At 41.5% G+C, this 128598-nt stretch overlaps 8 protein-coding genes across 17 annotated transcripts; 2 read left to right on the top strand and 6 right to left on the bottom strand.

The window, feature by feature from the left end:
* The first annotated feature begins 24633 nt into the window (after positions 1–24633).
* Positions 24634–27660, top strand: LOC113019005 (sialoadhesin-like). 3 transcript variants are annotated; one of them, XR_003271904.1, is made up of 4 exons: positions 24634–25085; positions 25166–25429; positions 26697–27322; positions 27438–27660. XR_003271904.1 is itself a non-coding variant. In XM_026162490.1 (3 exons), the coding sequence occupies exons 1-3, from the start codon at positions 24779–24781 to the stop codon at positions 26801–26803; spliced, it is 678 nt and encodes a 225-aa protein (XP_026018275.1). In that variant the 5' UTR covers positions 24634–24778; the 3' UTR covers positions 26804–27660. The 3 variants fall into 3 exon arrangements, 2 of the variants coding, with proteins under 2 accessions (XP_026018275.1, XP_026018274.1); XM_026162490.1 differs by having other exon boundaries at positions 26697–27660; XM_026162489.1 differs by lacking the exons at positions 26697–27322; positions 27438–27660 and having other exon boundaries at positions 25166–25655.
* A 5746-nt stretch (positions 27661–33406) lies between these two features.
* Positions 33407–36881, top strand: LOC113019021 (ladderlectin-like). The gene is made up of 6 exons (XM_026162511.1): positions 33407–33462; positions 33542–33618; positions 35515–35624; positions 35714–35842; positions 36301–36409; positions 36559–36881. The coding sequence occupies exons 2-6, from the start codon at positions 33558–33560 to the stop codon at positions 36624–36626; spliced, it is 477 nt and encodes a 158-aa protein (XP_026018296.1). The 5' UTR covers positions 33407–33462; positions 33542–33557; the 3' UTR covers positions 36627–36881.
* A 16244-nt stretch (positions 36882–53125) lies between these two features.
* Positions 53126–56269, bottom strand: LOC113013725 (myelin-oligodendrocyte glycoprotein-like). Its single transcript, XM_026154869.1, has 3 exons — positions 56170–56269; positions 54523–54918; positions 53126–53199 (listed from the first exon to the last, which is right to left on the bottom strand). Exons 1-3 carry the CDS (start codon positions 56267–56269, stop codon positions 53126–53128), a joined length of 570 nt encoding a protein of 189 aa, XP_026010654.1.
* Positions 56270–57774: 1505 nt separating this feature from the next.
* Positions 57775–82394, bottom strand: LOC113018995 (myelin-oligodendrocyte glycoprotein-like). Of its 6 annotated transcripts, XM_026162475.1 has the most exons (6): positions 72441–72632; positions 64628–64755; positions 63413–63772; positions 59003–59086; positions 58801–58907; positions 57775–58722 (listed from the first exon to the last, which is right to left on the bottom strand). In XM_026162475.1, the coding sequence occupies exons 2-6, from the start codon at positions 64692–64694 to the stop codon at positions 58684–58686; spliced, it is 657 nt and encodes a 218-aa protein (XP_026018260.1). In that variant the 5' UTR covers positions 64695–64755; positions 72441–72632; the 3' UTR covers positions 57775–58683. The 6 variants fall into 6 exon arrangements, 4 of the variants coding, with proteins under 4 accessions (XP_026018260.1, XP_026018259.1, XP_026018257.1 ...); XM_026162474.1 differs by lacking the exons at positions 59003–59086; positions 63413–63772; positions 64628–64755; positions 72441–72632 and adding exons at positions 77735–77818; positions 77953–78330; positions 82132–82394; XR_003271901.1 differs by lacking the exon at positions 57775–58722 and having other exon boundaries at positions 58870–58907; positions 59003–59598; positions 72441–72627.
* Positions 82395–83837: 1443 nt separating this feature from the next.
* On the bottom strand, positions 83838–86354 carry LOC113019007 (myelin-oligodendrocyte glycoprotein-like). Of its 2 annotated transcripts, none has more exons than XM_026162493.1 (5): positions 86256–86354; positions 84352–84729; positions 84168–84260; positions 83966–84066; positions 83838–83891 (listed from the first exon to the last, which is right to left on the bottom strand). In XM_026162493.1, exons 1-5 carry the CDS (start codon positions 86335–86337, stop codon positions 83853–83855), a joined length of 693 nt encoding a protein of 230 aa, XP_026018278.1. In that variant the 5' UTR covers positions 86338–86354; the 3' UTR covers positions 83838–83852. The 2 variants fall into 2 exon arrangements, with proteins under 2 accessions (XP_026018278.1, XP_026018279.1); XM_026162494.1 differs by having other exon boundaries at positions 83966–84063.
* Positions 86355–89902: 3548 nt separating this feature from the next.
* LOC113012671 (myelin-oligodendrocyte glycoprotein-like) lies at positions 89903–93879 on the bottom strand. Of its 2 annotated transcripts, none has more exons than XM_026152974.1 (6): positions 93764–93879; positions 92365–92433; positions 91113–91490; positions 90929–91021; positions 90738–90839; positions 89903–90659 (listed from the first exon to the last, which is right to left on the bottom strand). In XM_026152974.1, the coding sequence occupies exons 1-6, from the start codon at positions 93852–93854 to the stop codon at positions 90625–90627; spliced, it is 768 nt and encodes a 255-aa protein (XP_026008759.1). In that variant the 5' UTR covers positions 93855–93879; the 3' UTR covers positions 89903–90624. The 2 variants fall into 2 exon arrangements, with proteins under 2 accessions (XP_026008759.1, XP_026008761.1); XM_026152976.1 differs by having other exon boundaries at positions 90738–90836.
* Positions 93880–95573: 1694 nt separating this feature from the next.
* Positions 95574–98244, bottom strand: LOC113013716 (myelin-oligodendrocyte glycoprotein-like). The gene is made up of 3 exons (XM_026154861.1): positions 98055–98244; positions 95661–96078; positions 95574–95589 (listed from the first exon to the last, which is right to left on the bottom strand). The coding sequence occupies exons 1-3, from the start codon at positions 98125–98127 to the stop codon at positions 95574–95576; spliced, it is 507 nt and encodes a 168-aa protein (XP_026010646.1). The 5' UTR covers positions 98128–98244.
* A 20284-nt stretch (positions 98245–118528) lies between these two features.
* Positions 118529–122377, bottom strand: LOC113018990 (uncharacterized). The gene is made up of 6 exons (XM_026162463.1): positions 122123–122377; positions 120736–120866; positions 119705–120064; positions 119058–119135; positions 118867–118970; positions 118529–118790 (listed from the first exon to the last, which is right to left on the bottom strand). Exons 2-6 carry the CDS (start codon positions 120800–120802, stop codon positions 118743–118745), a joined length of 657 nt encoding a protein of 218 aa, XP_026018248.1. The 5' UTR covers positions 120803–120866; positions 122123–122377; the 3' UTR covers positions 118529–118742.
* Between the last annotated feature and the right edge of the window lie 6221 nt (positions 122378–128598).

The raw sequence follows: 128598 nt of genomic DNA, 5'->3' as shown, positions 1-128598 counted from the left end.
TCAGGGAGGGGTTGGTTGGATTAGGTGATGAAGACAGGACAAGGACATGCTGTGGAAGAGAGCTCAAGATTAATAACAAGTGTGATTCAGTGCAGAGAGGTTTATTAACACATAGTGAGTGAGAAAGGTGACTGAAGAAGAAACACTCAGTGAATCATGGGAATCCCCCGGCAGCCTACGTCTCTTCTATCTCTGACTAGCCTGGTTTTCTTCCTATTTATCTGAAATAACTTTCTTTGTTGTTTCTCTGTCTTTTTATGGCGCCTATAATGCTATTTTTTTTTACATCCGGCTTCGGTCCTTTACCTGGCATCACTCATTCTCTTTGGAGTTGGGAGTTCGCCTTGCATTTACCATACAGGCCATTCTATTTCTGGCATTTATTAATATTTCCATGCCAATAACATTCAGCTTTAAATGTCCTTCTGTACATGTCTTTTAAAATTCACCAGCTGCATTGGCGGTCCACCCTAGACTGGTTGCTTCTTTTTACAGATTAGTGACTGGTTCTCCAATAGTGGCTTTGTTTTAAACTCCAACAAGACTGAGGCCATGATTATAGCTAATTGTTGTGCACATTCAAGAGTCAGTCAAGTGATTGCTTCCTTTTTCTCATCTTCAAAGACCAGTGCTGGTGTAATATTTGATTTCTCGCTGAACTTCAACTCACATATAAAATTGATCTGAATAATCTTTCTTTCATTTAAAAAAACTATACCACATTGAGAGCTATAGTCTTCTCCTCTGAAGTAGAGACAATTTTTCATTCATTTCAGTCATCGTCTTTAGATTATTGTAATGCCCTTTTTACTTGCTTAGACAAATCACCTGTTTCGTGTCTCCAAGCAATACAAAATGCTGCGGCCACACTAACTCAACTTGCCCCTTATTTTATTCCCTTTACATTAGCTCCCAGTAGATTTTAGAACTTATTTTAAGATTTTCTAGAGCACTAAATGGTCCAGCTCCAGAATACTTATCTCAACTTCTCGTTAAAGACGCTGCGGCTCCCTGTCTTTACTCACACATTCAAAATCTGTTGGCTCTGTTCGCTCCTGTGACCAGGAGGAACATATGAAGAGAAATATGTTTTACAAAGGCTGAAAATCCATACATTGTGATCTGCAAGTATAAACTAAGCTTTAGAAATGTGTACAATCATTTGTGTGTAACTAATCCACACAGAAAATGTGAAGCAATCTAACCACACGTAAAACTTTCTGGAACATCAAAAATAGTTTCATTTTTTTCTTTTAGTAGATTCACTAGGATCTAAATTTTAATTAAATAAAAATTAATTACATTGAAAAAGCAAATTATTTAGGTTTCACTCCACCTGTGCTTGCTGTAACATCCTGATACTTATTTACTTCTGTATTCGACATTTTATGTTTAAAGAGGACATGCAGTGTTTTTAATATTTTTAAGTTTTTATAAATTTATTTTGATTATTATTTCATTTTATTTTATTACATCAAGGCTAAATAAAACAGCTGTACTCCAAACTTAAAAACCATATAGCACTCAATATTTATATATAAAAAAAAACAGAACAAAAAGAACTTGTGTATTTTTCACAAAAGACTAAAGTATCACATTTAGTTTGTTGTAATCTTAAACTGCGGGTTAGCTGTTCCATGCATTGAATGTTTTTATTGTGGCTACCCAGTGCTTGATTGGAGGTTCTTTGACAACCCAATGTCGTACTTGAAACTGTAAATACTCAGTGAAAAGTAATCAATCTTTAAATCTTGAAGGTTTTTTATCAGTTCTTCTATTTGAGCCATCCATAATGACCAGTGTTGGGGAGTAACGGAATACATGTACCGCCGTTACGTATTTAAAATACAAAATATGAGTAACTGTATTCCGTTACAGTTACCGTTTAAAAAGGTGGTATTCAGAATACAGTTACTTTGTTGAAATAAATGGATTACACTGCGGTACTTTCCTGTTTCATATTGTCGCGGGTCAGGACTGTTTGGGTTTTGTTTGACAGCTACGTTCCTTTGTTCCAGGCGGCAGCGTTACGGTTGCCATGGTTACAGGGCGACGCTCTCTCTCTCTCTCTGCGACTGTGTGTTTCCTGGGTGAGAGAGCGCCTTTTCGTTGTTGTTGTTGTTGTGCTAAGCTAACAGCCAGAATGCTACAAGCATAGCTCTAAAGAATGTAGCCTCATGGGCAGTGTAGTCCGTGCTGCAGGGAGAATGGACTGCCATACACGTTATGTGTCTGTGAGCGCGAGGAGGGAGAAAAAGGGGAGTGGAAAGGTACGAGCAGTCATCGAGCAAAAACGGGAGCTGGAAGCATGTAAATATAATAATAACCACTGCAGCCAAGAAGAGTGCCTGACGAGCCCAGTTGTAAGTAAGCTATTAAGACTCGACTGTACACCGTGTTCGTGTTTTCCTCCGAAAACAATAAGTTCCGTTGGAGCAGTCTTTCAACGTCTCTCTCTGTCTCTCGCAAGAAAAGTTGACCCACATAACAAAGTAGAGCTATTTTTCGGCTACCAGCCGACAGGGACCCCGCCGTATTAGTCAGAGGTCCCTTTACTACAGTTCGGAGTCGCGGACCTTCAGTAATAGTAATAAATCACACAGCAATAGTACATTCACGTTGTTGTAAAAAGCATGATAATATTGTAGCGGGTCAGGGCTGTTCGGGGTTCTGTTTGTACAGTTATGTTTTGTGTATGTTACCATGGTGACGGGTGACGCCCTCTCGCTGCGACGGTGTGTCCTTCCGGGGTCAGAGGGCGCCCTATGTGTGTTGTGGTTGCCGCGCTGAGCAGTTAGCTAGCGGCAGTGTGTTCTTCTGCAAATGTAATAAACGGCTGTGCTCCCTGGCTAGCTCACGGGAAGCAAGACCAAACGATACCTCCGTCTCCTCCTTGTCTGAACTCGCCACAATATATTAAGTAATCCAAAGTATTCAGAATACGTTACTGTCATTGAGTAACGAAACGGAATACGTTACAGAATACATTTTGGGGCATGTATTCTGTATTCTGTAATGGAATACATTTTAAAAGTAACCTTCCCAACACTGATAATGACCCCAGCAGCCCATTAAAGCTCCACACTCAGTGTGAGCAGATTCAGTTTGCTATCTGTCATTAGGGTTGCCAACTCCCTGAAAAATAAATAAGGGACACCTCGTGGCCAGGGCCGGGCAACCCAGTTGTCTTCACCCTTCCCATTGTGGTAGCTCTTTTTTTGTGTGTGTGAAATTATTTTTTAACCATTTGACTTGAATTTGATTTAAGCAGATGCATATTCTTTGTGATATGACCATATGGGAAACAAATGATCATTTAGCCATTTATTTTTAGCTCACAATGACAACATTAACACAGTAAAACAGGTCTCTTTCTTAAACAGAAGCCTGTCATGCTTAACTTTTGAGAATATAAGTAAATCTTTCTTTAAAAGAACTCTGTCCTGCTTAACTTAAAATTATATAAATTAATAGAAAGCAATAGAACGAAAAATATTCTTGTAACAGTGCACATATAGTGCATTTAGTACAATTGGCTTCAGTTGAGGTATTATTTCAGCTTTTCTAATGCTAATCAGCTGCTCCTGTTTGTAAACCCGCTTGTTCCCATGATTACGCATCATAACTCATCATCATTATTCATCTATGTATTACTTTTATGTATTATTCATCTATTTGTTGTAATCATCCATCCTTGCAGTTGTTTATTACACAAAATAAATGATATTATCACACTTCTGGCCACATAGCGCTGATATTCACCGCACATGCCCATATTAACCTTAACCAGAGGGTTTAAACAACAAACCAGTGTTTACATACCATATCTGCTTCTGCCTTGGCCTGGTGGACAAAAAATTGGTTAAGGGTTCCCCGAGCTTTCACGCCCCTCATGTTCTTCTTGTGCCCACCACTAGAAGCATGCCTATGGAAAAAGTGCGCCGGCACACAGTGCAGTGCGCTTTATAGGTGTTATCGTGCACTTTCCCAGCCAGGTGTTTTCCTTTTCCCAGTCCTCCCTGTACTTTTGCAGCCTTTTTTCTTTTCTTTCTCTGAGGGGAACAAACATTGCTGCTCTAACGCTGGGCTTACACTGTGCGATTTTTGGCCCATTTTGAGCCGATGTGACGGAGTGACCCGTCTCAAGGCAGAGTCCGCTGAGTATGGCACCGCCACCATTAGATCACCACCATTAGTTCGATTTGGCACCCGGGGCGGCGTATCTTTCTGACGACCGAGTAGAGGAATAAAAGGGGTGAGGAGCAAGTTGTGAGCCGCATCGGGGGAGGCTAGATTTTGGTTCCCACTTACTTGTTAAGGGCGTCGGTCGGGGGGACGTGCGGGGGATCGCCAATCGTGCAGGGTGACGCAAGCCGATGGTATGGGGGTGTGGGGTTTAAATAATGAGTTCACGTGTGTCTGGACCGTCATGAGAATGGCCTCATTACGTGGGCCGTTAATGTGTATATGAAGTCGGGTAGACTTCCGGGAAATAGTTGAGAGCCTGTATCAATATATATGTTTTGTGAGTGTATAATGAAAAAGAAATTCTGGGGGAGGGAGACGGGGATTAAAGTTAGAATAAAGAATTGGTGGTGACGCCAAGGGGGAGGGGTTACGGGATATAAGAGACGGCGAGCCGGATATGAAGGGGGGTGTGTGTTGTAACATACAGGCTGTGTAGCGTGGCTCTCAGTTTTATGTCTTTGCAACCATCTTTTTATGCACTGGGGAGGCCGTTTCAAATAAAGTATCCACACTAATACCTTACCGACTACGCCTGTGTTTGTCCGGGAGAGGTCTGGAAGGGGACCCCGTGACATATGGTGTCAGAAGTGGGATGGCTAGTCGGAAGAGGAAAACGCGCCTCCCAGCGAAGCGCACAGGGCTGCGGTCCCAGCAGCATGAGCTTCCGGGGGAGAAGACAGCAGAGGAGCTGGCGTGGGACACAGTGCCGGCGTCATCTTCTTCAGCAGAGGAGGAGGAGATTTCCGGCAGGATTGGTCCGGAGTTGCCTACAACCTCGACCGCAGCACGTGATGGAGAACTGATTGCGATGATGAGGGACTTCCTGGCGGGACAGCAAAGGAGAGAGACGGTGTTATTGGCAGAACTCAGGGGGCTGAGGACCGTTCCCTCTCCTAATGCGCTGTTGCCGGCGGATGCAGCTAGTCAGCAGAGCTCAGGGCAAGTGTTAGCGGGAGCTAGCACTACGGCCGCTACGGCTACACCGAGCACGGTAACAGCGAGTAGCCCCAGGATGGTGCTGCCTACCCCGGCCCGGCAGCGAGAATCCCGGCCGTCGTTACTGGAGGAACCGGCTCGCCAGTCCCTGGCAACGACAAGCAGCCTCGACCAGACGGGCGGAGAGTGGAGGCGATCGGAGGGGCCAAAGATTCCACCGTACCAGATGGGGGAAGATATTGAGAACTATTTGTTGCGCTTTGAGCGAGTGGCCAGAACCTGGAGATGGCCGGAGAATGAATGGGCCTGTCGGCTAGTTCCGTTGCTAGCGGGGAAGGCGTTGGAGGCCTATACCGCAATGGATGAAGAAAGAGCCCACTGTTATGAGGATTTAAAAGCTGCCTTGTTAGTTAAATTTGACATTTCCCCGGAGACGTATCGGCAGCGGTTTCGCTCTAATATTATTCCACCTGGGGAGAGCCCCACCGAGACGTACTACCGGCTGAAAGGACTGTACCGGCGCTGGCTTCGACCAGAGCAGCATACGAAGGACGAGATGGGAGAAGCGATTATTTTGGAGCAGCTAATTCGAGTTCTTCCAGGGGAGGTGAGGACCTGGGTGAGGGAGCATGAGCCCGCGGACGGACTGGCCGCAGCCAAGTTGGTGACGCAGTATTTCAATGCGCGGAGAGGAGCGGCCCCGGTCCGCTCAGCTGGGACGCCACAGCGATCGTCCCCGCAATCCGCGGGTCTGCCGAAGCGGGAGAGTAACCCCGAGCCATCCGGGGCCCCCAAGGTATCCACTCTACGAGGAGCGGGTAAGGACTTTCTTTGTTATTACTGCCAGCAGCCAGGCCATAAAGCCTCGGTGTGCCCCATCCGGAAGGCCAAAGTCACTGGGGCCTGCTATGCACCTCGGCTGGAGGCGGAACCAACAAAGGTCCAGCCAGCTGAGGGGCAACGCTATAAAACTGTAAGGGTAAATGGGCAGCAGGTTACTGCTTTGCTGGACACTGGTAGTTTTATGTCATTAATTAAGCAAAGCTTGGTACCAGTGAACTGTGTGGACTATAGTCGACAAGAAGAAGTGTTATGTGTGCATGGTGACAAACATCCCTACCCAAAGGTGGAAATAACAGTGACTATTAATGACCCGCCATATTTATTGTCTGTTGGGGTGGTACAGAATTTGCCGGTAGAGGTTATTCTGGGGATGGATGTGCCTGTGCTTATGGATTTGTTGCAAGAAAAAGAAGAGCGGGACACAGAGACAAAAGGGAGGGAATCGGGGAATGTTCAAATGAAGGTGTTAGGCCCAGTGGTCACTAGGGCCCAGGCGAAGGCGGGATGCCAACCCCTGCCAGACTTGGACAGTAGTCTGTGCGAGGGTGGCACGAAAGGGCCGAGAAAATCTCGTCGCCAACGCCGCTTTGAGAAGCAGCTATGGTCCCAGGGACCGGGCAATAAGAACATGAAATGGGATGTACCTGAAAATATTTCTGTGTTGCAAAGGGAGGATGAGACGTTGGAAGTGTTGTTTGCTAATGTGCCTGAAGGGGGAACAGGGAAATGGGGAGGAAAAGAGAAGTTTGTGGTTGAGAAAAATGTGTTGTATGCAGTTGATGGGGACCACCAGCGGCTTGTGATCCCTGCTAGTTGTAGACCTCTCATTCTGCATTTAGCTCATACCCTCCCCTGGGCAGGCCATTTGGGTCGCCAAAAAACCTATTTACGGGTTAGTACGCGTTTCTTTTGGCCGTCAATGTATACGGATGTACAGAAGTACTGTCGTGCATGCCCTGTGTGTCAGAAAACTTGCCCAGCGCGCAAATCGGATCGGGCTCTGCTACAACCCTTGCCGGTCATCTCTATCCCCTTCCGTAGGGTAGCTATGGACATTGTGGGTCCGTTAGTAAAAAGTGGTCGGGGTTATCAGTACATATTGGTGGTGTGTGATTACGCGACCCGTTTCCCAGAGGCGTTTCCGTTGCGAGCGATCACAGCCCCTAATGTTCTGCGCGCACTGATACAGTTGTTTTCTCGGGTGGGGATACCTGATGAGATTTTGACCGACCAAGGGACTAACTTTACGTCGAAGTTAATGCAGCTCTTCCACACTCAGTTAGGCGTTTCGGCCATCAAGACGTCACCGTACCATCCACAGACAGATGGGTTGGTGGAGAGGTTTAATCAGACTCTCAAACGGATGTTACAGAAGTTTGTGTCAGACACGGGAAAAGATTGGGACCAGTGGTTACCCTTTCTTTTGTTCGCGTATAGAGAGGTTCCACAGGCGTCCACGGGGTTCTCCCCCTTTGAGTTACTGTATGGGTGGGAGGTACAGGGGCCGCTTGATCTCGTTCGAAAGGGGTGGGAGTCTTCGACCGTGGCTCCAAATGAGAAAGGGGTGGTGCAGTTTGTGCTGGAGATGAGAGAGCGGTTGGAGCGGTACCAGGCCGAGGCCGAAGCCAATCTGCGGGATGCTCAACGAAGCCAGAAGATCTGGTATGACCAACAGGCCCGGCAACGTGAGTTTCAGCCCGGACAAAAGGTGCTGTTACTTCTCCCTTCTTCCAACAGTAAACTGCTGGCGAAATGGCAAGGGCCCTATATCGTGCTTCGCCGAATGGGACCAGTGACGTATGAGATCCATCATCCGGGAAAAAAGAAACCGAAACAAACCTACCATGTGAACCTCCTGAAGGAATGGGTGGAGCAGCCCCGTCCGGCTCCGAGGGAGGCACTGATGGCCAGGGTGGTGCAAGGAGGAGGACAGAGTGAACCTGAGCAGGCTACGAATCCAAGGTCTCCGGTATTGACTCATCTGACCTCACAGCAGGCTGCGGAGCTACTGAAAATTCTGCAGGAGACGCCTTCGCTGTGTTCCGTTAACCCAGGTCGGACTACCTTGGTTGAACACGTGATCCGGCTAAAAGAGGGACAGCCCATCCGGCAACGGCCCTATCGGGTTCCGCAACACTTGGTGGAGAAGCTGCGACAGGAGGTGGAGAAGATGCTGGAGCTTGGAGTGATCGAGCCGTCCTGCTCCGAATGGTGCAGCCCGGTGGTCATTATCTTCAAAAAGGATGGCTCTGTACGCATCTGCATCGACTTTCGAAAGCTAAATGCCATCTCCGAGTTTGATGCGTACCCCATGCCGCGAATTGAGGATTTACTGGAGAAGATTGGGGCTGCCCAGTATATCACCACTTTGGACTTGTGCAAAGGCTACTGGCAGGTGCCACTGGAGGAGACGTCGAGGCCGTACACTGCTTTCAGGACCCCTGCCGGGCTCTTCCAGTTTACCGTGATGCCCTTTGGCCTACATGGGGCACCGGCTACCTTCCAAAGGCTGATGGACAAGTTGTTACAGGGCTGTGACGGTTATAGCGCCGCCTACCTGGATGATGTCGTCATCTTCAGCCACACGTGGGAGGAGCATATGCAGCATTTGTCGGAGGTCTTGGGAAGAATTCATAAGGCCGGGCTGACTCTGAACCCCTCGAAGTGTGAATGGGCGCGGCAGGAGACTCGCTACTTGGGCTACCAGGTGGGACGAGGAGAGGTGCGACCGCAGCTGGATAAGGTGGAAGCTATCCAGAATTGTCCTCGGCCTCGCACCAAGAAGGAGGTGCGGGCTTTCCTGGGACTGGTTGGTTGGTACCGAAGGTTTGTGCCCCAGTTTGCAACAATGGCGGCGCCGCTGACGACATTACTGGGGAAGAACCAACGAAATCCGGTCATATGGACCGCAGCATGTGAACAGGCGTTCCAGGGACTGAAAACTTGCCTGTGTTCGACCCCCGTGCTCTGGAGTCCGGACTTTAAGAAGCAGTTTTTGGTCCAGGTGGATGCCTCCAAGAGCGGCCTGGGAGCCGTGTTGGTTCAAGGGGACCCGGGCGAGGAGCACCCGATCCTATATCTGAGCCGCAAGCTGCTGCCGCGGGAGACCAATTACTCGACGGTGGAGAAGGAGGCTCTGGCGATTAAGTGGGCGCTGGAGAAACTCCGGTATTACTTACTGGGAAGAGAGTTTGTGTTGGAGACTGATCATCGGGCGCTTACCTGGATCCAGTCCATGAAGGATCATAATAGCCGACTTACACGCTGGTACCTCTCACTGCAACCTTTCAGGTTCGCCATCCGGCACAGACCAGGTACACTCAATGTGGTGGCGGATTACCTCTCTAGGTTGCCGCACATCGCCAACCTCCGGGGGGAAGGGGATGATGTGACGGAGTGACCCGTCTCAAGGCAGAGTCCGCTGAGTATGGCACCGCCACCATTAGATCACCACCATTAGTTCGATTTGGCACCCGGGGCGGCGTATCTTTCTGACGACCGAGTAGAGGAATAAAAGGGGTGAGGAGCAAGTTGTGAGCCGCATCGGGGGAGGCTAGATTTTGGTTCCCACTTACTTGTTAAGGGCGTCGGTCGGGGGGACGTGCGGGGGATCGCCAATCGTGCAGGGTGACGCAAGCCAATGGTATGGGGGTGTGGGGTTTAAATAATGAGTTCACGTGTGTCTGGACCGTCATGAGAATGGCCTCATTACGTGGGCCGTTAATGTGTATATGAAGTCGGGTAGACTTCCGGGAAATAGTTGAGAGCCTGTATCAATGTATATGTTTTGTGAGTGTATAATGAAAAAGAAATTCTGGGGGAGGGAGACGGGGATTAAAGTTAGAATAAAGAATTGGTGGTGACGCCAAGGGGGAGGGGTTACGGGATATAAGAGACGGCGAGCCGGATATGAAGGGGGGTGTGTGTTGTAACATACAGGCTGTGTAGCGTGGCTCTCAGTTTTATGTCTTTGCAACCATCTTTTTATGCACTGGGGAGGCCGTTTCAAATAAAGTATCCACACTAATACCTTACCGACTACGCCTGTGTTTGTCCGGGAGAGGTCTGGAAGGGGACCCCGTGACAGCCGATTTTTGAGTCGTGCGACCGATTTGGTGATCGGCCCGATTTTGGCCTTCATCGTGCATCGTGTAGTATACGTGGGGTAACGAGAAGCGATTAACACCTCACGACCAGCTCCCGATCATCAATCGCTCGTGAGGGTGTCACCACAGCCGCTCACACTGCTCATGCGCAAACACGTAAACATCGGTGAAAAAGACGGCGCAGCACGGCTGTGCAGCGTGTGATCTGGACACAAGTGATGGAGGCACTTGTAGAACTTTGGAAAGCTCATCCGAGCCTTTTCGATGTGGCATCACAAAATTATCACGACCACAACAACCGTGAAAATAGTTGGATTTACACTGCTGCTCAATCACAGCTGCCTGATCATGTTTTTCATTAGCAATTTAGCAAAGTTGATGGTGGTGTGTCTGTGTGAGTGAAAGACAGAGAGAGCGAGCGACAGATTTTCTGTTATAACCTTCATGTTATGTTGGCACAGTGTGAGCACTCAGGTCGCATCAGAGCATCGGGCCGTATAGTGTGAGACCCTGCATCGTGACCTGCAAACTTCTAATCCCTGCGAGTCAATCGTGCAGTTTGAGCAAGAGCTGAATAACGTGACTGAAAAAAATCGCAGTGTCTGCCCAGCTTTAGGTGTACTGTCATCCGAGACGTGCACCGCAGTGTCGGCGTTTGTTTCCCTGTTGGCCATGCTTGTTGTTGTGGTCATCTGTTGTCTTCCGGTATTTTCTCCGCAAGCGACCTTTCCTCGACCAATGAGATAATCTGAATTGTCATACTCGAATTGTCATAAGTGTGCTGTCAGCTCATTGGTCACAAAGCAGGAGAGGGGCTGGGAATTATGTTTTCAAACAAAGCGTTAATTCCATTAACATTTATAGACTACTTTTGATTCTCACTGTATTACGGGACAAAGTGCGTCCCTTATTAGCTCAATACCGGACGTGTACTTTTGTTTCTAAATACGGGACGATTCCGTTTTTTAAGGGACGGTTGGCAACCCTATCTGTCATAAATAACACCAGGTTACATTATCATTAACTACCCTATCACTTCCCAGTGCTTGAAATTTGTCTTTTTAGAATCTAGTAACTAATTTCTAAACACATTTTGTACAAAGGCTATTTGGGTGCTTTTATCCTAATCTGCAAATGTCAACTATTCCTCATGCATGTGGGGCAACAGCTTTTTATTCTTTATATTAATGTTATAGACCCTTTAAAGAGCCAAATGTGAGAGGTGAAACTGACAGGTTCATTGTATCTCATGCTTTGCGAAGCAATACCAGAATCTGAACACTAGATGTGACTGTTGTTTACATCACTGATACTGGTTACATTCCAGTCTGAGCATGTCCAGGTACATGTCTGTTAGCAGATGTGTGAGGATGTATTTAGACTCAGCTGCATCATGGGTAAATTGTCTGAAACTTTTCTCTTTTTTTGTATTTGTGGGGCCTTTTCTGTGTTCTTTAGGGGTTTACAGATTGTCAAGTGAGGTGGGAGGGTGCTCTGATGTATGAAGACTTTCTAAATTATTGCTATATTCTGTAAAAAGGTAGAACACTGAGAATAAACAGCAAAAAAGTAAAGTGAAAAGGGTCTCAGTCACAGAGACGTGATGAATCAGAGGTAGACAGTAAAATCGATAGTGGGAATAACATGAACGTTTTTGCAAGACACAACAGGATCCAGAATGGTGAAAGTTATTTCCTGACTTAAAGTTAATTTTAGATTCTGTCAGAGATAATATTAAAAACACTGCAGAGTTTGGACTGGAACACTTTACTGATCAGGAGCTTTTCAGACGTTAAAGCCTCATCGTGAAAGTGAAGAATCAAATTAGTGATGAATGGATTTGAACCAGTTCTAGTTTTGGTCTTGTATGTGTCCTGTTTGTTTGCCCCTATGTCTCTTCTCCAAACTAAGATCACAACTAGAAATACTGAATGAACTCATGAGCATAAGTGAACTAACCAAGGAAATACAAAATACACAGAGAACATAATGAAAAACAAAAGACACAAAACACTGAGTCAGCGACCCAGGTACCCTAACATAAGTATGCAGTCATGCCTCTGTGTATCTTTCTGCGTCTCAGTGTGTATGTTGCCATTTCTTCCTGTTTTACTTTTTAGTCTCCTGTTGGTGTGCGTCATGTTATGTTTTGCTTCTCCCCTTTCTCGTCTGTCGAGTGCGAGCTGTGTTTCTCTCCTGGTCCTCCTTCCATTTTATTTATTGTTTGTGTCCTCCCTCATCTCTCATTGTGTGTTCTGCCTAATTACCTGCCTACCGAACCATTTAGTTTATTGTGTATTCTCATTTTAGTTAGTTTCAGCACATCTGTTATTTGGCAGTAAAGCTGCTTCCTGAGTTTGTTTGCCTCTGTAAGTCTGCTTTTTGGGTCGTCTCCTTATTTCTATTACTGTTACTTTTATCTCTTCTTCTTATTAGCTGTTCTTCAAATATGAGCAATGTTAAGCTGGGTACCCTTAATATTAATCAAGCCAGAGATGTTTCAAAACAAGCCTCTCTTTTCAGCCTGGTGGAACTTGAGAAACTAAACTAACACACATGATAATGCTGCTGACTGGAAGAGGGAGTTTCCTAGTGTCATTGCTGGAATCTGTATTTTATTTTTTAGTGCCTTCTCTCTTCTTTCTGTTGACATTAATGAAATCATTCCTGGTCACTTTTTAAAAATTTGGGTTTGAAAAACTTTCTGTTGTTTTTATAAATGCAGATGCTCAAATCTTGGGCAGAGACTGGCAACTTTAACAGTGAATGATTTTACATGGTGCAGTGGCTGTACATGCTTGTAGCTAAATGGTTTTCATCTTAAAATAAAAGAAATGGAGCTTTCATTGCAGTATGTAAAAAAAATGCTGATCAGAAATCAGAACTCTCATATGCATGATTATCAATATTACTGAATCTAGAAAATGTAATAATATATTATTATATACATAGTATTGCAATTATATCCTGTGTTTTCTAGAAAGAAAAAAAGGAGAACTTATCTGTGGCTCAGATGCGGAGAGAAACATTTATAAGATGCTTATTGGTTCTTTAATTTCTAGAAATGTTTTGTGGCCTTTTGTTACACTACAACATGTTACATGTTAAATTACTGCTTTAGTGAATGCCTGATCTCTCTCTCTAAGTCGACATGGTGGCCAAGCATAAAATGGGATCAACAGAGAATATAGTTGTTAAGGAGTCAAGTCTTTTAACGTCCGAAGACCCAAACTCTTTCATGGCATTTTTAATTTCTCTTTGCTATTTGGGCTGATTGGGACCTGATGAATTTAAAAACAAAGAATGATCTTTTTACCTGATGCAGTTTCTGAGAAAAATGATTTCCACATATGAGGACATTCGCTTAAAATTTCAATAGAACACTGTACTGTTCACAATTCAGCAATGATGTGCAAAACTCTTTATTTGGGGTCTGAACACAGCAGCCTTTTTCCTGAGTACTAAAACAAAATGAGAAACAACAATTGTGCCCCTTTGAGAAATATGGCTTATCTGAAGTGCTGCTAACAGTTACAGGAAGACTAAGTCTGTAACAAAGTAAAAGATTTATGAACAGCACATGAAACGTTTCACTCCAAAAATGCTACCTCAAACTTTTTTTCCTTCGTGGGGGTAATGTGTGTAAAATTTAGTATCGTGGTCTAGACAACCGAAAATGTGATGTCCACATATGTGGACGGCAGGTCCTGCGAGGTTAATGTTAATAAGAAAATGTTATGTAATTTTTATTATTCATTCATTGAAAGTCTTTTAACATTTTCATTTATCTGCTCTTTTAGTGTTTTATCTATTAAGGATAGAAACTCCCTTAGCAGTATTGTTAACACCTGCTCCAAAATCACAGGGGTCAAGCAGAAAGACTTGTGTTCATCCTGGGAAAGCCAGGTGATAAAGAAGACAAAAAACATTGTTATCCATCCTGCTCTCATGTTGCCTTTAACTTAACCTCAGAACATTGTAGAACAAACAGATATGTGAAATTCTTCATTCTCTCAGCTATTAGATCACTTAACGTTGACACAGGTCACATAGATGAATCTTTCAGAGGTTGTTCATTTTTAGACAATTCTCCTGTTATTCTATTTTTTATTTTACTTTTAATGTATTTATTTATTTCCTTATTTTTTTAACTCATTGTTTGTAGATCTCTGCTTTGACATCTAACAGTGTTTGTGATTAGTGGTTGTGTCACGGGGTGCCGAGGCAGGCCGTGTGAGAATATAAACAGACCCAAGATGCAGACTGCTTAAGTTGTGAGCGAGCTTTATTAACAAAAGGGTTAAACAAACAGGGACGAGGAGGAAGAAAACCAAAACCTAAGAATAAACTAAACTGGGAAAAGCTACGCAAAAACAAACCTGAAACCTTGAGTCGCGAAACGGAGATGCAGGGAGAATACACGAGAACATGGAAGGGAGCAACACAGATGAACCAGCAACGACTAAGACAGAAGACACGACTTAAAAACACTCAGAGAACACAGGGAGATTACACACAGGTGGGGGACACAGCTGGGAGTGATTAACGTGACGAGACTAGGGAGGCGAACTGAAAACACTCACATAAGACGCAGACCTTCACAATAAAACAGGAACTTACACATGCAAGGACACAGACTAAGAAACGCGGACTAGATACAGGAACACACGGGCAGAACAGAGTAAACACTAAACAGAGGAAGAACAGAACCAACAATCACACTAATAGAAAACACAAAACACTGGGTCAAAAGGACCCAGGACCATGAAAGATTGTGGGAGTTTGACTGTCGGAGTTGGTTGTGTGGGTTGCTGCAAACAACATGCCCCTTTTTGGGAATTATAAAGTTAATCTGAAATCTAATTATGTGTGTCATTGCATATCTCAGTGCCACCATGCAATACATACAATATGCTCTAGTGATGTCCAAGAATAATATCATGACACTTAATCTAAGCCTAAGTACATAAATTTGTATCTGGTTAGAAATGTGTAAACAGAGTTAGGTTACATCAAATATAGATGAAATGAATTCGAAGTTAAGCTGATGATGCTTAGATTCATTCACTGAATTCCACTGTCATAGTGTTTATTATGAAGACAGCATAAATAGTATCATGTCAGTGTAGAGGATTGAACAGGATAACCCATGTTTACATCTTGTTGAATTCAGTTGTGTAAATCCACATAGAGCAGTAAATCTCATAGCCGCAGTAGTCCAGATCAGCTGATCATAGCCTGTACACACAAAAGAAAATATGCTGCAGCTCCTTATAGAAATTGTGATTCGGTCTGGATGGGCCTGGGCCCCCTTTCCCTGGCGGGTCGCGGAGTATGGGGGTGCCTACTGGGGTCAGCGGGGGAGCTGGCCCCAGGGAGGGGTCACTTGCCCCTCCCTTCCTGCCCTCCCCATCTCCAGCTGCCTCCCTCTTCCCGCTCCACCACAACCACCCACACACGCAGGACCTTGGAGTAGGGGTATGTCACCAGGGTGCAGAGGAGGCTACCCCCCTCTGTCCCCTTCTGGCTGCCTCTGCCTCAATTTTATCCCACAACTTAGACATTCACATTACTCACACTCTCATTACACATACATATAGGATCTTGGGGGTGGGCACGATACACGGAATCCAAATTACCATCAGGGTGTACACCCCACCCCTAGCATCGTTGCCCACCTCTCAAGGTTAAATACACGTAGACATTGAGGGCTAGCAGGAGGGACCATGCGCTTACCTGCTGCTCTCTGGCAGGTAGCTCCATGCCCTCCTGGGTTTTAAATGCACCTTAGAACACACATGCATCAACACTACAATGAGCGGGTGGAGGGAGGTTTGGAGACTTCTCTCACCCCCGTTCTCTGCGACCTGCTGGAGCGGGGGGGCTAGGCGGAGGAGTTGGCCGTCCGACTGCGGTCTGGAGTGTGGGGCCTCCCTGCTGCTGCGGAGTCGGGGCGGTCTGCCTCCCCCCACCGCAGGGAAAAGGGTAATGTGGGAGCCAAGTTAAGATAGTTCATATGTTTTAGTATTTATATTTCGCTGTTGTTGAGCTTGTGTGTGTAATTAATAATTTTAGGAAATAGATGCATGTTTATGGTGGAACTAGGTTACGTAGTACCATGAATACATGTGCCTTAAAGACTCGTGTTTATAGTAAAATCCGGGCATCACGGATGTATGCAAATTAGTGCATGCGGTGCGGGAGGGGGGAGAGAGAGAGAAAAGGAGTTAACACGGCATAAGCTATACGGGGCAGCAGGGTAGAACAGAGCCACACGGTTTTCCTACCGTAGTAGGTTATTTTGTTGAGGACAAGTTAAACCTGACCACTCCTGTAAGATGCAAAAACCGTGGAATAAATTTTTTGTTACATCTTTTCAGATCGGAGTCCCGTGGAGTTCTTTTTCCTCTTCAAACTGACGTACGCGAGTGAATCACGGGAAAACTGGTCTCACGGCTTACACATTTTGTAGGAAAACCTGCTCGTTGTGGATTAATTGACGCGACTAAAGAAGGAAAAAACCCGAGCTGCTGCAGCGACAACAAACGTGAGTAAGTGGAGCTAATTCACGAGGAAAAAGTGCTGAGTCATGGTGGATGCTGAACTGTGTGGTAGCCAACATGCATGATTTTTGGATGATAAAATAAGGATTTTGGTGTTGCTATTCGGGAAATTAATAGCATGAACAACGAAGAAGAAGACACAGTAGCAGAATTGGAAGCTAGGGCGGTGAAAATCACACCTAAAGCTATGGAGGAAAGGCTGCAACGTATTATCAATTTACGGAAGGCCAAGCTAGCCAAATTAACAGGCACAGTGAAACAAGTGCGCCAGCTGATGGAAAATGAATGTGATACCAGCCTAACAGAAGTAACACAGTTAATGAAGGATTTTAATGAGCAGTTTGGAGACTTTTGTGGTTTGAACACAAATGTTAAAGAGGTGCTCCAGCAAATGCCGGAGGAGGATTTAACTAAAGACCAGGAAAATTGGTTTGAACCTAAGGCTGATTCCTTTAAGGCTTTTGTTGAGACAGCTTCGGCTTGGATTGACAAGATGGCCATGCGCGCTGTGGAGGCTGAAAAATGCAATGAAGATGTGGATCCATCTGACAGCATATCTAATGCATCTGTCTCAAAACGCAGTGATAAGGCATTTTCAGAACGCGGCTCCTGCGCTTCGTCATCGGTGTCGTCCACACGCATGAAGGCAGAGGTGGAGCGAGCTACCTTATTGATTAAGGCATCATCTTTAAGACAGAAACGCTTGCTGGAGGAAAGGGAGGCTAAACTCCAATCTGAAAAGGAGGAGCTAGAAATACAAACAGCTCTTGCAGCAAATGAGGCATCTTTTCACATCGGAGTCCCGTGGAGTTCTTTTTCCTCTTCAAACTGACGTACGCGAGTGAATCACGGGAAAACTGGTCTCACGGCTTACACAGGTAACACCACCTGGGTCTGGGTGCAGTTCCCCCTCCAGGGGCAAGGGTACCTAGACCCGGTTTGTAGAGTAAGCTTGGGGAGTGTGATCGTGTGTACAGCGTCTCTTTATGTCTGTCTCCACGTTGGTTGAGTGTGGAGTAAGTGCATATGAGAGCATGAGGGTGGGAATGGATGTTTGTATCTGTGTGTGCCTGTATGTCTGTGTCTATATGTCAGGTCTGGTGTCAGGCGCCACCTCTCTGGGGACATCTTAGGCCCTCCAAGGTTTGGAGGCCTATCTCCCCCTACCACCACTTCCCTGCCAGTGGTGGACTCCCTCAGACATCGGTGCGTTGGTGGTTCTTTGTGTCCGGGGATGGGCGTCCGGGTACACACCGGCTCACTCCTTGGCGGCCGCTTATCGGGGCCTCTCGGCCTGGGGCTCAGTCACTCAGGCACAGCTGGCTGCCGGCGGAGCTCACGGGCACGTCACTGCAACTCCCCCTGGCTTCTGCTCCGCAGCTGCTGAGTGAGCCCTCATCTGGGACTCTCCTCAGCTCTTTCTGGGACAGTGGCGCGGCTGCCCCTCTGTTGGTCTTCCTTGGTCTCTTGTGTTCTGGGGGCCTCTGGATGTCTGGAGTTTTGATCTCCTCCATACCTGCTTCATGCCCTGGAGGACGGGGCTGTGGCCCCCCCACACCCTCTAGCAGATCATTACATGAAGGAACATTTAAAAAAAAAAAACAAGCGCGTCCATGCTCACAGGTGTACACATGGGTGATCACACCCACAAACTACACCCTTTTTGGCTCCTACCTCAAAGCACACTGTGTTCTGTTGATCTTATGTGCTGCACAATAATGTTTAATATTTAGTATTTACTGTCATATTCCCATATATCATTGTGATGTTGTTTATTCTATTACTCTTGTTCTCTTCTGCTTGTTTTCTTTTTTCTTTCTCAGCAGGTGATCCAGGTGATTGATATATGCATTTTATATTTCTTTTTTTTTTCTGCTCATTCTGTTGGTTTTTGTTTTTTGCCCTTCTCCCCCGTCCCTCTTCTCAGCTGTTTCTCTTTCCCTCTTTCTTTCTCCCCTTCTTTCCCCCAGTCAAGTCTGTCCCGTATTCAGTAAATGAAAATAAAATAAACAATAAAGGGTGAATCAAATGGACCATTACGGCAAGGCTGGGATGGTCAATTTGGTAAAGTAAATCCGTTGGGCATCTTTCTTTGCCTTTAGACAACAATTCTGATGGCAAAAGAGCCAAACGGGACAGGCAAAAAAAAAAAAAAAAAAAAGGTATGCTCCCAGATAACAAAGCATATTAAAAATAAATCACTTTTAATGAGGAAAAAAAAAAAGAAATTGTGATTCTTTTTCCCAAGCTGAGCCACCACGAACAATTTTAGGACTGCTGATTTCTACTTGAACCTCTGAAGGTACTCTTTTTTTTCTGTTTAGAAGCAAAGGCACTGTGAAATGAATGGACCCACACAGGATGGGATGTGGTTAACACTTTATTTGATTGCAATAAATCTTTTCTGGTTTCGCACAATCTTTGTAGCCAGAAGTCAGCTGTCTCCATGGCTTCCTGCACTACACGCTGCCCTCCACAACCCCCAGGCCCTTTGTCACTCTAGTTCCTCCCCCTCCACTGCAGCAGGCCAGAGACCACACCCCTGCCACAGTCACCCTCTACAATATTGGAAAATAGAGCTTTTTTTTTTTTTTAATTTTCCTTCTTTTTTTCTCTGCTCATTTTCTACTACTAACAGTACTGTTCTCCTGGCAACTGCCAAACCCGGATTCGCCTATCCAATTGCCAGACTGAGAAGCATGATTTGTCATTCTAGAGAACACATCTCCACTGCTCTAGAGTCCGGTGGCGGTGTGCTTTACATCAATGCATCTGACTCTTTGCTTTGCATTTGGGGATGCACGGCTTGGATGCAGCTTTTTCCTTTGTGTGTGGCTTTTTCTTTTTTTGTTTTTTGTTTAGTTTCTCTGAGCAATGCACATTTTGACCTTAGGGAGAGATTTTCTGGGATTTGCACGCCTAGGAAGATTGGCATGTTAAGTGTGTTCCAATTATGAGCAATCCTTCTCACTGTAGAATAATGGACTTCAGGTTGTTTGACCATTTCAAAAATGCTGCTTAGTAGGTCTGTTTTTATTTTATTTTTTTTATTTTATTTTTATCATCAATTAGCCAAGACTCTTGGTTACAGTACAATACTTATTTTCCACCCTAATTTACGAATAAATTCTTTACAAATCCTACCATGTGAATTCATGGATTTTTTTTCACATTCTGTCTCTCACAGTTGAAGTGTACCTCTGGTGCAAATTACTGACCTCTGTCATCATTTTAAGTGGGGGAACTTGCACAATCGGTGGCTGACTAAATACTTTTTTGCCCCACTGTAGTTTAAGTGTGACGAAACAGTGGATTTCAAAACGTGCAAAGTTCAGACATTTCACAAGAGTTAACTCAGCAAATGTCCGATCATTATCAGAATTTTTCACAAAAAGAAAACAACAAAAAAACAACAAGCAGCCAAAAGGGCAGAAACAATGCTGTATATGGTGAAGCCATTTTTAAAATGTTGAGCTACTGTTAAGAAATTGTATTGCATTGGTGGGTCTTTACTTCATAATGTAAAGTGCCTTGAGGTGAATATGATGGTCGACAATATCGAAAGCAGAGGTCAGGTCTAACAACAGTAGAACAGAGCACTCGCCAGCATCATAATTCATCAATATATCACTAGACACTCTAAGAAGTGCAGTTTTGGTGGATTGAGTGGAATTCCACTCAATTCACCAAAACTGCACTTCTTAGAGATGAAAACCACATTGGAAATTATCAAGAATGTTATGTTCATTAAGAACCGCTGGGAGTTGCTTGGCCACAACCTAAAATCTAAAATCTTGGTAATAAATGGTAATTTTGAGATAGGTCTATAGTTTGATAAGCACACTTCTACTGGTTGGCCATAAACCCCACTTTCCTCAGGTTCTCCAGGTCAATGTCCACCTGCTGCACATGCTGTGGGCCAGTGGCACTGTGGATGATAATGTCATCCAGGTAGGCGGCAGCATACAGGGAGTGCAGAATTATTAGGGAAGTTGTATTTTTGAGGAATAATTTTATTATTGAACAACAACCATGTTCTCAATGAACCCAAAAAACTCATTAATATCAAAGCTGAATGTTTTTGGAAGTAGTTTTTAGTTTGTTTTTAGTTTTAGCTATTTTAGGGGGATATCTGTGTGTGCAGGTGACTATTACTGTGCATAATTATTAGGCAACTTAACAAAAAACAAATATATACCCATTTCAATTATTTATTTTTAAGAGTGACACCAATATAACATCTCCACATTCACAAATATACATTTCTGACATTCAAAAACAAAACAAAAACAAATCGGCGACCAATATAGCCACCTTTCTTTGCAAGGACACTCAAAAGCCTGCCATCCATGGATTCTGTCTGTGTTTTGATCTGTTCACCATCAACATTGCGTGCAGCAGCAACCACAGCCTCCCAGACACTGTTCAGAGAGGTGTACTGTTTTCCCTCCTTGTAAATCTCACATTTGATGATGGACCACAGGTTCTCAATGGGGTTCAGATCAGGTGAACAAGGAGGCCATGTCATTAGTTTTTCTTCTTTTATACCCTTTCTTGCCAGCCACGCTGTGGAGTACTTGGACGCGTGTGATAGAGCATTGTCCTGCATGAAAATCATGTTTTTCTTGAAGGATGCAGACTTCTTCCTGTACCACTGCTTGAAGAAGGTGTCTTCCAGAAACTGGCAGTAGGACTGGGAGTTGAGCTTGACTCCATCCTCAACCCGAAAAGGCCTCACAAGCTCATCTTTGATGATATCAGCCCAAACCAGTACTCCACCTCCACCTTGCTGGCGTCTGAGTCGGACTGGAGCTCTCTGCCCTTTACCAATCCAGCCACGGGCCCATCCATCTGGCCCATCAAGACTCACTCTCATTTCATCAGTCCATAAAACCTTAAAATCAGTCTTGAGATATTTCTTGGCCCAGTCTTGACGTTTCAGCTTGTGTGTCTTGTTCAGTGGTGGTCGTCTTTCAGCCTTTCTTACCTTGGCCATGTCTCTGAGTATTGCACACCTTGTGCTTTTGGGCACTCCAGTGATGTTGCAGCTCTGAAATATGGCCAAACTGGTGGCAAGTGGCATCTTGGCAGCTGCACGCTTGACTTTTCTCAGTTCATGGGCAGTTATTTTGCGCCTTGGTTTTTCCACACGCTTCTTGCGACCCTGTTGACTATTTTGAATGAAACGCTTGATTGTTCGATGATCACGCTTCAGCAGCTTTGCAATTTTGAGACTGCTGCATCCCTCTGCAAGATATTTCACTATTTTTGACTTTTCTGAGCCTGTCAAGTCCTTCTTTTGACCCATTTTGCCAAAGGAAAGGACGTTGCCTAATAATTATGCACACCTGATATAGGGTGTTGATGTCATTAGACCACACCCCTTCTCATTACAGAGATACACATCACCTAATATGCTTAATTGGTAGTAGGCTTTCGAGCCTATACAGCTTGGAGTAAGACAACATGCATGAAGAGGATGATGTGGACAAAATACTCATTTGCCAAATAATTCTGCACTCCCTGTACACAGGACTTCAACGGTCTCAGCATAGAGAGGCAGCTTTGTTGCACTCTGTTGAAGTACAGTCATCTTCCAGAGATCATGAATTTTTCTTATTATTAGAGACATCAATATCAATTGTTACTTTGATGGAGTAATCTTGAAGATTTTGTCTTGACTTAACTGAATTGACTATAATTAGGACTCAAGTGTATCTGGATCCCAGTGCATCAGGCATGCCATGAACACGTTATAGATACACCAAAGATTGTTTTCACGTTTCAGGTTAAAACAGTTAGGAGAAGGAAACACATCAGAACAGTAAACCATGAACATATTATATACGCACTGAAGATTGTTTTCAGTTTTCAGGTTGCCTTGTTAGACGAGCACCTCTCTGGTTTGTGTGCTGTGGCATTTTCAAAAACCTGGTTTTCTTTTTCCTGTTCGAGGTCACCAGAGGGCCTCCAGGCTTGGCAGTTGTGGGCAGTTTTGTCCTGTCTTCATGTCTCATGGTAAAAACAGCTGCAAGCCAGTTTCAATAGAGCTGAAATTAAACTGAAAAAGAAAGGAAGGGTACGGTTTAATGCACTGTTAGGAAATATATTATCAAATGTACAAGTCGGAGTAAAATTGCTTGGAAATCAAACTTTTAGCAATGGCTCTGAAATAACTGAAAATCAGGTTGTGTAGGAATGTTTAGCTTATTTTAGAGTTTAGGAATGTGTTAGATAGGATATAGAATTGTGAGACACTGACACTGTCCTGGATATAAATAAAGGCCTGACTGTGTCATGAACTTAGGAGTAGATTTTAGGAGACCCTCCCCCAGTTCAACTGTGTAAGTAAGACAAAGAGGAGTTAATGCTGAGTGGAAATTCCTCAGGGCATGCCTGGGTGGGAGTCTCAAAGTTTGTAACTAAATAACTTTGGTTTGGAAGGGAGATGGACTTTTATGACCCTCAGGAAGGCACATACATAGAGATATACGCACATAGTGTTTTAACTGTTACGCACACACATCCACACGCACACTCACTCACGTGCACTCACACATATACACAGGTACACGCATACACTCACTCATGTGCACTCACACATACACACGGATACGCGCACACACAGGCATTCACGTGCTCGTGCACATAGTCCCCTCCTGTTTACGCTCTACACATCCGACTGCTCCCCTACCCATCTCTCAAACACCATCATAAAGTTCGCGGATGACACCACAGTGGTTGGACTCATCTCAAGGGGGGATGAGTCGGACTACAGAGATGAGGTCAACAGACTGACTGAGTGGTGTTCAGTTAACAACCTCCAACTGAACACCACGAAAACTAAAGAACTTATCTTTGACTTCAGGAAGGGCAGAGCAGACCCGGCCCCACTTTACATTCACGGGAGCTGTGTGGAGAGGGTACACTCCATGAGGTTTCTGGGCGTGCAGATATCTGATGACCTCTCCTGGACTGCAAATACTACAGCGGTGGTTAAAAAGGCCCAGCAGCGTCTCCACTTTCTGAGAGTGCTCAGGAGGAACAACCTGGAGGAGAGGCTGCTGGTGACATTTTACAGAGCCACCATAGAGAGCATCCTAACGTACGGCATAACAACATGGTATGCAGGGTGCTCAGCTGCAGACAGGAAAGTACTGCAGAGGGTCATCAACACAGCCCAGAAGATCACTGGCTGCTCTCTGCCCAGCCTGGAGGTCACTGCAAACTCTCGGTACCTCAGCAGAGCTGGCAATATCATCAAGGACTACTCTCACCCCAGCAACCAACTGTTTGAACTATTACCGTCAGGCCGACGGTACAGGTCACATAAAACCAGGACAAACAGATTCAGGGATAGCTTCTTTCCCAGAGCTATCACCGTAGTAAATAAGCACAAAAACAATTGAACCTATTCCATACCGTCACTGTCATTATATTATGCTGCTATTCATACTGTCATCATATTAATGCTGCTATCCTGTATATATTGTACATACTATTGTTTGAGTACTTACGATTGGTTTTTTTTTGTACTTTTTATATTTTACATTTATATTTATTATTGAAACTTGCACCAAGGGAGTGGCACTCTGTACAATGACAATAAAGGCTATTCTATTCTATTCTATTCTATTCTATTCTATTCTATTCTATTCTATAGACACAGCCACAGAGTTTGCAGCACACCATGGGGGGTTTTATGATGGGGTCGCTCCTCCAAAACTGTGTTTCACAGACAAATGAGTGAAGATTTTGCAGAGGGGCACCGGCCTGGCAAGTCTTCCCTTCTAGAAGAATGCATGCTTAAATGAGGATAAATAAAGACGAGTAAAGATGAGTAAAGATGAATAAAGTTTTTGTGAAAATGACTACTGAGTCCGTCTCTGGATGCTCGAGGAATAAAAAGAACCGGGGTAAAACTGATTTCACAACAGTTGTCATTCACTAGGTGGTTTAATGTTGAAGAACATGTTTTTCTCTATCAACCAATGCTTGCCATGGGGTCTCTAGACCTGTGTGTCTGGGGCTTACCACAAGTCTGCAGACTTGCATGTTTTAAAAGGACCAAATCTCAGCCTGATGCTTTTTTCCTCTTCTTTTTATTTCATGTTTCGAACCCCAGCTGCTATGCTGAGCATCCATCCTGACAGATCTCAGTTCTTTTGGTATGAGACGATCACGCTGAGCTGTGAAGGGACAGACAACTCTGGAAATTGGACTCTGAAGAGAAACACCTCTAAAACTGCTGAGTCATGTATCTCGGGTTGGGGAGTGTCAAATCAGACGTCATGCACTATTGTGGACACCTATGCATCAGACACTGGAACATACTGGTGTGAGTCTGATCGAGGGGAATGCAGTGAGGCTATCAACATCACAGTCACATGTAATGCTCTTTACTATTTGATGTTTTAGACTTTGTATCTGTTATAGAGCTGAGGAGTCATAGCACGGTTTGATTTTTAGATGGAGTGATCCTGGAAAGCCCTGTGCTTCCTGTGACAGAGGATGAAACAGTGACACTTTTCTGCTATTACAAGTACGATGAAGAGAGCAGGGCGACTTCTAATTTCTCTGCTAACTTCTACAAAGACGGACATTTAATCAGTACTCAGCCTGCAGGGAACCTCACTTTCTCAGCTGTGTCCTTATCTGATGAAGGGTTCTACAAGTGTGAACACCCAACAAAAGGACAGTCAGCACAGAGTTGGATGGCTGTCAAAGGCAAAGGTGGGTTCAGGCAACAAGACATCTGTTTCAGAAGAAATGTGGTAGACGTGATACATAAAATACACCCAGTCTGTCCTTTGACATATTCATTGTGCTCCAAAAGCAATGCATTGACTAATTTCACCTATAAACTAGTCACTGAGGATTGATTGACATATATTCAAAAGATTTTGTTATTTTCCAACTGCTGAAGCATAAAATCCTTATTGAGGCAGTCCTTTCTTCCTCCTCTCACCCCAAATGGTCGCAACAGACAGCAGATGGCCGCCCCTCCCTGAGCCTGGTTCTGCTGGATGTTTCTTCCTGTTAAAAGAAAGTTTTTCTCTCCCTCTGTCGCCAAAGTGCTTGCTCATAGGGGGTCATATGATTGTTGGGGTTTTCGCTGTTTTCTTTGTATTATTGTAGGGTCTTTGCCTTACAATATAAAATGCCTTTAGGTAACTGTTGTTGTGCACTGTATTGAATGCTGAATTGAAACTATTTAAAATGCAGTCACACATTTTCAGTGTGTCCACATGCACATTGCATGGTCAAAAAAAATATAAACAGTATAAAAAGTGGATGTAGCCATTCTTGCACCACCCATTACTTAGTGAAGTACTCTTATGAAACCTCAAGTTGAGTGCTTTACCACTTTGAACTGGACATGATAAGGGAAGAGGTGTCCAATGCACATTCATTGTTCAAGAACTTATGACTGGTAATTAATTCATGAGTGAGCATTACTTGGATAATCCTTCATTCTGATTTCAATAAAGGCCATAATTTACTAAATGAACTTCATATTTTATTCATTATGACTAGAAATTCGTGGCTGAGCCAAGCAAGTCAACAGAAAAAGGTTTAAAGAGGTCACAGAGTGAGGGAACTTCCCCTAGACTTCTATAGCACTGGAAGTCTCTTTCCAGTCACAGGAGTCTCCACCTGCTGGCCAATTAAAGAATGAAGGTTTAACATACTTGCATATTAGACCTTGAGGCTGTATTCATCTTTTATACAGCCTGTGCAGGACTGCTCTGATTCACACATCTTATCCACACATACTTAATTAGAAGTTAAATATGAGAAATACATATATAAAGTCCAAGAGCTTTTAAGCTCCTGTGCCCTGTATTTCTGCCTTGGCTTTCCTTGTCGGTTACCTAATTGATTCTACTGTGTATTGTTTGATTTCCTTCCTTTATTGTTGCCTTTCACCCATTTATTCTGCCAGTATTTTTGGTACTTTCTATGCCAACTCTGTTATTTTGTTCTGTCTTCCTTACAGTCAGAGCTCAGCTATCAGTATCTGTGCCTGGACTGATTGGTGCTATTCTGGTGAAACTCTTCTACACTGTGATTATTACACTGGGTGCAAATGTACTCATACGCTGAGCTAATGGTAGAAAACCTGAGAAAATGAGTGTGATGTGACCTCTTTGATATCATTGCCCTCATATATTGAAATATATCTTTAGATTTGTACAGCCATGATGTTTCGCTTTTTATTTGAAAATGCTGGAAATTAATCGCAAAGAAAAAAACCAAGAATTTAAGAACATCTAAGATAAGATGCAGTAAAAATGTTTAAGGATGTGTTCACCAACAGCTATGGAGTCTGTGTATGTAATGGTGTTAAACATGTACTCATAAGGCAAGTATTTAACCATCCAGCCATCAGTTTTTGCAGCTGAGCTAGAGCTGGAGCCTATCCCAGCTGTCATAGGGCGAGAGGAGCTATGGACAAATTGCCAGAACTGGTGAGAGACAGATCTGAGAATAACCATGTAACCTAGCATATCTTTGAATTGTGGGTGGAAGCTGGAAAACCCACTGAGAGAAGATGCAAACTCCACTTAGAACACCAGGCAACTGATGGATTCACACCCAGGACCGTCTTCCTGTGAGGCCGTGGTGAGAAAACCATATCATTATGCCGTCCTTGTTACTATATGACTGTAACTACCCTCTATAGTGTTTTGTAAACCATTTAACACATTAATATGGTTCTAATAAATGACAACTGGAGTGCCTGGAGAGAACCCACACCAGCACTGGGAGAAGATACAATCTTCACACCGAAGACCAGGAAACTGATGGATTCACACTCAGGACCGTCTTCCTGTGAGGCTGTGGTGCTAATCATCGTATCATCATGCAGCCCATGTTAAACTATATGACAGTAACTACCCTCTATAGTGTTTTGTAAAACATTTAATATGTTATTGGGGTTCTAATAAATGACAACTGGAGCATCAAAGAGTGCATTTTGTGTTTTCTGTTGGAAAATACACTTTAGGTTTTAAAAATGCATCATTTTAAATCTGGGTGAAGTATTTTTATAGGAAATCAAAAAGGATCAAACTCATATTGAGGATAAATGTGTGAATGACTATTAAGTTACATAGATGCTGCCTTGATTTGCAGCCCAATGTCTGTTCAAGACAAACTTTTCAGGAATAATTAAAAATAACGTTCAGTGTACGATGAAGCCCTCTGTCTGTAACTCAGGGTATCAGCATGTTTACACTGTTGACAGGTGACAAAAATAAATGTTTCTCAGTGCTCACTCTGCCTCATTTTTTAGGTAATCACCATTCAAACCTGGGTGATGATGATAATAATAGTAATAATAATAATAATAATAATAATAATAATAATAATAATAATAATAATAATTGTTATGGCCCTGGGCCTCGGAGGGAGTGAGAGCGCTTTTCTCTTCAAGCAAATCCAGCCCTGTGCCAGCCCTCCTGTATGCAGATTGCAGTGTGTCAACCCTCATAGACAGGGGTGCACATAAGTGGTCCGCAGGTGCGCTTCAAACAAATGATGAACGCACAGAGATGTGGTGCAGAATATGCCGTGAAAATCCCTCTCAAGCGAACAAAAACAGTGCCTTTTATATGGACGCAAACACACATTGCAACTTCTAATCTGGTGCGTGTCTTTTATTTTGACAGTGCATGCGCACCTGCAGACCACTTATGTGCACCCCTGCTAATAGACACTGGACTGCCTGGGATCCGGTGGTGCTCCAGGAAGCAATGAGTGCTTGATTGTATCCACCTGTGGCTCTGTGTCTGCTGCTTAGGACTGAACACGCTTCCTTCTTGCCTCCCTCTTTGAACTTTGCTCGCTCAACTCTGTTCATAGCATTGAATTTTATTTGTTAACCTCGGTGCCTGGTTGAACTTAACTTGATTAGAGTTTTGTGATGCTAGCTTGCCTCAGTTAACTCTTAGCTTTTACTATTGTCTGTGTTAATGCCTTCATGTAAAGTGGTCTGTTGAAAAAGCCCTGTCGGTTTTCTGTTTTACTCAGTTTCTTGTGTGAGGGCTCGTGTATGTTACGCCTCCCTAGGAGAGGGGATCGTAACAACAACAACAACAATGATAATGATAAAAATCCCAAGATGTAAACCTACCCATGTCACACATTCAACTATGTGTTACATAAAAGCTTTCACTGTAGTGAGATGCATTCAAATTTTAATTTGAGTCAGTCAGATCTGATCTTCAAGGTTACAAACTTTCATTTCTAATCATTAAACTGCTCAAATTCCAAGTAAGATTATTGCTCATGTAACCTTTGTATCCTTAGTTGTTGTAAGTCATGGCAAGTCAAGTTTTCTCACATAAAGTTATTGTGTAACTGCTCTTTTTGTATGCCTTTGAACAGTTATAGTTACTGTATCTTGTATTTGTTGTATTATGTTGTGTTGTATTTGAGTTTAGGCTATTTATTTATTTATTTATTTCACCAAAAACACGCAACACAAAATAAAACTGTAGACAGACTTGACTGATCATTGTCGAAGAGAAGGCTTCAGGTTTTCCATTAATTTGTCCTTGCTCTTTATGTTACAATCAACAGTTTGAGATATACGTTTAGTTTCTGTTAGATTTGTATTGTTGATTGTCAGCTACAAACCTATCAGTTTCATTTGGTTTAATTTCTTGTGAAGAATGACACAGTAATTTAGGTTTCATGTAACTTTATCTTAGCCTCAGCATCTTCGTCTTTGAATAGTTTCGTCAGAAAAAAAACAGAACTCTTATTGTGAAATGTGAGGTGATGATTCAGTTTTTGTCCCTGTTGCTTTGTTGTTTCATGTTGTTTTTGTGATAACAAAGTCCATCTGAAGACTGTTCTCGAAAAGACGAGCACCAAATGATGTTAGACCTGCTGAAGTGAGAAAGTTTTTGCAACCTGCAGGGACTCTCTGTGATCTGCCAACAATGGTACCAATGCCAAGATAAACGCACTATTCATTATGTATATCGTGAAAACGACATAATTATATATTTTAACACCCTTGAAATTATATTGTCTCTTGTAAAAGGGACTTATTTCTTCCCACTTTATCCTTAAAGTACTTGTTCAAAGCAGATTTTAAGGTATTTGGTATTCACTTACTAATATCGTAGGGTCTCTATATTATCAAGCATCACAAGGGTGTTGTTGTGAAAATCCTTCTGAGACCAAGAAAAAATAAAGCTCTGGACATTTTTTGTGTGTTTGTTTTTTGGAAGATTTAAAATTTTTAGATGATTTGGATTAAATAAAAAACCTTTTTCCAAATAGCGGTTTATTCATTTATTTATTTATTTTTATTTTCTGCCACTAGCTCGACAACAGAATGATGTTATGTGGAGATTTGGTGTTCACGTTCATGTGGATTTGTGGTTATTGTTTTGTTCACAAACAGTAAAATTGTTAGATGAAGGAAACTGGAGAGGAAATGTCTGCTCATCTACAGGGAGTGCAGAATTATTAGGCAAGTTGTATTTTTGAGGAATAATGTTATTATTGAACAACAACCATGTTCTCAATGAACCCAAAAAAATTTTTTTGGAAGTAGTTTTTAGTTTGTTTTTAGTTTTAGCTATTTTAGGGGGATATCTGTGTGTGCAGGTGACTATTACTGTGCATAATTATTAGGCAACTTAACAAAAACAAATATATACCCATTTCAATTATTTATTTTTACCAGTGAAACCAATATAACATCTCCACATTCACAAATATACATTTCTGACATTCAAAAACAAAACAAAAACAAATCAGCGACCAATATAGCCACCTGTCTTTGCAAGGACACTCAAAAGCCTGCCATCCATGGATTCTGTCAGTGTTTTGATCTGTTCACCATCAACATTGTGTGCAGCAGCAACCACAGCCTCCCAGACACTGTTCAGAGAGGTGTACTGTTTTCCCTCCTTGTAAATCTCACATTTGATGATGGACCACAGGTTCTCAATGGGGTTCAGATCAGGTGAACAAGGAGGCCATGTCATTAGTTTTTCTTCTTTTATACCCTTTCTTGCCAGCCACGCTGTGGAGTACTTGGACGCGTGTGATGGAGCATTGTCCTGCATGGAAATCATGTTTTTCTTGAAGGATGCAGACTTCTTCCTGTACCACTGCTTGAAGAAGGTGTCTTCCAGAAACTGGCAGTAGGACTGGGAGTTGAGCTTGACTCCATCCTCAACCCGAAAAGGCCCCACAAGCTCATCTTTGATGATACCAGCCCAAACCAGTACTCCACCTCCACCTTGCTGGCGTCTGAGTCGGACTGGAGCTCTCTGCCCTTTACCAATCCAGCCACGGGCCCATCCATCTGGCCCATCAAGACTCACTCTCATTTCATCAGTCCATAAAACCTTAGAAAAACCAGTCTTGAGATATTTCTTGGCCCAGTCTTGACGTTTCAGCTTGTGTGTCTTGTTCAGTGGTGGTCGTCTTTCAGCCTTTCTTACCTTGGCCATGTCTCTGAGTATTGCACACCTTGTGCTTTTGGGCACTCCAGTGATGTTGCAGCTCTGAAATATGGCCAAACTGGTGGCAAGTGGCATCTTGGCAGCTGCACGCTTGACTTTTCTCAGTTCATGGGCAGTTATTTTGTGCCTTGGTTTTTCCACACGCTTCTTGCGACCCTGTTGACTATTTTGAATGAAACACTTGATTGTTCGATGGTCACGCTTCAGAAGCTTTGCAATTTTGAGACTGCTACATCCCTCTGCAAGATATCTCACTATTTTTGACTTTTCTGAGCCTGTCAAGTCCTTCTTTTGACCCATTTTGCCAAAGGAAAGGACGTTGCCTAATAATTATGCACACCTGATATAGGGTGTTGATGTCATTAGACCACACCCCTTCTCATTACAGAGATGCACATCACCTAATATGCTTAATTGGTAGTAGGCTTTCGAGCCTATACAGCTCGGAGTAAGACAACATGCATGAAGAGGATGATGTGGACAAAATACTCATTTGCCTAATAATTCTGCACTCCCTGTATGCAGAGTGCTCAGAATTAAGGGATGCGTCAGGTGGGAGCTCACCACAGCCTCGTTTTGCCCTTACATTGTTTTTGTAGCTTCAATATGGGATATTTGTGTCCTGTGGCTTTTCAAGCTGCACGTGCTGCACGTGCTGCACTGCTGCCTGCTCCTTATGCATTGCTGCGAGTTACGCCATCACCTGGCCGAGCAGCTGAGCTTGCTCTGTGGGCTGCAGGTCCGACATGCCCAACGGATATTTTGGTATCACTGTGATAGAAAGGACCCAGAACACACTGTGTTGGAAAGAGAAATAATTGATTTGCAAAGGTTCTTTTTCACTCCTGACAGCTTTACAGCTTTACAGTTGTTGCATTGCTGCTTGACACACACAGGTCCAGGTTCCAGCTTCACTGATATACAGAGGGCTTAGCCACCTTTCCAGCTTCCTGGCACTGTCCCTTGAACCCACTGCACCATCCCTCCTCTTCAGTGGAGCTACAGACCACAACTCCCCAACATTATTCTTACACAATAAGTTGAAATTAAGACTCGTCCCTGTTCAGACAGTGAATGGACTGATGTCTTGTTCCAAAGCCTCACCGAGCAACAGTCCTCATTACTTGTTCAGTATCCAAAAAAGCCAGTTTAACAGCTGTGGTTTTAATTGCAATGTGTCAACTATTTACAGTGTGACTTTTGTGTCTGAAATCAGCAAAGAAAACAGAACAGCAAGGATTTAAAAACAACTTTTTGTAAGCAGTACAAATGCATGAGTTTTCCAATATAATTGAAATTATACCTGAGTTCTTGTTTCTTTAAATTACTAGTGACATATTAACATAAATTGGTGGAGAAAACAAGTAGCATTCAATACCCATTGGTATTTTTTTAGACTCTTTTTCTCCAGTTGATCTTTCTTAGTTAACTTGGTTCAATCCTTGGCTCCTCCAGTCTCCATGTCAGGAGTGTGAATGCATATGAATGTAGTTAGGAAGCAGTCAGCTTAAAGAAAGTGTGTGATTGGGTGAATGTGCCATGTTGTAAAGAGCACTTTGAGTAATCCGGGAGAGTAGAAAAGTGATATGTAAGAATTAGTCCATTCACCGTCTGAACAGAGTTTCGTCATGTTACTTTTGGACTATTATGTTCCGGGACATGTTGTTATTACATGACTTGATTAAAGTACACATTAGGCTGAAACCTCTGGCAAACCAGATCTGGGCCACCAAAGGGCCGTCATTCTATGTGGTATGTGGGCCATGTGTAAGCACATTGTGTCGGCCAGATCCGGGCCATACCACTTTTGCTATGTGGGATAAAGAGTAACGGTGGTGTCAAGTGGTGGCAACACTTTCCTGGCTTTTTTTAACCACGAGTAATATTTTATTATATAATATTAGAATGCTAAACACTGACAGTAACACTAGTTTCAATGTATATTAATCTTCCTGAGCACAGTTTCTCACTTAACACACAAGCTTTGTCAATTGTCCTGTAGTTTTATATCTTTGCTGAGCTTCAGGGAATATGTGATTTTAAGTCAGTAGTTATTATTTTGGTTTTGGTTGGGAAAGAAAGAAGTGTGATGAATGTTTAGCAAATTATGTACGTGTCAGTTTTTTTTCAGTGTTAGTTCCTGGTTATGCAAATATGTAAATATAAACGGTATTAAAACGCTGGTCTTAGAGAAGTTCAGCACCTCCACACTGGACAGTTGAAGCTACCAGCTGATACTGAAAAGAAATAGGAGAAGATATTCTTCAAAAGGTTTGTGACAAACTCTCAGATTATCTTGTGTGCTTTCTTTAATGAACTGCTAGACATTTTAGATTTTCTTTTTCAACAGAGATACTAACATTACCATGAAACTGCTGACTGTGGCTGCACTTCTTTGTGCAATGATGGTTCTAACCATGGCTGTTGGTGAGTATTGCAGCATAATCTATCTATCTATCTATATATCTAGATATTACTGTTATAATTTGAACATGGAACTATAATTCCATGTATGCACAAATACATGCCTAAGAAATAAGAATTCCCCGCACTTTGTTAGTTAACCTACATATTTGTACACATACCTGCACCTGAACACTGTGAATCACTTAACAAATATTTCACTGTCTACTTGCATGACTTGTCAGTGATTGTTTATAGCATGATTAAAAAATACAAAATCTGTCAACCAGAGATACAGTGGGGCAAAAAAGTATTTAGTCAGCCACCGATTGTGCAAGTTCCCCCACCTAAAATGATGACAGAGGTCAGTAATTTGTACCAGAGGTACACTTCAACTGTGAGAGACAGAATGTGAAAAAAAAATCCATGAATTCACATGGTAGGATTTGTAAAGAATTTATTCGTAAATCAGGGTGGAAAATAAGTATTTGGTCACCTCAAACAAGGAAAATCTCTGGCTCTCACAGACCTGTAACGTCTTCTGTAAGAAGCTTTTCTGTCCCCCACTCGTTACCTGTATGAATGACACCTGTTTGAACTCATCATCTGTATAAAAGACACCTGTCCACAGCCTCAAACAGTCAGACTCCAAACTCCGCCATGGCCAAGACCAAAGAGCTTTCGAAGGACACCAGGAAAAGTATTGTAGACCTGCACCAGACTGGGAAGAGTGAATCTACAATAGGCAAGCAGCTTGGTGTAAAAAAATCAACTGTGGGAGCAATCATCAGAAAATGGAAGACATACAAGACCACTGATAATCTCCCTCGATCTGGGGCTCCACGCAAGATCTCATCCCGTGGGGTCAAAATGATCATGAGAACGGTGAGCAAAGATCCCAGAACCACACGGGGGGACCTGGTGAATGACCTGCAGAGAGCTGGGACCAAAGTAACAAAGGTCACCATCAGTAACACACTACAACGGCAGGGAATCAAATCCCGCAGTGCCAGACGTGTTCCGCTGCTGAAGCCAGTGCATGTCCAGGCCCGTCTGAAGTTTGCCAGAGAGCACATGGATGATGCAGCAGAGGATTGGGAGAATGTCATGTGGTCAGATGAAACCAAAGTAGAACTTTTTGGTATAAACTCAACTCGTCGTGTTTGGAGGAAGAAGAATACTGAGTTGCATCCCAAGAACACCATACCTACTGTGAAGCATGGGGGTGGAAACATCATGCTATGGGGCTGTTTTTCTGCCAAGGGGACAGGACAACTGATCCGTGTTAAGGACAGAATGAATGGGGCCATGTATCATGAGATTTTGAGCCAAAACCTTCCATCAGTGAGAACTTTGAAGATGAAACGAGGCTGGGTCTTCCAACATAACAATGATCCAAAACACACCGCCCGGGCAACAAAGGAGTAAGAAGCATTTGAAAGTCCTGGAGTGGCCTAGCCAGTCTCCAGACCTCAACCCCATAGAAAATCTGTGGCGGGAGTTGAAAGTCCGTGTTGCTCGGCAACAGCCCCAAACATCACTGCTCTCGAGAAGATCTGCATGGAGGAATGGGCCAAAATACCAGCTACTGTGTGTGCAAACCTGGTAAAGACCTATAGTAAACGTTTGACCTCTGTTATTGCCAAACAAGGTTATGTTACAAAGTATTGAGTTGTATTTTTGTTATTGACCAAATAGTTAGTTTCCACCCTGATTTACGAATAAATTCTTTACAAATCCTACCATGTGGATTCATGGATTTTTTTTTTTTTCACATTCTGTCTCTCACAGTTGAAGTGTACCTCTGGTGCAAATTACTGACCTCTGTCATCATTTTAGGTGGGGGAACTTGCACAATCGGTGGCTGACTAAATACTTTTTTGCCCAAATGTACATGTACAACTATTCATTTGCTCCCAGCCAACAGTCACCTGGTCAAGAGGTCCAATGGTTGTCCTTATCGTTGGACTCGCCACAGTGATCGCTGCTTTTACTACGTTCCAACAACCATGAGTTGGGCTAGAGCTGAGGTGAGTTTCTTTTTCTTTTCTGATTAAACCACTTTTAACTGTTACTAATTACATTAAAAATTTCTGCTCTCTGTCACTCTCCACTGAAGAGAAACTGCTTGTCCATGGGGGCAAACCTTGCATCAGTGCACAGCATCAGAGAGTACCAGAAAATTCAGAGACTGACTGCCCATTATGGCTACCCCCAAATTTGGATTGGAGGAACTGATGCACCCCAGGTATTTTTTTTATTATTAGACAGTATTTGTTAGGTGTCTAATAAATTCAGTCAGAACCACTGTAGTCAAAATTATTTTTAAATTTCCACCTGCAGTGATTTATATCTAATGGTATGGCATGGCTATGAAGGTACCTGGTCTTTTCTGTACACATGTTGGAAGCCTAAGTCAGGGGAAGGAGCTAGAAGACAAAACACAACAGGCATAAATGATAACCTATACACTATGTCAAAAATATATGAACGGCAGACCTGGGGTTTAATTGGATTTAAATATGGGTTGTAAACAATAGTGAAACTACCAGTAGACTAAAGGAGCTTAAAGAGCATGCCCAGTGTGAGAATTTCCAGTTTTTACATAGAAGGTTGCGTGCTCAAAGTCAGATGATCTGCTAGAACTGTGGCTATGCTTAACATTTTGGCCGCCCTGAACTAATGTGTTCAATTTCTGTCTTCTAGGAGGGTATTTGGTTGTGGAGTGATGGCACCAGTTTTCACTATTCACACTGGTGCCCAGGAGAGCCCAATAATGATCGCAATCAGCACTGTATTCAGATGAATTATGGAGGTAATTTAGAAAACAATAATTAACATGATTGCTTAATGTGTTTGAAAGGTTTACGTGATCTAAGATAGAAGCCATAAAGGCTAATTAACTAGAGTTTAGGTTTTTGACTTTTTTAACATTTTACTGACTTCTACTTGTGAACCTTTCAGATTCCAAGTGCTGGGATGATCTGCGGTGTGATGCTCATCTGCCATCTGTCTGCGCCAAGAAAGTCTAATGTTTCTTGGACTGACACTGATGTATGATGGTGTTTGTGTTTCGCTAGCTCTTACTTTATTTTATTTTGCAGCATTATATTTTTCCTCTCTATAGCACCCAAAGAAAATGAACAATCAACACAAGTTGGGCTGTCATTAAGGCCATGTGACTTTAGTGGGAGCAGACTTGTTACAAAAGGATTGATTTTACATTTTTCTTCTGCAAAGAAAACTGTTCTCTTCTTTCTTTAAAATTGAAGCGTCAAGCAAGCATATCTCTGTGTTATGTCTTTTGTTTTGAGGTGTATATGCATATTTACCAGATACATATATTAATATTTGTCTACTCTTTTATACATGTGTTAGTTCAATTACCAAATTTTTAAAAACTCATCACACATTCAGCAAACCTGGGGAAAAAAGTGCTAAGATTTGTTATACAAGTTTGCATTACCCATGTATCCTGCAAGCCCATAGATTTATATATGTGTCTCCAAAAGTTGATTCTGTTCATCTGGACGTAGCAACGTCCAGATGAACAGAATCAACTTTTGGAGATGTACTTACCTGGATGATTGAGCATGCATCAAGACGTTTATATATGTGCTGTCAGATTAAGTGGGCATGTGCTGACAATTTAATCTATTTTTACTATGCGATTTCCTGTCAACAATATTCCTACTACAGCAGTCCTATCTATTTGTGAGCCTTTCTATATAGCTAAAAATGAAAAGAAATTTGTATACACAGTTCAATAAAGAGCATTACAATACAAAGAATTGTATCTGTAGCTTACTCTGTGTGCGTGTGCCCATCTCTGAGAGCACAGAAATCATAAATTGAAACCCAATATCCATCATAGTGAGGATAATAAAAGACGACAAAACTCTGACAATTTTAGGCAAACTTTGGAGTGTAAATAACAGTATTTAGAGAGGCAAAGAGAGGAGATATCAAGTGTACCTGGGGGCACCTGAGTGGAGTCAACACCAGAAAACTGGAAGAAAGTAGACCAACACCTATACCACCACAGGCAGGCACTGTTGGGAGGCAAGTTACAGGGAGGAGTGCCCAGAGAGGGCAACTCAGTTAAATACACAAAACACTTCTGTGTTAAAACATTTAATCAGGCTAAAATACAATTTAACAAGCCTAAGCAAGACAACAACAATGGAGACCTAGAGTATATTAAAAAGCAGGAAAAAAAACTCCTGGGTCCACTCTACTAAATTGCAGACCCCATACTCAGCCTGTTCTCACTCCCGAGGCGTAATATAGTGACAATTTATCAAGTCCTGAGGAACGTGAAAGATGACCTTCTGCGTTCTTATGCTACACGCTGGGTTATGGATGAAATCCAGCAGAATGACACTCTGCTGTAATAGACGTTCCAGCCATGTATTCCAGCCTGAACCCTAAACTTATCCCTAACGCTAACCAGTGCTTTAATGACGTTAGATAGTGTTTTCCAAAGCGATCTAAGTAAAATGAATGTACGTGTGTAGATTAATTCCAAACAGTTCTCATGTTTAACCCAGGCAAGGAGTGACTGACTGAATTCAGGCCAATCTTTTTTTTTTTTCTTTTGTTTGTCCAGTTTGGCTCTTTTGCCATCAGAATTATTGTCTAAAGGCAAAGAAAGATGCCCAACGGATTTACTTTACCAAATGGACCATCCCAGCCTTGCCGTAATCGTCTATTTGATTCACCTTTTATTGTTTATTTTATTTTATTTTCACTTCCTAAATATGGGACAGACATGACTGGGGATAAGAAAGAGGGGGGAAAAACAGCGGAGAAGAGGGATGGTGATAAAGGGCAAAAAACAAAAACAAACAAAATAAGCAGACAAAAAATACATATATCAATCACCTGGATCACCTGTTGAGAAAGAAAAAAGAGAAAACAAGCAAAAAAAAAAGAGAGCAATATAATAAACAACATCATCATGATAATCTATGTGAATATAACCTCCAAACCGTGGAGGGCCTGAGATGTCCCCAGAGAGGTGGCGTCTGATACCCGACCTGACATAAAGACACAGACATACAGGCACACACAGATGCAAACATCCATTCCCACCCTCATGCTCTCATATGCAAATACTCAGCACTCATGTGAGAAGGCTCCAAACCTCACTCTGCCACTGTGGGATAAAATTGAGGCACAGGCAGCCAGAGGGGGGCAGAGGGGGGGATGCCTGACTTTGACTATAGTATATACAGTAAGGTATAAACGAGAAGGTATAAAATGTCACTGTATGTGTATTTGTGTGAATGTGTATATCCATCCATCCATCCATTCGCTTCCGCTTATCCTTTTCAGGGTCGCGGGGGGCGCTGGAGCCTATCCCAGCTGTCTGTAGGGCGAGAGGCGGGGTACACCCTGGACAGGTCACCAGTCTGTCGCAGGGCTAACACACAGGGACAGACAACCATTCACACTCACATTCATTCACACCTAATGGCAATTTGGATTATCCAATTAACCTATCCCCACAAACTGCATGTCTTTGGACGGTGGCAAGAAGCCAAGGCAGAAGAATGTGTATAGATTTTTTAAAATTTTCTTCATGATATAACATTGTTCAGACATGCCCTGTAAGGACAAAATCATTTCTGTGGGAATTTCCATTCAGATTATGTCCAGTTTATGTCCGCATAAATTTAAAGCATGAAAGGTGAAGAGAAAATCTCCGTCCCGGTTTCCCTCCAAGGCGTGAGCACCGATAAGCAGAGTTTTGTCCTTTCCTTATAAGACTCCTAATTATTCAAAGTAACACTCAAGTATGCCGTTCAGCTGGGTTAGTTACAGTGCCGGGAGTAGCTTGGGAGAACAAGGAAACACAGACTGCTTCAGGTTGCCTTCCCAAACCAACTCAAAGGTTTATTCAGTACAAAACAGCTTATATAGAGGAAAAAAAGGTTCGTGTGTCAGCAGGTTCTCAGTTCAAACCGGTACAGACCAAATAAGGAAACATCTTCCTGCCTTGTGAGCAGAGAAGTATCCTTTGTATAGTTCAGCTCTTCAGTTACAATTTATGATCATCCCAGCAAAATACACTCCTAGACATAGAATACAGAGTTCTTTCATTAGTGAATTCTGAAACAAACCACCTGGCTTTTTAACAAGCTCTTTTCTAAAAGATAAGGAAAGGAGGATGGGAGTAAGGAAGTGGTCTCGTCTCTGTGGTATTTTCGACCTTGGGGTACCAGCCTGTGATTCTTACACATCAATTCTTGGGTCAGAGAGAAAGAGAAAAACAACTAGTAAATGGGCCTTATTGAGTAACAGTTTTCCTGTATAATATCACAATAAAACAATATCCTGTAAATGCTACCATGGTATCAAAATATCACAACAGTTCCCCCCTTTTATCATGAAATGATAACATAGTATAAAGACAGAATGTAATAACATAATATAAAGACAAATCATAAACGTAAAACAAATCATAAATGTAACTGGTCCTACGAGCAAGCTTAATATCATAAATTCTGAGAGCATATATGACATTTAAAATATGATGTCAGTTTTGACCTCTGACCTCACTTTTACATTTCACATCTGTCTTTCTTTCACGTTGACCCCAAAATGTGTTAAATCTTTAAAGTATTGTCAGGAGAATGAATGAGTTAGTTATAAATATAATGCAGTACAATATTACATAATAAGTTCAAGTCATTAATGTCCATTTATTTTCACATACTTATTATCCTACTCCAGTGTAATGTTATATAAAAATACACTATTCTTGCTTAAAAGTAAGCACTGCACAAACAGCGAGCTGCCTGAGGTTTGTGCTCTCAGAGAGCTTCTTGTTCTTTAGTTTTCACTGCTGGTTAAGGCTGACTGTGCCGTACTCTGAGTCTCTGTTTCCTGGTTTTCCTCGCCCTCTTTGATCACCTCACTCATGTCAACAGCAGATGTGTCGTCTTCCAGCTGTTCTGATGGCGGCTCTTCTTTTCTTTTGTTCTCGGTGTCGTCACCACGAGCTCTGCTGCGTTTTTTGTCATTGTTTTCAGCTCAGTTTCATTCACCTTGGTGTCTAAACACAGAAAGGAAAAGTGTCATACATATACATGTGTTTGTGTGTTTGAATACAGCTTTCCTATTGAAATTTTTATGTGACCATAAAATACCTGTAACTGTGTTGGAACATTAAAATAAAAGTACGCATTAGTCAGAGCAATTATCATGCGTTTGTTGATTTATATTCCTGTTTAACCCCACTGACACTCCCTCTGGTCCCTCCTGCTGGTTAAGATCCTATAATGTCTGTGAAGGTTCTCAGTCATCCAGGTCATCGTAGTCAAAGAAGCTTGCAAAGAAAAGCGTCTGGACTTCTTTAAGTTACTTGAAGACGTTTCACCTCTCATCCGAGAAGCTTCTTCAGTTCTAAGGTCAAATGGTGGAGAGTCCCAGATATAAACCTAGTGGGAGTTTCCCCCCACAGAGGGACAAATGGACCCCCTGATGATCCTCTAATTGCTGAGCCAAGGTGTGAAACTGGGTGTGGGCTCCAATCAGCCAGAGTTTTGGGTGAGTTCATTGTGAAACCTGGCCCCACCTTATCATGCAAGGTGGGGCCTTAAAGAAGTCCAGACGCTTTTCTTTGTAAGATCCTGTAATGTTACATTCATCCCTGAACCACAGTGTAAAAATACTGAGCAATCATAAACTGGAAACTGAGCAGTGTGAGAATAAAATATTCATTCAGGTAAGATAATGCTGAAATGATCACTTGTTAATTTCCAAAGTCCAGAGCAGCATTACTGTCCATGAACGAACATATTCAGACTCCTATAAAGGGAAACAAAGCTGACACTGTGCTCAGTTTAGTCTCAGAAATTCAGCCTTTGAAGCTCCAGAAAAAATAGAGAAGGGAAACAAACGTGTGACGCACCAGGTTTTTTTGATAGCATGAAATTCCAAACGAAAGCGATAGCAGCGCCAACGTACAGCAGGCCAATGATCACGATGATGAAAGTGGCCGATGGTTCCTTCCTGACAGCAGAGCCTTAAAAGATAAAGAAATACAAGTTATTCCTGTAAAACTAGCTCTGATTTGGTTCAAACTGCACATGATGAGGGTGAAATAATAAAATAGTTTGTTTCTGAATGTGAGTCATTATTACCTGGAATATGTATGTGTGTCTCTCTGCTCTGGTTGGTGTTCCTCTGTTGGACTCTGCAGGTGATGTTGTTGCTGTGTCTCTTCTCCACAGTCACTCTGCTGCTGACAGTATAGAGGTCATCAGGACCTCTGAGGGTCTCTGTAGGTCCAGCAGAGAGGAGGTTTCCCTCACCGTCCAACCACAGCAGCTCAGGCTCTGGATATACAGCCTGCAGACTCACACTGTAACACCACCCTGCTGCTGTCATTTGACATCACCTTTATGACGGGTGTAGAGACTGACCCTGAGGAAGGGAGACGAGAGAAACCACTGAGCCATTGCATGCAGGGTAATTGGATAGACCTTTTTCAAAGCTTTTTCTTTAATTTCACCTCATTCTTCACAGTAAAAAAAGAGTTTGATGTCTCTAGATGCTTCTATAATTAGTAAAATCCATTTTTTAAAATAAAAATATTACCATTGTTACCTTGTGTTACGCCTCCAGCAGAATTGGTCTTTTAGGGTTCATATGCAAAAAAAAGCCAGTTTTTGTCTCACACACTGAAACTTCTCCACTCCGTAGAGCTTTATAAGACGGGTCCTGGATGATATGATGAAGAGCAAGATGTTCATGACTGAGATTCTGAAAAGTGCCAAACAACTGCTCACAGGTCTGTTCACTCGTTTGAGGCTGAAGAGATATGCCAGAGAAGCAGAGGCCTGGAGAGTAAATAGGCTGCTCTCCAAATATTAGTCCAAGGTGTACTCTCAGCTTCAAGAGAAGACTAGAACAAGGTCTGCAAGAACATCTGGGAGAAGGGCACATCACACAACACTAACAGCAAGTGGGTGGTGGACCTAAGAGTAGACCACAGAGAGTCAGTCAACATCAGAAATGCAGACAACTAACAATGAGTCTCCAGAATGAAGAGCTGGACAGCATCAGGACCTGACATGTTTTATACATACTATTTCATAACAGTCATAAGATACTCAGCTGCAGTAACAAAATCATCACATGAGAAGATATGTGTGACTGATGTAAAGACAGATACAGATTATTATGCGTGCAGGATTCCACCCAAAGTCCAGCATCCTGATGCTCTATGAGCAACAGAGAAATTGTGAGAATTCATGTGGCAGAACCACAATCCAGGATTAAATATGAACCATCCATGAATACATCAGGAAAAAGCCCCCCTGAGATCAGCTGCTTCAAGACTCCATCAGCTAGCTGAAGAGGACAATGAGGAGGAACAGGACAGAAACTGTCATGGACGACCAAACACCTGCATGGGATGTACCATCGATCGATTGAGGAAATGGCTGGTATCAAGAAATCCTACCAGTGGTTGGAAAAGACCACCTTACAGGACTGTACAGAGGCTCTGATCATGGCAGCACAAGAAGAGGCCCTAAGATCAGATCCATAGAGCTAAGACTCTACCACAGCCAACAGGACCAGAGCTACAGGCTGCCCCAAGGTGTCCCAGAGACTATCTGACACATAGCAACATGAGGTAAGGTACAAGCTGGGAATGAGCACAACCAAGTGTCTGAGATAGTGTACAGGAACATCAGAGGTTTACCTCTGCAGAAGAGAAGTGTTAGAAGCACCAAAACAGAAGTGACAGCTGACGGTCTCCAGAAGATCTCCTGAAGAGACATCCTTCGCTTCTTATCTGAAAGTCAAAACAAAAGGCTTTTACTCTCTTCAGCTCTCAGTGAAGAATGCTAACAGTCTGGTATTGTGAAACTGATTCGGTAATATAGTTATTTCTAGAAAAAAAAAACTTCCCTTTTACGTCCATTCTAAATTTGTTTTCTATTTTGTAATGAGTGATGTTCAGTCTTTATAAAAAACAAAACAAAATAAAGGTCATTCAAAAGATCATCATTACTGCATTTAATGAAAAGATATGATCAAAATTATTCATCAGAGATTTGGGAAATTTTTTTGTCAGTTCAAACAAAATGATTGAAGTAAACACAACAACACGTGTCTGAACTTTCGCTAAGTGAGCGCTCAAACACATTTTAAAGTTGTTTGTTTCTGAAATGTCACTCCTGGGTGAGGTTAGGAATGTGGACCGACCAGTAAACCAACAGCTTACAGTTTTCTCTCAGGCCACATCTCTGCAGACGCTGCCACCAGTCTGTCGATCTCTCTTCTATATGTTAACGATACACACCACACTTGTAAGAATCATAAAGTTTAACTCTTTTTTGTTAGTTTTCCATCAGTAAACCATCAAACATGACCCCACTCTGAATCCCTGAAAAGTTTTATCAGAAGTCATTCAAACTTTTCCAGCTCTGGTGTTTACAGATGCAATGACCCACAGAGACGATCAGATGATAGAAAAGTCCAAACTCATGATGTTTTTAATTGCGTTTCACTTTCAGTTACTTTTTTGTTTTTGATTATCTGCTGACAATTCATTTCACTTTTCTTTATGCAGCATCAAATCACATCAGCAGTTAACTTCCAGGTTAACACATTACATTGTGTGTTCCCACTAGAGGGAGCTACAGAGCAATCTGCTGCTATGACACCAGGATGAAGCAGGTTGTGTTTACAGCACAGCAAAGAGCCAGAGGACATGAAAAGATGTTCAGAAATATAAAATGTGGAACTTCCTGTTGATGTGACCTTCCTCTTGTGCATTTGGTTTTGTGGTTCTTCTTTGGGCGTCGACTGTATCTCTGTCAAAGCTGATGGATGGTTAGAGGGTCGTGATTGTTGATTTGTTGATGCCAACACAATCAGATGATCCCAAAGACACCAGTGTGTGTTTTTAAATGAGTCAGTGTGGAGTAAAGTTCCTTTACTGTTTAATGGTACAGTGTGCCACACATGTTTTTATCTGTTTTTTCTAATGTGTGTCATTGCCTCCTGTTTAAAGCCACATTTATGGGCCATCCAGGCACTATGTGTTTGTTTTTGTGTTGTTTCTCTTGGTTTTGTAAATGATTTCTGTTTTTGTAAATAAAGTTTCTAAGTTACTCCCTTATTCTGCCTCCACAGTCGAGCTGTGACAGTATTTATGTCTGACTAAATACACCCACTGAACAGAGAGTACATACGCTGTCCATTCTGAGGGTTACATAACAGGACATACAAAAAATAAAAAAGCTCTTAATTTTTTTTTTTATATAAAACCTCAAATAAACAAAAGCACATATTATGCCTTGTTGTTGTTTATTTAATAGAAAATAAGTCAAACTACAGAAGCAGTCCTGCAAAAAACTGAGCACAGACTCTTATTCAGTACCACACATAGTAGGATTAACTTGATGTAATAGTTTTTGTATGATTTTATGGGTCATCTTTACATCCTGACATGCAAGTATTTGTTCATGCACAGCTCTCTGAAGGTCCCACAACAGTATTTGAGTCAGGCTGAGGTTTGGACTGACCGGCTCATTGCTGCATTTTGGTTCTTTTCACTTTCAGTGGTGTAGATTTGCTGCTGTGCTTGGGATCACTTTCCCTGATGATCCAGTTTCAGCCAAGCTTTAATATAATACTTTGGTGTACAGAGAAGTTGATGTTGAACTCAATAGCTGTGAGGTGCCTGAATCATCACGCCTCCAACACCGGGCTGTCAGCTGTGACGAAGCATGAAGTGAGCTTTGTAAATGTTGTTGTTAAAAGTCCGCTTGTTCACTGTAGCTGTTTTATACTACGTTACCCATGATGCACCTCGGTATCTGTACTTCCGGTTGGGAACGTGTTCAGCGCAGCGCTGCACAGATGAGAGGTGTGTCGGAGGAGTAACGTATTAACGTGCATTCGGTGTGAGTTAATACTGCGTGCGTGCTTACCATGTGAGTATTGTAAGATGAGAGTGAGGCTTGTTGACTTTATCTGTGTAATTTGCTATCGCTAAGAGGCTAGTCCCGTTGCTATCGCTAAGAGGCTAGTCTCATTGCTATCGCTAAGATGCGTTTTGTTTGGCCTACTACAGGCAGCCTTGTGTTCAGCCCATATTTCATTCCATATACGACTTACTGTCAAGCATTGTGGTTGTAGGTGGATGTAACTATTTACTATGTTTATTCTCTGAATCGTTGCAATCTGCAGAGGTCTGGTTTGCCAATGTATATACAAGCCAGAAATTCATTTATGGTCTTAGGGTGCCATCTAGTGGCCATGAGGTTATGGCAGATTGTATAACATTACGCTGGAAACCCACAGTACTGTATAAGGGGTACACTGCTATCCATAGTGGTTAATACAAATGTTTGTTCTTTCTGTTTACAGATGATCTGTCACGGCGGGGTGCGCCGATGTGTGCGGAAGCAGGACCCAAAAGCAGATGATGACGAGGAATAGTAATGATTAACAGAAAAGTGAACCTTTATTGCGATGGCGGCAGGAAATGAACCAAGAGACCAAAGCAAACAGGCAAAACACTAAGAAACAAAACACTGAACTGACAAAACACTAAGAAACAAAACACTAAAGGTACTAAGACCAAAAACTATAACTATGACCGAGGTGGAAAATAAACAGGCTAAGACTATGACTATGACCATGATTCTGGTGAGAATAAACAGACGAACTGACAATGGCATGAAGAAAACAAAAGGCTTAAATACAGACATGAGGTGATCAGGGGAAGTGGCGACACATGAGGAAACAGCTGACTGACATGAATCTAATGACAGGACCAGGAGGAGTGAAAATTAAATACAATGACCAAAGAACACATGACACTGTCAGAATAAAACAGGAAACACTAAAACTAGAAATACAAACTTAACATACCAAATACGTGATGAATAATGCAAGAACTCAAACAGAAAACCCAGGAACAATAACTGCCTAAACTAAAGGCAAATAGGAAATAACACAAAACTAACAACATCTCAAAAAATGAGAACAATACAAAGAAAGCTCAAAGTGCTGGGTCGGAGACCCAGCCTGTGACAGAGCCCCCCCCTCAAGGGCGGATTCCAGACGCCCTAAAACCTCGAAAAACAAAACCAAAAACAACCCACCAAGGGCGGGCGGTGGGGGTCCAGGACGGAGGGCCAGAAACAAGGCCAAAAAAAACCAAAAACAACCCACCAAGGGCAGGCGGTGGGGGTCCAGGACGGAGGGCCAGAAACAAGGCCAAAAAAAACCAAAAACAAAACGTCCATCAAAATCACAGGAGCGCAGGGAACAGTTCATGACTCCTCAGGGGGCCGACCCGGAGGGTGACGGTCCAGAAAGTCATAGTTCATGTGATCAGGGGGCCGACCCGGAGGGTGACGGTCCAGAAAGTCATAGTTCATGTGATCAGGGGGCCGTCCGTGCGGACGGCAACGGCGGCGACACGGAAACGGTTCAGGGGGCCGACCTCGACGGCGGCGACGTGGAAACAGTTCAGGGGGCCGGCCGAGCGGAAGGCGGCGACGGCGCCCAAGTGTCAGGCGTACCGGCCGAGGCTTGGAGGGCACAGGACCAGGCGACGCTGAAGCAGAGGCTGAGGCCGGACCAGGCGTAGCAGAAGACTCCGACGAGGCCGGGCCAGACGAGGACGAAGACTCTGAGGCTGAAGCCGGAGCCGGACCAGGTGGAGCAGGAGCAGCTGATGCAGAGGCCGGACCGGGCGAGGATGAAGGCTCTGAGGCTGCGGCTGACGAAGCACAGGCTGGAGCTGCGGCTGACGAAGCACAGGCTGGAGCTGGACCGGGCGAAGCACAGACCGGAGCTGGTCCTGGCGTAGCAGAGGCAGAACCAGGTGACAGTGAGGCAGCCACAGGTGGTGAAGCAGAAGGTGGCCAGACGGGCTCCTCAGGCCCTCCAGCTGACGAAGCATGAGGCTGAACGGGCTCCTCGGGCCCGCCAGCTGACGTGGCGTGAGGCTGGACGGGCTCCTCGGGCCCGCCAGCTGACGTGGCGTGAGGCTGGACGGGCTCCTCGGGCCCGCCAGCTGACGTGGCGTGAGGCCGGACGGGCTCCTCGGGCCCCCCAGCAGACGTGGCTTGAGGCCGGAAGGGCTCCTCGGGCTCCTCGGGCCCTCCAGCAGACGTGGCATGAGGCTGGTGCGGTTCTCCTGAACCCCCAGCTGACGTGGCATGAGGCTGGATGGGCTCCCCGGGCCCTCCAGCTGACGAGGCATGAGGCTGGATGGGCTCCTCGGGCCCTCCAGCTGACGAGGCATGAGGCTGGATGGGCTCCTCGGGCCCTCCAGCTGACGAGGCATGAGGCTGGTGTGGTTCTCCTGAACCTTCAGCAGACGAAGCATGAAGCTGGCTGGATTCTCCTGAACCTTCAGCAGACGAAACATGAGGCCGGACGGGCTCCCCGGGCCCTCCGGCTGACACTGAAATTGGCTGCACCAGCTGTACCTCCGTCTCCGGCTCCAAACCGGCCTGGATAGCAGTCCCACAGCAGCTTAGCTGAGCCTGATGGCTAGCTTTTCCAGGGCAAACAGTCTCTGTATAGCCGGGTTGCGTTTGTGATACGGAGCGTCGGTGGCGCGCACGCCGCTTTTTCTTAGGAGTGGAAGACGGCGGAGCGATGGGTGGAAGTCCCTGGTAACTCCGAGGTCCCCCGAGAGCCAGTCGAGTTCCCCGGAAAGAGTGCTCGTGCTCCGGAATGAGCCACGGCTTCCACCGGAGCTCCTCCTCCAAGAGAGCGCAGAATATAGACTGGCGCTCGTCGTCGTCCAAGTCTATGGTGTGCGGCGCTTCCTCGCGCTGAACTGTGACAGGAGTATGGCGAGACTGTGATGAGGGCGTGGAAACTGGTGAGCTGAGAGGTGGTGACGCTGCGGCGAATCTCAGCGAACCGACACGAACACACTCAGGTTCCGGAGGCAGCAATGGAGATGACTGATTGTGGGGTTGTTGTGACTGGTGGGTGCTGGAAGCCATTTCCTGACTCGACAGTCCCTGGGCCTGCAGCATCTCCTTTATCCTCGTAAAGGCATCAACTATGGCAGGTGAGTCCGGGAGCTGGAGAAGGCGGGGATCCCTCTCCATAATAGCTTCAGCAGCGTTAATCCTTACCAGCTTGCTCTTTAAATCGGGCGCTGTAAAGAAGCAGTCGAGGATCGCTTGGATCCGAGCAGTCTCCTCCAGACACTCGGTGAGAGCAGAATCCGCTGGGTCCATGACTGGTCAGTTCATTCTGTCACGGCGGGGTGCGCCGATGTGTGCGGAAGCAGGACCCAAAAGCAGATGATGACGAGGAATAGTAATGATTAACAGAAAAGTGAACCTTTATTGCGATGGCGGCAGGAAATGAACCAAGAGACCAAAGCAAACAGGCAAAACACTAAGAAACAAAACACTGAACTGACAAAACACTAAGAAACAAAACACTAAAGGTACTAAGACCAAAAACTATAACTATGACCGAGGTGGAAAATAAACAGGCTAAGACTATGACTATGACCATGATTCTGGTGAGAATAAACAGACGAACTGACAATGGCATGAAGAAAACAAAAGGCTTAAATACAGACATGAGGTGATCAGGGGAAGTGGCGACACATGAGGAAACAGCTGACTGACATGAATCTAATGACAGGACCAGGAGGAGTGAAAACTAAATACAATGACCAAAGAACACATGACACTGTCAGAATAAAACAGGAAACACTAAAACTAGAAATACAAACTTAACATACCAAATACGTGATGAATAATGCAAGAACTCAAACAGAAAACCCAGGAACAATAACTGCCTAAACTAAAGGCAAATAGGAAATAACACAAAACTAACAGCATCTCAAAAATTGAGAACAATACAAAGAAAGCTCAAAGTGCTGGGTCGGAGACCCAGCCTGTGACATGACCACACACACACACATACCCATATACACACTCACACCCCCGTTACCTGCATGTGAATACTGTAATGCCTCCCTACCAACGCTGTACATCCTGTTGATGTCATCTGCCACCTCTTTAGTAAAGTTATTTGAACTACATCACTGTGGAGTACCATTCCTTCTGACCGAGGACGACTCAGTTGAAGCGTGATCGGCAATCAGTGCAAACATACATTACAAGTGGTCCTTCGAGCCGGATTCGCCTTGGCTGAGTTAATGAGATGGCAAACCCTCAGGATAGAGGTGCATCGAGTAGCTCCAAGTAGTTCAAGCAGCTCCGACTATGAAGAGGATGAGAGATGGCAGAAGATGGAATCAGTTTGGAGCAGTGGCCTCCAACACATGACTCAACTGCAAGTGTCTATGGAGGAAACTCATGGGACATTACTGAAGCGGGTGGAGCGTTTGGAGCAAGCTTCTAAACCTGGCAGTCCTCTTCCCCCAGAAACAGGAGCGTTAGAACAACCCCAACATATTTCCTCCATAACAGAAGTTGCACCACTACAACCTAGCAATGAGGTGTTACATGACACCACAACACCGGCGAACATGCCGACGCCAGTGGAAACATCTGCTCCATCACCTCCCCGTAAAGCGAGCCTTCACATTCAGCCAGTGCTGCACCCTGCCACTTATGTAGCTGCATCGACGCCACTCAGGAGACCTGGGCGATGCACTGCTGAACCCTTCTCATATCAGCGATCGGAACATCAGCTCCTGATGAACAGGCCAGGCCAGGTGCAGCTATTACATTCTGCATCCCCAGCTGATCAGCCACTACAACATGCTCATCTTTCAGTGCACCAGCTATCACAGGCTGTGGACCCAATGAGTCTGCAGCAGATGTCACATCCCGCTGCTCCTGTCTTCCAAGTCAGACATCCAGCTAATCCTGTGTACTTGCAGCAACCTTCACGTCCACCAGCGCCTGTGACCCAGCCATCACAGTGGACAGAAGCTCATCGCCCTGTGCCCACCATACTGCATCCTGAAGCTGTGCCTGATCCAGCTGGCAAGTACTATGTTCCTTATCCCTCAGGCAGTAACTATTCATCATCTTCCTCTGCTGAACACCATAATCCACAGGTTGCCACACTCACACCCCCGTTACCTGCATGTGAATACTGTAATGCCTCCCTACCAACGCTGTACATCCTGTTGATGTCATCTGCCACCTCTTTAGTAAAGTTATTTGAACTACATCACTGTGGAGTACCATTCCTTCTGACCGAGGACGACTCAGTTGAAGCGTGATCGGCAATCAGTGCAAACATACATTACAGTTGTCCTGGTACGTTTATGGGCTCAGTCTCTCATTTAAGGTCAAACTAAATGAAACATGGAGTCAGTTTCTAAAGCCCTAAAGAACAGGGTCAGAGATTAAATTTGATCCACTGTGACAGAAAGTTTTGTATTTATAGCAACCCATGAAAACATCACAGGCTGTGTCTCACACTAAACACAGTCTTTACTGAATACACACTGCAGAATCAGGTTGCATGGGAAAAGCACCACTCTCTGGGTAATGATAGTTTATAGCAGATATAAGCTGTAATTCTTAGTAATCATACAAGGTTTTTCCACAGAGGCCTGTGGGAAGAGACATTTGCTGCAAGCAAGGAAGCAGAATCGACTCCACATGGAAGCAGTTGCTACAGTACTGTTCAAAAGTTCCGAGTCACCCTTCATTTTTTTATATTTTGGAGGAAAGTAAGAAATTTGGGCCACTTTTATTTCCTTTAAGTAGTTTCACGAATTGTTCTCCGGGCTTTTTGAAGGATATTTTCCTTGGGGGAGGCCAATCCATGACTAATAGTCAATTGTCAGCACCAGACAGATGATTTCCAGGCGGTCTAACATTGTGGATCCAAATCTGATGGTAATTCTCTGTCTCCAACACCACCGGCTGAAATGCAGTTTCAAACCATGGTAGAGCCTCCACCGTGTTTCACAGATAACTGCAGACACCCCTCCATGCATATTGACAATGATTTAAACCAAACATTTCAAGTTTGGTGTCATCACTCCACAAGATGTATTGAATCTGTTTTTGTCCAGTTCTTGTGTAGTTTGTCATGCTTCAGCCTGTTTCCCTACCTAATGGCTTCTTGACAGCCACCTTTCCACTGAGACCATATCTGATGAGGGCTTCAGGAAACAGTAGCTGGATCAACAGACAGTTGCGTCTCAGGTCCTATTTCAGCTCAGTCTGCTGTAGATATTTTTTTAGGCCTGCCACTACTTCTTTCATCCTCCACTTGGCCAGTTTTTTCCAACTCGGCTGGGTGTGGAGCGTTTCCTTTTCAGGCATAAACTGCACAACCCACCTACACATGCCAAGTTTTAGGCTAATAACTCTGAGTGCTCTTGTCTATGCTGGATAAATGTTTGGTTCCTCAGTCTCGTCATGCTGCATTTTTCTAGCCTTTTAGGGTTGTGGGCATTATCAATGTCATGTATGAAAGATACACAACAGAACAGAAATACAAAGAACACAAAGAACTTTAATTTGGAACAACAGCAGAAAGAGTCAGCTCTGAGATTAAACAGAAACATTCTTTGAAATAAATTAAACAGCACAAACGTGGCAATAATTAAATAATAATATAATACTTATTTTTTTGCCTAAGTTTCACAGAAGGCAGCAGAAATAAACAGCACAAACAACAAACAGCATAAATATGGAGCTGCACTGCCTACATGTTGGCGGATCCAGAACATCAAATGAATATCTGCAGTTTCAAGTTTCAGTTCATGGCCGTTCACACCCTAAAGGGTGGGTCTGAGGGTAACCATGAATAAAAGGAGTAGTGAGACCAAGTTTGATTTAGATCCATGATCACTGAGCTATTTTTAATTAAATTTTTAATTCCAATGTATAATCTATTAATAGAGTCTCCATAAATTATGTTTTTGGTACTTCAGAGGTCTTTGGTGTCCTTCCAGTCTTCAATGTCTCCAACATGTTTTTCGACTCAGTTTCTACTTCAGTCCTTCCACATGATGTGTGACTGAACTGTTCCCACTGAAAATGTCTTTCCAAGGCTGTGGGTTGGAAATATCCAGTAAACTGTGACCAATAAACCAGCATGTTCATTTCAGTTCAACACAGTGAAAACCATGAAGGACTTTCCCACTTAACCTCCTAAGACCCGAACTCTTCCACAGCATGCATTTTTAATTTCTCTTTGATATTTGGGCTGATTAGGACCCGATGAATGTAAAAACAAAGACTTACCAGACTTTTTTTTTACCTGATTTTTGTTTCTAAGAAAAATGAGAGCCACATACGAGCATATTTATTTAAAATTTCAATAGAACAGTAGCAGTATAATGTCCTCATAAGTGAATATCAGGCCCTTGTAAAGAAAAATTGAGTATTTTGTTCAAAATAACCCAAAATGTGATGTTCACATATGTGGACGCCAGGTCCTAGATTAAATTTGTCCACTGGAGGTCATTCAGAAGCTTACTGAAAGATTCAAGGTGACCTTGACCAGCAAGATGTACAATTTAAATAAATGAGAACATTAAACCTGACAGTAATAAATAATGCTCTTTATCCTGCTAAGTGTTGATCTCCAGACTGAACTTCAGGTCTCTAATGAAGTCCAAGCAGTCCTCCAGTGTTGGACAGAGAGCTACAAGTGAAAAAAGAAAGTACAAAGAGGGTGAAAGAGATGGACCAAAGAACAAAACTGCAACGACATGATAGAGTCACATTCAAACTAGCCTCTAGTCTCTCATCCAGATCACCACACCCTGAACCCACTGCTCCACCCCTCCCCTGCAGCTGAGCCACAAACCACACCACAACTACAAAGAGGTGAAGCTTGGACATCTCTGCTGGCACATCCTCCTTTGAGCCTTTGAACTCAAAAGTTAAAAGTTGCAATAAATATTCAACTGGTGTACAATTATAGAGGATGAACACATCCATAGAAATTGAAACTGTTTTTGTAGCTGGCTATGAAGACGTGGATTTTTGCTGGCTTTTAACATGACAGTCTGTGAGGGCTGACTTGAGTAGATGAACTGCAGTTTGGGGCATTTTCACCCCTGCTTGGCATTAGCTCAGTGTACATGTTGGTTTTTAAACAATCATTAGGGTTAGATCGAAATAATGTTGCTGACAAGGAATGGAAAAGAATTTAACCATTGGTTTTAGACTGGCTACTTCACTGGATCTGAATCCAATTTAAAGAATAACCTACATGTGGCTTGTTTCATATATTTACTGTTTAGATATCCAGATTTCCCATGCTGTGTTTTTTCTGATACAACACTTGAGTCTTCACCTGAGGTCGAAGTTTAAATCAGACTCCGTTTATAGAAGTGACCTTATGAAGGGTCTCAGTGCTGCTGGGCCAAGTGTCTTCCTGTGGCTGCTGGTTTGAACCTCCAACCTGACTATCAGGATCCAGCAGAGCCAGAAAAGGTAAATCTCCAATGCTCTCAGGTCCATTAACACCAACCCTCCTTTGAACTCCTGGAATTGTTATGGTTCGTTTAGGTCACTTCGTCGCCTTGATGCTTCTGTTGAAAGAAGTTGAATAATAAGTCAGTCTGATGGCAGAAGAAGCAACAACATGTTTGTGTTTGTTTGTTTCTGATATACATTTTATTTGACGGCGAGAGAAATACGCAGTCACAGCCACAACCGACACAAAGGCAGTAACTACGACAACCAGAAAGACCCTGGACCGACCTGCTGATATATAAAAAAGAAAAAAAATGAACAAGGTCACCACACAAAACATCTCACCCAAACAAAAACAATGCAGAGAAAATGTGGGTTGTTATCTCACTATTTCTTGGAGACATCTCACGAGGATCTGGAGTTTGGAAGTTTCTAGGATACACGGGACTCTCTGTCGTAGAGGTCTTAGCGTACTTTGGATCTAAAATATAGTCATGATCTGTTCACATTAAGGTTTGGAAATGAGTTGAAAACAAAAACGTACCAAAACAAATCTTCTCACCGACTACAAGTTCAACAACAGCAGCTTTCACTCTGCTCTGCAGCTTGGGGATGAAACATCTGTATCTGCCGTTGTCTTCCTCCGACACGTTCAGGATCTTCAGTGAAATGTTCCCGTGTTTCATGTCGTCCATGAACAGCTCCGTCCTCCTGAAGTACGAGGCCATCTTCATGTCGGGGACCTCCTGCCTGTCCCTGTACAGGTGAACGTACTCCACTCGGCTCAGCCGGTCCGACGGGTCGGGCTTCAGGTCGGGTTTGGACCACTCCACCGTCAGACCCTGGACATCGAACATGGGCTCCAGGTGACACGGCAGGATGACATCATCACCCGGAGCGGCGATGATTGGAAGATTTGAACCAATCACCAGAACCTCACCTGGAAATATGGAAAATTTAACGTCTTGAACTCCACAGACCCCTGTAGAGTTACACACTGACGAAATAAACGCTAACAACAGTTGGCTCTGCCACTTTATACTGTAAAGTGAAAACTCTACAGTGATCCGGAGAAATCAAAAGAACCTCTAAGAAAAAGCACTTGGTAATAAAAAAAAAGAACTTTATTTTAACAGGAAGATTTCTCTGACAGAACCAGGCTCAGGGAGGTGCAGCCTCATAAAGAGCATAAAGATGTCTACTGAATTATGTTTAACTGTGTCATGGTCACCTTTTTGTTTTTACTGCTGAACAACTCATGTTAGCATCCTGACATTAGCCAGTCTCACCACTGGACTGCCTTCGTTAATGTGTGATTTTAACCTCAGCAAATAACCTGTTATTATAGGAGTCTGTGCAGTAAATACAGACACTCTGTGATGTTACTCATTCATTTAACTCTTTTAAATAACAGCTGTCAACTGTGACTGAAGACACAGTGTTAGCTGTTAAATGACTGTGTAGAAAAGTAGTTTGTGGTTCCAGCCTCGTAAACTTTTATTTTAAACTGATAACAGCTGCTGCCTCTGGGAGAAATATAAACTTCACACTTAAACTGTTGAGTCATGTGGAGCCTAAATGATGTGACACTGAAATATTGAAGAAAATAAGTCACACACATCTCTGAGACCAGCCAACAAACTGAACGAGTATCTCTGAGCAGCTACAGATTCATCTGAGATGAGACACGTGCACATTCATCTTAGTCAGTATTTTTTGAAGCTTTTAGCTCTGCTTGATTTAATACTTGGAGTCCTTTATAATACATAAATGCACATGTTCTAAAGCTAAACTTTCTTTCTAAAAAGACAATTACTTACTTTTGTGCTTTTATGACTTTTGTATGTTTTAAATGTTGCTATTAAGTTGGAAAGAAGGTCTCTATCACAGATAGCTGTGAATTCCTTAGATATCAGGACACAAAGACACGACACATTTTCAGATGATCATCGGTTTTTAATCTTTGATTGTTTGAAGTTTATTGACATTAAACCTCCATAAAAGTACCAAACTTGACAGAAAAACTTTGCTCATCATGAATGCAGAAGTTACCTGTCATCACCTTCAGTGACGCCACAGTAAGAAGTAGTGGCTCTACTGAATCTGGCAATCTGGCCCAAACAGCTATTATGTTATGACATCTTTCTTAAAGTTATTTGTTGTGCAACGTTTAATTAAGATCATTATTTACCTTGAACAGGAGTCCTGACGATGAAAGCCGAGCACAGGATTAAAGTCCAGAGTGGAAAAGGGAAAAAAGAGTCCTCAAAGTGCGATTTGTAGACACACATGATGAGAGCAAGCTCAGACAGTCTGTGGCTGAGAGAAGCAAATCTTCTTCTTCTTCTTCTTCTGTACAGCTGCAGTCAGGTCTGCCTCCTACTAATAAACGATGCAGCCCCTCCTTACCGCTCATGTGAACATCCAGGCTGTGAATGGGGAGGTTTTAATCACAGTGTTCATGCCGTAAATCTTTTAGCTGTCACAGTCTGACTCTTCCTCATTTTATAACTCGAGTGGCTTTTAATTAGTCTCGTGTTTCTAAAACCGCGTGTTTAGTTGGGTTTGATTTTTCTTTGGGATTAAAAGAATCTTCAGCTTCTTACTGATTGAATAATTAGAAACCTTCAGATATATCAGTATAAAGGAATGTTCAGGGCCAGCTGTAGACACGATAACTGGCGCCTGATATCCGTCATGGCCACCTCGTAGCTCAGGGCCTGCAAAACAAGCTTCGCCCCACAAGATTTAACTGGATAGAAAGATGAACATTCTCATATAAAACTCTGTGAAGTGCCAGGAGGCTTACTCTCTTTTGGGAAGCCGACCACAGCTCCAGGCTAGATCCAAGCTAAATTTGAGGTTGAATTTATGAAAGTAAATTCTTACTGTTCCATTTGAACTAATATACGAGTCACATTATGACTGAGGGAGATGAGTGTAAAACACTGAGTTCATTATTTTCTCAGTTCAGTTCAGTTCAATGTTTTTTATATAGCACCAAATCACAACAACACTCGCCTGAAGGTGCTAAACATTATCAGCTAAAGATCTTAAAATAATGAGTCATGTGGAATAAAAACCCACGTGAAACAAGAAACTATTCTTCCCAGACTGTCTCGCCTAAGCATTTATCCTCCCTCGCACATTTTCTCATCCATTATTCTGTAATGTTGCCTAAAGTTTAGTAAAATTATAATGCATGGGAAAAACAGGAGTTGTGTCACTCTTGTGAGCAATCATATTTTACTGTAAGTCTTATTAGTAATATGAGTGTTTTCCCCATAGAGGCTGTGAGGGAAGCAGGGAGGGTCACAGATTGTCTTTAAACTGCATGCAAAGCGAGGAAAACTAGCTCGCCACAGAGTGAGAAACTGTACAGGACATGTAAATTCCAAAAAACAAAGCTTCAGATGATGGTTCTGCTTCAAATGGTGTAAAAAAGCACGTGTGAGACCAATGATTTTAAAATAGATATTCACAGAGAATTGAATATGAGTACACACACACAGTCACTGTATTCATATAAAAATAACTTTATTTAAATCCATCCGAGAATGAACTTTATATAAAATCTTCAAAACTGTGAACAGTCCCAGTATCCATCTGTACACAACAGAACAGATGCACAAAGACACACAACTTTAATCACAACATGTCTGCTCTACTCTTTTATAAGCGCTGATATTTTGTTGCATTTCCATGAGAAACAAGGAGAATGGGAGCTAGCTGTGTCGTTTACCAGAGGTAGATCAAATGTACATGATGAAATTATCACTGATAACTGCAACAAAAATTTAAATCAGAATCTGTTTGTATCTTTATTTTGTAACTTAAAATGAAAAAATATAGACACTTCTAGTTTTCCTTACATAAACCGGAGCTCTGTATCAGCTTAAGAAATGCATTGACTCTGTCGTAGAGATCTGCCCACCAGCCAATTTCAAGCTAAATTTGATAAATTAGTTTAAAAACATAAAGTCTCATGTGAAAATCAGTTACATGATGTCATCCAGGACAGCCTTTGTAAGTAAACACTTTCTCCACATCAGTGTCACGATAACCGACCTGTTTTGATTCAGACTTGCATTAAACTGATTTGGTAAACATGAAGAAACAAAAAGTCCTGAATGTGGTTTCCAAACTTTATGGTTACATCAAATCCTGTTGATGTTTTTACAATCTTCTGCATCTCCAAGATCCACACTGATAGAAAAATCTTTTTCCAACACACTGAGCTGGAAATGTCCAATAAAACTTTATAAATAAAGCAGCAAATCGATTTCAGGGAGGACTTCCTCTTTTAATTTGTCCATCACTAGTAGCTTTTAGGAAGAATTACTTTGTCCTTAACTAGTAAGGTGTAAAACTTTAATAAGTTAGAATTTTAAGTCTTCAAGTTAATACAAATCCATAAAAATAAATATGATCTTCATCCTTCTACATCTTGAGCAAAGGAGGTTTTCTTCAGTCTTGCATTAAAGGGACTAGGAAGTCCTTAAATCCTTAAATGTTCTTTTTCTTTGAAAATGAGCTCGATAAATAAAATCCACTGGCTTTATGATGACCTCAGTGCTGCTTGGCCCGAGTGTCTCCCAGTGGCTGCTGGTTTAAATTTTCCACTTGACTGTGAAGATCCAGAAAAGATAAATCTCAAATGGTCTCAGCTCCATTAACACCAACGTTCGCAAGGCACCTGGAATAGTTATACTTGGCTTTGGGTCGTTTTGCCTTCTGAAAGCTTCTGTTGAAAGAAATTGAATAATGAGTCAGTCTAAAAGGAAGCAACAACATGTTTGTGTTTTATTTGTTTCTTACTTACATTTAATTTCTGATGAAGGCAGCGAGAGAAACACGCAGAAAAAGCGACGACAACCAGAACCGACATGAAGGTGATGACAACGGCGACCACAGAGACCCTGGATCGACCTGCTGACGTAGACGAGAAATAAACAAGGTTACCACAAATGGACAAAAAAATGTCACCCAAACACAAGTGACACAGAGAAAATTTGACTTCTCACCGTTTGTTGGAGTCGCGTCCTGAGGATCTGGAGTTTGGAAGTGCAATGGCGTCTCCGTTGTGGAGGTTTTAGCAAAATTTGGATCTAAAAAGACCATAAACACTAGAGTTATAATAAGCTGATAAAATGAGACTGAAAGTTTGGAAATGAGTTAAAATAATACACAAAGCATGATTCCAAGTCTGAAAGTTCAGTTTGGATTGAACAAATCTTCTGACCGACTACAAGTTCAACAACAGCAGCTTTCACTCTGCTCTGCAGCTTGGGGATGAAACATCTGTATCTGCCGTTGTCTTCCTCCGACACGTTCAGGATCTTCAGTGAAATGTTCCCGTGTTTCATGTCGTCCATGAACAGCTCCGTCCTCCTGAAGTACGAGGCCATCTTCATGTCGGGAACCTCCTGCCTGTCCCTGTACAGGTGAACGTACTCCACTCGGCTCAGCCGGTCCGACGGGTTGGGCTTCAGGTCGGGTTTGGACCACTCCACCGTCATACCCTGGACATCGAACATGGGCTCCAGGTGACACGGCAGGATGACATCATCACCCGGAGCAGAGATGATTGGAAGATTTGACCCAATCACCAGAACCTCACCTGGAAATATGGAAAATTAAACCTCCCGAATTCCCACAGACCCCTGTATAGTTACACCGTGAAGACCTGAAGATCATTAACAGCCCCATGAGTCTTTGTGCTGTTACCGCAGAAGTGTTTCTGGGACCAAATTAAACGAAACAACTACTCCTCAGTATATTTGGTAAAAAGAACTGTTTAATCCTTCAGTTTAAATGAAGTAGTGACATATCTGTGAAGGTTTTCAGCCATCCAGATTATCGTAGTCTCAAGCCCTTGCGTTAAAGGCTGCCAGAATTATTTTTCCTGTTTTATGTTCATGCAGATGCTTTAACTCTTATTTGAAACACCTGAAACATCCTGGTCACACTGTGGCACTTTGGCTCTTAATAAACCATGTTGGTAGGGTGGAGAAGACCTCTTCGAAGAACCAAAACCATTCCTACTGTCTTCAACTCAAGCGTTTATGTAAGGAACGTTTGGATTCGGGGAATAAACAAAGTCATGTTATTTTTGTTATGTAACATGCAATTTGTTTTTGTTTTTTTTAAATATGTGATTTTTTTTTATAAAGAGAGAATGCTGATTTCTGTTGGACTGAAATATCTCATCGTCTTGGTTGGATTACCATCTAATATTTATGTCCCACCCCCAAGGATGAACTGTTGCCTGTAACTTTGTAATGAGATTAAATCTGCCTTTTAAACAGTAAATATTTTAATTTCATTAATGTATCACTTTCATTGGATTATACTTGGATTGAGCTTTATTTAAATGTTCATTATGTCTGTGTAAGTTGTCAGTCATCCATGTTCACATATTGGACAGAGAGGACAGATGGTTTGAAAGAGGAGTGAAAGACGTCATCTATGTCCACTGTGAGCGACTGTCTTTGAACAGAGGCGGTGGTTTACGACACCAACTGTCTGCCATCTATAATCCAGTTTTGAGATCCTCCCCAGACACCTTAACGCCCACTCACATCTTGCACCAGTCGATTTCAATGGATCACATGATAGGATGAGGCAAGGTCTCACAGCGGTTTCACCCGAAACATCTGGTGATAATTGTTTTGAAGGAAGGAGGGTTCAGGGCTTAAGCAATCAGCATCATGGGCTCATCCGGTTAGAATAAGAATAAGCAGCCATCTAATTCAGAATTATTCTCAGGGTTCTCCTTTTATTCTCAAATAAATAAGGCAAAGAAGGGAGGAAACAAAGACACACATGGACTGCCACAGCTCAGCTGCCGCCCCGTGTGGAAGTGAAGAAAGAGTGAGCCAAAAGTGAATGCAGTCCTTATATAATGTGTGACATATAATGTGTGACAGGTGAGTGCAATCGAGGACAAGCACCACACCCAATCAAAGGTGAGAGAACTAAACAAGGTGCATCTGGTGAAGTGAGTGGGTGTGCTGGGATTTGCCAAAGGGTGGGTCTCTACAACAGCCGCCCCCATATTTTCTAGAGAGAAATATGTTGATATGGTCAGGATCGATCTTCGTCAGGAAGCGGGGGCAGGGGGATCAGACAGGAGACAGGGCGGATATAGGTTTTATCCTGTACTAAGACCTCCACAGTTCTGATGCGGTCATCTGGGCTTTTCAGCAAGCGTGTCACTCTCCCTACAGGCCAAAGGGCACGTGGAAGGTGTGAATCCATAATCATGACAACAGAGTTCTATGTGAGATCTGGGTTCTCCTTCTGCCATTTGGGTCTTCTTTGGAGGGATAGTAGATAGTCTTTTATGAAGTGCCGCCAGAAGTGATCTGCCAATATTTGTGCATGTCGCCATCGTCGTCGACCTAGGAGGTCAGAATCAGAATAGGATACTAAGGGAAGTGACGAATCATGTCGGCCCATAAGGAGAAGGTTTGGGGTTATGGGGTCAATATCCGCAATGTCTGAGGATACATAGCCTAGGGGTTTTGAGTTAAGAATGCCTTCAACCTCAATTAGGACTGTTCTTAAGACCTCTTCAGTGAACATTTGGGCACCAATGGTTCTCTTCAGAGCATTCTTCACAGAACGTATCTCCCTCTCCCAGGCTCCACCGAAATGGGGTGCATGCGGGGGATTGAATTTGAAATGGATTCTTTTAGTCATCAGGACCGGCTGTAGAGTCGGAGCAAGGTTGTTAAAGGCTGCCCGTAGTTCCTTATCTCCTCCTTTGAAGTTAGTTCCTTGATCACATATGATTTCCAGGGGTGTTCCTCGTCGAGAAATGAATCGTTGGAGGGCCATGAGGAATGAGTCGGTATCCATGCTGTTTAGGAGGTCAAGATGTATGCACCGAGTGGTGAGACATTTGAATATTATTCCCCACCTTTTCTCCGATCTGCGGCCGGTCTTGACCTTGTATGGTCCAAAGCAGTCTATTCCTGTGGAGTAGAAAGGTGGTTTGAATAACCTAAGACGAGCAGCAGGCAAGTCTAACATTTTTGGAATGATGGGCTGTGCTCTCCATTTCTGACATGCAGCGCAGCTATACTGATGCCTGCGTACTGCTTCCCTTCCTCTGAGAATCCAGAATTTCCGACGTAGTTCAGCAAAAAGTCTTTCTGAACCAGCATGATGCAGTTTGTCATCATAATTTTTGTATGATCAGTTTGGTCACTGGATGCGCCGGATCAAGTACTATTGGGTGAATGACATTCAATTCCAAGTCTGGGCTTTGCCGTAATCGGCCTCCTACATGGATAAGTTCAGAATTCTTGCACAGCACTGGTGACAAACACAATAGACGGCTGTCGGATGAAAGGGGTTTGTCTGACTGCAAATGGGCCAAATCTTCACCGAAACTGTCCAGTTGTGCCTGACGAAGGATTTCTTGTTCTGCTGCAGAAGGAATGTTACCCTTTTGGTTGGAGAGTGAACGAGCCGTGAAATCCAATAGCTCTTGATAGGTTCTGAAGCTGGGTGTGTATCTATGGGAGGGTATACTGACAATACCAAAGAAGTAGGCTTTCTTTAACTCAGTCTGATCATCATCCGGATGGAGATCTGTAACTGTGGGCCAGTTATTCGAAGGTGCATGCAGAAACGAGGGACCCTCGGTCCACCTGTTTGGGCTAAGGAACTCTTTCAGGGATTTACCTCTCGTAACATCATCAGCAGGATTTGTGGCTGAATTGATGTATCTCCAGTCTTGGCTGTTTGTGAGGTTTTGAATTTCTGAGATTCTGGCTCCTACGAATACCTTGAAACGACAGGAATCTGACTGAAGCCAGTGAAGTACAGTTGTTCCATCCAGGATCCAGGAGATTTTTATTTTTTTTCTCCCCCCCTTTCTCACTGTCCCTCTCCCCTTCTGTTTTTCCTTTCCTTCCTCTTTCTTTCTCCCTTTCCTATCCCTCACTCATGTCTGTCCCGTCTGTAACATCTGAAAATAAAATATAATAAATAATAAAAACAAAGATCGATCAAATGGACCAATACGGCAATGCCACGATGATCCATTTGGCAAAGTAAATCCATTGGGTATCCTTGTTGGTCTTCAGACAACAATTCTGATGGCTAAAGAACCAAATGGGACAGGCGAAAAAAAAAAAAAAAAAAAAAGACAAACGCCGTAGAGTTCAAAGAAACCATTTAAAAAATATATAATAATAATAATAATAATAATAATAATAATAAAGATAATAAAGCATTCACACTAATTACCATCAGATTCAAGCACATGATAATGAGTCAATGTACACAAAGAACAAAGAAATATAACCCCTGGTACAGCTGTAAAACGAAACCAATAATCTTCTGTTTATTTGGTGTAACATTTACATATACATTCTTATCTCAAGTTCATTGATCACATGTGTATAAATGAATTGTCTTACCAGAGACGGTGAGTCTGCAGCTGTTGTAGCCGTGGCCATAACCTGTGTCCACCTCACACAGGTACAGACCCGAGTCCTCAGTCCTGAGTCTGGACAGCTGGAGTCTGATTCGTCCTTCTCTGAGGCCGTCTTTGTCACTCTGGACTCGTCCTGAAAACTTTTTGTCCTGATCCTCTGAGAACTCGACACCATCAAAAAGATGATAAAAAGTCCAGTATTTATGGCCATTATTCAGGATACAGAAGACCTTCAGTGATGAGATGGACGTGTCTGGTTTGGTGGTGAACGTCCACTCCAGTGTGATGTTGTGGTTCTCCTCTGCCTGATAGGAGCTCTGTGTCACATCCACTACAAATGATCCTGTTGAGGAGACAGAGAGGAGCAGACACACTCACAACTTTATACAACATCAGAACTTTTTTTTCCTGACATGCTCCTGTCCATATTGTACATTACTGACATACATGTGAAATTTCAAACTAATTGAAAATCTTATTGTTTACTGAGGATACAAACTTGGTTTGACTATAATAAATCAACATTGAAACTGAGTACAAACAAAATTGATAATATTTGGGAATCCCACATATTTGACCAATAGAAAATAAATATATATATATACATAAATACATATACACACACATGTACACACGCACGCACACACATACACACACACGCAGTATTGTCCCATTAGACTTCCTTGAATTATATATTGTGTAAGTGTGGGGAAACACATACATTCTGCAAAGAAGAGCAATAAGGTTAATAAGTAAAACCACTTCAAGAGAACCAGCAAATCCACTTTTCCTCAAATGTAATATTCTTAAATTTAAAGACTTGGTTGACGTCAGAACTGCACAATGTACAAAGCAGCAAATAAATCTTTGTCCCACAACATTCAGAACTTGTTCCAAATAAGACCAAATACTCATGACCTGGTAGGAATGCTTATGTTAAGCATGACAGTAGCAAGGACTACATTAAAATATCCCAGCATTAAATTTGGTCCGCGAAATAAACCGTGCAGCTTGTGAATACAAAGCTGTGGAAGTATTGAGCTGCATTTCATTGCTTTCAATTCTTTGTAGGAAAATGTGAAATGGATGCAGTGGTTTATTGAAATGTCTGCTAACATTTATGGAAATACAGTAAATAAGATAAACACAGAGTCTGTGCTAATCCAATGAACTAGAACGTAATAGAAACGTTATTTACCTTTAACAAAATCCAAGTGAAGAATTGAAGTCCACAGTGGGACCACAAGGAAAGGCATGAAATCCATGATGTCATCTTCTTAACAATCTGTGGGGATCCAGATCTTCTTCTTCATTTTCACATTCAGGCTGCAGACAAAAATATAACTGTTACATCTCAACACACAGACATGCTGCATGTTCAGCAGCATGTCAGCCGCTACGATACTGACCAACTACTAATGTTAGCTGGTGGCTGCGAGCAACAACACCAACAACCAACAGAAATCTACCAAGTTCAAGAGTGAGGGGAATCCTGAGCAACACCTAAAAATCTCTAAAACGATTGAAAACTAAACTGAAATCAGGAAAATACAACACAGTGAGCAGCATGCAGAGGTAATTTACAGGAATATGCTTTAGAAATCCCCACAAAGCATCATAAATCTGTTTTTATTTATTCTGAACAGGAAAGTGTGGTCAAATCTGGCAAAATCAGACAAAAATCAAATGTTGCTGGATTAAAAAAAACTAAGTTTTTCTTTTCTAAATGAAATTCTGTGTAAAACTGACTGAACCTCTGTTACCTGGAAACATCATCACGGTTTTCCAGCAGAGAAGATTTTACCAACTGTGTTTGCAGGAGCAGCTGACGTCTTCATCTCTGATAAACAGCACATTAGTGGGAAAAGCTTAAACAAATGGTTGGAATTCAGTTGAATCCAGTGACGTCTGTATAGATATTTATCTCTAGGACAGAAAAGTCTGACCCCTCAGACTTCATTCAAAAATGTGGGTGTTTGATGGAGAGTTGCGGTTAGTGAGAGTTTGGAGACAGTTTGGAGGTTTATGAGAGTGAGGAGAGAAAGTCAGGAGAGAATGGAGCCAGCTACGAAGAGGAGGATGTCCTCCCCTGTGTGGGAACATCTTGATCTTATTCCTCCCAACAAGGTATGTAAATTTCTACAGAAGATGTATTTTCATAATACTGATGGTGCAATACAATTTGTGTTAAGCTGTCTTGACTTTTGTACAAGGTGAAGTGTTTGCTCTGTGCCAGGGAGCTGGGATATAACAACAACACCTCATCCATGCTTAGGCACTACAGAGCTTTGCGTGAGAATAAGGGGAACACCGATTGTGGAGCAAGACCAGGTGAGCCATCAAATGAAATGATAATATAGCATGCTGTAATGTTACTAAATGATATAACAATATTATACAACTGTAATAAGTTACGTGTGTGATATTTATATTTGTGCTTTGTCTTTATTGTCTTTCCTCAGGAGAACAATCTCCAATAGATGAAGACCTGGTCAGCATGGTGATGAAGGACTCCCAGCTATTTAGCATTGTGGAGGACAAAGGATTCAAAAGATTTGTTAAATCATTAAATCCTAGCTATGTTCTTCCCACTAAAAGGTCATAAAAGCAGTGAAAATTGAGTTTTTACACAATAAAATATGGGCAGGACTGAGGCTCAGTGTGTAGCTGTCCATACCTCAACGTTACAAAAGCACAACCACTGTCCACACCCAACCACACCTCACCTCACAGTAAATGATCATTTTCCATACTGCCACTATAAATATACACAGTATTCTGCCATCACTACAATATACATGTTTTACACACTCCTTTTGTTGTTGACATTTACAGGCTGTGTGCAAAAGGCCACACTCTTCAAATTCATGCCAACTAATATTTTTACGTCCAGTAGGTGTCCTGCTAGAGCAAATGAAGCTTCAAGAAGCTTTGCACTGGGGTGAACCAATTGGATGAAAAGCTTCAGTGCTTCATGAAGCTTCATCTGCCAATCACTAGCAGAGACTGACGGGGTGACTCGGACTTCCTCCGCTCCTAAACGCGACTGCTGAGTGGCTGTCAGGGAGACGATCTTATTAAGACGTCATGCGTAATTTTGGGGCGTGTCATTGGTCGCCATGAGGACACAACAAAAACATTCCCAGATCTCTTTTGGTTTATCCAGTTGCTAAAGTCCCACACCTCCTGTTTGTGGCTCTGGGACTGAGGTTTACTGGGTTTGTGCCCCGTGTCATGAAACAGAATAACTGAAGCTGTGTTGTAATCACCAGTGACATAGTAGCGTGTAGTGTAGTCTAAGAGAGTTAGAAAACAGCTTAATGAATTTCCTCAAAATTGATGTGGACAAATACCGCAACTCCATTGTTACTCCAGGTCCCAAATCGCTGCACAGTGCATGCCTCAGCAAAAGAAAATAATCCCAAGATGGAGAATTAAATGTGCAGTTGTATCACACACTGTTGATGACGACTGTGCGCTGTTATCTTTGTACCAGTTGCCAGAGTAAAGAGGGAGCCCAGGTAATGTTCCCTCTAATTTTTCATGTATCTGAGCGAATACACAAGCTCCCTGAGCGGTCCCTAGGACCACTGTGAGCAACAGCAGACGTGTGCACTGTGGTCACGCCAGCATCAAATCCATCCAGGTTGCACGGTTTATTGAAATAATCAAATTACAGCATTTACATTTATGTTAGACTACTTTTAATTAACTGCTTTAGCCCACTTACAATGAAAATTAAAAAAAATCTTGTTCATGACCTGTGTAGTATGTTAACACTGTTGGAAGTAAAAATAACTTGAACTCCAATTTTGAAAACACGTGTTTAAAAAATAAAACGTATTTAAAAAAAACAAAAACAAAAAACTGTCATATGCTGTAGGAGTGTCTGAAACTGCAGTTCACTGAACAAAAGTTCAGTGAACTTTTGTGCTGTCGCTCCTGCGTCGACCTTCTTCTCAGTTTTGGACTCATGCTCATGAGTTTTGCATTTGGGTCCTTATCTGCCTGCACAGAGCTAGTTCATGATAGAATCAGTGCAAAAAGGGCATAAACACAAAGCGCGGACCTGCCAAAACATCAGAATCAGTGAGATGTCGCCTTTCTCACCCGACGGCACGGACACGATCAGGGCTGAAAGCCAACAGCTTTCCAAAACTGAGTCCAGAAATATACAAAAACAGTTCAAAACAAAAAAATGCTGGAGTCCAAGGAGGCAGTGTCCATAGAGATCAGAAGGTCGACGCGGGAGCGACAGCACAAAAGTTCACAGTTCAGCTGTTCCTGGGTGGAAGACGGTGGTGACTCCACATCTCGTTGGCATTCAGATAAAGAGCTTTGTAGTCTTAAAAACTCAATGCACTAAAGCACTAAAACATCTTTGTGTAATAAACTTCATATTAAACCTTTGGGGTCCAGGGTCCAAAACAAAATATCCATCAAGGGCACAGGAGCACAGGGAACAGTCCAAAACCAAATGTCCACCAACAAGACAGGAGCTCAAGGAACAGTTCATTATACGCTATTATAAGTTCAGGGGGTTGGCCCCCGGGGGCCGATGGCTCAATAGCTCATAATTGGTGTTCTGTAAATATATTGAAGGTCTTCACCCTCTCCACCAGAATCCCGCTGATGTATAATTGGGGATCCTGGTGAAGAGCGTGTACAAGAGTGGACTGAGCACACAGCCTTGGGGAGTCGCTGTGCTCACCATCTTTGTACCTGATGTCATTGTACCAACTCTGACTGACTGAGGTCTGCCTGTAAGGAAGTCAAGTCAAGTCAAGTCAAGAAAGCCTACAGTGGCTTGCAAAAGTATTCGGCCCCCTTTAACTTTTCCACATTTTGTCACATTACAGCCACAAACATGAATCAATTTTATTGGAATTCCACATGAAAGACCAACACAAAGTGGTGCACACGTGAGAAGTGGAACAAAAATCATACATGATTCCAAACATTTTTTACAAATAAATAACTGCAAAGTGGGGTGTGCGTAATTATTCAGCCCCCTGAGTCAATACTTTGAAGAACCACCTTTTGCTGCAATTACAGCTGCCAGTCTTTTGGGGTATGTCTCTACCAGCTTTGCACATCTAGAGACTGAAATCCTTGCCCATTCTCATCAGAAGCTGAAGTTCATTCAGTAAACAGATGTGACAGAACAGCTGGATGTCTGTCAGTAATCAGCAGCTGATGTGAAACGTGAAGAAAAAAAAACTTAAATTATAAATAAAATAAAAAAAATGAATTAATACAGACAGCATGAACATCTCTTCAATTTGTTATGAATACACTGTTACCATAAAACAATCTACCGCACAAAATATAAACCATTTAGAAATCATAATAAAAATCAAAGTTGGTGGAAGCAGGTCTTGATTTAGGAGATTGCTGCCATCTACTGGCTGATCTGCAGTTATGCTGCTTGATGAGACCCCTGAAGTTCTCAGAACATTTTATGTGCTGTCCAGTATCTGCTGCACCACCCATGGGAAGTATTTCAAGCATCAGTGACTTCAAAGTTTGTCTCCTTCAGTCTCACAGAAACATAAAGGATCAACTAATTTAATTACTTTATATTAACAAGGTTAAATATATTGCATAGTTTAGAATATAACATATATTTAAACACTGTAGTGCAAAAAAAACATATTCACCAATAGGGCTGCCACAATTAGTCGACTATTAAAAATGTCGACAACTAATTTAATTGTCGACATGTCATTTGAAGCTTTGTAAAATCCTGAAAGACGCAAGAATAAGTAGTAGGATTTAAGAGTGTAATAACCAACTGAAACAGAAGAGGGCAGCACTGCATGTCCAGGGATGCCAGCTGTTAAATCCCAAAGAAGAAGAAGAAGCAGCATCTGGTTTCATACCTGTGTCCAAATTTAGCGGCCTGGGTCGCTCAGACCCAGGGTCCCTGACAGAGACAATCTGAAAATTTCATTAAAAGCTTAATAATAGTGATGGCCCGCTTGAAGCTGAAGCTCCGGTGCGTGTGTCAAAAAAATCAACACACTGCTTCAGAAGCACTGTGTCGAAGCTTGATTCGTTTGGCCAGAGTCACGTGATCAGTGACGTCTGAAGCTTCATTTAGAACCTAACTGCTTCGGTATCTGATTCAATGGTTTATAAGGAAGCGAATCATTCGTGGGATTTGTGGTGTTTTGATGGTGACAGATAGCGAACCACTGATCATTCTACTGAGAGATTTTGAGCCAGCGAGGAATAGAAGAGGTTCTGTTGTGTGGGAGTATTTTGAGTTGATTTTTGTCAATCGGGTGGGTTTTCCAGCTTTGTGTTCTGGCCGTTTGCTTTTGTTTTGTGCGTGTTTATTATATCTGAAAACGGGAAAAAGGTAAAATGTCAAAAATCTGCTTCCATAATATAAATATCATTAAATAACTTTAGAAAACTTCCATTTGACTGTTTACATGTAATGTTGTAAAAAAAAATATTTTATTGTTTAATTAATCTGAAAATGTTAGTCTGCCAAATGTGCAGCAACTGAATGTATTTATTCTCTTTAGCTGATAGTTTGTGGGGCCCAGGTAGACTGTATAACTGCATCTCTACCAGTTTCTCTGCACTCCAGCCTCCTCTGTGCCATGTGAAGGGATGTCCCTTAATGCAGGAGAAATTATCTCCACGAAAAGCAACAGGTTCGGCCATCGCACACTAGAACAAATTCGCCTCTTAAATAAAAATGAAAAAAGGTTACCTTAAATGCATCATGTTTTTAATTTGCAAGTTCATAAGCATTTTGATAAGCATCCTGAAACATTGCATAAACAAGCATAAGCAGAAACATTGTTTCAGTGACAAGATATAGGCGGCAATCACTTTTTGGCAGGCTTAAAATGGCATATTATGGGTATTAATGATCCTTTAAAAGTTATTCAGGATTTCTTAGAGACTGTTTGGGATATGATGTGCCACATATCATCCTTTTGGATGATACCCAACAAGTTTGAAGCCGAAATATTGTTTCAGTGACAAGTTATAGGCCACAATCACTTTTTGGTAGCGCTACAATGCCATGTTCTCAGTCGTTATTCTGCACAAACAAGAAAGAGTCATGGTGATACTGGCACAATAGGTCTTTATTGTTTTAACTACTATTCGACAGTCTTATAACAAATATGAACAACGAGAGTAGACATACTAAACCTGTGGGCATTAATTATTCCATCGTGATGCGTGTAGTCATTCGTGACTGCGCTACACACTGAAAGCAACCTTCTGATAAGCGTCATAATTCGGTTACAAGAAACGTTAAAGCTCCATAAATGCATACCTTTGCCTAATAACAAAGGCATAAATGTGTTTGGGTTTCCCCCCCCCCCCCCCCCCACGTTATATCAGTTGCACGGACGCTTTAAGCTTTAAGCAGCTGCGCGCGCTGCCGCGGACGGCAATCAGTTTCTGGCAGACAATCACTTTTTGGCACAACACCGGGAACGAGCTCACAAAGAGCACGCGCATTTTTTCCGGTCCGGAGCTGTAGGAGAAACACAAGTTAACTCAGAGACACAGACTGATGCAACAAAACCAGTAAGTAGGTGTACAGCTCACACTGTAGTGTGTAGCACACAGGAGTATTAGCTTATTACGTACACGTTGGTAAGCTGTCTTGTTGCAACTGACGAACTGAAACAAACGAGCGTGCTGTGTGTGCAACAGCGCGACAAACATTACCTGTCCTTTTATTAACTGCACATGTAGTGCTGGTCACAGCTGCTGGCTACCTGTGTAAGGCTGTCATGGGTCTGCAGCTCTGTCACCGTTTTAGGGAACATATTTAGTTTTAAAGTAAGTTTCCGGGCTTTTCCTGCCTTTCTGGAGGGATTATATTTCACTAAAAACGATCTAATATGCATGTCCACATAATTATGCATTATTATAATTATAATATATTAAAAACACACGCTGTATTTTAAAGAACATACATTAAGAAGCAGATTATATCAGATTTATATTTTAAATAAGACAAAATTTGGATTTTACAGTAGTGAAATTATTGTATCTCTACAGTTTTAAAAATGTAATAAGCTTTGCCCCTGCACAGAGTGGATAGTGAAACAAATGGAATCATCATAAATACATTATTTCATATTTATTACTTCCCCCTCCTCTTTGCTTTATTATTGTAGCTCTAGTAATAAATAACAATGTAAGGATTCTGGATCAGCACCATGATGCCCATAGTATATACAGTATTCTGAAGAAGGTCTAAAATGTCACTGTGTGTGCATGTGTGTGTTTTATTTAGATGGATTTTTAAAAAAAATATTACTCAGGATATAACATTGTGCAGACATGGCTGGTAAGGACATGAGGAGGAAACAGCAGGAGGTGTGTGAGGCTACTAAAGGCAGTGCTATAACATTTTTCTGTCATCATTTTATTATAGATTAAGTGCAAGAGTTGTTAGGTGTGGATAATTAGATTATAGTTTATTGCAATAGCAAGTTGTGCCTTGTTCTCACATAGACAGCAAGTGGAGAATGATATATGAAATGATGGGATGGAAGGAAGAAGAGAAGCAAAGAGTGATTCACAGGCAGAGCCTAAATTATTTCTCACAGTTTTTTGTTGCCTTATGGTTCCAAGCACTGTCACCAATCTTTGCATTTTGTTATTATCTCATGACACTTGTTTAATCAGCTACCATCTCTCCTATGGACTTTTTAATGTCTACAGTCTCAGATCAACACAGCCCTGCCCTCCAGCACTATCAGCAGCAACATTGTACCCATCAGGTAAAGCATCGGCTACGTTTGCTTTGCCTTGTTGCCCATATTAGATTCTTGATGAATGTGTGTTGTTGTTATTCAGCCTGGTTCAATGTGCCCCTTTTTAACTTTGAGCACCCGCCCCTTTAAACCTCTCTGCACAGCCCTGCCACACGGCAAAGGAAAATTGATAATAGTTAATTTGGCTGATTTGATTCATAAAATGTTATTAAACTGCAGCTCAGAGTAACGTTTAAAATATCCGCTTACCCTGAACCAGAGTCCACACGCTGAAAGCCGAGCACAGGATAGAAGTCCACAGGAACGAAGAGTCCTCAAAGAACGAGTTGTACACAGACATGGTGGATAAAGTACACAGTCTGAATGAACGAATGAAGGCTCCTCTCGATTGTGTTTCTGCCTCCTGCTCCCGAATATTCTCTCTGACACATTTTCTCTCCGCCGGTTGCTCAAATACTCTGTGTGTTTTGGAAATATGGGCGGATCTAAACTCCACCCCTCTCTGTGTTGATTGGCTTAAAATGACATAGCCAATACGCTTTTCCGGGTTAACTGGTATGCTTGGTGTTTCCTTGGCAATATTTGTTTACAGTTCTAGATTTTTCTTTTCTTTTTTTTTTTTTTAAATTGCGGTCAGCGATTTGTCATGTGATTTTTGTTTTCAGAAAAACATCTTTGTCATGACAGAGTGAATTGTTGTTAAATGTCACCTGACAACGAATGATTATAATAAAACAGTAAAAAAAGAAAAAAAAGTACATGTATATATAAGTATATATCAAAAGGAGGGATTTTCCAGACCAAAAAGGCTAGGCAGCGCCTGTATCACCTACGACAACTGAGGAAGTTCAGGGTCTCTCCAAAGATCCTCAGGCTTTTCTATACAGGAGCTGCTGCACATTCACCCAGTGTATATACTATATATATATATATATATATATATATATATATATATATATATATATATATATATATATATATATATATATATATATAATGTTCTTCCTCTACACCCCCCCCCCCCAAATTTTTGCACATATCGAGGAGCGTGTCCGGCTACATTTCACTGTGTGTTATACTTGTATAACTATGCATGTGACAAATAAAGAACCTTGTACCTTGAACCTGGGATGTCACAACAATGAATCACCGGTTTACAAAGAGATTACAAATGTCTTGTTGCATTTCTTGTTTGGTTTGCGTAACTAATACTATGTGGAGGTAGAAAACGCAAAGTGTTTCTACAGACAAAAGCAAAACAGTGAATTCAAACAAAATAAGAAATTGGGGAAAATTAACAAACAATTAAAACAACACATATTTTGTAGTAAATACCAAGTAAAGGCTTGAAAAAACGTTTTATCACACCATCCGTTTTTTGAGGGAAAGAAAACAAACAAACAAACAAACAAAAGAATCTGCTGGCTGTAAATTGCTAATGCTACCCAGTCATATAAGTGTTAAGGCCAATATGTGACCTGTCTCCCACTGTGACACAAACTTCAATACAAGAGCAGTGAATTTAGGCCAAATGTGTATTTTTATTACAAACTAACCACAGCCTGTCCAGCTTAATTCAGTTTTTATACAAATAAATACGTTTACGTAAATATGTAACTGTTTTATGCACCGTACAAACAGTATAAATAGTTCCTGTTATTACTGTGCCCAACCTGCAGTATGTTCCCCAACCACCAGGGGGAGCTGGTGGAGCAGAGCTGAAAATGATTAACAGATTAAATGCCATGCTGAGGCTGTCATTTTTAGCATCTACATGGATGTTAAAATCACCCACAATAATTATTTTATCTGAGCTGAGAACTAAATCAGATATAAAGTCTGAGAAATCAGAGAGAAACTCTGTAAGGCCCAGGTGCACGATAGATGATAACAAGTAAGACTGGTTTCTGAGTTTCAACATCAGCAGCAGTACTCTTGGCAAAGTGTGTAGTTCTTGGGACCAAACCTGTTGCTGCTGGGATGTTGTTCAACGTCACATTCTTTGTGGGGTACCAAAATATGGAGATGGAGAAGTCCATCCCACTGCTGCTTTATCTATCTCCAGTCCAGTGTCATCTTCTGTTTCTTTTCTACCTACCAAAAGTTAACCCACTGATTAAAATGTTATCCAAGTGTGAGTGTGCGAGTTGGAAAAAGACAAGGACAAAAGACAAAGGGGGCGCACACAAGTCAAAACATAAATGAAGAGTTCACAGAGTAGGCCAGAAATGGGACAAGATCTAGGGCCAGTGACAGAGGCCTCTGCCCCGAGATGTGAGGGCTGGCTGGGAGGCTAGCATCGGAGACCCTCAAATGGCTCTACTGGACACCAGCACACCTCAGGCATTATGAACGATGGCGGGACAACTCTCTCGACTCTCAGTCATGTGGAATAAAAACCCACGTGAAACAAGAAACTATTCTTCCCAGACTGTCTCGCCTAAGCATTTATCCTCCCTCGCACATTTTCTCATCCATTATTCTGTAATGTTGCCTAAAGTTAAGTAAAATTATAATGCATGGGAAAAACAGGAGTAGTGTCACTCTTGTGAGCAATCATATTTTACTGTAAGTCTTATTAGTAATATGAGTGTTTTCCCCATAGAGGCTGTGAGGGAAGCAGGGAGGGTCACAGATTGTCTTTAAACTGCATGCAAAGCGAGGAAAACTAGCTCGCCACAGAGCGAGAAACTGTACAGGACATGTAAATACCAAAAAACAAGGCTTCAGATGATGGTTCTGCTTCAAATGGTGTAAAAAAGCACGTGTGAGACCAATGATTTTAAAATAGATATTCACTGAGAGTAGAGAATTGAATATGAGTACACACACACAGTCACTGTATTCATATAAAAAATAACTTTATTTAAATCCATCCGAGAATGAACTTTATATAAAATCTTCAAAACTGTGAACAGTCCCAGTATCCATCTGTACACAACAGAACAGATGCACAAAGAACACAAAGACACACAACTTTAATTCAGTGCAGCAGCAGTGGCTCTTTCAGTCTGTGAAACACACAAGACAACAGTGGTAATGAAATATGACCAGTTTGATGAGGCGTGCAACACTTTTAATTAGAACTGGAACATTTGTACAAAGTTTCTACACAAAAGCAAAAGAAAATGAAAGTCAAGCCTTAACGACAAATGAGCTGAAATAAATGTAAGGTGCAGTTAATAAAGTGCTAAAGCAGGGAACGAAAAAACACAAATTAAAGTAAGCAAAAATAATAAAAGGCAGATAAAGGCCTTTTTTTGTAAATATTCACCTACCCAGCAAACATTTTGATGTTGAATAACTTGTTTTTTGTTTTTTATCCTGGTTAGAAAAAAATGTTCCAAACTTAAATTTGAACTAAGTTGTAGACATTACAGACATAATTTTGATCTACTCTTTAACATCGCCTAGATAAGGGGAGTCAAACATAAGGCCCAGGGTCCAGAATCGGCCCAACAAAGACTCCATTCTGACCTGTTCCAGTCTGTTCCTTAAGATCAAAGTTGGCTGTATGTGGCCCTCGATCTAAAATGCACATCCGTGGCCTGGATGTTGTTGCTTTCTACGATAAGAAATTTTGTGTCCTAAAATTGTGTTCTACTCTTCCTTAATCAATTATAACAAAACAAAATATACAAAAAGAAAAAATTGGTCCAATGAAGCCTAAAACATGAATTGAACACACAAACTTCTGAGTTGACTGAAACAATCGTACTATGGTCAGTTTTGACCTGAGAGAGGCTCTCAGGATGTTTGCTGGGTATGTTTGAGCTTATAATGCAGAGCGCAGGTACATGGAGCTACATTGTGACTCTTAATACAAAATAACCGCTATAAACTATAAAAGCAGCAATAAACAACAAACAGCACAAACAACATCTTGGTGCCCTGCCTGCAGGCGTTTGGTGTTCAGGGAGTGGTTATAAGATTAGTCAGTGAAGGATCTGTCTGAGGTCATCAGTTAAAGAGGAATGAAATAACAGCTAGGCATTAGTCTCTCAGTCATCGTTAATTTTGAAAGTAAATTTTGATGTAGTTTTAGTCATTTCCAGTAAGCAGCTAAATCTTTGAGTCTAAAGTTGACTGTCTAACATATAAAGTGCTGCTTGTGTGAGAGTTGCCCCACACGGTTCACAAAGCGTCTGCTTTTCCTTGGCATCAACGTGTCCACATGTCTGCTCTACTCTTCTATAAGCGCTGATATTTTGTTGCATTTCCATGAGAAACAAGGAGAATGGGAGCTAGCTGTGTCGTTTACCAGAGGTAGGTCAAATGTACATGACGAAATTATCACTGATAACTGCAACAAAAATTTAAATCAGAATCTGTTTGTATCTTTATTTTGTAACTTAAAATTAAAAAATATAGACACTTCTAGTTTTCCTTACATAAACCGGAGCTCTGTATCAGCTTAAGAAATGCATTGACTCTGTCGTAGAGATCTGCCCACCAGCCAATTTCAAGCTAAATTTGATAAATTAGTTTAAAAACATAAAGTCTCATGTGAAAATCAGTTACATGATGTCATCCAGGACAGCCTTTGTAAGTAAACACTTTCTCCACATCAGTGTCACGATAACCGACCTGTTTTGATTCAGACTTGCATTAAACTGATTTGGTAAACATGAAGAAACAAAAAGTCTTGAATGTGGTTTCCAAACTTTATGGTTACATCAAATCCTGTTGATGTTTTTACAATCTTCTGCATCTCCAAGATCCACACTGATAGAAAAATCTTTTTCCAACACACTGAGCTGGAAATGTCCAATAAAACTTTATAAATAAAGCAGCAAATCGATTTCAGGGAGGACTTCCTCTTTTAATTTGTCCATCACTAGTAGCTTTTAGGAAGAATTACTTTGTCCTTAACCAGTAAGGTGTAAAACTTTAATAAGTTAGAATTTTAAGTCTTCAAGTTAATACAAATCCATAAAAATAAATATGATCTTCATCCTTCTACATCTTGAGCAGAGGAGGTTTTCTTCAGTCTTGCATTAAAGGGACTAGGAAGTCCTTAAATCCTTAAATGTTCTTTTTCTTTGAAAATGAGCTCGATAAATAAAATCCACTGGCTTTATGATGACCTCAGTGCTGCTTGGCCCGAGTGTCTCCCAGTGGCTGCTGGTTTAAATTTTCCACTTGACTGTGAAGATCCAGAAAAGATAAATCTCAAATGGTCTCGGCTCCATTAACACCAACGTTCGCAAGGCACCTGGAATAGTTATACTTGGCTTTGGGTCGTTTTGCCTTCTGAAAGCTTCTGTTGAAAGAAATTGAATAATGAGTCAGTCTAACAGGAAGCAACAACATGTTTGTGTTTTATTTGTTTCTTACTTACATTTAATTTCTGATGAAGGCAGCGAGAGAAACATGCAGAAAAAGCGACGACAACCAGAACCGACATGAAGGTGATGACAACGGCGACCACCGAGACCCTGGATCGACCTGCTGACGTAGACGAGAAATAAACAAGGTTACCACAAATGGACAAAAAAATGTCACCCAAACACAAGTGACACAGAGAAAATTTGACTTCTCACCGTTTGCTGGAGTCACGTCCTGAGGATCTGGAGTTTGGAAGTGCAATGGCGTCTCCGTCGTGGAGGTTTTAGCAAAATTTGGATCTAAAAAGACCATAAACACTAGAGTTATAATAAGCTGATAAAATGAGACTGAAAGTTTGGAAATGAGTTAAAATAATACACAAAGCATGATTCCAAGTCTGAAAGTTCAGTTTGGATTGAACAAATCTTCTGACCGACTATAAGTTCAACGATTGCAGACTTGACTCTGCTCCGCAGCTTGGGGATGAAACATCTGTATCTGCCGTTGTCTTCCTCCGACACGTTCAGGATCTTCAGTGAAATGTTCCCGTGTTTCATGTCGTCCATGAACAGCTCCGTCCTCCTGAAGTACGAGGCCATCTTCATGTCGGGAACCTCCTGCCTGTCCCTGTACAGGTGAACGTACTCCACTCGGCTCAGACGGTCCGACGGGTTGGGCTTCAGGTCGGGTTTGGACCACTCCACCGTCATACCCTGGACATCGAACATGGGCTCCAGGTGACACGGCAGGATGACATCATCACCCGGAGCAGCGATGATTGGAAGATTTGACCCAATCACCAGAACCTCACCTGGAAATATTGAAAATTAAACCTCCCGAATTCCCACAGACCCCTGTAGAGTTACACCGTGAAGACCTGAAGATCATTAACAGCCCCATGAGTCTTTGTGCTGTTACCGCAGAAGTGTTTCTGGGACCAAATTAAATGAAACAACTACTCCTCAGTATATTTGGTAAAAAGAACTGTTTAATCCTTCAGTTTAAATGAAGTAGTGACATATCTGTGAAGGTTTTCAGCCATCCAGATTATTGTAGTCTCAAGCCCTTGCGTTAAAGTCTGCCAGAATGATTTTTCCCGTTTTATGTTCATGCAGATGCTTTAACTCTTATTTGAAACACCTGGAACATCCTGGTCACACTGTGGCACTTTGGCTCTTAATAAACCATGTTGGTAGGGTGGCTCAGCGACTCACAGGACCACCTCGAAGCTGAAATACCTGCGACTTCCTGTCAGTATTTAGACCTGGAGAAGACCTCTTCGAAGAACCAAAACCATTCCTACTGTCTTCAACTCAAGCGTTTATGTAAGGAACGTTTGGATTCGGGGAATAAACAAAGTCATGTTCTTTTTGTTATGTAACATGCAATTTGTTTTTGTTTTTTTTAAATATGTGATTTTTTTTTATAAAGAGAGAATGCTGATTTCTGTTGGACTGAAATATCTCATCGTCTTGGTTGGATTACCATCTAATATTTATGTCCCACCCCCAAGGATGAACTGTTGCCTGTAACTTTGTAATGAGATTAAATGTGTCAGGCTCAGCTTTGTGTCTTTAATAAAGAGAAACGCTTTGCTGCCTTATAAACAGTAAATATTTTAATTTCATTAATGTATCACTTTCATTGGATTATACTTGGATTGAGCTTTATTTAAATGTTCATTATGTCTGTGTAAGTTGTCAGTCATCCATGTTCACATATTGGACAGAGAGGACAGATGGTTTGAAAGAGGAGTGAAAGACGCCATACTGTGAGCGACTGTCTTTGAACAGAGGCGGTGGTTTACGACACCAACTGTCTGCCATCTATAAGCCAGTTTTGAGATCCTCCCCAGACACCTTAACGCTCACTCACATCTTGCGTCAGTCGATTTCAATGGATCACGTGATAGGATGAGGCAAGGTCTCACAGCGGTTTCACCCGAAACATCTGGTGATAATGACCCACACTCTTTTTCACATCTTGGCTCATGTGATGAGGCACATGATAAATAGTGTGTCAACAACCCTCTTAAGGGAAAACTCCCACTATGGCTTAAAAAACCTGGGACTCCTGAGACAGCTTCATGAAACTTAAAGAAATCCAGTCTCTTTTCTTTCTAAGCGTAAGCTTTTTACTTTTTTTTTTTTTACATTTCTTTGTTGTTTTCTGGGTTTATTTTTCATTTATTTATTCCCCTTTTGAGCTCTTTTGGTATAAAATATAAGGTAAGATTTACATTTTGTATCTTAGCAATAAATGCTCAAAAACGTAAAAGATTTGAAGACATTTGAGATTAGAATGAATTTTTATCCTTAGTAAAACTATTTTGTTTTTATAAATATATGAAATCCCTCCGTTTAATTCTACAGGGAGGAATAAACAACATATTCATTATACATTGCTTAGTTTTAAATCTGCTTTTTGCCTTTAGAGAAGGCTCTTCACGAGAATTCAAATTCTGATCAATAAAACAATATTTTCCTTTTTTAAGGTTACCTGCTTACATTAAGCAATCTCTAATTACTTAGTGTAAGTTCCCTTTTCACGGTGAGTATAAAACTGTACAGATATACACTTCTGTAATAGCGGGCACAAACATTCATGGGACTGTGTCTAGATTTATAATTATGTATGATGCAGTTTCTGGTGTTTGTGTGGCAAAAACAATGCAACTATTAAGCTAAAGTGAAGCTATTAAGTGCTGAGGTTTAACCACTCGGTCCTGAAACTGTGCAGTGAAACACAGGACCAAACGTTGTCTCTTCACTGATAATATAAATACTGTCTTATTTTAAGTTGGATTCATTATAAAAATTGCTAAAGTAAGGGTGTATTGTCCATATATAAAACATTCAAAATAAACAGTGTGGTTTAGCTCGCCCTCCTTTCTTGATAGCATTTTTTGCAGGCACTGATCGTTACTTTTTAAATTCAGTGTAACAAATTTCAAAGTGTGGACATGTTACCGCGATGGCTGCTGAAGGTGACTCCTACACTTCTAGAAGACACTGTGTTCTATCAAGGGACATCAGATTAACTGGAAAAAGAAATCCACAACTTACTAAACTGTCCAATCAAACTGGAAAAGGTTTGAACAGAGTTTATAATGCAACCATAGACAAAAACATGAATCGTGAAAAGAAAAATATGAAAAAATTAGAATATTAATATTGTTTTTAAAAAATTAAGAATAATAGTTCAAACTCATTGAATTAGTTTTTTCAGGTAATATTTAATTTATACTATCATATCAGGTTGTGAGTGCTGTTATCATGTAGAGTGACCAATATTACCTACAACAGTGATTCATTAGTTGTAACTCTGATAAAGTCAAAGTAATAATAGACAAGACAAAGTCATCAACCCCTTGTTTAGAAACTTAGAGCAAGGACACTTGAATGCTAAATTTCCATTGGGAATATCAAAATCATAATTGCCAAAAAATTAAATATGATTACAACATATACAACTTAATATCAATAAAATATGAAAAAAGAAACCACAATACAAATCAAACATTCCTTCTCTGCCAAGATGAACTACCTGATTATGTAAAACAAAGGAGGGCTCCATAAGAGGCTACAGGTTAATCGTTTTAAAACAACTAACTATTAATGTGAATCTTCTGCAACCCAGCCAAGCATTTGATCATCATACTGGATAATTATTCATTCATTCATTATTTTTTAATTTATTCATTTTAATCCTGTCATTATTTACTTGTTTAGCTTCATTCTCCACCTGATATCCACTGTGATGAGATTAAGCTGAGCTCAGGGCTATACAAGAATAATAAGTACCTAGACTTTGCTTCATTCGTTCGGTTTAAAGTGTAAATATTTATTGGTTGTTGTTTGGGATTACACGTTTTTTAAATTTGAAACATATATTATTAATGTATGTATTCCAGTCCACTTAAATTTTTTTAATTAATAATTTTTGTAAATTGATTCGATTTCATTTAACGTTAAAAATAGAAATATATATTTACACACATACACTAGGTCACAGCACATTAGAGCCGCCCTGATTGGACGAAAATCACGTGATTCAGGTTTGAGCCTGAAACAAGATGGCGGCTCATTCCAAACTGTAAATTTCACAGCAACGACTGCGCGAAACGAGTCTCTGAAAACATTTCATGCGACAAACCGGATGTTTAGTTAATGTATACGTCATTATTTCAGATAACCAGATGTTGGTTTTCCCCGAATCGCCACAGTTATCGCGTCACCGGAAGTGTTGCTAAGCACGTGTGTAAACAGAACAAACATGGTTACTGTTTACATTGTGATAAACTCAGGGTTCTGCTTCGTGTGGCTTCAGTATCGGCCTTAAACCTTCACACACAGACATGACACTCACAGTTATAGACTGTTCGGTGGATCAAAATAAAATCACGAAAATAAACCGCTCGTTAGAGGAGAAGTTACCCGAGAATCATCACATTTAATATATTATTATGTAATGTCAAAGTAATTCGCTGAAAGCTGTCATCGCTTATAATACCACACGGCAAAGGAAAATTGATAATAGTTAATTTGGCTGATTTGATTCATAAAATGTTATTAAACTGCAGCTCAGAGTAACGTTTAAAATATCCGCTTACCCTGAACCAGAGTCCACACGCTGAAAGCCGAGCACAGGATAGAAGTCCACAGGAACGAAGAGTCCTCAAAGAACGAGTTGTACACAGACATGGTGGATAAAGTACACAGTCTGAATGAACGAATGAAGGCTCCTCTCGATTGTGTTTCTGCCTCCTGCTCCCGAATATTCTCTCTGACACATTTTCTCTCCGCCGGTTGCTCAAATACTCTCAGTGTGTTTTGGAAATATGGGCGGATCTAAACTCCACCCCTCTCTGTGTTGATTGGCTTAAAATGACATAGCCAATACGCTTTTCCGGGTTAACTGGTATGCTTGGTGTTTCCTTGGCAATATTTGTTTACAGTTCTAGATTTTTCTTTTCTTTTTTTAAATTGCCATTTGTCATGTGATTTTTGTTTTCAGAAAAACATCTTTGTCATGACAGATTGAATTGTTGTTAAATGTCACCTGACAACGAATGATTTTGTATATATTAAAACAGTAAAAAAAATAAATAAAGTACATGTATATATAAGTATATATCAAAAGGAGGGATGTCACAACAATGAATCACCGGTTTACAAAGAGATAACAAATGTCTTGTTGCATTTCTTGTTTGGTTTGCGTAACTATTACTATGTGGAGGTAGAAAACGCAAAGTGTTTCTACAGACAAAAGCAAAACAGTGAATTCAAACAAAATAAGAAATTGGGGAAAATTAACAAACAATTAAAACAACACATATTTTGTAGTAAATACCAAGTAAAGGCTTGAAAAAACGTTTTATCACACCATCCCTTTTTTGAGGGAAAGAAAACAAACAAACAAAAGAATCTGCTGGCTGTAAATTGCTAATGCTACCCAGTCATATAAGTGTTAAGGCCAATATGTGACCCGCCTCCCACTGTGACACAAACTTCAATACAAGAGCAGTGAATTTAGGCCAAATGTGTATTTTTATTAAAAAACTAACCACAGCCTGTCCAGCTTAATTCAGTTTTTATATAAATAAATACGTTTACATAAATATGTAACTGTTTTATGCACCGTACAAACAGTATAAATAGTTCCTGTTATTACTGTGCCCAACCGGCAGTATGTTCCCCAACCACCAGGGGGAGCTGGTGGAGCAGAGCTGATCTAGTGAGAAAAATCAGATATAAAGTCTGAAATCAGAGAAACTCTGTAGCCAGGTGAACGATAGATGATAACAGTAGACTGGTTCTGAGTTTCAACTGCAGCAGTACTCTTGGCAAGGTGTAGCTGGACCACCTGTGCTCTGTTGTTCCGTCACATTCTTGTGGTCAAAATGAGATGAGAGTCCATCCACTGCTGCTTTATCTTTCCGTCAGTTCATCTTCAGTTTCTTTCTACTACCAAAGTTAACCATGATTAAATGTTATCAGTGTGAGTGTGCAGTGGAAAAGACAAAAAAAAAAGCACAAAGTCAAAAAAATGAAAGTTACAGAGTGGCAGAAATGGACAAGATCTAGGCCAGTGACAGACCGAGTGTGAGGCTGGCTGGAGGCTAGCATCGGAGATCAAATGCTCTACTGACACCAGCACCTCAGCATTATGACGAGGCGGACACTCTCAGCGTGGTTAGGAGTGTGGTGGAAGGAGAAGGGGGTGATGGGGCCAGAGTCGGGGGAATAAGTCTGCTGTGAAGATCCTGTAAAGATAAATTTTAATGCTTCATGAAATATTATCATCAGCCTCTTAAGAAATACAGCAAGACTGTCATAGCTGGCTTTGGGTCCCTTCATCCTCTCGATGTTTCTGTTAAAAGAAGTTAAATAATGAGTCAGTCTGAGGGCACAAGAAGCAACAACATGTTTGTGTTTGGTTCTCACTTTTTGTTTCTGAACCAGGCGATGGGAAAAATATGCTGCAAAAGCAGCAACTGATATTAAGGCCATGAAAGCGACGTCCACAAAGACCCTGGAACGACCTACTGATGTAGAAATGAACAAGGTCAAAACAAACATACAGTTTAGAAAAAAAAACTTCACAAAAATAGAAACAATGCAGAGAACAGTTGGAGTGTTTTCTCACCATTTCTCTGAGTCACATCTTGAGGATCAGGAGTTTGGAGGTTTCTAGGAAGCAGCAGCATGTCCATCGTCGAGGTTTCAGAGACAGTTGGATCTAAAAGAGACACATAGTCAGCGTCTGTTTGTAAAATGAGGCTGAAACTTTGAAAATGGCTAAAAAAAACAAAACAAACAAATCTCCTCACCGACTACAAGTTCAACAACAGCAGCTTTCACTCTGCTCCGCAGCTTGGGGATGAAACATCTGTATCTGCCGTTGTCTTCCTCCGACACGTTCAGGATCTTCAGTGAAATGTTCCCGTGTTTCATGTCGTCCATGAACAGCTCCGTCCTCCTGAAGTACGAGGCCATCTTCATGTCGGGGACCTCCTGCCTGTCCCTGTACAAGTGAACGTACTCCACTCGGCTCAGACGGTCCGACGGGTCGGGCTTCAGGTCGGGTTTGGACCACTCCACCGTCAGACCCTGGACATCGAACGTGGGCTCCAGGTGACACGGCAGGATGACATCATCACCAGGAGCAGCGATGATTGGAAGATTTGAGCCAATCACCACAACCTCACCTGGAAACAGATGGAAAATTAAAAAGTTAAACCCTTTGAACTCCCACAGACCCTCATGACTAGAAATGTGTTTCTATAAAACATTTCTAGTCACACTGAACATTTTAGGTACAAGTCAGATTTTTGAGGCGCACACACACACACACACACACACACACACACACACACACACACACACACACACACACACACACACACACACACACACACACACACACACCTGATAATCTGTTTAAAGGAAATGCAGACGAGGCTCAGTTTACTAATGTTCACAACTCAGAGACGTTCAGCTGATTATCAGATGAGACAAAGAAAAGCAAAAGGCACTGAAAGCAACGACATGGAGTATTTTGTGCTAATTAATCAGATTCAGATTTCTGATTGAGTCATCATGACTTCTTTTCATTGCTTCGTGTCACAGTGACAGTCTTTGAACTACCCAGAGTTTAAGAAGATCATGAGATGAAGCTGCAGCATGTTGATAACTGGATCAGCAGGACGTGGTCTTACAGCAAACCAACAAAACAGCAGAAGATCTGCCTTCTGTCAGTTTTTCACAATGACTCATAATGTGGAGGATGTGTTTCTGTAACTATATAACGAACCCTACATACACGTGCTGCTCAGCAATAATTGCCTGTGATCTGCAGACACATGAAGTCTAGAAACTAGACTCAGCTGCTTATTTCCAAGATGGATCCACATATTTGGTCTGACTCAGATTTTGACACCGGACGCCTGTCCTGCAGACACATCAGTTAAAACTGTATGGATGGATGAGATTAGAGAGCAGAAGTTCCTGTGAGTCACTCACACATGGCATTGCTAGCTGCTGAATCATGACCAGAGTATCTGATTAGTTTGGTTAGTCTTATAAGATGAGTTATTAAAGTCAAAGCTCCTCGTTTGATTTATTATCAAATCAGCTTGTTCAGCTTGAACCAGACTGTAGAGCATGTTTCACTTACAGTCAGAGCTCTCTTACTTTAGTACACTAAAGCTGTGTGGTTCTACTTCATGCTAGGCTCAGTGACTCTGCCTCAGATAACCTGTAACAGAGCAGTGATTAAAAAAAAAAACAATAACTGAGTGTTAATAAAACCTTCAGTGCTCCACCCAAACCTTTAAACCCAACTCTAATCATCTGTTTTTACTCCACCCTTCACATCCTCCTCATACACCCTCTAAATGAAGTCGTTTCCACTCAGTGATGATAGAACACCAGCTCAGTACAATACAGACTTCATCCTGTGTGTTAGTCAGAAACAAAAACGCTCTATTATATTTTTTAAACATATTTATTTATTTATTTTTTAATTCTGCTGCATTAACAGAAGCAGCAGTCTGACAAGTTCACACTCACACAGTCCACCTGCTATATTAACGGGGGGAAGCCGCAAATCACAGGGGCGAACCTGAATCATCTCGTTTAAACTTCTTTCCGTGTCAGTAAGTCACTGATAACTGTCTTTGCTCACAGCGACACAGAGAAGAAACCACAGCTGTGAGCTGACAGTAACGTTTACCTCGAACTGGAGTCCACACGCTGAAAGCCGAGCACAGGATAAAAGTCCACAGCGAGGCAGAGAGCGGGCTGCACACAGACATCGCAGAGAGAGCACGGACTGAGTCAGTCAGGTCTGTGTTTCTGCCTCCTGCTCAGTCAAAGCGAGACTGGCTTTAAATTCCCGCATCACTCGTCTGTGATTGGTTGAATACAGCAACAGCTGACTTGCTCCGCTGCTGAACATATTTCTGTCCTTCACAGTGTTTGCGCGATTTAACAGGTGGTCAGGCTAACTGGTGATATTCGTTTATATATGAATGAATAAATAAATAAATCTTACAATTCATCGTGTCTATCAGTAAACTCACTGCGCTCATGATCGCACATAAACATGTTTTTGACTCTAGCAATTTAATGCCAGAATTTTTAAATCAGGAACTCCAAACGTGAAACATCCAGAAACATCTGGAAACACCTGGAGCCTTGACCCGTTAACGTTCGTTATCAAACAACATGATCACCAGATCAGTTGTTCTTTGTTGTTAACAATAATTACTCATTGCTATAGAAAAGCTCGGACCACGGAAATGTTAGAAAAAAACATGATCTATAACAAACAATAATATTTAACTGTAACTCGATGAAGGGGACAAAATAAAGTTTCCAAAGTCTTCAAAAACTCCCATAAATCCCCGCGGTTAACCCCGTGATTATTTTTAGATTCAGCTGGCAGATAAAACAGGTGTTTGTCACAAGCTTCATGACTTTGACGACTCAGAACATTGATGCTAACTCATGCTGCAGGAGAACACAAAGCGAACAAAATAAAACCATAAAACTAAAATATTGCTGTGCCTCTTATGATACTGAAAGACAAAATACTGCTGTATTTGCTTTGGTCATCTGTTTGTCTGCCATGATTGTTCTCTCAGCGCTCTGACCCCTCTGAAAATACTGTTGATTATATTTTATTTATTTATTTTTACTATGATTTAATCTTTAATCTCACTGTCTTTGGATTCATTTTGAATCAGCTGAAAGTCCCTCTGAACGTCTCCGCTGATGTGTTGATCCTTCTTCTGTGAAATGATTTAAATCATCTGAATATGCGATGTGTTTCACTGCGCTATGGTTAGCTAAAAAAAACTTTAACAGATCCTGATATGAAGTCAGATCTCAGCATTTCTTTTTATCGGTGTAACGTTGTGAGTGTGCAGACAGGCTCTGGATTTACCCACACCTACGTGTCTAGACACAAGCAAATTCAAAGGGATGTTATTTGTAAGTCACTGATTCTTAAAGTAAAAGTTACTTTTTTACTTCTATTTTTTTTTATTATTTTTTTTTACTTTAAGACTGTTTTGGTGGAGGAATTAACAACAACTCCCATGATGCATTGCATAAACGTATCCATCTGAGACCCTGTGTGGGTCTACTATGTGAACACTTAACACGGGTTCACGAACAAATCAGCTAAGTTCAAGATGTCACTGCGGATCGTCTGTAGCCTGAATAACGATCATTAACTCTCAACTCTTCATGGTCTTCATGATGGTGACGATGAAGAGTTCTGAGCAACGCTGTGTGATCCTCGAACTTTTGGTATCGACTCAATACTGATTAACTACAGTATTGCCAACACCAGTACCAATACTTTCAAATTATAAAGTCAGCTTCCTCAAAGTTGAAAAACGGACTCAAGGCATTCTTGACTTTTACTGCATTTAATGGACACAAGTGGCACCAACCATACCATTTGAACTGTACAAACAACATAGAGTGATCAGTTTTCACAATAAGTTGCTATCATAGAGAATAAACAATAAAGCATATTATTCAACAACATAAAAAACATTCTCAATTTGACCTTTACAATGACCAACATAAACTTGACAGTTCTGTCACAAACAAACATCTAATTTTTCTACTAACATATAAAACACAAATTGCAAACCTCATTGGCCGCATGAACTTGAAGGGGTTAATGAAAACACATCTCGCAGTGCACACTCTTTCCCCATAGCCGGGAAACTTCTTTGCATGCGTCTACATAGCTCTACCACCAACTGAGAAAGGAAAGCATGCTGCTCTCTACCGAGTGTGACGTGTAAATGAAAATATTGTCAACCTCAAACAACAGACTGAACATTGGTTCCACCCTGGAAACATTCTGTAAAACCTTTAAATGTGTGTTGTTAAACCAAAAATGTATACATTAAATATGATTTATTAAAAAGAAAGTACTTTAATGTATTTATTGTAACTTACACCCATGAAATTACCATAAACTGCATAACTGCTGCTGACGGCAGTCACAAGGGGAGAGCAGTGTGTCATCATCTATGTGCCAACAACACCAACACGAGGATATCATATCGTGCGTCTGAGATGAACCATCAGCAGTTCTGAACACATTTTAATGATCACTAAATCACTGTGACTTGTACTTTCTGTATAAATATGCTTTTTTTTCTGAGTGTAGTCTTTTGGTTGTTTTTTTCAACCGTCTCCCTGTGTGTGTATTTGTGTCCATGCTCCCAGATGTTTTGGGTTGCCAGATCGTGATCCTGCAAGTGTTCCTGCGCTGGAGGAAGCCACACCTGCCACTCGTCATCAGCGCCTTATTTAAGAGTGTGGCTGAGCTCCAGTCGGTGCCGATTCTTCCTTCTGACTTGTCAGTACAGCCGTGGTCTGCTATTTTAGAAATCCCTCGCTAAAGTAAGGATCGTCTAGTCATCAATGTGTTTTGTCTTCACTAGGTATTGGTAGGAGTTTGCTGTTTTCACTATGCACTTTTTATAGACACTTGCACTGTGTGGATCAGGGAGGAAGCGCCACGCCACTCCAGTGCCTGGAACTTGTAAATAGTGATTCATTGTGCACTTTATAAATAAATTCACTGTTCACCACAAGAGTCCTGCATTTGGGTGCTACTTCTCGCCTGCAACTCCATCGTCTGCCACCACAGTCTCTGACAAATTCAGTGACATACAGGACTGAGGACTCGAGTCTGCACCTATGTTAACTGGAACAAAACAAAAACAGTCCTGGAGATGGCTATAAGAGTTATTATAGTTTTGCATTTTCTGACAATTTTTAGATTTTATTTTAGTTAACTAAAATGTCACTCTTTGTTTTTTTTATATGTAGTTTTAGTTTTTATTTTAGAGGCTTAAGAGTGTTTTTGTATGAGGCCCAGAAACCTAGTTTGTGAGAAGGAGCAAGACGAGGACTACCAGACCTGGCAAATTAAATCCAGGTAGCTCCTCACGTGCATGTTTCCCATCAAACTGTCAGAAACATGAGACTAATGAAAACTTCATCATACATGACATTAATTGAGACATAAAGGAGTAAGAGTGTGTGTATGTGTGTAAAGCAGTAAGAGATGACTGCATCAGACTGAGCTAAGAATAATAAAACTCTGTAGAGCATTTTAATATCTGTGAAACACAAAATAATTCACAAAAATACAAACTTTCATCTAATCAAACAGTTTGAAAACTTCATAAAATGCAAACAGGAAACAACACACAGAAATGATAAATAAATAAATAAATATATATGAGGCACGGAATAATTTATTTATAACACACTTTAAAAACAAAGTTTACAAAGAGCAGGAAGAAGGTGATTTTAAACATTAAAGACAAATAAAAGAAACACACTAAAGTTCATAAAAAATAAGTAGAACAAATGTCAAGACAAACATTTAAAAATCAAAGACACCATCTCTCTATCTATGGTCAAGTGCATGCTTCACATCAGCGAGGTTAACTGCGAATTTCTATACCAAATAAAAGCTTTTTTAAGTTGACCCCAGAGAAAGATGGTAAGCTGCCCAGTTAGTCAGAAATATACTATAGTGTAAAATTAAATAATCAGCTCAAGTTTTATATAGTCAGTTATTTACAAATAAATACCTGTTATTCATCCATGACTCCTACATAATGTTTGTGCAATCAAAGTAAACATCTGTCAGATTATTATCACATATTTACTGCTTTGCAAACTTCATAAAGTACAAACAAACAAAGAAAACAAAACGAACACGTACAAAATAGAAAACTTTTTTTTTTAAAGTAAATACTTTCCTCAGCAGAGCTTCGTGCTCTCATTCTATTTATGATGATAATAACTTACATGTAACGTCTTTCATTTATTTACTGTGTAGATACTGTGTAGCATTCACTCTGTGTTTTATCTGATAGTTGTTAAACACTTTTGTAAAAGTGACCTTGTGATGATCTCAGTGCTGCTGGACTGAAGTGTCTTCCTGTGGCTGCTTGTTTGAATCCCCAACCAAATTGTCAGGATCCAGAAAAGATAAACCAACGCTCTCCACTCCATTAACACCAACAATCCTTTGTGCAAAGCACTAGTAATTGTTATGACTTTGGATCCCCTGGTCCCCCGAATGCTTCTATTAAAAGAAGTTTAATAATGAGTCAGTCTGACGGCACAAGAAGCAAAAACATGTTTGTGTTTGTTTCTGACGTACCTTTTGTGTGATGGCGAGAGAAATAAGCAGCAAGTGCAGCGACTACAAGTAAAGAAACAGTGATGATGATGGAGATCAGCACAGCGACCCTGGACCGACCTGCTGAGGTGAAAAAAGGTCACCACAAATGGACCAAAAACGTCACCAAAACAGAAATGATGCAGAGATAAATCTGGATTTTTTTTCCTCACTGTTTCTCTGAGTCGTGTCCTCAGGATCTGGAGTTTGGACGTTTCTGGGATGCAGTGGTGTCTCTGTCAATGAGATTTTCCAGTAGTTTGGGTCTAAAAGACACAAAAAAAACATAAGAGTCATAAATTGTTAATAAAAATTTGAGTTTGGAACCACAAACATCGCCAAAACAAATCTTCTCACCGACTACAAGTTCAACAACAGCAGCTTTCACTCTGCTCTGCAGCTTGGGGATGAAACATCTGTATCTGCCGTTGTCTTCCTCCGACACGTTCAGGATCTTCAGTGAAATGTTCCCGTGTTTCATGTCGTCCATGAACAGCTCCGTCCTCCTGAAGTACGAGGCCATCTTCATGTCGGGGACCTCCTGCCTGTCCCTGTACAGGTGAACGTACTCCACTCGGCTCAGACGGTCCGACGGGTCGGGCTTCAGGTCGGGTTTGGACCACTCCACCGTCAGACCCTGGACATCGAACATGGGCGCCAGGTGACACGGCAGGATGACATCACCACCCGGAGCAGCGATGATTGGAAGATTTGAACCAATCACCACAACCTCACCTGGAAACAGATGGAAAATTAATTCTCCTGAACTCCTACAGAACTTCCACAGATCTTCAGTGTATAACTCTGTAAAGTGACACACACACAAACACTTGAAGATCTTGAACAGCCAAATGAGTGTTTCTGCTGTTATTCCAGAAATGTTTCTTACTGAGATCAAATTATTTAAAGAAAGAAGTCCTCCTCAGTCTACTGGTAAACAGGACAGGGATCTCAATATCAGGATGCAAATTTACAGCAGAATAAATTAAGCTGAATGCATCCGGTTTAAATGGAGGCATATCTGTGCTGGTTCAGACACACGCAGTGTCAGGGATTCAAAGTTTTGATCATGGGAAACAGTCTGGTCCGTAACTGCTTTAATCTAAACCTGAACAGCTTCCTCTGTGAGTAATCTCTGTAATTAAGTGAAATCATCATGAGATCATCAGACAGACAGTAAAATGCTGGGTTCCTGTGGGTACCTGCTGATCCAGAACAAGGAAATTACAGTAACCAGACACAGGAAGACAAAAAAAAAAAAAAAAAAAAAAAAAAAACCTTAATCCACAGAGACTTTTAACCAAATTCTTCTGAATTAGGTTGTTAAAGCCAAAACTAGCTCATCTGTGGAAAGCCATGATGGACGCATATGTCGGCTAAAAATATTGGAACATAGTGTAAATTCATCCCCTTACCACAATGTATGATGTGGTTTCTGGTGTTTGTGTGGAAACAACAACGCAAATATTCAGTATATTAGGTTTGTGTGACGTTGGTTTAATTCAGTCCTCGTTTGCTGACATTATTTTTCCCCCCCGTAAGGCCATGATTTCTTAAACAAATTCAATGTAATTTAAGTGAATTAAGTTCTACAGTGTGGAGACGTTACCAAGTTGGCTGCTGAAGACTTCTGGACTTCTAGAAAGACTTCCTGTACCATCACGGGACGTCGGAATAACTGGAAAAAGAAATTCACAACTTCAGAAGAGATCATGAGAAGATAGAGAAGATTTTATTATACAAGCAGCTGACATCATACACAAAAACATGAAGCCTGAACATGAATATATTTAAAAACAAACAAACAAAAACATATAAACATATGGAAATTAATTAATATAATCTTTTTTTTGCCTTATATTCGGTAATGTTTTATTAAATTGTGATGTTTAATGCTTTCTATATAGATTAGTTAGAAATATTCACAAAATAATTCCTTGACCCTGATAACAGGTCAGATAAAATAATAATAATAATAATAATAATAATAATAATAATAATAATAATAAAGAAACCATACACAAAAGTCCCTATATAATTGAATTTCTTTTATGTCTAGTCACCAGTGATTAACTAACTGGATGTGTGGTGGGGGTTTTCCCAGAAATGACTCAATGATGGAATTAAATCAAGACTGAAAAGAGCAGAGTCATGATTACCAAACAATAAATGAGCTTATGACATGTGTAAATTTACAACTCAGTAGAATATTCTTAGAAAGATCAAATGTGTGTACCATACAAATTAAGCACCCCTTCCCTTCCAAGGTGAACATATCTGTTCAGAACAAAGCAGGAGATCCATAAAAAGGTACAAGTTAATCTAGATTTTCTTCTATGTTCTTATTTTGTACGGTAGGTTCAGGGAGTTTACCTCATAAAACAGTGGAGTAGGACAGTAACTTAAAATCTAACGCAGAATGGAAACTTTAAACTGAAAGCCTGACTAAAAATATTTACAAGAATAAGTGAAACATATGTAAAATCAAGACTTTCACGTGACTGAATTTGATTGGACAAATCAGTCACGTGATCAGGCCTTACAACTGCGCCGAAATGGCGGCTCATTTCAAACTGTGTCATTACGTGATATCAGAGATTATATTTAATGTTTTCTAGCGAGTTTCCACACCGGACATGTTACCTTATTTCGTTCTTGTTGCTAGGCAGCAATGTGGCGCACGCGTTTTGTTTACGCTGTGAGAAACAGGTGTGGCGCGTCTGACGTAAATAGGCGTGTCGAACCTTTACACATCTTTAGAATGCTCAGTGGATCATCGCCTTTATCCGACCTACATAACACTCTTATCAACGCTCAAATGGGAAGAAACCGCTTCATACAGGGCAGAACCTGCCTGATAATCACCACAATTTAACATTATTTTACGTCTCAAAAGTAATTAACTGATGTCATTACTCACAGTGACACACAACAAAGTTGAATTGCTAAAAGGGAACTCGGCTTGTTTATTTCTTGAAAATGTGAATGAAATGTAGCTGTGAGTTTACCTTGAACGGGAGTCCAGACGAGCAAAGCTGAGCACAGGATGAAAGTCCACAGTGAGGATGAGTCTCCACCCAGCGAGCTGTACACAGACATGGCTCGTATATTCTTTGAATGAATAACCCGAATCATCGTGGACCGTTCAAGTAGGCTACTTCTTTAGCCCCGCCCATCTCTCTCTCTCTCTTTTCCTTAGTCATTTGACTAGAAACATCTGGAAACACCTGGAGAAAACACGACCAGCCAACACAGTCATGAGCTGGAACACCCTTTCACCCAGTTATGTAGGTCTTACTAAATAAAAGTCCATCACTGAGCTATAAACAAGTGTTGTTCTCCATCACTTTGAACTGCAGACATATTTACACAATAAATATATTGTATGGAAGGAGGCCATACCTAGAGAGAAACCTTTAAATTTCCTTTAACGCTTTGATCTGTATCGGATGCTGTAAAAAAAAACTGAACATATTTAAACACAAAACAGTCTTGGTGTTTGGGGATGATTTGTTTCAGTCTAGTTAGCAATGATCAGGGGGGATTTTAACCCTTTAATTTGTCCATCGGAGACGCTTTAAGGTCTCACTGAAGATTTAAGTTCTCTTTAAATACTCAGGTATAACATTTAAATAAGTTCACACAGTGAGACTAAATAAATGTTAAAAGTCCGCTTGTTCACTGTAGCTGTTTTATACTATGTTACCCATGATGCACCTCGGTATCTGTACTTCCGGTTGGGAACGTGTTCAGCGCAGTTCAGGACAGATGAGAGGTGTGTCGGAGGAGTAACGTATTTACTTGCATTCCTGTGTGAGTTAATATTGTGTGCGTGCTTACCATATGACCACACACACACCCATATACACACTCACACCCCCTTTACCTGCATGTGAATACTGTAATGCCTCCCTACCAACGCTGTACATCCTGTTGGTGTCATCTGCCACCTCCTTAGTAAAGTTATTTGAACTACATCACTGTGGAGTACCATTCCTTCTGACCGAGGACGACTCAGTTGAAGCGTGATCGGCAATCAGTGCAAACATACATTACAATAAATATTCATTAAACATGCTGAGGAGTGTTTCTTCTCCAGGCTGAACTTCACAGTTTTGTATTGAAGGAGGAAATCCATCAGTTTCACTGCTTGATGTTTCCAAGCAGATCCTCTAGAGTCTGACAGCAGCAACTCTGACTGAAGACGTCTGTAAGAAATATTTCCTGTTTACATCCTCTGATCTTCCAGTCTCTGTTTTCTTGTTCTACACTTTCTTTATGTGAAAATGAGCTCGATAAACTGGACATGGTCTTGAGCTGGGGTCAAAGTTCAAATTAGGCTCACTTCCTGTTATAGAAGATGATCTTGGTGCTGTTGGGCCCGAGTGTCTCCCGGTGGCTGTTGGTTTGAATCCAACCTGACTGAAGATCCAGTAAAAATAAAAAGTGTTTTTCTCATTTGCCTCTGGCTGTTTCTGATTTTAAAAAAACAGTTGAAAAGATTTTTTTTTTTAATCCAATTAAGTCTGATGGCAAGAATCGACATTATTTGTTTGTTTGTTTCTTACTTTTAATTTCTAAAAAAATGCACTAATAGAATTATGCAAAGAAAGCAGCGACAGCAGCAACGGACATGAAGGCGATGACAATGATGACCACAGAGACCCTGGTGATGTCAACAAAGGAAAAAAGGTAAATGCACAAAAATGTCACCCAAACAGAAATAATGAGGAGAAGAACTGGATTGTTATCTCACCGTTTCTTAGAGTTTTGTCCTGATGATCTTGCGTTTGGAGCGACGTCTCTGTCGTTGAGGTTTTAACGTGGTTTGGCTCTAAAAGTCACGAAAAAAATAAATAAAATAAAACTGAAGGTTTGTAATGGTACAGAAAAAACACACAAAACTGTTGGGAACCACAAACATCGCCAAAACAAATCTTCTCACCGACTACAAGTTCAACAACAGCAGCTTTCACTCTGCTCTGCAGCTTGGGGATGAAACATCTGTATCTGCCGTTGTCTTCCTCCGACACGTTCAGGATCTTCAGTGAAATGTTCCCGTGTTTCATGTCGTCCATGAACAGCTCCGTCCTCCTGAAGTACGAGGCCATCTTCATGTCGGGGACCTCCTTCCTGTCCCTGTACAGGTGAACGTACTCCACTCGGCTCAGCCGGTCCGACGGGTCGGGCTTCAGGTCGGGTTTGGACCACTCCACCGTCAGACCCTGGACATCGAACGTGGGCTCCAGGTGACACGGCAGGATGACATCATCACCCGGAGCAGCAACGATTGGAAGATTTGAACCGATCACCAGAACCTCACCTGGAAACAGGCAGAAAATGAATTCTCCTGAACTCCTACAGAATTTCCACAGATCCTCAGATCGTCAGTGTATAACTCTATAAAGTTACACACTGAAGACCTGAACATCATGAACAGCCCCATGAGTCTTTGTGGTGTTACTGCAGAGGTGTTTCTGGGACTAAATTATTGAATGAAACAAGTCCTCCTCAATGTTTCCAAAACCAACAGAGAACTCATGGGAGATTTGTTTCACCCTAAAGCCTTGTTTAGTTCTAATAAGTGATGCCGAGTCAGTGGAATTAAGGAGCCTGGGACCTGGTAAGAGTTCACATGGGCTGAGGTTGTGTATAAACCTCAGGTCATGTGTCCATAAGGACCCATATGATCACAGGGTGATAGTGACATTGCACATCATAGGTCACAACACCACTGAAGGTTCAATATGTGGGACTCTGTCAGCTTTTATATGTGAAGAAACTGGAATACAAGCTCAATAAAGTCAGGTTCTGCCATTTCTATCTTTGAAAGACTTCAAGAAAATAAATTTCTCTGGCCCATAACACTCACTATACGTTTGAGAGATTTCAGACATAACCAATGAGTATTTCTTAGTTTTAGTGATTCCTCTTTAGAGAGACGGCCCTTTAGGGATTAACCATGCAAATAAACAGGTCGAGTTTCTGAGTTCTGTCAATTTCGTTGAACTTCTATTCTTTATCACCTCTTCAAAAACAAAAGCATCCATCAAGTTTTTGAAGGAAGCCACAAGTAACAAAACTGGTTTAACACATGAAAAAGTTGGATTACCTTCTTCAAAACTGTTCAACACTGCGGCTTTAATTTCATTAATTTGTTAATCAAATGCTCATGATAACCCTCCCAGGCCAGAGACATGTCAACCATTAGACATGACAAGGAAAGGCAAAGGTTTTTTGTTTGTTTCAGCTCCAGTTTAAACAGAATCACCTTTGTCTTCTTCCATTTCTTCAGTCTTTGGGGTACTAAGAGTTACAAGACGAGATGAAGAAACAGCAAGAAGCAGAGAGCGTTTAAAAGTACAAAACAGAGCTGTTTTCACATTTAACTCATAACCTGTCTTTGTGGAGGATGTGTAGCACAGCAGGGTAGAAGCCTAACCGATTAACACAAATGGATGTCTTGGTATATCAGGCAATAACTGATTATTGGTGGTTATTCAAACATGATCTACATGGCAGATAAACAACAAAGTCACCAAAATCACCAGAGCTGCTTATATTTGGAAAGTCCAAATGTCATCTAAGCATTTAAAACAAATGAGTTGTTATTAAATGTCACAACGTCCTTTTGTTCAGTCACATCAATTCTGAGCTGATTAACTGATGAAATACTTTACAACAATTCTCCGTGACTCACTGACTGACTCATGGGACGGATACGTATTGAAGCCCGTTTGCAATAAAAAAAAAATCAAACAAACAAACAAAAACAACCCAAAAATCAAGTATCTAAAATCGAAATTTCGAGTTACTTTTCTCAACATTTCGAGAAAATAACTCGAGTTATAGATCCTTTTTTTCCTTAGTGGTGGTAACGGGCTTCCATAGATATGGGATGGGTGGATGGATACGGCCAGATGCGGCTTCTAAGTCTCTCTTTTTTTTCAGCGGACGGTTTTAACGTTTACCGGGAGATCTCCACACCTGTCAGATGTTGGTGCCAAACAGCAAAGTATAGCACGTGTCTTCTATTACACTTTAATCACGCGCGGCCCTGCAGTATTAACAGAGACACCACGTTCACACTCACACTTTCAGCCTGTTCAGTGTTGTCCGTTATAATTAATCCTCTGTGAGCGCTTAAACGGGGTAAAGCCGCTCATCGCAAAGGAGAGCCTGCTTAAATCATCTCGTTGAAACTTCTTTCCGTGTCAAAGTAACTCACTGATAACTGTCATCACTCACAGCGACACGGAGAAGAAGAACACACAGCTGTGAGCTGACAGTAACGTTTACCTCCAGCCAGAGTCCACACGCTGAAAGCCGAGCACAGAATAGAAGTCCACAGTCCACAATAGAAGACAGACATGGTGCACAGAACACGGAGTCCGTGGATTAATTAATCAAACCTGAGGTTGTCTGTGCTCCTGCCTCGATCTCACTGGATGTATGTATGAATGACCTGTTAGTCTTCAAATATCCAGATACGGTAACGAGCAATGTTCCCTCTAAGCTGCGCGCGTGCGCAATTGCTCACTGCTGCTGGCACGGTCTCTGCGCACAGAAAATCTGCGTTGCGCAAAAAAAAAAATCTAACCTGAATTGAAATTAATATTAAAACTTTAACAATTCTGTTTTGCAGTGCTAGTCAGTAAGTGACTGGCTGCTTAGAACGATGCCACCTTATCCTAGTCCAGCCAATAATGCGATGGTTGAGATGTGAGAGATTTGCGACGTTTAGCGCAAATCTTGTGTAGTTAGTGTGTAGTGTAGTCAATAGTTTAGTTGTGTGTGTCAGAACAAGGAGGCGACTGCTGAATACTGCTTTTCCTTTTTCAATCTATACCGGTACACATACCAGCCAAACAATTTGCGTTATGGAACAGAATGATTTCGGGATTTATATGGAAGGGCCGTAAACCCAGAGTTAGATAAATAACATTGCAACTACCTAAGGAACGGGGTGGACTTTCCCTCCCAAACTTAGAAAGCTATTTTAAAGCAGCACAATTAAGATACTTAATTTATTGGTGTGATCCTTTGTATGAAGCAAAATGGAAATATTTAGATGTGACACAATTAAAATCACCACTACAGACAATATTAGGAGATAAAAAATTATATTTGGAACAGAAAAATAATTTAAACGAATGGACTAAAACTCCTTTAAAGATATGGTTTGATGAATGCAAAAGCCTTAAATCAGGAGCTGGAATTAAACTCAGATGGGTCACACAGGCACTGCCTGAGGTTTTAAATGACTATAAAGGAAGTACAACAACACTCGTGGTCTTTTTAGATAGTGTTGACCATCAACTCTGCAAGTGAATTTATTTTACAACTGTCATTTGAACACTGAGATTGGGGAGCTTACTCGAGTCCCTGAAACAGAACACTGGACATGTTTCACATGCGTCATGCTGAGTCACTGGTGAGTCAATGTGGCAATTAGAGGAAGCGATGTTTGTGCTTCTTTAGTTCAGTCTCATGTTTCAGATCACTTGGTAAAACCATAAAGTCAGCTGACTACAGAGGCGAGGGTGTGGATTTTTTAAAAATGATACATGTGGAACTAAATGTAAATCTGAAGTAACTGAAGTGCAGCTTTAATGCAAAACACATATCACATAAGTGTTGGGAGTTAGAGATTTTCATGCTGAGTCATTCTGTCTTCCTTGCTGTCACTTGCGATTTTTATTTATCTGGTAGAGCAGGAAATCTTCTTTCTTCATCTTATTGATTCTGGGTGGAGCAGGTGGATGTTTTCTCCTCTCTGTGTAGAAACCAGAGAGAGAGAGTCAGGAGCAGAGAAGCTGCAGATCAGACTGTAAAGATGAATGTTGAGGAGGACGAAGCAGATGTGTTGTGATGATGTGACGGCATGTTGTCCGAGGTGCTCACAGTATAAATGTGGGAGTAGAAGGACGAGAGCAGCCTGATGTGAGCAGAGAGGAAGCTGCGGGTCAGCACTGCTGTGTTTTACTACATGTTACTGATCTGAGGGAAGAACTTCAGCATTTTCACGAAAACCACAGTGTTCAGTATAAAAACCTGTGTCACAGTTAATGTAGTCTCATTAAATGTGTCGATTCTGTGTTTGGACGACTTTACAGGAAGTCTGACTAAGTAGAAATGGAAAGTTTCCTTCTTGAAGGAGATGAACTTTGAGCTCTACTGGTCAGATTTACACCAGCATAGCAGGAAAAAAGACTCTGACTGGAGGCTTGATAACATCAGGTGTGTCATCAAACCTGTGACACAAACAGCTTTTCTGCAGGTCAGCCAGCAGATGGCAGCGTTCTCTTAAAGAAAAGCTGCATTTGAACTGCATACACTATGTTGATGATTGACGTCAGGTTTATAAGGTGTAAACAATAAACAAAGTAAAGGCTCCATTAATATAAATATAGGTTCTCATTGTCAAATGTTACCATGTTACGAGGTAAACAGTGACTTAACATCAAATAGAGGCAAAAAAGAAAACAGTGTCTAAACGTGCTTGAACTTTTTACTTTCACACTCATATTTACAGACGATTTCACACATTCACATATATCACTGTAACTTTACACTCACTGCAGTAACAAATACATCCATCCAAAATTCTTAAATATAAATATTCTTATAAATAAATATCTGAGGTAATAAAAAAATAAAATATAATAATAAAAAAATAAAAGATCCTGAGCTGGCTAACAGCTGCAAACACATCTGTTTAACTGTGAACCAAAGGAGCTCTGTCATGTTACAGAGCAGGAATAAAGAAGAGTTGGACACAAACATCCTCTGATTTTAGCTCCGTAACTGCAGCAGAAACTACAGTCAGGAGGATTTCTGTCAGTCTGCACAAAGTTTGTAGCTTTAAATGACAAAAAGAGGAAGTTAAGCTTGAGCTCTGCATCAGGATCAAACTGCTTCTTTAAATAAATAACTAGAAACAGTCTGAACATCAAGTCCTGACCAGCAGGAAGTTTCAATTACATTTAATAAATTAACTGTGGCTTTAAAAATGAAGACCAATAAATATCTGAAGTTTCAATCACCTTGTATAAGGTGCTCACAGTCCTGTCATATAAAACTAGCTTTCATAAATAAACACTTTCAGCATCACAATAAGTGACTCTGTTTAAATTACAGCTGCATTAAACATCATTCACAGCAGGTCATTAACACAGTGCAGTAAAGTAATCAGCTTATAACCTGTTTTTGTAACTTCTGTGTCTCCCACATAGTTTTCAGATGAGGGTTTATTTCCATCTTTCCACCTGAGCTGTGTCACAAACGTTCATGGAAATTTCCTTTAATGCTGTGAAATCCTTCCAGTCCTGCTGTTTGGGAATAATTCACTTCAGTCCAGAACAGTGATGATGATCATTTCTTTTACAACATTTTCTTTGTTGAGCTCGATAAATAAACTGGACGAGGCTCGAGTCTTCAGCTGGGGTCAAAGTTCAAAGTGTGTTCTTTGCTAAACCAGCGTAGAAAAGCAGCATAGAAGAACCAGTCCATTTATTCCTTTGAGCAAGCAGCTAGACTGGTAGTGGTTGTTTTTCTGTCTCATCATCCTCTGGATGCTTCTGTTGAAAAAGGTAGAATAATGAGTCAGTCTGACGACACAAGAAGCAACAACATGTTTGTGTTTGTTTGTTTCTTACTTTTAGTGTCTGGTGAAAAATGTGTCTGGAGAAATATGCAGCAAAACCAGCGAGAGCCAAAACTATTAATAAGGTGATGACAACGATGACCACAGCGACCCTGGATCGAGCTGCTGATGTAGAAAAGACAAGAAGGTCACCACAAATACACAAAACTCCAAACAGGGATGATGCAGAGAAGAGTTGGACTGTTTTCTCACCATTTGTTGGAGTCGTGTCCTGAGGATCTGGAGTTTGCAGCGGCGTCTCTGTCGTTGAGGTTTTAGCAAAGTTTGAATCTAAAAGACAAAACAGTCAAAATCTGTTATTAAAATTAGGCTGAAAGTTTGTATTGGGGACAAAAACAACTTTGAGTTTGGAACCACAAACATCAACAAAAATCTCCTCACCGACTACAAGTTCAACAACAGCAGCTTTCACTCTGCTCTGCAGCTTGGGGATGAAACATCTGTATCTGCCGTTGTCTTCCTCCGACACGTTCAGGATCTTCAGTGAAATGTTCCCGTGTTTCATGTCGTCCATGAACAGCTCCGTCCTCCTGAAGTACGAGGCCATCTTCATGTCGGGGACCTCCTTCCTGTCCCTGTACAGGTGAACGTACTCCACTCGGCTCAGCCGGTCCGACGGGTCGGGCTTCAGGTCGGGTTTGGACCACTCCACTGTCAGACCCTGGACATCGAACATGGGCTCCAGGTGACACGGCAGGATGACATCATCACCCGGAGCAGCGATGATTGGAAGATTTGAACCAATCACCAGAACCTCACCTGGAAACAGATGGAAAATTTAATCTCCTGAACTGCCACCACTATAGACTGAAGACCTGAAAATCAGTAACAGCCCCATCAGTCTCTGTGCTGTTACTTTAGTGTCTCTTAATATACACTACAAAATTTCAGCCATAACCAGTGTGCAGTTGTTGTCAGTGATGGCTGTTTGTTGTTCTGTTACAGACTGACTGAGCCTCGTATGTTCTGTCTGTGGTACTGAAATTCTAACATTTTTAAGTTTTACATAAACAACTTGATTTAATTTGACATCTTTTATTTCATTACTATCATACAGAGCGACTGCTTTGTGTTTACACTGATTCATGCTGATCTTTTGATAATTTGAAACTGATTTGAAACTGATTATTTAACTGCTCCAAATAAAGAAAAATAAGATAAGTTCGGGTTTAATAACCAACTAATTTCATTTATTAAAAATTTTAAACTACAAATCCAGAGGAAACTACAAAACACGCACAGACACCTGATTGGACAAACGAGCCACGTGGACAGTCAGACGTAATTCCTAATGGGGTCATGATGGCGGGTTGTCAAGCTAATGTGTTTTTATAGAAAACACATTAGCTTGTGGAAACACGTGTAGTCAGCAGCAGCATGTGCGGACTGAATCTGCATCACTCCGGATCAATAAACAGGGTTTTAGTTTCGGCTCACCGGACGTTGTGTTTTGTAACTCTGCTCTTTCTCTCCTCTGACAAACACACGGCTCTCATAAACCTGACATGCTCGCAGACTGCTCGGTGAATCACCGCCATCGTGTCCGTTATAAACAAACCTCACACAGTCAGAACCTGCCTGACAATCTTCTCGTTTTAAGCTTCTTCCGGTTTTAAAGTAACTCACTGACAGCTGTCACACTGTTAGTGACGGACAACACAGCACAGCTGATAACAGTCATTTCAGCTTATTCACATCCGCCAGTATGTGATTAAAATTCACTGTAATCTGCACTAACACGCAGCTAGAAGCTGGACACGTCGGCTTACCTTGTACAGGAGTCCAGACGGACAAAGCCGAGCACAGGAGAAAAGTCCGGAGTGAGAAAAAGGAAGAGTCCTTAAAGTAGAAGTTGTTCAGAGACATGATCGATGATTAAAAGTTCCGTTTTCTGACTGAAGCGAGTTTTTTGGAAAGCTGCAGTCCGATCAGTCCCTGCCTGCTTCGAGCGAATTGAATGAATGACTTGCGAGGCTCACTCGCTGTTTAAAAATAACTCTAAGTCTCCGCCTACGGAGCGGTGTAACTGAGCCCTAGATGGTTATGAAGTCCCGTGATGTGATTACGCAGGGGAAACCCCACAGTGAAACCTGTCTGTCGCGCTTTGTCGCATCACCGAAATTACTGTATTTGGATCATTTCTATAGAAACTCCGAGTCTCAGTTTGTAACTAGTCTGCTCCGTCTCACTTTCTGTTCAGTTTGAAGCCTCAGACATTATAATGTGTCTCACTGATAACAAATAAAAACAAGCCGACCTGTCAGGTGAAGTAAGCGAGTCTGAACTTTCATAATAGAAAAACAAAAACGTGCTGTGTCATTAATGACTCAGCAGTATGTAGCACAGCATCCACAGACTAACTTGGATATATGACTGTTTAATCAATCTAATAATCTGTTAGATACAGAAGGTGAGTTTGATCATTTCTCTGTGAGATCAAAGCTGCAGCAAAGATTCAACGCTGTTTACAATGTTGTGATGATGTAACATCCTCCACCTGCCAGTATAAATGCTCAGACATGTCAGTGCAGAGAACAATGGAAGCTCTGCTGGTTAAACTGGTGCTGGCAGCACTGCACTGCTCCTTATATGCTATTAGTCAATACAGATATTGTACAGCTATCACATCACTGCTAATAACAACCATAATTATAGTTATAATAATAAATCTGTATTTACAAATTACAGACTAAAGAGGAGTAATAATATATAAATGATGAATTAAGCACATTTTAATCTATGCTTAATAGTGTGGCATTAATATATAAAGTGCTCCCATTATTTTTAATATATCTAAAATAAAATCAGGACTCGTACTTCTGAGTTTCTCTGACATTAATTAAATGGATGAATTCTCAATAACAACATTGATTAGCTCCACAGAAGCTCCAACAATACGAACATCCTGACTTCCTTGACTGGAAGCAGATGACGTGTGCTAGCAACAGCAAAGCTCAATAGGAATGAAGTCTCACTCTCACTTCCTCTTCCAGCACATGCGTTTAGCACAGAATGGGCGTAGCTCTGCTGAGAACTAATCTCACTGCAGGCGGCCTGGACAATCCTGGCTTATTATAGAGAAATCAACTTCAGTGGGTTTTTACTGTAACACATGCACTGGTTTACCTGTCTGTGACATTTGCCTTCTATACAACAATAAGTGATAATAATCAAAAGAAATAAAACTAGCAATGAAACCAATGAATATTAAATGTTTTTAAACAATAAAAACAAAGTTGAAATAAGAAAATTTGCTCTGGAAATAAAAACTCTGAAATAAAGGAAACTAATTCAGAAAACAAGATATCCAAAAGTTGATTCTGTTCATCTGGACGTAGCGCTACGTTTTACCTTCCTGGATGATTGAGGATGCATCAAGACCAGAAAAAAATAGTTTTATTATAACTTATTATAACTTTGTGCTGAAGCGGAGCGACAGCGCTGCATCTGCTAGACTGTAAATCCTGCTTAAGACAACACGTTTGTATAAAATGTAAGTAAACGTGTCTCTTATCAGTTCAGCAGTTTTTTCTAACAGGAACTTCTCTGATTTAAAACCAACAGACGTGATTTAAAAGAGGCAGTCAGCTTACATCTGAAACCACTGAGTCAAAGTTTGGTTTATTGGTGGAAGTTTGACAAAAAGCCTCATAACCTATGATGAAACTATGATTCCTATAAGTGTGGCGCGTATTATCATCATACAGAACGCACTGTAAAATTATTAAAAATTTTATGTCTCATTTGACCTCTGCCCTCTCCTTCAAGCTCAACAGACTGATCTGAAGGTCTCTTCAGTATTTAATATTGAATAATGTTACATTTTCTGGTTTTACTGTCCAGTAAAGAAACATTGGGGAAAAGAAACAACGATAAAATCAGCTGTGTTTTATATATATATTTAATTTAAATTAATAATACATGTTATTTGACTTTCAGTTGATGTTTTCACTGAGCTGAATACGCCTGTAGTGCATTTAAATATCCCTGAAACACAAAGAATTTAGAAAAACTACAAACACAGAACTTTCATTCAGTGAAACAACAAACAGACATTAACTAATGAACAATACACAACAATGGCAATGAAACACAAGTGATGTAATGAATCACTGACAGCACAACAAAGTTTATACAGACGAGCAAAAGAAAGTGAACGATGAGTCAGTCTGATTGCACAAGCAGCAGCAACATACTTACTCTTACTTTTAGAGTGAAAGAAATGATGCAGAGAAAAGTTGGACTGTTTTCTTAATTCCTTCTTTACAAAAAGGTAACATTTGACCTATTTTCATTGGCTAATTCTGACCAATCACACAGGTGGACCAAAAATCCTCTGCTGAGCGACCTCTGAACCTAGAAGAACCTTAACTGTGCACTGCTGTGGATGCTGTTTGCTGTAACACTGACATGATGTGTGAGTCTGTAGTTTTGGTTATAGTGAACCTGCCTCCTGTTTATGAGATATTTGTAGCAGAAGTCAGAGGGAATAAAAAAGGGGGGAAAAAAGCGTATTTGCCATGAGGTTTGAGTGTTTAGCAGTATAAATATAATCTTTATGCCGGATCAGTGTGTGAGTACTGGGCTAAAGTGAGGATGACGTCACTTCTTGCGAAACGTCTGTTTCGAGCTTTCTATCCCTGATATTCTAGCTTCACCTGATTTGAACCAAAATTTTTACATTTGGATTCAGGTTAAAAAATGGTCACGAAAAGCGTTTCAACATCTGATCAGTTTGAGAAGAATCAGCCTTAATGTTCAGCATGTTTCCAGCAACGGATGTGTTTCATCAGTGGACTGATTCTTATTTAACAGACTCCTGGAGACTCAGAGCACTTTACACAACATTCATCCAGTCACACATAAACTTCTTCTATACTCGAGTGGTTTTATCTTTCTAACATTCTCACTCTGATGGATGCATCAGGGTTAGTGTCTTGCAGGATATTTAGGACATTTATTTTAGCAGTATAAATGATTCTTTATGGCAGCTCAGTATGTGAGTAATGGGCTAAAGTGAGGATGACGTCACTTTTTGCAGCAAATAAAGTTTTCTGCTGAAAGTGGAACAAACGAGCAGACAGAGCTGGAAACTGCTCCGGTTTCAGTTTCTCCTTGTTGGCACAGAGGAGGCTTTTATTGAGGTATTTTAAAGAGTTTACAGCACAGTGTGCAGCTCGCTCTCTCTCTGCTGATGAGAGTGAATGGAGCTCACCCACCTGTCTCTGTCTTTCTTACTTTCTCACATCTTTCTGCCATTCAAAACAGGTATTTATATTTTATTTATATATTTGCATAATATCCGATTGATTATTTGATTTCACTTTTGATACCAGTGTTAAAGGGATTGTCTAATCCACATTGTTCTTTACAATCCACAGCACTAATAATAATGGCCTCTGCATTTCTATCCTTCTATCTAACATTCTCACTCTGATGGCTGCATCAGGTGTTTTGCTCAAAGATATTTGGCGTGCAGATTTAAGGAGCCAAGGATCAAATCACCACCCTTTCATTTTGGTAGAGGACCTGCTCTACAGCCACCTCATATGGAGAACACAGAGGAACTTGGAATTTGAATATCCAGGAAAGGTCATAGGTCATGCATTGCTCATTTTCACATTTTGTTTGCTGACCTCGGCTCTCTGTTCTTAAACTGGAGTGTTTTAAAGGAAAGTGAACATCTTCACTGACAACAAACCTGCTGTAACTAGAAATGGCATCTCCATTTTTAAATAATCAAAAATGAAAAACACTGGCACATAAAAACATGACAACAACACCTGGATCAATACTGTGAGATTATTACACTGTCGTACGTTACATCATACCTCTAATCAAAGAATTGTTGAATCATTATACGGCTGATTAAAGATTGTGAAATCATTATGTAGTTTAAGTTGCATTATACTCCTGATTTAGAAGAAGGTGAAGATTGTTAGATTTATTCACCTGATTTGTACATTATTATTATTATTATTACATTATTACATCATACTGCTGATTTATAAAGAGAATACTGTTTGCAGGGAATCATGGCCTTGCTTTTCTGATTGTAGAAGCGTCTCCCTCACATTAGCCAGGAGCAGAAAAACAGGGAGCCGAGGTTGTAACTTAGACTCACTGAGAGATAGAAAGAATGTGGATGTTTAGGTTTTATGACTGGGTGGGGACCATTACCATGACGGGACATTACCGCCACACAGGAAGTGAAACCTCACACTTTGTTGTAAAGCAACGACCCAGAAAAACAGTTCAGTCTGAAACTGGTCATGAAGTCATGATCTCAGGTCAGGCGATAGCTCTCAGTGGATCTGTCACTGGGAGTGTCAGTTGTTTCTTCTGCTGGGAGAACCATGTAAACAAACACAGATAACACTTTTATGATGGGTGTTGGTTTTCGAGATCTGTGACCCAGATTCATTGTTTGCTTTACTTCCAGCAGCACTTTCATGATTCCTTCTGACTTATTACTGAAACACACTTATGTGGATTTACACAGATAGGTCCAGCTGTTGTGTAACACGTGAAATGTTCTGTATTGCAGATAAACTGAACCCTGCTGTCTCGTACACTGACATTACCGCCACACAGGAAGTGAAACCTCGTACTTTCAGAGGTAAGAACATAAAAACTCACTCAGATACTCACAGTTCTCTCTTTGATCGCAGGCTTTCCTTATTTCCTTGATGACATCATCATTGTTTATAAATAGGAGTTACCTGGTGATGTAACGGGAGTTTCAGGGCAGTGTTTGCTCTTCATACTTTCACTCTCACTATCACAGGAAGACAGTCTCAGTCCCATCAATGACTTTATTTGGATTGTTATTGGCACAGACACTGACTCTCTAACCCTGCTGTTATCTCAGAGGGCTGTGCTACCCTGGATCACCACCAAGTCATTGGTTCAGGTATGTGGACGACACCTGGGTGACAATCAAATCTCAGGACGTACCACAATTCACAGCAACTAGCTGGACGAACACATCAGATACACCAGGGAGGATATGAATGCAGGTTGCCCTTCTTAGACTGTGAAATTTCCACCAGTAATGGGGGACATTTAAAAGCTGATGTGCCAGGTTTCCCCAACATTATAAAGCGTTTACAAGAAACCTGCAGTCAGCTGGGAACGAAGAAATCACTTGGATGAGTGACGAAATGTTTCTCACACTGAAAACGTTCAGATGAACAAAATCAACAACTCACTTTTCTATTCAACGTTCAAGACTCAAACAGACACGTTTTGTTGTAACATTTGACTTGATTAACAAAAGACAGAAAGAAAGTTTCGTCATATCCTGATTCTGTTTCAGGCTCGGTCCGATCAGAACTGTGTTTCAGGAAAAGCAGCTGATAAACATCACGATTCACTCAGAAATATAACATGGTTAATCGTTAAAATAGAAAAGCAACTCTGGTTAAAATCTGCAGGGTCATGGTTTCACTCACTCACCTCCTCCAACCGCAGCGTGTCACATGTCAGTATTGTGTACCGAGAAAAAAGGAAGCTCTGCTCATTATAATGATTTTTATACATTTACAATAAAAACCAGGGCTCGTTCCTCTGTGTTTCTGTGCCGTGAATCAAACACACGATGTCCCCACTACAACAACACAGAGTAACGAACGAACTTCTGCGACCGTCAGAACAAGCTGCAAACACGCGCTCGAGTAATCGCAGATGACCATAACATTACTGCAGACACATTAAGGAGAAGAGATAAGAGATAAGCAGAAGCGAATGGATGGATGGATGTGTTGATCATACTTATTGATAGTCTATAATAAGTAAGTAAGTAAGTAAAATTTTATTTATTGTCCAGGTGGGAGAGGTGAAGCACAGTGGAAATGTCATCCTTGGTCAACCTGTTCGGCCGGTATGCAAACTGCAGCGGATCCAGTGAGCGGGGGAGGTTGCTCTTCACATGTGCCGTGACAAGTCTCTCAAAGCACTTCATAATGATGGGGGTCAGGGCGATGGGTTGGTAGTCGTTCAGGCAGGATACTGAGGATGCACTGGGATGATGGTGGTGGACTTGAAACACGCTGGGGCGATCACCTGGCTCAGCAATGAGTTGAAAATGTCTGTGAAGACATCACTCAGCTGATCAGAGCAGTTTCTCAGTACGCGACCTGGGATGTTGTCTGGTCCAGCAGCTTTCCGTGGGTTGACCTTGATGAAAGCTCTTCTCACATCGGCTGCAGGCAGAGAAATGGTCTGGTTGGTGGTGGGGGGCATGTCTTTCTTTGCTTGTGTGTTGTTCAGTCAATCAAACCATGTGTAGAACTTGGTTTGAGTGTGAACTGCACTGAAGGAGAAAGATGACGTTGAAGAACAAGATTAAGATCTGAATATTTGTTGTTTTTTTTCCTATTGAGGCCTGTGAGAAGCAGGATAATTAATTAAAATGATAGGACCTAATGAAGTTAAAGCGAGTATCAGAAGGTGATTTAAGTGAAAATAGCACAGTTGTAGGTGGTAAATGGGCTTCTTATTGAGTTGAAGCCTTTATGTTCATGGCCTGAGTGATTTCATGGCCTGAGTGACACACCAATTTGTGACCACTCAGCGCTTATAAATCAGACAGGGGCGAGGTGGAGGTCAGCTGGAGGTTAAAATGCTGCTACTGTCACACACACAGTTGTCAAATCAGCCATTCAGCAGTGTCGACCTGTCTCACCATCAAACATGTTTGAGGGAGCAGAGAGAGTTTTATCTCCGACTTTATCTCACAGGAAATTTCAACACTTGAGCGTTGGCTGGTGTTTTGCATCTAAGTCAAATACATGAGAGGACTTCAGAGGACGACTGAGCGGCCAACATACACTTAGAAATGTTCATGCTAATCGTAAGGATAAGGCCTTTACTCAGCTTTCAGCTGTGCTCTAACGCAGCTGGTGGGTTGTTTTTTTTTAACCTTTTTTTGAGAAGTAACACATCTCAATGCACCACCGCCTCCAGAGCGCTGGCATCCACCTGAGGGTTGAGTGCTGCATGAAATCAAGAGCAGCGAGCACGGGAGCTCTGCAGAGGAGAACTTTGGCAGTGGTGTTTGAGTATTTGATAGCAGCCACAGCTAACAGCTTGTCAAGAGATGCATTCTAAGACACTTCTTCAGCTGAGAATCAGAGTGGAGAAACACACAGTTTTACTTGTATACAAGGGCAGCACAGAGCACTCGCACTGAGAGACTGCCCTGGTCTTTATTTATAGATCAGTGGGTGTTTGTTCCCTACATTGGAATGTGGAGGTGTATGTGTGTGTGTGTGTGTGTGTGTGTGTGTGTGTGTGTGTGTGTCAAAGTGTGACCCCATAAACGACTTCCCTTAACCTGCTGGTCTGGAAAATCCAACACTTCATCTATATGTAAAAAAGGGGCTTTAGACTAAATGTCATGGTCCTGGGCCATGTTGGCCCAGTATTCTTAGTTTTCTTGTATGTTTGTATTTTGTTCCTTATTTAGGCCATGTTTCCTGAGTTGCCCTGTTGTATTGTTCCCTAAGTGTTTTCCCTTCGTGGCTTTTACCCCCTGTGTGCCCCTCTGTGTATCTGTGAGCCCTCGTCTCTCCTTATGTTTTATTCCATGTTTCCCCTGCCCGTTATGTCTAAGTTCTCCCCGTGCTCTCCCTCCCCCCTGTGTGCCCTCTGTGTATTTATGAGCCCTCGTCTCCCTTTGTGGTTGTTCCATGTTTCCCCAGCCCGTTATGTCTGTGTTTTCCCCGTGCTCTCTCTCCTCCTGTCTGAACCTCTGTACTTCCTGTTTGACTCTGCCCGTCTCCCGTCAGTGTTATGTTCAACCCGCCCTGTCTCGTTATGGTTATCTGTGTCAGCTGTGTTCCCCGTGTGTTCCCACTTTCCTCGTTAACCCTCTGTGTATTTCTGTCTGCGTCTCCCTCTGTTCGGCGTCGCGTTCTCCCTCATGTTGTGTGTGTTCCTCCCTGTGTCTCTTGGCGAGCTTTGTATTTAGTTTTGGGTCCTCCTCCTGCCTGCCACACAGCGATCCATGACACTAAAAGTGATATAGCTACGTTAATCCTACCGTAAAACAATAAGACAAGGTATGACCTTTCCCATGCTCCTAGGATGTGGGGGTGAACGCCAGAACACTCTGGAATGTTACAGACCTCCTAGGATGAGACATTCTTTCAATGCCACCAACTATATACTTCTAAACACAAATGATTACATGCAGCATTCTACCATATGCAAACTTATACCATTAAAAGATTATACTGACTACTAAGTACAATTTTCCATTGACATAGCTGAAGCTGGATAAAAACTGGACAACTTTAGCTTTCACTGCTACACAAAAGGATCATGTTTTTAACAAACTGCAATGCTAGCTCAAATTTCATCTGACCGTTTGTGTTAAAGTTTAAAGTCCACAACGGTCAGTGCAGGGAAGCAAAGCAGACTTTAAACTGAAGCGTGATAGGAAAATGTATTCAAACTTTCCGGTGAACAGAGCTCTTTAAAGCCTCAAGTTGTTCTGATTTGATGCTGTGAAAAGAAAACTGAAATAAATTTAGATGTGCCAAATAATCACATGTAAAATGCTAAAAGCACATCAACAACAACTGTTAATATGTTCACACATTAGATGGACTGTACAGTTGATTTAGTCTGTCAGCAATAATACACCAAGGGGTCATTTTGTACTGTGGAACTGCTGCGTAAACACAGTGCCTGCTTTGATCTTTCATTGTACTCGTAACAACAGAAAAACAGATGGACCATCTGGTGCGTGGATGGTTGGTGAAATTTAATCTTGAGTTCATTTAGACAAAACTGCTTCTTTGGAGCCTCCTGTTTGCAGCATAGTAGCTGAGTTTCCTTTAAATCAGCAGAATGTTCTTCTGGAAAATGTTTAAATTACTGCTGTCAGTGTTCATCACGTTCATCGCGTTAATACGACGTTAACGGCATATCCACATTAACATGGCCAACCCGACGTGATTAAAATTTTTTTAACATGCTCAACCCATCTGATTAGTGAGATGCTTGGCTACAAGTTGAACAGCCACAAGGGGCAGTACCCTCCATGGAGAAGGAGGCTAGAGGACAAGATCAAAGTAGCACGGAGGGAGGTTAGCCAACTAACGGAGTTGCAGAAAGATGCGACAAAGAAGGTGCATAAGAAATACAGCAAACTGTTCATGCCTGAGGCCTTGGAAACTGCCAAGCAAAGACTCACAGCCTTGGCCAGCCGCTTGAGGAGGTACACCAGAGAGATAGAAGGCAGGAGAATAAACCAGCTGTTCTCCACAGAACCAGCAAAGGTGTACTCTCAGTGGCAAGGGAACAATAAGAGAACAGCACCACCAAGGCTGGAGACGGAGCAATACAGGAAGGGCATATGGGAGAAGGACGCAACCCATAACGGCAATGCTCAGTGGCTAGTGGATCTGAGGGCAGACCACAGCAACCTCCCTGAACAGGGTCCAGTAACCATCACAGTGGCAGATATCCAAGAAAGGGTCTCCAGTATGAAGAGTTGGACAGCACCAGGGCCCGACATGGTTCACGCCTACTGGCTAAAGAAGCTGACTGCACTCCACGAGCGCCTGGCAGCACAAATGAACCAGCTGCTAGTTAACGAGAGACACCCGGAATGGCTAACCGAAGGTCGGACGGTCCTGATCCCCAAGGACCCCAAGAAGGGACCGGTCCCCTCCAACTACCGACCAATAACCTGCCTCAGTACTACATGGAAGCTCCTGTCAGGCATCATATCGGCTAAGATGAACAGGCACATGGGTCAATACATGAGCGGGACACAGAAAGGAATTGGCAAAAATACCAGAGGCGCAAAACACCAGCTACTGGTAGACAGAACAGTCAGCCGAGACTGCAAGACCAGACTGACCAACCTGTGCACTGCCTGGATTGATTACAAGAAGGCCTATGACTCAATGCCCCACAGCTGGATACTGGAATGCTTAGAATTCTACAAGATCAATGGGACCCTAAGAGCCTTCATCAGGAACTCAATGGGGATGTGGCACACAACACTAGAGGCCAACTCCAAGCCCATAGCACAAGTCACCATCAAGTGCGGGATCTACCAAGGAGATGCTCTGTCCCCACTGCTGTTCTGCATAGGCCTGAACCCCCTCAGTGAGATCATTAACAAGACTGGCTACGGATACCGACTACGGAACGGAGCAGTTGTCAGCCACCTCCTGTACATGGATGACATCAAGCTGTATGCCAAGAGTGAACGAGACATCGATTCACTGATCCACACTACCAGACTATACAGCAATGACATTCGAATGTCGTTCGGACTGGAGAAGTGTAGTCGGATGGTAACAAAGAGAGGGAAAGTAGTCAGAACTGAGGGGATTGAACTACCAGAAGGCAACATTGCAGACATAGAGGACAGTTACAAGTACCTGGGGATCCCGCAGGCGAATGGGAACCATGAAGAGGCTGCTAGAAAAGCTGCAACCACCAAGTAACTGCAGAGGGTCAGGCAAGTCCTGAGGAGTCAGCTGAATGGTAAGAACAAGATCCGGGCCATCAACACGTACGCCCTGCCCGTGATCAGGTACCCTGCTGGGGTAATAGGCTGGCCAAAGGAGGAGATAGAAGCCACTGACATAAAGACAAGAAAGCTCCTTACCATGCATGGAGGGTTTCACCCCAAGTCCAGCACCCTGAGGCTGTACGCTAAGCGGAAGGAAGGGGGCCGGGGACTGGTGAGTGTCAGCACCACAGTCCAGGATGAGACAAGGAACATCCAAGAATACATTGGGAAGATGGCCCCAACTGACCGAGTGCTCAGTGAATACCTCAGGCAGCAGAAACCCAAGAAAGAGGAGGGAGACGAGGAACCATCATGGAAGGACAGGCCCCTGCACGGTATGTACCACCGGCAGATAGAGGAGGTGGCTGATATCCAGAAATCCTACCAGTGGCTGGACAAAGCTGGACTGAAAGACAGCACAGAGGCACTAATCATGGCAGCACAGGAACAAGCTCTGAGCACAAGATCCATAGAGGCTGGGGTCTATCACACCAGGCAAGACCCCAGGTGCAGGCTGTGTAAAGATGCCCCTGAGACAATCCAGCACATAACAGCAGGGTGCAAGATGCTAGCAGGCAAGGCATACATGGAACGCCATAACCAAGTGGCTGGCATAGTGTACAGGAACATCTGTGCCAAGTATAACCTGGAAGTCCCGAGGTCAAAATGGGAGATGCCCCCGAGGGTGGTGGAGAATGACCGAGCTAAGATCCTGTGGGACTTCCAGATAGACGGACAAAATGGTGGTGGCTAACCAACCGGACATAGTGGTGGTAGACAAACAGAAGAAGACGGCCGTAGTGATCGATGTAGCGGTTCCGAATGACAGCAATATCAGGAAGAAGGAACACGAGAAGCTGGAGAAATACCAAGGGCTCAGAGAAGAGCTCGAGAGGATGTGGAGGGTGAAGGTAACGGTGGTCCCCGTGGTAATCGGAGCACTAGGTGCGGTGACTCCCAAGCTAGGCGAGTGGCTCCAGCAGATCCCGGGAACAACATCGGAAATCTCTGTCCAGAAGAGCGCAGTCCTGGGAACAGCTAAGATACTGCGCAGGACCCTCAAGTTCCCAGGCCTCTGGTAGAGGACCCGAGCTTGAAGGATAAACCGCCCGCAGGGGCGTGCTGGGTGTTTTATATATACAGTGGGCCAAAAAAGTATTTAGTCAGCCACTGATTGTGCAAGTTCCCCCACCTAAAATGATGACAGAGGTACACTTCAACTGTGAGAGACAAAATGTGAAAAAAAAAAAATCCATGAATCCACATGGTAGGATTTGTAAAGAATTTATTCGTAAATCAGGGTGGAAAATAAGTATTTGGTCAATAACAAAAATACAACTCAATACTTTGTAACATAACCTTTGTTGGCAATAACAGAGGTCAAATGTTTACTATAGGTCTTTACCAGGTTTGCACACACAGTAGCTGGTATTTTGGCCCATTCCTCCATGCAGATCTTCTCGAGAGCAGTGATGTTTTGGGGCTGTCGCCGAGCAACACGGACTTTCAACTCCCGCCACAGCTTTTCTATGGGGTTGAGGTCTAGAGACTGGCTAGGCCACTCCAGGACTTTCAAATGCTTCTTACGGAGCCACTCCTTTGTTGCCCGGGCGGTGTGTTTTGGATCATTGTCATGTTGGAAGACCCAGCCTCGTTTCATCTTCAAAGTTCTCACTGATGGAAGGAGGTTTTGGCTCAAAATCTCACGATACATGGCCCCATTCATTCTGTCCTTAACACGGATCAGTCGTCCTGTCCCCTTGGCAGAAAAACAGCCCCATAGCATGATGTTTCCACCCCCATGCTTCACAGTAGGTATGGTGTTCTTGGGATGCAACTCAGAATTCTTCTTCCTCCAAACACAACGAATTGAGTTTATACCAAAAAGTTCTACTTTGGTTTCATCTGACCACATGACATTCTCCCAATCCTCTGCTGTATCATCCATGTGCTCTCTGGCAAACTTCAGACGGGCCTGGACATGCACTGGCTTCAGCAGCGGAACACGTCTGGCACTGCGGGATTTGATTCCCTGCCGTTGTAGTGTGTTACTGATGGTGACCTTTGTTACTTTGGTCCCAGCTCTCTGCAGGTCATTCACCAGGTCCCCCCGTGTGGTTCTGGGATCTTTGCTCACCGTTCTCATCATCATTTTGACCCCACGGGATGAGATCTTGCGTGGAGCCCCAGATCGAGGGAGATTATCAGTGGTCTTGTATGTCTTCCATTTTCTGATGATTGCTCCCACAGTTGATTTTTTCACACCAAGCTGCTTGCCTATTGTAGATTCACTCTTCCCAGTCTGGTGCAGGTCTACAATACTTTTCTTGGTGTCCTTCGAAAGCTCTTTGTTCTTGGCCATGGCGGAGTTTGGAGTCTGACTGTTTGAGGCTGTGGACAGGTGTCTTTTATACAGATGATGAGTTCAAACAGGTGCCATTTATACAGGTAACGAGTGGGGGACAGAAAAGCTTCTTACAGAAGACGTTACAGGTCTGTGAGAGCCAGAGATCTTCCTTGTTTGAGGTGACCAAATACTTATTTTCCACCCAGATTTAAGAATAAATTCTTTACAAATCCTACCATGTGGGTTCATGGATTTTTCTTTCACATTCTGTCTCTCACAGTTGAAGTGTACCTCTGGTGCAAATTACTGACCTCTGTCATCATTTTAAGTGGGGGAACTTGCACAATCGGTGGCTGACTAAATACTTTTTTGCCCCACTGTATATATAAATATATAAATAAAGCTGTATAATACCAGTAGGTCAGCTCTAATAGTAATTTGGTATGGCTTCGCGGGCCAAATGTAATTAGGCTAAATAAAGTTACTGTTGTAGGCCAAACACTGTCATTAGTTTCATGTTGTTCTTTGTACAGTTGTAAATCACCTGAATGGTTTCAGAGGTGGAACATTTACTCTCTGCAGATTGTTTTATTTTGAAAAAAAAAATGATTCTCTGTGCTTTTCCTGTGGCCTACTCATCTTGATCCTGCAACGTCTGTTTCAGAGCTCAGCAGAGAAGATTCAGAATCACACTTTGGCACATTCAAGCAGCGCCTTTAAATATTATCTGAGCCTAAATATAACACAGCAGGTTTATTGCTGGAGAGTCTAGTTCAAAAGTCATGAACAAACTGTGTCACGCAATAACTATCTGCATTCTTCACTTGGAGACACTATTGTGCCGTAGGTTCTGAAACAATAGGAGTTCTTTATGAGACTAGTTCATTCCTTTTCATGAGCAATCAGAGGGAACGCCTTCCTTATTCAGCAAGGAAAGTAAACGCTGAACAAACAGCGACAGAGCTCGTTCCTCTGGTCTTAGTAGATCTGTGCTCTCTTCCAGTCTAATCTTTCTGGAGTCAAAAAGGAATAAGACGACCACACTGGGACCACAAATGTGTCACTATACAACTCAAATGTCCCAAAAAAGAAAGAATCGCAGGACAAACATGCAGCCTACCTGTGGCGTACATAACATAGCCCTATGATGATTTAAATATATTTGATCAAATGTGAAAAACATTCACTTATAATTTATTCTATGACCATGTAAAACCATTACAGCAGTTAAACTCTGTCTTCACTGCTGTCTTATAACTATCATTCATAATAATCAGTATTAATTAAGCATTAACAGTTAGAACACAAAACAAAAGTGGCAGCTCAGGTGGATCACATGAGCTTTCATTTCAGTCTTACTGCCCACTCAAAGTGTTTCTAACCACAAATCAGATTTTGTCTTCATGCAACACTTTAATCTGAGCACTTCAAGCACTTTAGTTTCCTCACAATTTAGAATAACTAATGAACTCAAGAAGCACGTTTCTCAACCAGCAACCTTTTTGCTGTGAGGCAACAGTACTAACCACTAACACACATGGACCATCATGCTGACCATTTACTGTTTAGTAAAGAACATTTTGGGGAAAGAAACAACAGTAAGATGAGCTCTCTTATTGTATTAAAATGAATATCCATATGCATATTACTTCAGCTGAATACGCCTGTAGTGCATTTAAATATCCCTGAAACACAACACATGTTCAAAAAATTCAAACACAGAACTTTCATTCAGTGCCACAACAAAAAGAGTTTGACTGCAAAAGAAACAGAAAATAAATAAAAACAATAAATGAATAAAATACAATAGTAATAAAACACAAGTTATGTAATGAGATCACTGATGGCACAACAAAGTTTATACAGACGAGCAAAAGCAAAAAAAGGCAACTTCACACATCAAAGACGAACAAAACAATAAATCAGTCTGAAGTCAGTCTGACAGCACAACATGTCCGTGTTTGTCTGCGTCAGACTTGCTTTGAGTTCCTGATGAAGGCGTTGAGAAAAATATGCAGCAAGAGCAGCGACAACCGAGGTGGAAATTATCAGGAACAGGTTGACCCTGGACAGACCTGCTGATGTAAAATTTAAAAAAATAAAATAAAACCCACACACACACACACACACACACAACCCAAGATTACCACAAAAACTTATACAAACTGAAACGATGCAGAGACAAGTTGGACTGGTTTCTCACCGATTCTCACTGTTTCAACGTGCTGTTGCAGTTTGGAGGGTTCAGCTGCATCTCAGAGCTGCAAAGTTTTAGTGTAGATTAAATTTTAGAAGAGTCAATATGATGATCTCAGCTGGGCCTGACTGTCTCCCTGTGGTTGCAGGTTTGAACTCCCAACCTGACTGAAGATCCAGCAAAGATAAAAAAAAAACACCTCAGTTTCATTAACACCAATGTTCCTTTGAGCAAGGCAGCTAGACTGGTAATGTTTTTTTTTGTGTCTCATCATCCTCTGGATGCTTCTGTTGAAAGAAGGAGCATAATGAGTCAGTCTGATGGTACAAGAAGCAACAACATGTTTGTTTCTTTCTTTCTTACAGTTCGATTCTGATGTTGGCAGGAAAAATGTAGAGCAAGACCAGCAACAGCTATAACGATTATAAAAGCGATGACAGTGACGACCACAGGAACCCTGGATCGACCTGCGGAAATAGAAAAACAAAAACAACAAGGTCACCACAAAAACCCAAACAGGAATGATGCAGAGTAAAGTTGGACTGTTTTCTCACCATTTGCTGGAGTCGTGTCCTGATGATCTGGAGTTTGAAGCGACGTCTCTGTCGTCGAGGTTTTAGCAAAGTTTGGATCTAGAAAACCACAAAAATCAGTTGAGACATAATCAGTTGATAAAAATATAAGACGTAAGAAACAGAGTGGTGAAATGTCTTTAAATGACATTCAGTTAATTTTAAGTCAATAAAAAGGTTAACAGGATGTCAACATGAATTTCTTTTTAAATTATTGTCACATTTTAAGCAGTTCACACAGTGATGGCACAAACTTGCAGTCACACAACAACAAGCTGATCTTTTTCTTACAGATCAAACAGATCTTTGAGTCTTTGTACAGTTTGTTTACTGAAGATCCAAATAAACTCAAACTTGTGCCCAACTATTGTTTAATCATCAAAGACAAACACGAAAGAAACCATTAAATGCCCCAAATTACCATCGCATTCAAGAACATGAAGATGAGTGGATGTTTAACCCTCAGTACAGCTGTGGAAACTATCAAAGAGACAAAACTCTTCTTTTTTTAGATTGTTAACAAAAAGAAGGCAAGTGTTTGACACAATGTTAGATTTATAAATATATTCTTATCTCAGGTTCCAGACTAAGATCACAGTGATCACATGTGTATAAATGAATTGTCTTACCAGAGACGGTGACTCTGCAGCTGTTGTAGCCGCGGCCATAACCTGTGTCCACCTCACACAGGTACAGACCCGAGTCCTCAGTCCTGAGTCTGGACAGCTGGAGTCTGATTCGTCCTTCTCTGAGGGAGTCTTTGTCACTCTGGACTCGTCCTGAAAACTTTTTGTCCTGATCCTCTGAGAACTCGACACCATAATAAAGATGATAAAAAGTCCAGTATTTATGGCCATTATTCAGGATACAGAAGACCTTCAGTGCTGAGATGGACGTGTCTGGTTTGGTGGTGAACGTCCACTCCAGTGTGATGTTGTGGTTCTCCTCTGCCTGATAGGAGCTCTGTGTCACATCCACTACAAATGATCCTGTTGAGGAGACAGAGAGGAGCAGACACACAACTTTATACAACATCAGAAGTTTCCAACATTTTGTGTCCAATGCACTAAATACATCCTCCTGCTTGGCAGCAACATCTTACAACATCCAGTGATCCACTGTCTCTCCTCTGCACACGTCTAAACCATCTCAGGTTTGCCTCTCTAACTGCATCTTCAAACCTGAGCCGTCCCTCAGACTCATTTCTGATCTTTTCCATTCTGATCACATCAAATGAAAATCTGAGCTTCTTCAGCTCTGCCTCCTGTTTCTTGTCAGCAACACCATCTCCAAACCATAAAGCATAGGAGGTTTTAACATTGGATTTGCATTTACTTCTTATACAGCACTTTTGTACTCGAACATTCACACTTTGATGGATGCATCGGAGAGCAACTCAAGGTTAATATCGTGTCCAAGAATATCTGGCATATTTTGCAGATTCTACTTCCGATTGATCGAGGACCTGCTCTACCTCCTGAGCTACAGCCAGCCCACCTGGAGAGCACAGAGGAACTTGGAATTTTAATATCCAGCTAAGTTTCATAATTTTCCCTTGCTTGTCTCTGGATTTTGTTTGCTGATCGCTGCTCTCCTGCCTGGTTCTGAAGGAGTTTCTTCCTGTTAAAATGGAGTTTTTCCTTCCGAAAACCATATTTACCTTTAACTGAACCCAAGTGGAGGATGAGAGTCGATAGTGGGACCATGAAGAAAGGCATGAAATCCATGATCACATCTTGTTAACAGTCTGTGAAGATCAAAAGCTGCTTCTTCTTCATTTTCACATTCAGGCTGCAGATGGAAAAAATAAATAAACAAAAACTTACGTTTCAAGACACAGACATGCTTCAAATTACATTACACTTTTATTTAACTGTATATTTGACTATTTTTGGGATAAAAAAAATAAAATAAAAAATAAAATAAAAACAGGTCCCCGACATGAAGATGGCCTCGTACTTCAGGAGGACGGAGCTGTTCATGGACGACATGAAACACGGGAACATTTCACTGAAGATCCTGAACGTGTCGGAGGAAGACAACGGCAGATACAGATGTTTCATCCCCAAGCTGCAGAGCAGAATGAAAGCTGCTGTTGTTGAACTTGTAGTCTGCAGAGGTATGAAAATGCGCAGGAAAATCTGACGTGTATGGCAAACTTCACCGACGATATTTAGGGAGGAATAAACACACATCAGCCTTCGGCCATTTTGATGAACGCATACGCCCCCTAGAGCGCGCTAACTTTATTAACAGCCACACAAATGGAAACCACACATCAAACATAAATGAACCATTTGCCTGTCTCCATAATTGAGCATTTTCTCTTCTTATGTCAACATAGTCGGTGAGAAGATTTGTTTTGTTGATGTTTGTGGTTCCAAACTCAAAGTTGTTTTTGTCCCCAATACAAACTTTCAGCCTAATTTTAATAACAGATTTTGACTGTTTTGTCTTTTAGATTCAAACTTTGCTAAAACCTCAACAACAGAGACGCCGCTGCAAACTCCAGATCCTCAGGACACGACTCCAACAAATGGTGAGAAAACAGTCCAACTCTTCTCTGCATCATCCCTGTTTGGGGTTTTGTGTATTTGTGGTGACCTTCTTGTCTTTGAGATCAGATCGACCTAGGGTCGCTGTGATCGTCACTGCCAATGCCTAATTATCAGTTAAAAGCTTGTACGTTTAGTAAAGCAATCACTTTACAAAAACACAACATTCGGTGAGCTGTAGTAACTGTCTTTCTCTCCTCTGACAAACACACGACTTATAACCGCGTCGTAGACCTGCTCGGTGAATCACCGCCATCGTGTCCGTTATAAACAAACCTCACACTGTCAGAACCTGCAGGTTCTGACAATCTTCTTGTTTTAAGCTTCTTCCGGTTTTAAAGTAACTCACTGACAGCTGTCACACTGTTAGTGACGGACAACACAGCACAGCTGATAACAGTCATTTCAGCTTATTCACATCCGCCAGTATGTGATTAAAATTCACTGTAATCTGCACTAACACGCAGCTAGAAGCTGGACACGTCGGCTTACCTTGTACAGGAGACCAGACGGACAAAGCCGAGCACAGGAGAAAAGTCCGGAGTGAGAAAAAGTTAGAGTCCTTAAAGTAGAAGTTGTTCAGAGACATGATCGATGATTAAAAATTCCGTTTTCTGACTGAAGCGAGTTTTTTGGAAAGCTGCAGTCCGATCAGTCCCTGCCTGCTTCGAGCGAATTGAATGAATGAGTTGCGAGGCTCACTCGCTGTTTAAAAATAACTCTAAGTCTCCGCCTACGGAGCGGTGTAACTGAGCCCTAGATGGTTATGAAGTCCCGTGATGTGATTACGCAGGGGAAACCCCACAGTGAAACCTGTCTGTCGCGCTTTGTCGCATCACCGAAATTACTCTGTACTTGGATCATTTCTATAGAAACTCCGAGTCTCAGTTTGTAACTAGTCTGCTCCGTCTCACTTTCTGTTCAGTTTGAAGCCTCAGACATTATAATGTGTCTCACTGATAACAAATAAAAACAAGCCGACCTGTCAGGTGAAGTAAGCGACTCTGAACTTTCATAATAGAAAAACAAAAACGTGCTGTGTCATTAATGACTCAGCGGTATGTAGCACAGCATCCACAGACTAACTTGGATATATGACTGTTTTAATCAATCCAATAATCTGTTAGATACAGAAGGTGAGTTTGATCATTTCTCTGTGAGATCAAAGCTGCAGCAAAGATTCAACACTGTTTACAATGTTGTGATGATGTAACATCCTCCACCTGCCAGTATAAATGCTCAGACATGTCAGTGCAGAGAACAATGGAAGCTCTGCTGGTTAAACTGGTGCTGGCAGCACTGCACTGCTCCTTATATGCTATTAGTCAATACAGATATTGTACAGCTTTCACATCACTGCTAATAACAACCATAATTATAGTTATAATAATATATCTGTATTTACAAATTACAGACTAAAGAGGAGTAATAATATATAAATGATGAATTAAGCACATTTAATCTATGCTTAATAGTGTGGCATTAATATATAAAGTGCTCCCATTATTTTTAATATATCTAAAATAAAATCAGGACTCGTACTTCTGAGTTTCTCTGACATTAATTAAATGGATGAATTCTCAATAACAACATTGATTAGCTCCACAGAAGCTCCAACAATACGAACATCCTGACTTCCTTGACTGGAAGCAGATGACGTGTGCTAGCAACAGCAAAGCTCAATAGGAATGAAGTCTCACTCTCACTTCCTCTTCCAGCACATGCGTTTAGCACAGAATGGGCGTAGCTCTGCTGAGAACTAATCTCACTGCAGGCGGCCTGGACAATCCTGGATTATTATAGAGAAATCAACTTCAGTGGGTTTTTACTGTAACACATGCACTGCTTTACCTGTCTGTGACATTTGCCTTCTATACAACAATAAGTGATAATAATCAAAAGAAATAAAACTAGCAGTGAAACCAATGAAAATTAAATGTTTTTAAACAATAAAAACAAAGTTGAAATAAGAAAATTTGCTCTGGAAATAAAAACTCTGAAATACAGGAAACTAATTCAGAAAAAAAATCTCCAAAAGTTGATTCTGTTCATCTGGACGTAGCGCTACGTTTTACCTTCCTGGATGATTGAGGATGCATCAAGACCAGAAAAAAATAGTTTTATTATAAGTTATTATAACTTTGTGCTGAAGCGGAGCGACAGCACTGCATCTGCTAGACTGTAAATCCTGCTTAAGACAACACGTTTGTATAAAATAGGTAAACGTGCTTCATCTCTTATCAGTTCAGCAGCTTTTTCTAACAGGAACTTCTCTGATTTAAAACCAACAGACGTGATTTAAAAGAGGCAGTCAGCTTACATCTGAAACCACTGAGTCAAAGTTTGACAAAAAGCCTCATAACTTATGATCAAACTATGATTCCTATAAGTGTGACGCGTATTATGATCATACAGAACGCACTGTAAAATGATTAAAAATTTTATGTCTCATTTGACCTCTGACCTCTCCTTCAAGCTCAATAGACTGATCTGAAGGTCTCTTCAGTATTTAATATTGAATAATGTTACATTTTCTGGTTTTACTGTCCAGTAAAGAAACATTGGGGAAAAGAAACAACGATAAAAATCAGCTGTGTTTTATATATATATTTTTAATTTAAATTAATAATACATGTTATTTGACTTTCAGTTATGTTTTCACTGAGCTGAATACACCTGTAGTGCATTTAAATATCCACGAAACACAAAGAATTTACAAAAACTACAAACACAGAACTTTCATTCAGTGAAACAACAAACAGGCATTAACAATATACAGCAATGACAATGAAACACAAGTGATGTAATGAATCACTGACGGCACAACAAAGTTTATACAGACAAGCAAAAGAAAGTGAACGATGAGTCAGTCTGATTGCACAAGCAGCAGCAACATACTTACTCTTACTTTTAGAGTGAAAGAAATGTGCAGAAAACCAGCGACAGCCGAAACAGATGATAAGATAACGACGACCACAGAGACCCTGCATCGATGTGCTGATGTGGAAAATAAGTTCAGCACAAACACACAAAAACCCAAAAGGAAATGATGCAGAGAAAAGTTGGACTGTTTTCTTAATGTCTTCTTAACTGTGCACTGCTGTGGATGCTGTTTGCTGTAACAATGACATGATGTGTGAGTCTGTAGTTTTGGTTATAGTGAACCTGCCTCCTGTTTATGAGATATTTGTAGCAGAAGTCAGAGGGAATAAAAAAGGGGGAAAAAAGCGTATTTGCCATGAGGTATAAATATAATCTTTATGCCGGATCAGTGTGTGAGTACTGGGCTAAAGTGAGGATGACGATCAGTTTGAGAAGAATCAGTCGTAATGTTCAGCATGTTTCCAACAACGGATCTGTTTCATCAGTGGACTGATTCTTATTTAACAGACTCCTGGAGACTCAGAGCACTTTATACAATATTCATCCAGTCACACATAAACTTCTTCTATACTCGAGTGGTTTTATCTTTCTAACATTCTCACTCTGATGGATGCATCAGGGTTAGTGTCTTGCAGGATATTTAGGACATTTATTTTAGCAGTATAAATGATTCTTTATGGCAGCTCAGTATGTGAGTAATGGGCTAAAGTGAGGATGACGTCAGTCGGTGACTTTTGTGGTACAGAGAAGATTATTTAAAGTATTTCCTCACGAAAGACGCGCTATTTTAGAGGAAATGGAGGGTTCTCTTTCTCAATGTTTGGTCCCCGTTTGCTTTCTATTTGGCCAAATGATTGTCCCAACTGTTGAGGGGGGGGTTGCGATTAGATGTCTCAGTTAATAGGAAGTAAGCGTAAAGTGAGCAACCAATTCACGTCTTTGAGTTTAGTCTTTTTTTCTAATCTGTGGCTAATTGAGTGAAATGTTTGTTTTTTCTCTCTCCTCTTTACCCTCATATGTGGAATTTGTACCAGGTATGTAAATGCTTTAATTAATTCCCCTTGGGGTTTTTTTTTTCTTTTCTTTCCTGCTTTGTTATTGTTTTATGGCTTTTCCTTGACTAATGAATAAAACTGTTTAAAGTGAACGATTTATTTACTTAATAAAACTTTATCAATGCATAAAAGTGTTTTATTAAAGTTTACAAACACAACTGATTGATCAGCCTGATGCCATCCAAGTTCTAAGAAAACACCAGTATTTATTCATAATAATAGTTTCGTGGTGCTATCCTCAGTCAAGGTTTTACTGTATCAAGCGTGAGATTTAAGCAACATCCACAGTCTGGCTGTTTTCACTGATTCATGTTGCCCTCTATATGTTACTTGTTTAAGCTGACTGTTTAACCTCGCTGCGGGTTCCGATTAAGAACCAACTATTTCATTTATTTAAAAATTTTAAACTACAAATCCAGAGTAAACTACAAAACACGCACAGACACCTGATTGGACGAACGAGCCACGTCGGCAGTCAGATGTAATTCCTGATGGGGTCTATGTTGTCAAGCTAATGTGTTTTTATAAAACACATTAGCTTGTGGAAACACGGTGTAGTCAGCAGCAAGCATGTGCGGACTGAAATCTGCATCACTCCGGATCAATAACAGGGTTTTAGTTTCGGCTTCACCGGACGTTGTGTTTTTGTAACTCTGCTCTTTCTCTCCTCTGACAAACACACGACTTATAAACGCTTGTACAGACTGCTCGTGAATCACCGCCATCGTGTCCGTTATAAACAAACCTCACACAGTCAGAACCTGCCTGACAATCTTCTCGTTTTAAGCTTCTTCCGGTTTTAAAGTAACTCACTGACAGCTGTCACACTGTTAGTGACGGACAACACAGCACAGCTGATAACAGTCATTTTCAGCTTATTCACATCCGCCAGTATGTGATTAAATTCACTGTAATCTGCACTAACACGCAGCTAGAAGCTGGACACGTCGGCTTACCTTGTACGGGACCAGACGGACAAAGCCGAGCACAGGAGAAAAGTCCGGAGTGAGAAAAAGGAAGTCCTTAAAGTAGAAGTTGTTCAGAGACATGATCGATGATTAAAAATTCCGTTTTCTGACTGAAGCGAGTTTTTTGGAAATGCAGTTGATCAGTCCCTGCCTGCTCGAGCGAATTGAATGAATGAGCGTGAGGCTCACTCGCTGTTTTAATACTAAAGTCTCCGCCTACGACGGTGTAACTGAGCCCTAGTGGTTATGAAGTCCCATGATGACGAGAGGAAACCCACAGTGAAACCTGTCTCGTCGCGCTTTCGCATCACCGAAATTACTGTCATTGGATCATTTCTATAGAAACTCCGAGTCTCAGTTTGTAACTAGTCGCTCCGTCTCACTTTTCGTTCAGTTTGAAGCCTCAGACATTATAATGTGTCTCACTGATAACAAATAAAAACAAGCCGACCTGTCAGTGAAGTAAGCGATCTGAACTTTCATAATAGAAAACAAAACGTGCTGTGTCATTAATGACTCAGGCGTATGTAGCACAGCATCCACAGACTAACTTGGATATATGACTGTTTAATCAATCTAATAATCTGTTAGATACAGAAGGTGAGTTTGATCATTTCTCTGTGAGATCAAAGCTGCAGCAAAGATTCAACACGTTTTACAATGTTGTGATGATGTAACATCCTCCACCTGCAGTATAAATGCTCAGACATGTCAGTGCAGAGAACAATGGAAGCTCTGCTGGTTAAACTGGTGCTGGCAGCACTGCACTGCTCCTTAATGCTATTAGTCAATACAGAATATTGTACAGTTTCACATCACTGCTAATAACAACCATAATAAGTATAATAATATACTGTATTTAAATAACATACCAAAGAGGAGTAATAATATATAAATGAGAATTAAACACTTTTAATCTATGCTTAATAGTGTGGCATTAATATATAAGTGCTCCATTATTTTAATATATCTAAAAAAAATCAGGACTCGTACTTCTGAGTTTCTTGACATTAATTAAATGGATGAATCTCTCAATAAACAACATTGATTAGCTCCACAGAAGCTCCAACAACGAACATCCTGACTTCAGTCTTGACTGGAAGCAGAATGATGTACTTAATGCAGCAAGTTGAGGAAGTACACTCTCACTTCTCACCTCTTGCACAGCCGGTTTCCCACAGACTGCATGTAGAACACTAGTGTTTATTGCCTCACTGGGAATTGCCCGCGCGGCCTGGATAATCCGAGATTGAATATAGAGTGCCTCAGTGGTTTTTACTGTAACACATGCACTGTTTATAATCTTGTCTTGACATTTGCCTCTATCAACAATAAAAATATAATAATAAAATAATGATAAGTAATAAATGAATAGGTTAAACGTTTTAACAATAAAAACTAATTGATATTTAGAAAATTTGTCTGGAATAAAAAAAACTTATTCATGAGAAAACTTAAGTTATTATTAACTTTGTGCTGGAGCGAGCGACAGCGCTGCTCGCTGACTGTAAATCCTGCTTAAGACACACTACAGTTTGTATAAAATAGGTAAACGTGCTTCATCTCTCATGTTCAGCAGCTTTTTCTAACAGGAACTCTCTCTGATTTAAAACCAACAGACGTGATTTAAGAGGAAGCGGTATGTTGTTGGTTATGGTAAGTTTGACAAAAGCCTCATAACTTTGATGAAACTATGATCCTATAAGTTGACATGGTAATCATATCAGAACGCCTGTAAAATGATTTAAAATTATGTCTCATTTGACCTCTGACCTTCTTCAAGCTCAATAGACTGATTGAAGGTCTTCAGTATTTAATTGTTGAATAATGTTCATTTTTGAGTGCACATTTAAGAGAAATTCTGTCATAATAAAAGTGCAGTTTTGGTCCCTTTGATTCACATGGTGACAATCTGAGCTTCAGGCCAAGCTGTTGACTTTATGTAGCTCATCCAGATAGTTATGAAGTATGAAATATTTAGATGTTAATGTTTTTATGAGATCTCCTGATACTCTGCGTTCTGTTTAAAGGGAAAAAAAAGAACACAAAACAAAATGGCAGC

The sequence above is a fragment of the Astatotilapia calliptera genome, chromosome 3, assembly GCF_900246225.1.
Source record: "Astatotilapia calliptera chromosome 3, fAstCal1.2, whole genome shotgun sequence".
Classification (NCBI taxonomy): Eukaryota; Metazoa; Chordata; class Actinopteri; order Cichliformes; family Cichlidae; genus Astatotilapia; species Astatotilapia calliptera.
This window is presented reverse-complemented; position numbering and strand designations above follow the sequence as displayed.

Excerpts from the sequence above, each read along its gene's own strand:
- LOC113019005 (XM_026162489.1), top strand. The coding sequence starts at position 24,779 with ATGCTTTTTTCCTCTTCTTTTTATTTCATGTTTCGAACCCCAGCTGCT. Across the intron at positions 25,086-25,165 it reads TATCAACATCACAGTCACAT|ATGGAGTGATCCTGGAAAGC; the intron begins GTAATGCTCTTT and ends TTTGATTTTTAG.
- LOC113019021 (XM_026162511.1), top strand. The coding sequence starts at position 33,558 with ATGAAACTGCTGACTGTGGCTGCACTTCTTTGTGCAATGATGGTTCTA. Across the intron at positions 33,619-35,514 it reads GGTTCTAACCATGGCTGTTG|CCAACAGTCACCTGGTCAAG; the intron begins GTGAGTATTGCA and ends ATTTGCTCCCAG. Across the intron at positions 36,410-36,558 it reads TATTCAGATGAATTATGGAG|ATTCCAAGTGCTGGGATGAT; the intron begins GTAATTTAGAAA and ends TGAACCTTTCAG.
- LOC113013725 (XM_026154869.1), bottom strand. The coding sequence starts at position 56,269 with ATGTGTGTCTACAAATCGCACTTTGAGGACTCTTTTTTCCCTTTTCCA. Across the intron at positions 54,919-56,169 it reads CGTCAGGACTCCTGTTCAAG|GTGAGGTTCTGGTGATTGGT; the intron begins GTAAATAATGAT and ends CCATATTTCCAG. Across the intron at positions 53,200-54,522 it reads CGGTGAGAAGATTTGTTTTG|CTCTCTGTCCAACACTGGAG; the intron begins GTACGTTTTTGT and ends TTTCACTTGTAG.
- LOC113018995 (XM_026162472.1), bottom strand. The coding sequence starts at position 82,222 with ATGTCTGTGTACAACTCGTTCTTTGAGGACTCTTCGTTCCTGTGGACT. Across the intron at positions 77,643-77,734 it reads GGACGTGACTCCAGCAAACG|CAGGTCGATCCAGGGTCTCG; the intron begins GTGAGAAGTCAA and ends CGTCTACGTCAG. Across the intron at positions 77,455-77,532 it reads GCCTTCATCAGAAATTAAAT|AAGCTTTCAGAAGGCAAAAC; the intron begins GTAAGTAAGAAA and ends TTCTTTCAACAG.
- LOC113019007 (XM_026162493.1), bottom strand. The coding sequence starts at position 86,337 with ATGTCTGTGTGCAGCCCGCTCTCTGCCTCGCTGTGGACTTTTATCCTG. Across the intron at positions 84,730-86,255 it reads CGTGTGGACTCCAGTTCGAG|GTGAGGTTGTGGTGATTGGC; the intron begins GTAAACGTTACT and ends ATCTGTTTCCAG. Across the intron at positions 84,067-84,167 it reads AGATGTGACTCAGAGAAATG|TAGGTCGTTCCAGGGTCTTT; the intron begins GTGAGAAAACAC and ends TTTCTACATCAG.
- LOC113012671 (XM_026152974.1), bottom strand. The coding sequence starts at position 93,854 with ATGTCTGTGTACAGCTCGCTGGGTGGAGACTCATCCTCACTGTGGACT. Across the intron at positions 91,491-92,364 it reads AGTCTTCAGCAGCCAACTTG|GTGAGGTTGTGGTGATTGGT; the intron begins GTAACGTCTCCA and ends ATCTGTTTCCAG. Across the intron at positions 90,660-90,737 it reads CTCTCGCCATCACACAAAAG|AAGCATTCGGGGGACCAGGG; the intron begins GTACGTCAGAAA and ends TTCTTTTAATAG.
- LOC113013716 (XM_026154861.1), bottom strand. The coding sequence starts at position 98,127 with ATGTCTGTCTTCTATTGTGGACTGTGGACTTCTATTCTGTGCTCGGCT. Across the intron at positions 96,079-98,054 it reads CGTGTGGACTCTGGCTGGAG|GTGAGGTTCTGGTGATCGGT; the intron begins GTAAACGTTACT and ends GCCTGTTTCCAG.
- LOC113018990 (XM_026162463.1), bottom strand. The coding sequence starts at position 120,802 with ATGGATTTCATGCCTTTCTTCATGGTCCCACTATCGACTCTCATCCTC. Across the intron at positions 118,971-119,057 it reads GGACACGACTCCAGCAAATG|GTCGATCCAGGGTTCCTGTG; the intron begins GTGAGAAAACAG and ends CTATTTCCGCAG. Across the intron at positions 118,791-118,866 it reads GCCAACATCAGAATCGAACT|AAGCATCCAGAGGATGATGA; the intron begins GTAAGAAAGAAA and ends TTCTTTCAACAG.